The sequence below is a fragment of the Pholis gunnellus genome (assembly GCF_910591455.1).
Source record: "Pholis gunnellus genome assembly, chromosome: 14".
Classification (NCBI taxonomy): Eukaryota; Metazoa; Chordata; class Actinopteri; order Perciformes; family Pholidae; genus Pholis; species Pholis gunnellus.
The window spans coordinates 10,709,034-10,849,255 of record NC_136541.1 but is presented as its reverse complement, the minus strand read 5'-3'; the positions used below and the strand labels follow the sequence as shown (position 1 = coordinate 10,849,255).

At 42.0% G+C, this 140,222-nt stretch overlaps 7 protein-coding genes across 11 annotated transcripts; 6 read left to right on the top strand and 1 right to left on the bottom strand.

Annotated features, from left to right (window-relative positions):
- Positions 1–5,290: 5,290 nt before the first annotated feature.
- Positions 5,291–19,050, top strand: LOC306706725 (phospholipid phosphatase 3-like). 2 transcript variants are annotated; one of them, XM_079173892.1, is made up of 6 exons: positions 5,291–5,639; positions 11,259–11,416; positions 14,877–15,157; positions 15,313–15,370; positions 16,015–16,191; positions 17,135–19,050. In XM_079173892.1, the coding sequence occupies exons 1-6, from the start codon at positions 5,510–5,512 to the stop codon at positions 17,261–17,263; spliced, it is 933 nt and encodes a 310-aa protein (XP_079030018.1). In that variant the 5' UTR covers positions 5,291–5,509; the 3' UTR covers positions 17,264–19,050. The 2 variants fall into 2 exon arrangements, with proteins under 2 accessions (XP_079030018.1, XP_079030017.1); XM_079173891.1 differs by lacking the exon at positions 11,259–11,416 and adding an exon at positions 10,168–10,322.
- Positions 19,051–30,902: 11,852 nt separating this feature from the next.
- Positions 30,903–33,944, top strand: LOC306706798 (uncharacterized protein). The gene is made up of 3 exons (XM_079174020.1): positions 30,903–31,265; positions 31,905–32,089; positions 32,909–33,944. The coding sequence occupies exons 1-3, from the start codon at positions 31,062–31,064 to the stop codon at positions 33,450–33,452; spliced, it is 933 nt and encodes a 310-aa protein (XP_079030146.1). The 5' UTR covers positions 30,903–31,061; the 3' UTR covers positions 33,453–33,944.
- A 614-nt stretch (positions 33,945–34,558) lies between these two features.
- Positions 34,559–42,028, top strand: pgap6 (post-glycosylphosphatidylinositol attachment to proteins 6). The gene is made up of 13 exons (XM_079173731.1): positions 34,559–34,702; positions 35,273–35,456; positions 35,615–35,816; positions 36,345–36,472; positions 36,554–36,819; positions 36,916–37,256; positions 37,366–37,465; positions 37,875–37,989; positions 38,281–38,423; positions 38,651–38,829; positions 39,171–39,317; positions 39,417–39,533; positions 39,700–42,028. Exons 1-13 carry the CDS (start codon positions 34,639–34,641, stop codon positions 40,027–40,029), a joined length of 2,316 nt encoding a protein of 771 aa, XP_079029857.1. The 5' UTR covers positions 34,559–34,638; the 3' UTR covers positions 40,030–42,028.
- A 1,968-nt stretch (positions 42,029–43,996) lies between these two features.
- rgs11 (regulator of G protein signaling 11) lies at positions 43,997–51,039 on the bottom strand (the record flags this gene model as incomplete). The annotated part of the gene is made up of 16 exons (XM_079172523.1): positions 43,997–44,135; positions 44,214–44,296; positions 45,021–45,159; positions 45,245–45,332; positions 45,970–46,085; positions 46,277–46,390; positions 46,703–46,764; positions 46,858–46,881; positions 47,410–47,478; positions 48,552–48,633; positions 48,722–48,798; positions 49,003–49,061; positions 49,335–49,386; positions 49,612–49,718; positions 50,680–50,730; positions 50,943–51,039. The coding sequence occupies 16 exons, from the start codon at positions 51,037–51,039 to the stop codon at positions 43,997–43,999; spliced, it is 1,359 nt and encodes a 452-aa protein (XP_079028649.1).
- A 1,361-nt stretch (positions 51,040–52,400) lies between these two features.
- On the top strand, positions 52,401–56,330 carry ints15 (integrator complex subunit 15). Of its 2 annotated transcripts, none has more exons than XM_079172521.1 (8): positions 52,401–52,483; positions 52,893–53,093; positions 53,228–53,449; positions 53,613–53,778; positions 53,888–54,165; positions 54,287–54,524; positions 55,173–55,212; positions 55,917–56,330. In XM_079172521.1, exons 2-8 carry the CDS (start codon positions 52,899–52,901, stop codon positions 56,140–56,142), a joined length of 1,365 nt encoding a protein of 454 aa, XP_079028647.1. In that variant the 5' UTR covers positions 52,401–52,483; positions 52,893–52,898; the 3' UTR covers positions 56,143–56,330. The 2 variants fall into 2 exon arrangements, with proteins under 2 accessions (XP_079028647.1, XP_079028648.1); XM_079172522.1 differs by having other exon boundaries at positions 52,411–52,483; positions 52,849–53,093.
- A 5,705-nt stretch (positions 56,331–62,035) lies between these two features.
- LOC306705697 (transferrin receptor protein 1-like) lies at positions 62,036–77,730 on the top strand. 2 transcript variants are annotated; one of them, XM_079172519.1, is made up of 18 exons: positions 62,036–62,171; positions 68,023–68,067; positions 69,529–69,766; positions 70,295–70,481; positions 70,573–70,798; positions 70,883–71,005; positions 71,147–71,242; positions 72,039–72,178; positions 72,287–72,438; positions 72,555–72,674; positions 72,840–72,925; positions 73,052–73,115; positions 73,215–73,282; positions 73,383–73,450; positions 73,548–73,644; positions 73,791–74,012; positions 74,296–74,448; positions 75,048–77,730. In XM_079172519.1, exons 2-18 carry the CDS (start codon positions 68,035–68,037, stop codon positions 75,288–75,290), a joined length of 2,316 nt encoding a protein of 771 aa, XP_079028645.1. In that variant the 5' UTR covers positions 62,036–62,171; positions 68,023–68,034; the 3' UTR covers positions 75,291–77,730. The 2 variants fall into 2 exon arrangements, with proteins under 2 accessions (XP_079028645.1, XP_079028646.1); XM_079172520.1 differs by lacking the exon at positions 62,036–62,171 and adding an exon at positions 65,709–65,950.
- Positions 77,731–88,312: 10,582 nt separating this feature from the next.
- On the top strand, positions 88,313–128,278 carry LOC306706634 (activated CDC42 kinase 1-like). Of its 2 annotated transcripts, none has more exons than XM_079173781.1 (17): positions 88,313–88,426; positions 110,560–110,737; positions 111,577–111,647; positions 114,757–115,026; positions 115,264–115,416; positions 116,315–116,478; positions 117,254–117,373; positions 117,800–117,926; positions 118,064–118,210; positions 118,693–118,787; positions 119,103–119,297; positions 119,563–119,654; positions 120,587–121,020; positions 121,157–122,380; positions 124,112–124,207; positions 125,585–125,715; positions 126,033–128,278. In XM_079173781.1, the coding sequence occupies exons 2-17, from the start codon at positions 110,575–110,577 to the stop codon at positions 126,037–126,039; spliced, it is 3,489 nt and encodes a 1,162-aa protein (XP_079029907.1). In that variant the 5' UTR covers positions 88,313–88,426; positions 110,560–110,574; the 3' UTR covers positions 126,040–128,278. The 2 variants fall into 2 exon arrangements, with proteins under 2 accessions (XP_079029907.1, XP_079029906.1); XM_079173780.1 differs by lacking the exon at positions 88,313–88,426 and adding an exon at positions 107,326–107,435.
- The last annotated feature ends 11,944 nt before the right edge of the window (positions 128,279–140,222 follow it).

Sequence of the window (140,222 nt, the reverse complement as noted above, 5' to 3'; positions counted from 1 at the left end):
CTGATCCGGGAGATGCTGAGTCTCACTCTGCCACACAGGAAACGGACCACGCACCGTTGCGCGATGGGATTCAATCGCATGCGAGGTGAGGTTTGCCGTAAGTTAAAATCACACTTTGATCCATTTTTTTTTTTTTTTTTTTTTTGCACGTTTCAGTGTGTTGACGTGACGTTTCCTGTGCGTGCGCTCTGATCGTCTGCTCCCCTCTAGCGTATCTCAACAGGACAGTTACTACGACGCGCACGACAATGTGTACGAGGATGTCGAGAATCTCAACAAATTATTCTCGTGCCAGAACTCGCGTAAGCGAAAAGGTTCTCTGAAGAGTAAGAATGTTGACTCGGCACATGTTTCTTCTTGATAAAGATCTTTAGCAGAGTTTTCCCTGTTTAACCTCCTCGTTGACCAATTTTTCAGATCCATATGCTGACAAACACCATATGGTAAATATATATATATTTCTTTTAATTATGTATAATCCTCTTAGTCAGTACGCAGTAAGGGAACAGTTGAGTTTATGGTCAGAGACGGGCCCTGTGCGATGAAGAAGCAATGGGCTTTGTTGTGTTTAACGATCATCTGTGATCAATTAAAACTCATCTGTTTATTTGAAGAAGGAGGAGGCGTCTCTTCACATATGGCCGCGGAATCCGTGGTATGTAACATACAAGTCATATTATTTATCAATGACTTTGGTCTTCGTCAGATGGAAGGCAGCCATTGATTTTTCTCTTTTGCTGTGGTAATCTCACTGCAGGGGCAGTATATCGGCAGAACATTCGGCCCACCATCACGTCCACAGGTATGTTCGGCTCCCACAGCTGTGGAAATAGCTTTTGTTATTTCTTATTCAGTTATTTTTTATTTACCATCATATGGTTCCATTTACATTTCAAGTGGTGCATGTAATCTGTTTCTTTATTTGCCACTTAACAGTCTGATTGGTTTTCAGTAAAGAACGCCAAAGTCCTCACAACGCTGACCTTAAAGAACAGAAGAAGAGAGAAAAGCACCGACTGGAAAAGGAGAAAAAAGAGCAAAAAGAAAGGGAGAAGAAGGAAAATGAAATGAGAAAGAAGTTCAAAGTAAGTTCTGCTTTTTGAGAGGCCTGTAAACACAAAAACGTAACATCCTGAATATCTTGGTGTCACAACGATGGTCGGTGAAAAGCAGCAAAACGATGCACTGCTTAGCTGCTCTGAAATCAACCAGTGCCTCATTGCTGAAATGTGACTCTCCAGGTGACCGGCGAGGAGGAGGCCATGTACCACGCCAAGGTGACGGTGGCGGGCAAGGTCCGCAAGCATGACCTGCCGGTGAAGAGCGGGGAGACGGTCGGCATCATTCGCACCACCAACTGCCCCAAAGGCAGATGGTTGGCCCGAGACGCCAACCACAAGTGTGAGTTCAGACGCACAACATCTCCTCACATGGAAGTAATGGGGAGTGGTCAACGGGGGTATTTTCTTTTTTGACATTGACGCCACAGTTTCTCAGTGTTTTTCAGTAACTGCTCTTATCATTGGTTTTGCAGACGGTTACATTTCAGTGATGAACGTAGAACTAAATATCAAAGAGATGCTGGAACTTGGCAAGAAGGCCCAAGCAGCTGGACGAGGAGGCAACCTGGAGGGAGATACCATCAGCATCGGGAGCAGGTACCGGTCTGAATGCTTTGGTTTGTCAATAACGCAAAGATTTGTAACCAGCACTCGCCTGTCTGTCTGTCTGTCTGTTTGTGTTGTGATCACTCGTTCATAACGGTGTTCTTTGTTTTGCAGATCCTCTAACCACCCTGTACTAACGAGCAGTTGTAAGTGCCAGAAGCCTCTCCACAAATGCATTGATCTCTATGGTTAACTTGCTGGTTGTACTGTCACCTCTTCGCCTAACTCGGCTACTTCAACATCTCAGAAAGCAGCCCAGCCTCATAGTTAACTGGTTGATATGACGTGTGGCTTGATGACTGACGGAGAACAGTTGCACAGAGGTTGAATACTAGCCCAAAGACCGGTAATGCTTGGCCTGAATAACTAAAGTTGTCATCGTCCGCTTCACAGCCTGGTGTTGTTTTCTGATTGTGAGGGTATTCCATGTGAGCCGGTGGTTTGAGTTTCTACCCTGCCAAACATCTATCATCAGCAAGCCCACTGTGCTTAATCAAACTAATGTGTTTTTCCACAGTCACAGATGACAGTGAAGAGTGGGCCTGTGAAGATGAGACCCTCCCGCCCTCCAGTGAAAGCCAGTAAGTGCTGTCCTTTTTACTGTGGCTTAGAGTTGCCTTCAAACCGGTGTTGTCTCTGGGAAGAATGACAGAAACCGTTGACCACATCAGAGTACGCACAAGTCACCCCTTCTCAAAGATGTGATTGACACGCGGCCTGTAGGATGTAACTGTTTTTCTTTCTCTTCCCTCTGTGTAGTAGCTGTCCCCATCAGACGGCCTCAGTGCCCGAGATGTGTGAGTACATTTTTACATCCGGATGAAAACATGAGAACAGAACATGCCCCCCCCCCCCCCCTCCCCCCCCTCCTCTCCTCTCAGCCTTCTGGCTTAAAGGGAAATGCCAGCTTTGCCTGTGGTTGTTTTATGTTATGCTTTGACATATGGCAGACTGTAAAATGCCTTTGATGTGCACTCCTACCATGCCGCTTCCTTACTCCCTCCCTCTTCTGTCATACTGTCCACCCCCCCCCCCCCCCCCCCCATCTCTGCCCTGCATGTGCTCACTTCGACAGTATGTGGCCATGTCAGCGCCCTGCACACTCTGAGCGATGCCAACCTGGAAGACCTACACACACAGTAAGTTTCAAAGCGGATGGCTCGGCTCGCTAACCCATATGTACATAAATCTTTCTACAGCTACCTCTTCTCAAAGGCGCGGAGTGTGTAGCATGTGACGTGTGTGCATACCGATATATATTTTTTCGTGAGTAAGTAAATATTAAACATTGGAAAGAAGAAAAATAAAGTGGGGCGCTAAAGACATTGGAATCGTTATGCATGGGCCCTGACATTTTAGGGATTGGTCCAGGTGTCGTTTACTGTTACAGTAGAGACCAAAGACAATAGATCGTACACGCCAAACTAGAGCTGCAGCTAACGACTGTGTTGAAGTAAAAAAGAAAATCCAGATTTTCTCAATTATTCTTTTATGAAATGTCATCTTGAAAAACACGTTTTAATTTCCCAGAACTCAAGGTGAGGTATTCAAATAGCTTGTTTTGTTCAACCAGCAGTCTGAATCCCAAAGATTTGAAAAATATATTTTGATTTAAATGGACAAACATTTCAACGGCAAATGCATCTTCATCAGAGTGACTTGGCGTTGAAACATTAGTACTCTCATAAAGTGTGTTGACTTAAATCTGTGTGCTTCAGTATAGTTTGGACTAAAGTCTTACCTGTTCTGAGGACACAGGACGGGCCCGTTTAAGCGCGCTAGACCTCTTCGTTCACTTATAAAGGTTGTATTTATTTCAGGATTACTCTATTGGATCATAATATATTGTGTAGGTGCTCCCCGCCCCCTGTAGGCCACTGATTAGTATGAAAAGTAATATTTCTCTGAGTAAAACGAGTCTTAACGGTGTCTTATCTTCAATATTTAGGACCAGACACGAGGCCCTGCAGAAACTCGCCATCTTCTTTCAGCACCGCAGAGAGGAATTAGATAACCTCCCTGATGGCGGCGGAGCAACCTCTTCAAGGTACAGTGTTTACTTTTTTATCTTATGTCTACTGATGCTGTCATAGTCCAAATCTGTAATCAACGACCATGGTAATGATTATAAAAACTTTTTTTTTTTTCCTTCATTTTATCCATTCTCTCCGATGCAAAGTGCTGAGCCATCAAGTAAGTTCACTGATTTTTTTTTTTCCCACTGTTGTCACTCTCACTGATAATGGTGAAGCTGAGAGGAGGGCCGCTTGCAGATCTCTTTTAAAGACTCTACAGTCAGGTCGGCGTCTTGCCTGTGATGGAAAGTGACTTGTTGTGCCATTTTATCTGACTCCTGTCAGATTGCAGAGACGGTTCAAAGCTAATGTGACATTTGTATCTGCTCGTCTTCATCCAGGCTTCTTGTCTAGCGTTGAGGAGCCTCCGTACCCGTAAGTGTTGACAGGTTTCCTTGTTATCAACAAAGCTTGCCTCCGTTTCGATCTCTAATGATATTAGTACTCATAGACTGAACACGCAGTACTTCAGGTTGTCTGGCTTCCTCCTCCTGAACTGTGATGTTTTGTGACAGTGAACAGGAGTTTGACTTCACAGAGCTGGAACTGCTTCCTCCCCCGCCGCTATATGCCGACTTCTTCTGATTACCACGCCGGCTGCAGCGAGTGCCGTCGCCATGAAGAATATCTGCCACCGAGACCAGTCTGCCATGTAGTTAAAAAAGTGTTTTCTGATCCTGTACAGTGGAGGAAAGAGACGATTGTGAATGGAGCTGCTGATGTGACCACTATAATTACTGTTTCACTTATTATATTTCACATTGTGCTCTACGCTCTGGTTTTCTCTGATGCTACTGTTAGTGGAGCACAAACTGAATCATTGCACTTAATCCAAAGAGCGATGACATAAAGTAGCCACTTGTGAAGCTTACAATTAAGGATTTGGTTGTAAATGTGTTCTTTCTGTTTGCATTTTTCTGTTTGTGTTGCGTCTAATAAATATTTGTTCATGATTTTTGTTTTTGATGACATTATTTGAACAGACTACTAGCACGATCATGTCTACATCGTAGTTCTTGTAGCGCTTCAGCAGTTCACTCCTGATGTAAGTGCAATCCTTCCTCTCTTATCAGCACTTCACTCTCACCTGATACTTTGTCAAAGTGGCATAGATGAGCCAAGATCCATCTCTAATATATTGCTTAAAATGTCATTACACTTTCTAGTGTTTTCATGTTACACTTAAAGTCTGTGTTACATCATGTGTTGACTATTAACCAATATAAAACTTCTGTAAAGAGAATATTAGTACTCAATAAGAAAAATATACTGAACCACGTATATATACACACTTTGTGCTCCTATTACTGGTTATTTTTTCATTATCTGGATGACTTGGCTCTGTGAATCCCCCTCGTCACTGCTGCAGTGAGCGTTAAGAGGTGAGTGTGTGTGAGTCGGCCTGTGTGAAGGAGCATATGGCATTAATTGGAGGAGGAGGAGCTGGAGGAGTGGTCTTCTTGGAAGGCTCTCACAGGCTCCACTAGCCCTAAATAGAGGAGCTAAGAACGATTAGAAGTTAGAAGAAAGCGGGCCGTGATTGTTAGAAGGCAGGAACTAGTGATTACATCTCGAGTGAGCGCGTTTTCTGCACAGCAAGACGCATTAGTTTAGACTTGCATGACGACTCCTCCTTTAGGATCCAAGTAGAACCGCTAGCCAGTACAATAAAGTAAACGCACTGCGATAGCTTTGTAACCAGACTTTTTCTTTTTTTTTTTTTTTTGTTATTCCCTTTTTATTTGAACCACGTAACGCGTTTTTTAAATGCAACGCTGTTTGATATATGAGAAGACGATGGCAGCGGAGACGAAGAACGGCGGGAGTTCAGCGAACACTAAAGACCACAGCAGGAGAAAGTTACTGGTCGGAGTGGATCTCTTCTGCTTGTTTTTAGGTAAGAGACCCACTGAGTGCTAATGACCGTCCTCTATAACACGTGTGGTGCTTTATGCATGTATGACGAGTATTAGTAAGAGGACGTTTGGCCTTTTTGACTCTCAATATTGATACATTGTAATGTCATTTTTAAGTTGAAAGTTACAGGACTCGAAGCGTGGTCAACTTTTTTTGCTCCTCCACTTAATTAAACTGATGCATTGCATCAGTGCAGCAACAAGTGATGCCCCGTTAGCAACTGTAGCCCACACGTTTAGCTGTAACTGCTATTAATAAGCTACATTGTTTCCAAAAATACATGAGCTTAGCTGGTGGAAGTATGATTTTCTCAGCCACCACCCCTAAAAAAAACAGTGCTGGCAGAGGGGAAACTAATGAATTGCTCCTGGTGGGATGTATTTCTTTTGGTGGTCTCAGCCACACCTGTACTGCACCTCTGCTTTCACTCCCTATATTTTCCAGAATGGCTCACATTCCACACCAGCAGGAATTTCCTTGATCTCAACATCTGGCATAATATATATATATATATATATATATATGTATATGTATGTGTGTAGTAATTAAGGGAAGTGGTGAAAAGGTCAGACCTTTTTGTGTGTGTGTGTGTGCGTGCGTGTGTGTGTGTTCATCAGCACAGGTCCTGTGATGTTTAACAGCTGCACATACTCTGTTAAAGTTGTCAATTATTATTTTTACACTGAAGTTTAAACCCAAAAGGTCTTCCTGTCTGGCTTAAACCTTTTGACCCTTCACTATTTTCCCTCATGCATTACCGATGTGTTGGAGCGTTGGTGTAAGAACATGTTTGCAAACAGCAAAGCAGTATTCCAAATATAACACACAAGTGTTGCAACTGCACGGGGGAAAGCACCAGACCAGCTATTGTTAAAACAATCCCATGAAAGGTCTCCAGCATAAATAGCTTTTTCATACCAACTATATTTAGATTGCGTCTGGTTTTGTCTCTGTATAGAGGGTGAAGCCCCATGATTTGCTCTCTATGTATGTACCTTCCCACAGAGAAGGTTGTCAACGAACCAGCGGTGGGTTTTTTTTCTGGATGAAGATGTGGTTTAAAGAGACCAACCACAAGGAGGAAATGGTGGGCCAGTACTGGTAATCACCATTCCTCCCATTCTCACACGCTGATTGCAGTTTAGTATAACTGCATCCAGGGATATGTCACTCCTGCTCTCTGTGATGCCACTACAGCCAGCAGTCACTACACTGTCGAGGATTCAGTGGTGATTACAACTAAATCCTGACAGATATTGCTGAGGAAAGCATAAGGCCGCTATTTAGTATTTCACTTTAATCTTGACGAGGTGATCAAGTTCAGTTTACATTAAGCCGTAGCAGGTGGCTTTCATGTTTTCCAGTTAATCGTCTTACAGTGTAATGTTTCTGTGTGCTTTGCCCCGATTCAGCACGAGGTAAAAGGTGGTTAATCAGCTACAATTGCGTCTATTTTTCAGTTTCAGTTTAGTAAGTGTAAGCACAAAATGAAGATTCAGTTGAACTTCGAGCACTGAAAGGAGTTGAAGTGGTAAATTGAGCCGGAAGCGTCTGTTTTAATTGAAGTGCTGCCCAATTAGAACAGCCAACATGGACCCTTTTTAGATTGTTTTTCAGTCTTTTGAGTCAAGAAGTTAAATCAGACAGTTAAAAATGTTACTGGGACATTAGTCTCACTTTAAGGAATGGTCAAATACAGCAGTAGAGACATTTTAATTTGTCACACTGAACAACTAACCAAAATAAAAAACAAAGACAGAAGACTCGTATTGGACACATTTGATCACACATTGAGATATTAGAAGACAGAGGACCACAACGATATGTTTGAAATGCTGAAATTGAGTTAACCTTAAAATGTTCATTTACGTGTGTAAATGTATGCTTGTACTTTGTACGTTGCTGTGTATGATTCATTTATGTTTGCAGGTACATGTATTGTTTGTACCAATGTATTGTCAGCATAACCTTTTTCTTGTTTTTGTATGAATAAAGCAGGAACAGACATGTAAACTGCTCTGTGTGTAATACTCTACTTTAGAAATGTGAATAATAAATGCAGCAGAAGAAAAGCAGCTGTTACAGCCACGAGCAATTCAACGCAAATGCGTTTTTATTTAACCCAAGCAGACAGACAGACAGACAGACAGACAGAGGGCAGTTTGTGTGGGGGGCTGCTCTAAGTAAAAACAACTGCATCTGTGTATACACCACAACTACCTCAGACATGTATGCATTTCTACGCCAGACAGTGAGAGATCCCTGCAAGTGGAAAATGTGCGTCTGTTTATTTGAATAAGTCACACTTGGTGTTTTGGCGAGTGCCTCCAAAAATATGGTGGGGACTTCATTCAGCGTAAGACTTGTACATTAATTCTAGTTTCCACAAACTGCAGCTATACACGGAGCTGCCAGAGCTGAACTAGGGGAAAGGCAAATGGGCAAGCGTTGAAAAAAAAAAGTGTGTCATGATGATACGTTTTCTCCCATATTTTGATGTGAGACAGTGCTCAGTTATGTGCTGAAAAAAAGTCATAGTCACAGTATTTGCTTATTTTCAGTTAGGGTCCCCCTGTTGATTGTTAATCAATCGAGGGGAAAATAGAAGAGAAGACACCTGATGTTGACATCAGTAACTGAAGACTTCCGTCTTGTTTGTTTCTGTTGTCTTTGGGTTGGTGTTGAGCTAATCCAAAAGACGTACTCGCGCCTGCTGACTGGTGGTGGTGTTGTTGTTGGCCGGACACGGACGCCCCCCCCCTGCTCGCCCCAAGACTGTTAGAAGCGGGAAAGGAGGAAGGGGTTAGCAGGGGAAAATCCTGACATGCAATGCTGATGCTGCACTGTCTGAGGACTGAGCGGAGAAGAAATCCCCTCTGAGTTTCTGGAAAACAGGACCTGACGGTGTCATGTGTTTTTTTTTTTCTTCTTCTTTCTAACCAGCCGTTTGAAGCACTTGCCCCTTGCAGGTTCCTTTTTTTTTTTTTAAAAAGCTGTGGCCACTTTATTTCATCAATCCATTTGCCACCTCGCTGTCTCTTCATATCACTCTCTGGCCTTGTGGTTCCTATCAGGCCTGTGGATGTGTATAGAGGCGTTTGCAGGGGTCCAAGCACTGTCTGACGTGTGTTATTTTTTTTTTTAAAGATACTGTTTTGGAAAGTCCTGTGTGGTTCTGTTCATGGCCAGGCTAAGCAAACTGCAGGGATAAGACATTCAGGATTTAGGGTACTGTGTATATTTTTACAGTTACACACCGCCCTGCTCTTTCTTTCGCCACCAGACTGATTGTAGCTCCGTCCAGGTGTTTGTTTAAAGAGCGAGAATGAAAGCTAGAAAGTTAATAACGTGAATCCTGCTGAATGTGGAGGGAAGGCCAGCCTTGTGGAGTTCCCATCAGGGAGCAGAACTCCATCTGTAACCTGAGCTCAATCCAGCTGCACCTTCAAAGGCCAAAGTCAGCTCTGTGTGTGTGTGTGTGTGTGTGTGTGTGTGTGTGTGTGTAGGGGCTCAGCAACTGAAGCGTGTGTTGACATTTTGGCTTGAGAAATCACCGCAACCATCCCGCCGTCAGCAGCTCGCAGCACTGACCTCTGCACCCCGGGTGCTTTTTAGCTCTCGAGACGGGGCGACCGGGGAAGAGAGCGTGTGAGAAAGTGAACGCCGATGTTTGTTTTCCTTTGTATCAGCAGATCACAGGATTATTCAAAGAGTGACTTGAAAGCTCTGCCGTCAGTTAAATGCCACTTTGAAGGCAATTTTGAAAGTGTTTTCCAAATTCTGTCAGAGATTTGAGGCCTCCCCTGGGTACCACATCCACACTCAAATTTCAAAGTCCTTCATTGAAGCCTTTAGTAAATGGAGAAAATAATCTATCCCTTTTTTTTGGGGGTGGCTTGCATCTCGGTAACACCCACTCCTTGTTTGTTGTCAGGAGATAAATAAGATCTTTTTGCCACTTTAAGTGGCAAAAGACACTAAATTGATCAGACGCAGACACCCCCCCCCAAGGCATCTTTAAAGTGGGCCTTTTTAAGTGCACTTGAAAGCCTCTGCAGCAGCGGAAGGGTGGCTCTGATACTGTTTTTGTTTTTCCTTGTCAGTTAGCAGCAACAGCCTCTTTCTTAAGAACATGACACATCCAGTCCTTTTTAGCGCTAACTCGGCCTCTTTTCAGATCACTCGATGCTATTCTAAGCATAAAAGGTTCACTTAAGTCTAAAACAATGATGTAGCTTTGATTTTTGGCAGGAATTCCGACACATTTTGTTTATTTTGGCTCTATTTCTCATGACGGCGTCAGTGTCGGTTATGAAAACCGGATGGTATACATAATACATGTCTTTTGGGAGTTTTTTTTTCAAATGTTTGTATGAATTTCTAAAATGTCCTGTGTTGTGTGCGTCTCTGTTTGTCTTCCTGTTGATGTCTATTGATGTAGCTGTGTCCACTGTTGTGGTTTAAAGAGCCGTCTGACCTTTTTTGATCCTGTGTGTCCAACCATACAGTGTTGCTTGTTGCCGTATTTTTGCACAAATGTCCCTTCCCGCCTTACCAGAGAGGATTCTTCTGCAATGACACCAGCATCGGGCTGACCTATAAGGGCAGCACGGTGTCCACCACCGCGCTCACAGCCGTGGGCGTCGCTGTGCCCGTGGCCTCAGTAAGTCCTGCTGTGGTACTGCAAGACAACCAGGGAACACATGTCGGGACACTCTCAGTTCATCCAGTGGTTTGCTTGTGACGCCCCAAAAAACTTTATTGGTTCGACAGGCTCTGACTCTCACTTGGGGGGGGAGTTTGTGTTGTACCTCATTAGCTGCAAATCGTGTATGCTGTGCATTAATGCCAACCATTTTCCAAAGTTACCGTGTATTATCAGAAGCTGTCAGATTGATTTCCTAGGGCCAGCCATTGTTTTCCATTTATTTCACTACTGTAAGCAAATGTATTAATAACTGTTAAAGTCATTTATAAGATAACAATATCAAAGACTTGCTAAGCTCAATGGTTAACTCTTGACCGGTTAAAAATTGTTTGTAAAGATGGAACTGACAGTTGTTTACTTAAATGATAAAATAATCAATTTTTCTTTATAATGTCAGAAAATAGAGGAAATGCCTGACACGTTAATTTGAGAAGATGGAACCAGTGAATTGTCATTTTTGCTAAGAAATAACATAAAGCACAAAATCAACTTTTAAAATTGTTGCCATCATTTTCTGCTGCTCATTGTAATTCTGTAGTGAAATGAATAGAACCGTATGGCAGCCATAAGAGAGAGAGTCAAACTGTTAGGTGTGCTTTGGAAAATGGCGATGTATGGCCCTTTAAGACACGCACAGGTCAAACTTTCCCACTAATAGTGAATATTGAACAAAGCTGGAGTCATTATTCATGAATTAGTCACATAACGGGCCACAGAATGGATTGAGCCTGTCCCAGACGTTCCCTTGTTGCAGCTTGCTCGTACCTGCGACCTCTGTAATATGCGTATCATTAACCGAGCACCTCCATCTCTCTCTCTCTCTCCCTCACCCACCCCCACCCCCACTCCCCTTTCTTTCTCTCTGTACCGCTCACTGCTTCTTCACACTAGCCGGCCTGCCTTTCTTGGTCATTGAGACCAGTGCTGTTCAGCCTTACCATAGAGGGTTTTACTGCGATGATGAGTCCATCATGTACCCGGCCAAACACGGAGACACCATTAGCGACGGTGTGCTTAGCGCTGCTGGCATTCTAATCACCATCCTCTCTGTAAGTCACCTCACTCTGATCACTAATGTCATCATCACTCTTTTGTGTTTCAGCAGCCTTCACCATTACTAGCAGCACCCACTGACACCTTGTACCAGATGTTGACCTCATCAGTTTTCTCATCCTCAGTGCATTGTAATATTTGTCAAAAAGTGCTCTGTGTTTATTATAACATTTCTAACAATATATTCTAATATGGAAAGGACATAGAGATTTTAAACATTTGAATCAAATGCAATGTGTTCGTGCTTTTCTCCAATCAAACCATGCACATCCCCACTGTCACGTTGAGAGAAATTCCCTTGTTGCAACCTGCATTATAGGGCTTAATCTGAGTGTTGACTCATTGTGGGTATAAACTGAGATTATCCTCCATGATTACTGAAACACCTCCCCATAGCTGTGCTATCTGTCCCTCTCTTTGGCTTCAGCACATTCCAGATAAAAAGTAACATTTGTTCAAGGCTTTTCTCCTCGGGGGCTTAAGATGACTCTGTTGATTAAGGCACTTTAGCAAGTGAAGTGTTTTGTAGTTTGTTGCAATCTCTTTTGGGAAAACAGTGAGGATGTACCCAAGATCTGCACACTAAACCGTCATCCACGCATTCCTCTTATCCATTTCATTTTTATCCGTTTGCCATCGTTCAGAGGTTGAAGCTTAAAACTGCTCCGTGCGTTTTTCTACCACAGTTTTCAAAAATTAAGTTCCGCCTACACGGGAGGGGTCAACAATTTACTGCTCTCCATTGACTTTTTATTATGTGACGGTGCCACCTTGTCACTTTTATCTGCAAGCAAGCAACAGAAAAATGCCTAAGAGCAGCTGTGTGGCGGTGCACCACCAATAGGGTAAAGAACCCAGAACTACGCTTTTATAAGCTGCTGAACTAAAAAACTGAGGTTACAGACAATAAAATATGAGACAAATGCAGAAAGAACACTGCAGGATCCTGACACTCGGTATGCCTAATGTCAGTTTTAGGCTAACTATATTTCTGTAAATTACGCTAAAGCATTTTGACTGCATGCAACTTGACTTATGTGGATACATCAGAAAGCTATACAGAATAATAATAATAACTTTATTTATATAGCACCTTTTTAAAAACAGTTTACAAAGTGCTTTGATAGACAAAGCAGCAGTATTATGTTTGCAAGTGCCTTAGCTAGCTACAGTAACTTGCTAACGTTAGCTTGCTAACAGCTAACTCATTATTTTAGTCATCAGCTTTAACCCTGGTAGACATAAAGTTCTAAAATAACCCTTTGACATGCTGAAATCTTACGTTTTTAGCTACAGGAATTTAGTTTGCGCTGTTTGTTCTCCCCTCCTGTGAGTTTCAGAGTATGACGTGTTGCACTCTGTCGCTACGCTTTTCCCTTTTGAGCAATGCGTCGGTCTACACGGCTTCGTAGTGGCTAGCATCAGTTACACTTCACGCAAATAACTGCGACACAAAACCGTTTTTCTGGCCTCCGCGTTTTGTAAATTTGAAATTACAAGTTATTCCCTTCATCTTATTATTGCTCATCACTCCATTTCTATCTGTCTTGACTTAATCTAATTCATAAATTAAATTGACCAACGGACCGTAACGCCTAAAACGCACTAGACAGTAGTGACCTCCCCCTGGAGAGCAGACTACTATACGGGCTTGGGGCCACAGGGGTTTTCATGGTGAGGAGGAGTTCTGGCCCCGTGTAATTATGGTTGACGCAATGGTTTGTTCGACTAAATGCTGTAATTGGTGGGGTGGAATTGTGGTGAAGGCCCGAAACAAGAAGACTTTGCCAGATATCTAATTTTCCTCCTTGCAAAACGTGACTAAACAATCCATCTCCATGCTGGAGCGTTGTGGACAGCGTTTATGTTTTCTAAACCAGAAAGCACCAACATTAGTTCACTTAGTGCTTCGTTTCCCACTGAATAGATCTTAAAAGAGGCCACATCCTTTTATAATTAATGCAGCCCTATTTTAGAAGAACCAAAAACACCAGGGTGTGATTGTGGGAATACAAGACGTTTGACATGATCCTCAAATCATCCTCGCACCCGTGATTATCTCTTGAGGTCTCAGTGTAACAGCTACATATCCTACAATGCCAATTCATTTATTCATTCACACAGTTAAATAGTTTCACACAAGGGGAACCAGATGTGTTTTCTCCCCGTTCCCTCTTTCCCATGGAAGCAGCTGTGCTTTATCGTGCTGGCTCTAAAGGCCTGGATGGTGGAAAACAACACACTCTATCGGCTTGTTAAATGTCCGCGAGGGCTATCCCTCCGCACAGAGAGTTTCCCAGAGTGAGACTTTATTTCTGCGCCCCGCAAAAGAATGTCTGATGAAGCCGAGATACTAACATGAAAACAGACAGAAAACCCCCCCCCGTGTGAAATCGGAGCCGTTTCGGAGAAGCAGCCGGAGCAGCGAAAAACAAACGTGCCCCCGACGTGCCTGGTGGAGTCTGGCCACCAAAATCAGACACGTCGCCCAGCTCAGCGTTTTCTGCTGATTAGAACCAGCGGTGCGCCCCCCCCCCACTCCTTCCCACTCCACTCCTCATTCCTCCTCTCACCTTTCTCTTTTTTCCCCCCCTTTTCTCCTCTCCTATTTTTTTAGCTTTCTATCCTCCCCTCCTGTTACTCTGTCACTTTCTCCCTGTAACTCTCCCCCGCGCTCTCGTTCTGACTCCTCTTCCACACTTTCGCTTGTGAGGAAGACAACGGGCGATGAGGTGATTGTGAAGGCCTCGTTGAGCTGGAACAGCTGCTGTGTGTTATGGCTGTCCACCTCCCTCCTAAGTGCGCCTTACACGTCAATCGTCGGTTTTAGACGGTGGTTTATTTACACACTTGCAGAAAACTATACACGGCGGACAGTTCGAGTTACCTCCCACGTCGCCTCGCTGTTTTCTCTCAGAAGTAGAATGGCGCAGGTAAACTCGGTCAACTTTAAAGTAGCCCTCTGCAAACCACTGAATTCTGTTTTAGATATCATAATAACATCTTGATCCTGGAAAAAAATTCTCCACTCTGACCATCAGAGTTCTCTATATCCAGCGCCCCCAAATGTCCACGCTCACCAGATCACACACTTGTATATTTCCACAGGAGCTTAGTGTCGGTGCACTGTGAAGTTTGGCGAGCACAGGAGACGTCTAAAAGCAGGCAAAGAGCTTTACCTCACGAGAACAACTTTATTAGGATTTTATTATGTTCCGATAATGAGCAATAAACACTTGGTTGAGTATTAAATTACTTGTGAAATACGAGCGTCGCACATGGCTGGCCAAACGAATGCCGCTGTCCAAGTAATGCTTTTTCTCATGAAATATTTTTGGCTCTTCTGCACTCACACATTTTCACGGAGCCCTCAAGAGATGTGAATTAAGTGCTCAGGAATTGGGGTGGACTGTGTTCCATTCATGATATTCACGTTCTATGTTACCGTCCCTTCAGATCATCATCGGGGAGAGCTACCGGATCTACTTTCTGAACGAGGGATCCAAGTCGTTTGTCGGGAACCCCTACATATCTGCGCTGTACAAGCAAGTGGGCGTGTTCATCTTCGGCTGCGCCATCAGCCAGTCCTTCACCGACATCGCCAAAGTGTCAGTGGGCCGCATGCGCCCTCACTTCCTCGACGTGTGCAAGCCGGACTTCTCCACTATCAACTGCTCCCTGGGCTACATCACTGACTACCAGTGTCAGGGGCCAGAGAGCAAAGTACAAGAGGCCAGGTATTGTGACCGATTGAGAGAAACATACAGAAACATCTTTGCAAAAAAAATGTTTGCATTAAGAAAACGTTTAACACATAATTTAAGATGTTACATATGTATTTGTACAGACTGTAAGCTGTGGTGCAATGCTGATTGTCCTCTATTCTTCTCAGGAAGTCTTTCTTCTCTGGACATGCATCATTCTCCATGTACACCATGCTTTACCTGGTGGTGAGTAGCTGGATTGTTTTTAACACACAAATTCTGTTGTATAGTGTTGGGGAAAATCTAAATGACTAATGATAAGGTGTGCTTTAAAAAGCTTGGTGTCCTTATGTGTCCTTGTTGTGTGAACTGCCTCACCACAGTTGTTTAGTCTATGCGAAAGAACACTCAGCAGCATGTCCTGGATTGAAACGATAATAAGGACTGTGGGAGCGTTAAGATGGGTACAGAGCTATGTTATGAGAACTTAGCCTCCTGACTATGAGAATGTGACCTTTGTGCCAGAACAAATGCTCAGGTAAAGTTGCAGACATCTACTTGGACTACATGGCGTGGACGCCATTTTGTGTGTGTGTGTTATGCTTTCGTGACGTATTGCCTGTGACACTGTATTGTTTACTTGGTATAAATATCCGAGGCTCAGAGTCAGACCTCTGAGCAGCCTTGATCCATGTATACTGTATGTGAATCAACTCTGTCTCCTTCTTGCAAGAATAAATGGCCAATTGATTAATGATTTTCCATCGGTCTTGCGTGAATTTTTCTAACATATAGTGTATAAATATACACCGTATTAAGAGGAAAATTCCCTCCCATAGATACGAAAGAGTTTCTATCTAAATCACCTCACAATTGTGTCTCTTTTACAGTTTTACATGCAGTCTCGCTTCAATTGGCACGGAGCTCGCCTGCTGCGCCCTCTGACCCAGTTCACCCTCGTCATGATGTCCTTCTACACGGGCCTGTCCCGAGTCTCTGATCACAAGCACCACCCCACTGATGTCCTGGCGGGTTTCGTGCAGGGAGCCCTGGTGGCCTACTGCATAGTGAGTGGTTCTATCATGTTGTAATGTTGTAATCTTATAACTAGATCAGAAATCATTCAAATTTGAGTGTCCTGAACTAAGAGTTACTTTCCTAATGTGTTATTTCTAACTTTTCACTTGAATAATAATATAGACTATAACTTCATTGAAGTAGCCTTCTTTTGGCTGTTAGCGTTCCCATGCAATGTGAGACCGTGTTTGTGAATTATGTTGTAGAGAGGGTGCATGTAAATGGTGAACAGAAAGGGGCCTAATACAGAAGCTTGAGGAACTCCATACTGTATCTGTAAAGGGAAGGAAGTGACGATTCCTTGGTCAACAGAAAAGGATGAAACTGGGACAGGGGAAATATTGTTTATTAGACACTTCTACATTCAAGCTAACACACTTGAGCACAATCCAACAAAAGATATATCTGACCGTTGTCAAAGTAATCAACGTCCAAATCGGTATTCAAATACATCGAGGGGTTTTCTTTTCATTTTAATTAGTTTTTATATGCACTACCCCAAAAGTCCCACATAGGCCATGAGTTAAAGAATAGTAATCTCACATTATTCTTTATTCATTAAATATTTAAAGTTATTCTCAGACAAATAGTGCTGTTTGTTGTGTGTACAGTGTGTGTGTGTGTGTGTGTGTGTGTCGTTTTGGTCCTGGCTACTGAAACGTAGCGGAGGAGATCATCACACAGTTTCAACAAAGCCAGGTCTTCTATTTTGTATGTTGACATAGGCTACATACTATTTATTCATTTGTGTATCGGCCTACATATGACCAAATACATTTTTCTGTGCTATTGCTGTAATTTATTTGACGTGATTAATGCCCCTGTTGTTATCCTCATGTCATAATAGATTTAAGTAAATAAGATTCAGATTTTGAATCTGCCACCTTGCAATGATTCCCATGTTCAAACTATTATTTTCTATTCACTCCGCAGGTATTCTTCGTGTCTGATTTGTTCAAGCCCAAAGGTAGACGTTCTACCCTTTTGCCAGCCCCAGTGAAGAAAGATCTTGTTCCTCCGGCAGACATCAGAGAGCGGAGCAACCACCTCACCATGGCATAGAGAAGGCCGCAAACTGACATAACCCTGACCTGTGCCATTTAAATCACTGCTCCAGCCACTGGTCAATACTGGTTGAATAAACTCCCAACAATCTGGGTAATGCAGACAAAATATGGAATCTTGAACATCTCAGTTGATGAGAAGAGGCTAAACGGAAAACAGTCAAGCAAGTTTTGCTTTCTCAACGGAAATGTTCATCTTTTTCCTCAGACTCACCAGACATTTTAATGTGGAAAAGAGAGAGGACAAGGATATTTGTCCCGCTTCTGTTATGAAGATCATTGGAGACTCTCCTCTGTCGAGGCCTTTCCGTGGACAAAAGTCTGAAATGAAACAAAACTGAGAAATGGCAGCTGTAAACCAAGCTGTGTGTGGCTTTTGTGCCTTCTCCCGTCGGCTGCATCCAGCGTGGGAGCTACACTTATATTCCTGCCACTCACTCACTGTGTGACTAATACAAACGAATCATGACAAAAAAACAAATTCCTTGATTTCATGAAGGATGTTTGTTTGGTTTTATTACAAACATAAGCATTGCATGTGTGATTTATAGCACCATTTTAGCTAAACTCCGTACTGTTTGTCGCCACTTGAATGACCTGAAGTGAAGCTTTTGGAAAGCTTTGTAAACGTTTGTTTGTTGTCCATAATGTAGTGTAGCTCCTTTAGAAAGTGCACATAAGTTACAGTAGGTGTAAAGTACAGTGAGAGTGTGTGTGTGTGTGTTGGATGTGGGCCTCTTTCTGCTGGCTAGGACGAGCCCCCACTGAGCCATTTAATGAAATGACTGTCTGTTATATGTACCAGACGGGCGCTCACAAGTGTTAGGTCACAGTGTGTGTGTGTGTGTGTGTGAGGGTCCTTTGCGTGTGTGTGTGTGTGTGTTTGGGTGAGGTCTTCCTTTGAGTGTGTCTTAATGTCATGTCTATATATGTCAGTGTTTTATAGCCTACAAATGTGCCTCTCTTCAGAGAACAAGCACCTGCACCAACAGATGCGTAACTTGGAGACGGAAACACTGTGGAGGGAAGCATCACATGCAGTACATGTACTTCACTGTTCCTACTAACCATAGTGATGATTCACTTCACCGACAAATCTTGTGATTTACTGTATGCTCCACAGGCATATGTACACTTAGAGTACAGAAAAGGACTTCCTCGAGCAGTATCAAAGCACAATTTAGCAAAACAGTAATTTAAAAAATCATTATTGTGGGACATCGTGACCTCTTAATAACTCATTGAGATGTAAAGTAATACAGAAGGGCTGGCAATGAGGCTCTGCATTAAAATAGACGAAAATCCATTCCATTGAATTTTTATAGTAATGAGTCTAATATGTTTGGCATGACATTAATGTCATTAACATTTTAGAAAAAAACAACTTTAAAACCACTGACTGAGAGCATCGTCCGCTTTGATGTGCCGCTTATAGGGAAACTGTTTTTTTACAGCATCAGAAGATTCCGCGTGCTACCATACATGTGTATACATCCAATATATCTTTTGAAGAAACGCCCACTATGACTTGTTGTGTCGAGACCTGTGTAAATGTAAAACATGCTGCTTTAAAGAGGCAAAGCTTGGCAGATGTCGTCCAGTACGGTTGACAACTTGTGAATATTAAGTTTTATGAACAACAAAGCTCTCAAGGCAGACTGCTTCTGTGCATTTATAAAGAAATTGCCTTTTTAATATTTTTGTAATGTCATGTGAAATTTTGTATAATGAAACTGTAAGACGTATCAAAGATAAAATGTCTTTAATAAAAACATAAAAGCTCAAGAGCAGCGTACCGTGATGTGGTTTTTTTTTTTTTCACTCCTTGTGTCGTACATGGCCTGTGTGAGAATCTCTTGACTTTTGTACTAATTCAGAAGCCGGCCAACTGTGCGTGTGATGGAAAGATCTGGGCGTGGGGCAATGGTAGACTTCCATGCTCGGCTTCCTGTGGGGAAATAGTGTACATTCCAGGCTTTAACCCCTCTCCCCAATGGCTCTCTGGAATAATATAGACTCCACACAGAAAGTATGCCAGAGTGGCAAAGTACATTCACATGTGAGAATGCTTAGAAGCAATGTAATTTGCCTTCAGTGTCTTGTATTATCCTTATAGACCACTTTGCCTCCACATAAAGCCTGAATAAACCATAGAACATCTACAGGCTGTACATGTTAATTTCCTGCATGTGTCAGCACATCACGAGCTGGGTTTTGGGGCCGTGGTCACATGGTATCTTAAGCCGATTGATTTCACTGTGGATCAGGTGCAGTGCCCAGAAGGAGATTGGACTTGATTAGTTTAATACGCTGCAATATGCGTTTGGTTTTTATGACAACGCCATGGGTGATACTAATGTGCAGCGGCTGTCTTGTGTTATGACTGCTACTAAATGACTGTTTCCAATGTCTTAATTGGACACAAGACTGCAGCCTATAAGTGTGTGCTTTGTTGTCCAATTAAAATTTGTCACCACTTTGGTCCAAACTGAAACATCTCGACAACTATTGGATGGATTGCCGTCCCTAGAGGATAACAGTGACTTTGGTGATCCCCAGGCTTTTTCTCTAGCACTTAATAAGGTTGAACTTTTCGGTTTTCACAGAAATGTATCTACAACTATTAAATGGATTGCATGAAATTTGGCAGAGACATTGATGTATTGTCCCCCATGAATGAAACCTAATGACTTTGGTGATCCTCTGATTTCTCATTTAACGCCAGCAGCAGGCCAAAGCTTTCACCTATCCAGTGAGATATTTGAACAAAATAGCCTTTGCACAGCTTTTTGTACACATATTCATGGTCCCCTGACTTTTCCTCTAGCACTATCTAAAGGTTCAAATGTATGGTTATAATATAAGTGAAATGTCTTGGCAGCTATTGGATGTTCACCTGAAGATTATTTGAAAAAAGGAGATCCCGTAACTTGTTTTGTAAACGTGCTAAACTTTAACCTGTTAGCACTGGCATTTTGAGCATGTTAGCATACAAATGTTAGCATTTAGCTCAGCTGGTCTTGCTATGACCGTCTCAGGAGCAACAGTGTTGTGTAGCCGTTTCCTTTTGTTATGACTACTACTAAATGAGTTTTTCCTGTTTCTTAATTGGGTGAAAGACTACACCCTACAGGGTGTGTGTGTTCCTTGTGGTAGATATTAGGTTTTTGTATTTTTATGTTAACTACCATCCTCTGAGTACATAGTTTCCATCTCTCTCTTGGCCTCTTCTCTCAAAACCAAACATGGAGCGTGTTTGATCTGTGTAAGTGATCTAATGAAGGTGCAAAAGACGTCTTTGCTACCAAACATGGCAGGGCCTATAAGTCCATGAGTGTTGCTCTCTCTGTTCAACAAATATCATCATCCAGTGCCAAAAAGCCTGACTTGATGTTTATCTTTGTGTCCTGACCCGCTCCATTAAACCATCAGGGGTGCAAGATTTTCTCAAAGATAGCTTTGGTTGTAATTGAAAGTGATAGAAGTGGAGTATATTTTTAGTACTCACCAGACCAACAAATGGCACAGCATTGTTTTTCGCCGGAGCCATTTTTCTTGTTGGGATTCAAAGAGGCTTTCTTGATCAGCAGATCTTAACATAATGGAATCCTTTTCATGTGGTCCGGAGAAAAGAAAAAACTGTTGTTGTGTTTTTCCACCACAGTTTAACCCCTTTTACTTGTGAAGTAATTACCCTGTGTGATTAACAAATTCTTCTCATGAACTCTGTCGCACTGTTGTGGTTACACAGAAGTGATGACTTATTCTCTTTCCTATTTATCCCCATACACACACACACACACACACACACACACACACACACACACATGCACAATTAAACCACCTTCCCCTTTCCCACTGAGACTGTTGCAACTGTTTTCACGTTAATGACCAAACTGATGCATTTTCACATCACCCAAACACATTAGACTGCTTACACACTCTTCAGACGCAACTATGCGCTGTCTTTTTACAATGTGACAGCTGTTTTTGGCTGTTACTGTCATGGTTTGGTCTTGCTATAATCAATTTGCAGTTTTTGTAAAAAGTCACTTGAGTTAAAAGGAGTAAGAAGCAAAGGGAACAAACCAACCTGGTTCATTCTTCTTGAAAGGCTGTACTTCTGAGAGTTTGGCCCGTCTGCTCCTGCAGTCGATTTGAAGCCTGTCATAGAGTCTGACGCCACACAACATTATTGGCAGTAGTCGCTGAGGTCATTTGTCCTCTCTCTGACAGATGGAGGGATGCTGAGAGGAAGCGAGGCACACCCTCCAAATGCCCTGGCTGATAAGTGACCTCATTACAGCTCCACCGGGCATGTTTTTCTTATTCACAGAACACCATGATGATGGCTGGCTCCCCAGGAGACCTTGGCTTTTGAGTCGTGCCAAGCATTTGGACTTTTGGAGAGTTTTTCATTACTTGGCTCATGGCACACAATCAGTTTCCAGGGCTATCACTATCGGACTGAAACATTTACATATACATGGAAATTCACCAAATCTTGAATCTCTCTACACTCGTCGTTTACAAGCGCATTCATCACTTGTAAATGTTCTGTTTGAGTGAACTGGAACAAAAGCGAGGAGAAGACAGCCGGCCTTAAACATGTTATGTAAGTCTCCTTTATCTGCCCCTCACTCAACCATAAACATAATACATGCCCCATGTAAAAACTATTTTAAATCCTAATGTTAGCTATAATATGTTGTATTTGTGCCCAGAAGCCCTCAGACTTTAAGTTGCAGTGCTGCAGCTGTAAGTAATTCTCTCTCTGTTTCTCTCTTTCATTCTTTCTCTCCTCATCCTCCCCTGTGTCTGGATAATGTAAACATCAAGAGGGAGGCGAAATCTCTGCCACCACTACCTTTACAGCTGATCTGGAGACAGGGCTACACTGACCGGGAGTCTGAGCCTGACACAGTCTAATGTACACAGACGGTTAAGTGTGATTAGTGTTTGGCTTGTTATGTTGCAACATTTTGTTGACAGTTGAACCCTATTCTGGAGCTTTTCCAGCTCAACATTGTTGTTGCAAAACCTTTTGTGGAGAGACATCCTGTGTTCCAACATGATTAGCTCCCTCCTCATTCTCTTGAAACTTTACCTTAAAACTTTTAATTTTATGTGAGAAGGTTTTCAGAAAAATAATGTCTAGATTCACAAGATGACTCTCTGGGTATCTGTGAACCCCAGAGGCTAGGCGGAGATCAATAAATCAGGATTACAGGACATTTACAAGCAATTTATCATTCATGCTCTCCAGAGGATGAACCATCAGGTGAATCACAATATACTCAAATTAAGTTCCATCATTTAATTTTATTGTGACTATTCATGGTTCCCAGAAGACTTCAAAGCAAAAGGCTTATTGTCATTTGTTCAACACAATCATGCTCGTCAGGGGAGGATCCTTTGTAAATGTGGTTATTCCACAACTTACCTTTACCCTAGTGACACCCTGAGGTCAAACTTTAAAGTTTTAGCTCCCCTAACAACAAGGCAGTAAGAACAGTGTACTACTGGACAACGACAGCTCTACTGGTGGGGTTTTAGACTTCATGCATTGTTTTCTGTTTCATGTCACAATCATGCAGCGACTTCCATCAAATCTCTCAACGCACATTAGCATGTTACTTGAAGCTCTTTAAAAGCCATTTCTCACAGAAACCTCGGTTCCCTTTACCCCTTAAAGACATATACCCCCACTCATTCCCAACATCTCAAAACTGATTTCCAACCCCAAAATCCCAAGGCCACCCCCCCCCCCCCCTCTTATTTCTTTCTCTGCTGAAGAATTTGAACAAATTACCTCCATATGTGTCTGAAGGAGCCCCATGGGGACGGAGCCAAGAAGAATATACTGCTGACGGAACACAAACATTGACTTCATCAAACATCGTGAGCAGCGTGCTCTGATGCTCTCCATATGCTCACCTGGCACTGGCAGCCATTTGCTGACAGCACAGCAACATCTTACCAGCGAGGCTCTTTATCTTTTTATGACACATGTTTAATAATCGGAGATAAGGAGGCGGATGGAGGTTGGTCATGCAGCTTGCCATCACCGTTGAGGTACACTTGCCACCATATAGCCGAGGGTTTGTGTTTCCTCAGGCCTTCCCATGATACGGTGATCGAGTGATAATAAACATTTAATGTGTCAATCAAATGTAAATGTTCCGTGTGTACAACGGAGGTGAACGAAATCCCAGAACCCCTCTATAGGGTCTCATGTGTTTTCATTTAGTAACCAGAGAAACGGCGCAGGGGGAAGAATGAGACAGGACAGAAATATTGAGAAAAGGAAAAAAGGGGAGCATAGTAGGAAGACGGGGTATAACTTTCCCTGTGTGATTAACTTTAAATCTCAGGTACCGCACTCATTCTCGCTGAAACCTGTATTTCCTTTGGCACCTGGCCAGAGGCTTTTGACCTCGTTCACTTCTCTTTCTCATGTCACTCGGCAGGCGCTCGGTTGTGACCTTTAAAGCAATGAATACGTGTCTCTGGAGAAAGATCACTTACAGAATGCCTTCGCAGGCCTTACAGAGAAAAATCACCCAATCAACAACAGCTATATTTTACGCAACCATCAATGTTTCCGGAGCTGTAGTCCTGCCTCAATGCTGAGCTCCAACATTAGGAATGTGTGATTCACCAGGGGAGGAGAAGGGTGGACTCTGGTCCTATCTAGCTAACCCACGAGCTGCACTGCAACAGAGCAACAGGTCGATCCGGAGGAATCCTCCTCCCCAGACGTCTAACGCCACAACATGCACGGATAGAGCGAGGGGGAGACATCGTCAAGAATTGGGCAATAACTGCCTTTCTGAGTAGAAGGGGAGCTATGAAACTGCAAGGGTTTTTTATTGTGTAGCATCAGAATTCCAACAACCCAGTTGACGTAAAGCTGAAGAATAGAGCAGAGCGACTGCTTGGTCGTGTCCAGTTTAGTACAATGACACTCTCCAAGTAAAAGTCTTTGAGGGGAAATTGACCCACTAGTTGTGATTCAAAACTGATTTTGACTGATCATATTTACTCATAATTGATGATGTTGATGTTGAAAATACCTTTTTCAAATCACGCTAAATTCTGACTTGGCAACATATTTGGCAACGGCAAAAACACCGGCTGCTGCAGGCAGCTGTTTTCAGTAAAAAAATATCCTAAAGACCGACTGCACACTTCCTGCTCGGCACCAAACAGCAAGCAGACAAAGTTATAGCGACTAGCTGATGAACATAGTGGAGCATTTAGAGAAGCATTTAGCAGCTGAAGGAAAGCAAAACAGAGCTGGAAACACTCGATCTTTTAACTAGAGAGTGAATTTTTGACTTATAATTGTCAGATGACCACAAACCTGACTCTAAATGAATGCTAATGTTTCTCCATGTTTAAGTAGACAACCGTTGGCTAACATAACTGCAATTACAACTTCATTATAGTGTGTTCAGCTTGTTGCACTATCCCCAAGGGGCCAAAGAAAATCAATCAAGAAGAGGGAACATCGATTGTCACTCCTCAAATGAGATGCAGCATTGATTGAAACACTCACTTCCCCCAGTGGTATCACTATTGATTGCTATAAGAATGCCTAAATGGAATTTTGTTCTTCAAGGTAGCAATGCAAACTGGGGATTTATTTGTATCACATATACAGTGATGAGTTACCAGCATGTGTAATATGCCATGACAAATTAGAGAGGTCTGATGGGGCAGTTAGTGACGTATCCAAAACAAAGCAATGCATGTGAGTGACAAAAACTACCTGGAAACACTCGATCGTCGAAGTTAAACACAAGATTAAACAATGTCACATGGTTCAGCAAAGCATACCTGCTTTTATTAGCCTTATATTACATTAGTCTTATATCACCAATTTGCTAAATTGGCTAATTTGTATAGCTATTAATATGAGGCTATATAAATAAGATTTACTTGACTTGCCCATACTTAACCTCTCCACCCCCACTGGTGCCGCTGAAAGTCCATTATTGCAAACACATGTTGCATGGAAAACAATGTGAAACCCATCGTGTAGTCCACCCAGCAGAATCCAGAAAATATTCAGTACTGTGCCTGTTTATGGAAAGGTATAAAAATGATATAAAATATGTGCTTGATAATATTACTGGTTAGTCAGATGTGTTTGTATGTACACTGGCAGGAAACATTATATAAACACCTATTTGTTCTTGTGTACATAACAGTCCCGTCGCTCTTTACCTTTATTTGTTCAGCTTTGTTGTCCTTGTCCCTAGCTGTTATTTAAATTCATGTGTAAGTACATCCAGAAAGATACAAAAAAGAAACTGAAACAAATTCCTTGTATGTGCACACATACTGAGCAAATAAATCTGATTCTGATGAACAATATCTAAATGAACCAGAATCCCCCAGAATGATTTCATGTGGTGCAATTTGCAATTCGAAGGCAGGAAAGGATAGAAGGGGGTTTAAAAAGCTCTTCATTTTGGCACCGGCTGCTTTAGCTCCTCCTAACCCGAGGCGATGGAGACGCCAGAGTGATGCCTGGTCGTTCTCCTGCGCTCTGGGAGGAAAATCCTGTTTAACGTCTCCACAATAACATTCCCTGGGGTTATTTATTCAGGAATGTTAATGTGCTCGGAATCTACTGGCCCCTGTGGCCTCTGACACAGGCTCCTCTGGGCTTTCCTATCAAGCATTCGATCAGGCCCGGCACAAGCTCTTTGGTGCCGCTGACATCTGTTTAAACAACAAAGATTGATGCAGCAGGAATCTATTGATGACCCTGCAGTCAGACAGCGTGGGCTATCTGTTTGTGCACAATGTGCATCTCTGTTTTAGTCCAATTGACATTGCAAATTGCACGTTGATACTGTAAGCTTTCCAGTGGAAGCTAATGGGCTCCATGGTATGCCTCTCACGCACTGTAAACTCTGTGTTTATGTGCCTTCTCAGCTCTGCGATCTGTGCTTTATGTCATGGTTTGAATAAACACAACACAATTACAGGATGTAAATGGGCCTCTCCATACATATGAGATCCATTACGTATCCACACTCATTTAATCTCTCTGTAGGTTCCTAAATAGAAACAGATGCACAGAGCAGCGTGATCGCCTAACTAAAGATTCATGAGCAGCGGGAGTTATTAACTAACTGTTTCTCTTTTAATCTTGCGCCTTTTTGCATAATTTTTTAATATGTCAGTTAGATCCTTAAAGGAACCGTTCAACATTTTCGGTAAATATGCTTTGCGACTACTAGATTGATACCATTCTTTTATTTGTACAGTAAATATGAAGCTACAGCTAGCAGCTGGCTAACTTAGCTTAGCGTAAAGACTGAAAACAGAGGGAAACAGCTAGCCTGGTTCTGTCCAAAGGTAACAAAAACACCTACCAACACTTCTAGCTCTCAAGTTTTTTGTATACTGTACATTTGACAGGTGAAGCTTTTCACACTTGAGAGCTTGTTTTTGGGGGGGAAACCATTGAGTGTTTTCTGGCCTGATTGTGCTGTAAAGTTCAGGTTGATTGGCTTTGTTTGTACATGAGGGTCTTTCCACAGACCACGTGAACCTGGAGGATTTCCTGGCCCAGTGGCCTCAGCTGTTATGCTGTTATGCTTGACTCGATGCATGCAAACACACACACGCCACGCTTCAGGCTTATTCACTGGGGAATTAGGCTACAGGAGAATAGTAAAATATCTATTCCTCTATTCCCAGGAACGTGTTCTCTATGTGTAAGAGACTTCAGGATAAATTTAATCCACGTGAGTGAATGTTGTTTGACGTTCATGTCTCTGCTTTTCACGTTTCAGGTGGTTTGGCAAAAAAAAAGAAAAAAGTAGGGCAACTCCCCTATTAAACCCCCACATCCGCTTTATGATTCTTAGTAAATCACACTTAACAGCCCTGACAGATGCAGTAAAATCCTATCTGCTCATAATCCTGGCCTTTCAATGACACAATTTGACCATTTTTTTAATGTTTGCGTAAGTTTATGATTTCCCTAAAACTGGAAGTAAGAGGCCCTGCCTCGTAAAAAACATAATTCCTTCTCTGTGTAACATTTTTTATGCTCACCCTCGACCTCATGTAACGCTGACCCCAGGGTTACTCTGAGCTACCCTGAGAACACTTGCTAATACGCCGGTAATGTTTTACGGCCACCCCCCTGGGCTCACAGTACCCAGATTTTTATATCCCCTCGTCATTACAACTTCCCACTTGCTTTTTCATTCCATGGACATTACAAGAATGTTGTGTCAAGTATGACATATTTGCTGTCAGTATTATGCCTCTCCGATGAAATCATGGAATGTGCTCGCAGCAGTAGAGCATGTTTGTTAAGAAACCTGGAGAATTAATGGCCGAAACTCTCCTATAAATTTACAGAAAACATTATGAGTCATGAGATGAGATGACCTCAGAGTGTTGACTTGGGCTCAGTTTCCAGAGTTTGAAACTTAATCTGTACTCTTAAGAAAACAGAGCTAATGAATGAAATCCCAGAGGAGCGGAAATCAGGCTTGATTGTTCAACCTCTGTAGAATGTCATCAAATATCTGAGCGCTTGAATGTCTGCTGCCATCTACAGGTCTTTCCAAAGGAAACAAACTATTTAATTTGAGTTGGCTGATTCTCCAAAACATGTCAACTGTCAGATCATGTCAACAGAAGCTGTTCGTTATGAGCAAAAGTCAGAGAGTGTGGCTGAGCAGTGTGGCTGAGCAGATGTCTCGTCTCTTACAAAGACTTTTTTTATGCTGCAAGCAGACAGCGAGTGTGGAGGGAATATTAATGCTTCATCTAAACATGAACATTAGCAACAGCTGTAACAATACAACAGCTAACGTTTCAGATATATTTATGTGCATAAACATGTATTATTTTAGTGGAAGGGAAGGTAATAGTTAGTCTAGCACTAGGACCCGGAAGGGACAGAGTCTATAAAAAGGGCTGAGAAGCTCACCTGGGCTTCTTCCTGCACTTATTAGACTCACCTGAGAGAGCAGCTGAGACCAGCTTTTGTTTGGTGTTTGATTTTGCAGGTTCCTTATTTGAAAATATGTTTAAAATCTCAGTTTCAGTGAAATTTTAGAACCATGAAATCTTTATTTTGGCTCATATTAAATTAAAGGTTTGTTGATTCAAAAATGTATTTGTTTTGTGCAGATCAGAGATGTTTTAACATTTTAGTCCTTTTAATACAATATTAACATGGTTCTTTATAAATATAGATTTCAGGGGCTTGTGTTCCAGTCTAGCAAGGTGTATAATTTGTTTTTACATTACCCTTGTTTTGTAAAATGTTTCTTGTAAAGGTTCCTTTTGTATCTCAATGTGCTCCTGTTTCTATTAGATTTTAATCGAAGACACTACGAGAGCAGCCAACAATTTTCTTCAGACCTATTCCCTTTTAGTGTGCCGTTAGCTAATCAATTAGAGGAGCCATTTTCAGTTTTAGTTGTTCTTGTTGGGCTTTCAGCTGTGTTAAGGGGGGGGGGGGGGGGGGGGGGGGGGGGGTGCTGAGTATGGTATTGGAGTAGCCATCTAGATGATTTCTTATTTCTTAAATTATATTTAAGTGAATATATATAAATCCTATAGGATATTCGTTAATCCACCTGGGACTGCTGCAGTCTTATACTGGTGTCCACATAGCAGCTCCAGTAAAATGAACCGGGGGATTCTGTTGCACAGTTGAGATTTAAAGATGACTGAACTGAGTTTGGCCTCTAAAGAGGTAAGGCGATAGGCTAGTAATAGTTCATCTTTTAAGTCGCACGAGAGATGGAGATTAATTCATTGAAACATGGTTCTACCCTCCTTTGTATTTTTGTTGTAATTAGTTGCTGTCTCCTATTTGTTGTGTTAATATTTGTTTTGTGGGACAGTTACTACTGTGTGCTATTTTGTGTGTATGATGTAAATTATTTACAAACTTGAAATGAAGATATTTAGAGTTTTTCTGAGCTTCCTCCCAACTGCAGTGTGTATGCTGTGAGACTTGTGCTTATCGTGCTAATGGTATGTCCATTGCATGATTATATATGTTAGTTACATTCTCTTTAAAACAGTTGGCAATGTTGGAGCTCCACCAGTCTGTTGGATGCAGCGGTGTTTGTCTCCCTCTAGAAGTGACCAGTGGTAAAACCCTCAAAGTTTTCTCCCACAGTCTCAAAGATGCCTCCCATGGTCTGACTTTTTCACATAAAGCTGACTTTGCCCTCTGAGGTCTCAGCGTAGTTTTCTGTAAACAAATGAAGCATCATAAAGTTATTTTCAGCCATGCATTCTGCTAGTTGCTTTATCTTTTTTCTCAGACTGCCACTGTCATCTATTTGTATGATATACTCCTTTGACAATGCACTTAATGCACAACTGGTCTTATCCTCAATCATTAAGGATGCAGTAACCTCCCATAACCGTTGCCCTGATTTTGAAAGGCATCAATATGGGGCAAGATGACGGATGAATACAAATAAATCATCTATTTGAGTGTGTGGCAGATGTTAGCTTGCTAACTATTTGGCCCGTCTCCGTGTCTAAAAGTGGACTGTGCAACAGCACAGACCTGTTTCTTAAACAGAATGTCTTTGAGGGACAGTTCACCCCAAAATTGAAAATACCATATATGAAACTGCTCACAACAAGGTCTGTGGATTATTTTGACTAACTGGGTCATGATTTCTGGAAAGACACATTGCTGTTGAGTTTTTCAAAAAGGTGATTTGGTGCTTTGAACACCACAAGCCGAGTGCCATATAGTCCCATTAAATAACTTACTCCAAAACAATATTGATTGATAAATAGCACATGTAAGAGGAAAAGTATGGATTTTGGATTTTAGGAGAACCGTCCCTTTTAAGCACTTCCACAATATGATCCAAATGGTCTCAAAACACATTTTTACATGGCAATAAATATTTGCCATTGCCTGCATCTACTGTACAGCCAAACCATCTGTGCTTTTAAAAATACATACCACTTTTCTTTATCAATTAACCTTATTTGAAGTAGATATCTACATTTTAAAACAAAAACCGTAATCACCATAATACTCCCAAATGAATGAACAAACACAGAGGTTGACATGAGGACATTTAAATTTGATCCCAGGAAAAGTTACTCAGGGAGAGATTTAGTTCAAGACGCTAATGATTATGCATATCCTAAATTACATTTTAAACAACTACAGGTTTACTGCCGTTAGTTAGGCTACATGCTGATGGATTAAATATTTAGGCGTGGCCTACATAATCAATTATAAGTAATACATAGCCCTACTCTGTCTGGAATCAAGGTTAAACATATAAAGACAGGCTAATAAAGAGATTGTTGCAGATTTAACGCTTCACATCACAAGCAGCTCGGCGCGCACAGGTGTTGCCTCTTCACGTGACTGCTGGTATCTCCCACCATTGTTTGAGGACTACACAAAGAGCATTTCCACTTTCTAGCAACACATTCTGTACTACATACCATCAATACCTCAGCAGCATGAATGGCGACAGCATGTCAGCAGGTACAGGTGATCTGTCGTTCCAGCGTTTTCACGGCTCGTTCTGCGCCTGTGTGGCACGTTTGTCATTCGTGATCACGGTTTGTTGTTGAGTGTTCAGGAATATAACGTGCGGGACTTTGCTGTAAGTGTGGGAGATTTGTGGGTGCGCGGTTTCCCCGCTGTGGAGTCTTAACTTCTCACAGTGGAATTTGGAAAGTGACTTTACGCACACGCTCTTCTCCATCCAAAGCCACCGATCGGAGGACTTGGAAGTAAAATACGGCGCGGTGGGATGGCGGAGGAACTCCTCAACGATTCCTTCCCAGATCTGACAGAAGTGGAAAATAAGGTTGGGATGAAAACACCGGAAAGTCTTCTGATTTGGATGAGGGATGCTGCGGATGGTTGGAGGTCTGATGTGGTCAACAGGGGAGACCGCAGCTCTGCCTTCAGCGATAGCTTTTCTGACAAAATAAGCAGCTTAAAACAAGAGATGGTAAAGACTCCTATTCTGTTCTCAGCATTGAATCTATCATAGACGATATGTAATTATGCATTTACCCAACTGGACACAATCTTCTGTTTTGTGGTTTGTACTGCCTGAGTATTGCGTATCGTTCCATGTTTGGCAACAACTTGCACAACTTGTTTCAGGAATAACTCCTCTGTTTATTCTGATGACAGACGAATGTTTTTCTCTGAACTGCAGAAATGTCAAACCCACTGCTTTCAGTTCGGAGCCACTTCACCTGCGTAATTCACCTGTCTCTTCACCACACCCCTCACCTGGCGTCTCTCTCATTCCTCTCAATTCATTTCACACATTGTGTTGGGATTCCTCTGCTCATTCTCTGAACACCTTTCACCTTAAGTTCCTCCAACATACTTCTAATGTATTTTGCTCTTTTGTTCTGCTTCATGCTTTGTTGTCAAATGAGTACACAAGCAAGGGCCTCACTAGTGTGTGTGTGTGTGTTTGTGTGGATGATTTATGTCTGATGACCTCTGAGAGAGGTTCCCTCTCTCCCCATACACACACCGGCAGTGCACACACACACACACACACACATATCAAGTTCCCTGATATATTACTGTACTTGCATCACACTTATCTAACTCCTCTCTATTCTTGCAGAGGTGGCTGCGTTCTGCCGATGTGAAGATTCTGCGCCAGCTGGTGGCCGTTCACGAGGGTATTGAGGCCATGCGTTGGCTGATGGAGGAGCGGGGGGCCTTAGCCAGCCGTGACAGCAGCTTGACAAGCAGCCTGAGCAGCCTGGTGACTGTGGAGGAGCACGGGCTCTCGATGTCCCCTTGCAGGTACAGTACAGTTTAGGTTTGGCAGGTGTACAGGAACCTGATCTGATTGAAAATGTACACTATTTGAAAAAAATGTACACTAATAGATTATCTTTGCGTTCCAATACCCAGACTGCGATACTATTTAGTATGACAGAAAAAAGATTTAGTAAGTCCGAATACATAGTGTATCAAATACAGTAAGTCCTACTTAATCCGGTTGTATTCAGTATGCAAGCCAACATGCTTTTCTGGCCAACAATCCTCGGTGCGGAATATATATGAGCAAGATGGTCAAAGTTCAAGGTACCATGTTATGATGAAGTAGTATTTACCAATTGAATCCATACTGCATGCACTACGTTCATACAGTATTATACAGTACATTGGTTATCGTGTCTTCAATGTCACCAGGGGCATTTGCATTGCCGAAAGTGTGCAATACGACAATATATGCAGATAAGTGACCTATAAACACAAATTGCATTATAAAGTTATCATATTTAGCATGTTCAGTGTTCAAAAGACAATATGTCAGAGAATTGTCATTAAAATCACAATACACAAACCAGTAGTGTGGTTAAACTTCAAAAACCTGAAGAAAGAAAATCCTATAATCTTTGCAGTTCAACAAACAACTTCTGAACTCTAAAACAAACCAACAAATCAAAAATGTACATTTCTGCTCCATTTTGTGTGTCAGTCAGATTCAGAATTTCAGCAAAAACTTGAAGAAGCTTAGATAGGCCTACCTGAGACGTGCAGGATGTAGATTTAAAGCATTTTCAGTTTTAGGGCTCAGGCTTCGTGGCTTACTATTTTATATTATTGCTCCCACAGAGAAAGTCAGAGTCCAAATCAGGATTTGACTGAAAACTCTGGCGAGGAATCAGCGGCTCACCCACCACACGCTGATGATGGTGAATCAAACCACAAGAGCTACTTTGACATGCCGATCCCAGACTCTACTGAGGAAAGACCTCCGAGTTCTTCCACCTTCAAGTTTGAAGTCAGTCATTCCGCACATGGCAGCCGTGGTCGGTCATTATCTGGTCTTGCCAACTGTTTGGTTGGTGCCAAATCAGAAAAGTCCCAAACACAGGACTCGGATGTAGCTCCGTTACAAGACATCAAAGGCGATATTGGCACCATCAGAAGAGCTCTCCTCAGATCTAACAGGGCAAGAAGAAAAGAGAATATTTGTTCCGTGACTAAACAGTCAGAAGAGACACAGACGGAGCACCAAACTCAGGAGAGTTTCAGAGCCCTGCAGCACAATGCGATGGAAGAGGAAGAGAGTGCACCTAATAGAGACTCGGCTTTGCTGGGCTATGATGCTCAGTGGTGCTGGGTGGAGTCACAGGACGATGTAACGTTTCTATGATCTTCTATAAAGCAACATTTGAATGTATGATGTTTGGTTTGAAGCTATTCCCCTCAACAGTTTACTGTCAGTGATGCAGTGGGATTTAAAATGCACTTTGACACTGATGAATGAATGATGAATGATGCTTGAAGATGAATGGGCCCCTTTCTCTTTTTCACTACTCATTTGCTTTTTACATTAGGATGTACACTGTTTAGTGTGTGTTCCAAGAGACAAAAAACACTTTTATTAACAATTAAGGACATTGCAAATATGAGGAAGCTCTACTAGGAAATATCTAAAAATGTTATGTCCTTGTCTAATACATGTTTTACACACGGGTGACTTGAATTGCAGAGATATTGATCATGAACTCTGTTTTTCTGTCTTTTTCATTTATACTAAATTTAATTTGATTGTCTTATCTTATTCATAATAATAGCTTATAGCTCATATATTGTCCAGTCTTTCTGACCTCTTTCATGGTTGTGGATATAAGGCAATGAACCTGTGAGGATTTTAAAGATGGTGCCATTGTTCTGCTGCAATGATGAGCCTAATATGTCGGTTGGTAATAAACAAGACAAAAAGAGTCTTTATTAATGCTCTTGCTCGTCTCACAACCCAAACAGCAGAGGAGTATGAATGCTGAATGAATGTGTGTTATGTGTAAACATGCAATTCATTATAATGTAATAGTAAACAAATTTAAAAATGGGCATTAGTGATAGTGAAATAAGTCCTAATCATGACATTTATACACATTAAAATGAAGGCATTTCAGAGCTGTTTCAATAGGACAGCGTTGCCTTCCTTGGTTCTCTTAAACTTGTACTTTTAAAATGTATCATAATTAACACACGCGCTGCATTCATGGACTTATTTGTCTTTTACCTTATTCACTGCTGTGAATTATGTTTTGCATCATCAACAAAAAGTTGTTGTTTATGTCAATTAACAATATTTGAATATGATCTATTTTAAAATTATACAAATTATCAATGAAATGGCATTTTGTTCTCGGACGTTGATGTGAATGATGTTCAGTTTTCCGACGGACGCAAAGGCAGCACGTGACGTCGTGTATTGACAGAAATCCAGGAAGTGCTGCGAGTGGAGAACGACTTCTCCTCAGCGATAGATTGGTGCGACGTTACAAGCGGTTAAAGGACGATGTAATGGTTCAGACACTCGTGAAGGAAACATGGAGTTTTGTTTTCTACGCGGTCTCCTTCTCGTCGCCCTGACGACTCGGACGTCAGCAGACGGTGAGTGTTGTTCAGCACGAGAGACGAAGACAGAGCTAACTGGTCCTAGCATGTTTGCTAACTGTCTCAACATGCGAGTTTACCTGAATAAACGTTTTAGTCCTCATGCACTCACGTTCACATTGTTCAAGAGACATGTCTGTCTTCACTATGATGGTATGACTGTGACAACGTGTATCTTTACAGTATGTATCAGGGAACCATTCTACTAATTGTTTATCTAAGTTAATAACAATAAACTGCGAGTAGAGTGTTGCATATTGACAACAACAAAGTCAGTGCGAGAGCTTTTGTTTTGTATTTATTCTCATTTAGTTCTAATTTTAGTCAGTTGTGCTCTTTCTCTCTCTCTCTCATCTCTTCATCTCTCTGGCTAAATGTCCCCAGTGTGTTATTTTTAACTAAAAGAAAATTTTGTATCATTAATTGTCTTTTATCACATACATAGATCATCGTACTTGTATTTACAAACTACTAACTTACTGACTACTACAGTATGTATATTAGTGTACTACAAGCAGTGAAACTGTGTCTGTGCCCTCTCATACAATGAACTCGTATCCCCTGCAGATGGACAGGTGACATTTGTCTCCGAGCTCTCGTCCAAACCGGCTCAGAAGTTGTCCAGGTATGGCTGGTACGGCAACGTGAGGCTGCAGAGGTTTCACATACCAGAGGAAACGGCCATCGCTCGCTGGTTGTTCTCCGTCACCAAGGGCCACACCTTCCACTGTGGACAGCACAATGTCACCATGTGAGACCATGACAACGTCTGCCCACTTTCTACTGTGATTTATTCTACTGTTGTGACTCTTCTTCATCTCTTTTGATCCTTCTTCTGGATTTACTGCAGACGCTTTTATTTTGTTCTTTGACACTTATTTTGAAACTCTCTCTCTCTGTCTCTCGTAGCCATATTCAGTATGGTGCCCCTCCAGTGATAAACCCAACAGGGAAGGTGTTTCCCAACGCTACACTATGGAGCCCCTGTCTGTCTCTGATCCTACCGGTGACTTCACAAAGCTCCACGACCTTCAACCTCTCCAATCCTGCTCCCGGTGATTGGTACGTTGGGGCCCACTTGCCTGAAGATGATGGGCGCATCGAGCAGAAGGTTTGTATAGAGCCGTATACAGTATGTGCTTTTTACTTTTTGTAACTGTTTTTGTTGTTTTGAGTCCTGATGAAGATTTCTTTCCCTGGACATATGCACACAAACAGAACGCTTTTGAAGAAAGATGAGATCACTTATTTTTCACGTCAACTTCATCTCTCCGTCATATTTGTCTGAAAAATAATTTTGTTTTGTATTGAAAGGCCAAGATAAAGTGTCAGTATTCATATCATGCTCTACTTGTAAATGATCCTTTTACCCCAACCTGTTCCACCGGAGCAGGAGGCCGGTGAATTGATTCTTACGTAAAGTAGCTGAACCACATTCTTCTGCTTCTTCTCTTTTTGGCCTCCGTTCATATTTCATAATTGCAGCGGGTAGTGCCGGCGTGTTTACCAAATGGCTGGCCTTGAAAGAAACTTCCTATTTAAATTTTACCTTATATCTCTGTAATTGTATTTTTTGTGCGCATTTGTCCCCCATTGTTCTACATTGTTTTCTTTATTTTTTTCTCTTTCTCTCTCTTAGGGCTTTCCGTCTTGCTCGTACTTCTTCCAGCCTCAGCTATCAATCAGGAGGGCGGTGGACACGCCCATTTTACCGCAGGGCACATTCCTCCAGCAGACCGCAGCGCCTGACAGACCTGCTCGCCTTAAGTAAGCACTGTCCGTGTGTGCATTTCTTTCCTCTTATCAGTCCGTTAAAAAGTCCAGTTGATTTATTTGTGTGTGTCTCAGGTTGTATGTTCCACAGTTTGCCTCCTCTCTCTCCGTCTCTGTGGCCGACTGTTCGTCAGAGGAGGGAGCCGACGGCGGAAACTGTTCGCTGGTCCTCAGGCTCGGCTCTACCTCTCTGCAGCACCGCCCGGTAACAGTGAACTGCTCAGGGATCGGCTGCTCTGCTGCTCTTTCTAACCCACCATGGGATACCTGGGTACGAGTTGTCGTGGAGAGCAGCCTAGAGAACCGTACTGTGAGCTTTAGTATCGTCTCAAACACCACAGGTGAACACAGGCACACACGCTTCCCGTAAACAAACATTCCACGCACTATGTCTGTGTGTAACTTACTCTATCCTGCTCTGTGTGTGTCTCCCTCAGTCGGGTGCAAGCCAAAAAGTGTCGGCCTCAAAGTAGATGATGACATCAACATGCTCCGAGGCAACCGCAGCTTTACCAACTCAACATCAGCAGGCAACGACTCCCTCATCACAGCCGCAGTCACCTTGAGCAACGACTCAGCATCCCTGTTCACCCCTCCGTCGGCGTGTGTGTGGAGCATCCCGGTGCTCTACGAGGAGGTAGACGTCCTGTCGCTCCGATTCACTCCCGCCAGTGGACCCAACATCAGCGTCACGGATACACACCCCACGCTGCTCACCTACCCGCTGTACACACACGCCACCGGGGGAACACTCAACCTACAGCTCACACTCAACTCTGTGAGTACTGGTGAAAGACTACACATTCACTCTATCCTGATAAAAGCCTGTTAGAGTTGAGAGTGTCAGGGTTGAGCTTACGTGCTGTTTTACTTGTGTGTGTGTGTAGACCAATGTAACCCTGGGAAACACTAGCAGCAGTGTGGTGGCGTGTCTCTCGCCGAGGGCTCCGGTCCTCGAACTCAACCACTCTCAGCCCTGTCGCACAGGTAGCGCAGATAACCAGAATGATTCTTTTCACATTTACACTTAGGAATTGATGCATTAGACACCTGGAAATACCTGCAGCAGCTTCATGAATCGGGTAACATTAAGACAGAATAGCAGAAAATGGGGTTGTAGGATTGATGATGACTAACACACTTGGAGTAGCAAACAAGTACAAGTTAAAATATACATACTTTCAAAGGTGTTTTCCTGCCTTCTTCCAAAGGCATGCCTAGATATGTAGCAGCTGTGCTCTGACTTAGAAATAGTCACGGTAGAACTTCTAAGCTCTTATTAGGAAATAGGTTTCATTGAACCATGCAGACAAAAATATATCTTAAAGCTTGACTTTGCATTCTGAAAATAGAATTTGGAGAAACTTCTCTTGTAAGTATGTATGTGTATCTGCAGCTTTGTTTGGAGGGTACGGTGTTGAAGTGAATGCCAGCGTTCCCAAAGCTGTGGTCCGGCTGCCTTTCCCTCAGTCAACAACATGGTACCTCACCCTGCAGCTTACATGCAACAGGTAACACACACACATGCTGCATTTCTATCTCCATCTAAAAATGTGTGTCTTGAATATTTCTACATATTTTCCTTGTGCATCCTCCCTCAGATCGAGATAATACTCTCAACAGACAATAGATGTTTTTTAAATTCACACACATATAGTCTACACATATGTAATGCCTTTGTAGACGTGTTCATGTTAACATCATAAACATGTTCACACCATGTTAGATTGTGCAGCGAAGGCGTTTGTGGTTGGCCGTGTGTTTTAATATGTAAAGTGTGTGTGTGTGTGTTTTTCTTGCAGCAGCGACTGTGGTAATATATCATTGGTGTCTGTGGTCCCGGAGGTGTTTATCAGTGCCTGTGTAGAGGACTGTGGGACATACGGTGAATGTAGACTACTGAGATCCTACAGCTACCTGTACGCTGCCTGCGTCTGCAAGGCTGGTAAGACTCTCTCTCTAACACACACACACACACACACACACACAGACATAAAGATACTTTTCTTTGACTTAAATAACTGAAGTAACTAGTCTCTTTGCTTAACCTAAAATAAGAAGTGTCCTCACTGTATCCCTTCTTGTAATTTACTGATTAATTCCACTGTGTATTTATTTAGATTTCACTGAGTGTGTGTGTGTGTGTGTGTGTGTGTGTGTGTGTGTTTGCAGGCTGGAGCGGTTGGGGCTGCACTGATAACTCAACAGCTCAGTCGTACCGTCGCCAGTTGACGGCTACTCTGCTGCTCACGCTCAGTAACCTGTCCTTCCTGCCTGCCATGGTGGTGGCCATCAAACGCTGCTACATCACTGAGGCCTCCGTCTACCTTTTCACAATGTTCTTCTCTACGGTAACGCACACACACATACATGCATACATAGCCATGTTTCTAGAGTACTGTTCATCTTCTATAAGTATAAAGTTATGTAAGAGGGAAGGATCTCCTCTGAGTTCACATTCTGTCATTTACGTCCATTAAAGGTGTTGTTTTTGCCACTGATTTTTCCCATTCTGGATTATTATTATTTTGTACATTTCTGTAATAAGCTGATTTTGAGTTATATTAGTCCTTATGGACACATCACATCTATATACATGTGTTATATGTGACTGTGGGGAAGGAGAGCCTTCAAGGCAGTTTTGTAGCATTCAGAGTAATGTGGTTTTTTTCTTCTTCTCCTCATATTGTAGTTTTACCACGCCTGTGACCAGCCGGGTGTAGCAGTAATGTGTATAATGGACTACGATACCCTACAATATTGTGACTTCCTGGGGTCGGTCTGTTCCATCTGGGTCACCATCCTGTGCATGGCTCGCATCAGAGACACATTCAAATATGTAAGACGCTGACTATTGCCTATTTTCACACTGAACTTAAAATGAATACATTTTATGTGCTAAGATGTGTTTGTAATCGTCTTTGTCTTGTGTGTGCAGACTCTGTTCATGCTCGGGGCTCTGCTCATAGCCATGTCTATGCAGCTGGACCGCAAAGGCCTGTGGAACCTGTTGGGTCCCGTCCTCTGTGCCATACTGTGCATGGTCACTGCCTGGGTGAGACATCCAATAAAGGGAGTTCATGAAACAGTATCTGATGGGAATATGCTGCTGACTTCCTCGTTGATAAGAAAAACTAGGCGGTCACAATGGGGAGAAAAGAAAGATTGTGAATAAAACAATGAACTTGCTGTAATCCAGTTTTTTTTTTCTTTGTTTACAGGTGTACCGAGGAGTGCAGCGACGTCATTGTTACCCGCCTTCGTGGAAGCGCTGGGTCCTCTTCCTGATCCCCGGGGCAGTCTGTGCCCTGGTCGGGGTATGTTTGTACATCTTCACTGAGACAGAGGACAACTACTACTACACACACTCGCTGTGGCACATCCTGGTGGCCAGCTGCGTGGTGTTCCTGCTGCCGCCGAAGGAGAAGAACAGGGAGGCGTTGGGCTGGAGCCGGGGCTGGAGCTGGAGCTGGAGCTGGGGCTGGAGACCCCGGGTTTGTGGGTACACTCTCTGTCAGAGCGACAAGGATGAACTCTACACGGTCACATAGTAGGACAGGAGAGGCTGTAAGGAAGCAAAGTGCACTGCAAACATTCACTTAAGGTAAAAAGATATCGTGTTGACAAAATATTTGAAGACTCTGACTCTTCAAAGTTTCTTAATATCTTGAATAAAACATTTAAAAATCTAATTTAGACCTATGTTCTCATAGGTCTACCATTTTCATGTTCACATTTACAGATGGTTTGAAACTCTTCTTATATTTGAATGAAAAAGATCTGAAGAAGACTTAAATAATCTTCAGACATCCTGAAATACACACACACACACACACACACCATTTAATCCAAATCAAATCTGCTGAAACCTTGAAGGTGGTTCATTCCACAAGCTTAGGTATGAACATTAAAACCTCCAGGTAGCAAACCGCCTGACCTTTGACCTCATGACCAGCGGCCTGTACTATGAAGCGAGTTAAACGCACCGCTCAGCGGTGGTCATCAACCCAGGGTTTCTCAATCTGGCTCTGAGTGCGTTCACACAATCACAAACATGGACGAGTCTGTTGTCAGTCGAGCGGCACATTTTACAAACGAAGAGCAAACTGTAATATGAGACAAATACGAAGAAGTGGAACGAATAATTCCAGGCTAACAGGAAGGAACACAGTTGCAGCTGCAAAACACAGGAAGATCGCCGACTATGTGAATTTACAGGCTGAACTGAATACACAAATGTAATGATAGTCAGGTCTATCCTCTAGATGGGGCAGTGATATAAGCCTTTTAATTTACGCATTCACGCCTGTCAGTCTCCACTCGTACGTGCATCGTCTCTTTTCAAAATAAACTTGCGTCTTCACAGGAAGTGAGGTTTAGGCAACAAAACAGAAGGTTAGGTTTAGCATAAGCATGGTTGATGTTGACTTTACTGACGAATGACTCGCGTGACAAAATGTCAACGTTTAGTTTTTAGTTTTGCACACGAACGGCGGCCTGTGTCTGTTTAAACCTGAAGTTACCTCGCTCTCCGTAGTACAGGGCCCTGGTATTTGTACATATTGTGTATGTACATGTAGGCTATGAAATCAATGTTTGAAATATTTATAAGGAATCTCACTTTGTGGAACTACTTTTAATCTTTATATTCAGATTATCATTGAGTCCGCTGATAAAAATATACAATGTTCATAGTCGATGTAAACACTCCTCTCATTCTTGGCTCTTCTTGAATTCAGTGCAAAAAAGATTTGAAAGCTATTTTTGATCCATTTGAGATGGATGCTTGATTATTAACTGCCATGTAGTTTAAACAACCTTTCAAATAGTTTGGCTTTGTTCTTTCAACCATATCGCCTGGTCTTCATCAGCCAATGAAATGAGCTTGTTATCCTCAAAGTGTAATTGCAGAACAGCTTGATAAATTGCTGACCACGTGTATCACGCCTTCCCACAATCCACCTCTTTACGTACTGTAGGCCTGTAGCAGATGGCCCGACGTTAACATCCACCTTTCTTTTCTTGTCTGCTCTCTGATCATCTCCTGCTCTAAAATTTACCAACATTCATCCTGATGCACTTTTATGATTAAAAAGCTAACTCCGCTATGTATATGAGTGGCCACTATGAATGTATATTCAGATTGCTGTGTGCAGTGCCTCCTCTTGTCTTTGTCTTTCTGTAAACGAGTGCTCTGTATGAATGTGTGTGTTTTGTCTGTTGCACCGGTGAAGCTACTGAGCACTTTCCATACTTTATTTAATGTAAGACATGAAATATGTGTTGTCTTTTTCTAAGCGTCCCCATGTATTGATGATTTTCTCATTATGATTTTGCACAGGTTCAAATTGAACCCTTCTGGCACCCTTACATAGCCTTCCTTTCTTTCTTTTTAAATATTGTGTTTACTCTTTTTAGTTATCACATTTAATTAAGAGTATGAAAGGCAAGGAAGAAATGTGATGTTCGATGTAAAACATGATTTTACTTCCTTTATCGGTCTACTACTTTATCCAAACAGCATTTAGCCCACCAAAAATAAACCTGTGGTATAAAGAGAACTGTTTCATGATTTTTTCCTCAGGCACTCACACACACACACACACACACTCTCACACACTCTCACACACTCACACACACTTGTCACGCAAAGAGAGTGGATGGGCAATGGACGAAAGCGGATTATCATAATCCTCAGAAATATAGCAAGTGCTTGTTTGTTGGAATACACATTTTAGTGTGTACGTGTGGGTGTGTGTGCACTTGTATAAGTATATTTGCTTGTGTGCCCATATATGGCTTACCTCCATTAGTAAATCCGGCGGCCTCTCATGTCCTGCAATGCTGACACAGATCAGTGCTGCAGATCACAGCATCTAGCCTTACTGCTCATTGTTTTTTTAAATCGAAGCAGCAAAGGCCGACATATCCTTTATTTTAATCCCTCGTATGAACCAAGCTTATAAATACTGGATTCGGCATTTCCCATATGCAACTCAAAACTATATTTCATTAGATCTAAATGCCCTTCTCTTTAAAGCGCCTCGTCAACAGTACATAACAAAGGTTTTCTATCTAACTCGAAGACTTTAGACACAGCCGTGAAACACAGACTGAGTAGTGCTCCTTATGATGAATAACCTGACATCTGTAAAATCGGTGGAGTGCCGCTTTAACCTGAATTGTCACCTAAAAGGGAACTTTGCTCAGTAGTATTGGTAATATGTTATAAGTCCCCATATACCCTAATTATTCATGTAGACATTGATTTCATGTGCTGCATTTAGAGCAGTGATTCCCAACCTGGGATTGAGATGATTAATAGGGGTAAAAAAAGAAATAATTAATGTGTTGTCAACTAAATTATGTTTATTTCTTGTAAATATTCTGTCCTTTTGAAATACTGGATACTTTCACCTTGTCAGGAAAAGGTTGGGACCCACTAATTTACACGGGTAAATAATGCTAGTTACTTTGACCACATACAGCCAGTAGAGGGAGCCAATCCAGTAGAGGAAACTGCAGCTCCCACGGGATCAATGGAGGGACTCAAAATCTGAAAGGTTATTAGATGAAGGGGAAATGTGTAAAAACAGAAATGAATACGTTCAGACACAGCAGCAGAAGATAAAGAGAACAGCATGTCACCGTAGGGAACAGACCTGAGCCAATAGCAGCTGGTTTTTCAGCTTCTGGAAGTTGCTGTCAAATGCACCGAGTGACTGGAGCTCTATAATTCAATATTACAAAGCCATCACATCTGAAGTTTAAGAAATGCTTAAACAAACCATATAAAGGTGCTTTGTGCTCAGAATAGACCCAAGGGCTACAAAGAAACAGATCACATGAAAGACGAAGAAAAAAGAAATGAAAGCATATCCACACATTCACAGTTTACCACAGTATGCAAAGCTGAGAGCAAAACACAACACTGAATGCCCTTGTGACATTTTATTGGGATGAAAACATGCTCGAGCAAAATTAACAGTGAGACCCATGACAATGAGAATTTCCAGCATGGAATGAACAAAACCAGCAGACTGTACGATAATCACACTCATGCTGAGGCAAAGTTCTGACAAAATACATATTTTACATCTCTATTGCTCTATAATCAACCCCTTTTTGCCTAAGCCTGCTTATGAGAGACAGAGTAGATTATAAAGGCTGCAGGGGCAGAAAGGAAGACTTGGTATTAGAAATCAATATCAAGAACAGGACTGAGATGCAGGACTGAGATGCAGGACTGAGATGGGATGTAGATGCAGAATGACTATGCAGCACTAAAAGCTCTTCTTCCTGCTCGTGCTCTGGGAATAAGATGTGATGCTGCTGAGGTACGCATTAACACCTGTAACAGAGATATCCTAGATCTGGTACTGCCGCAGCGGTGAAAGAAAAGCTCTGCTTTCACACAGAAAGTTTGACTTGAAAGAAAAAAGTCCTTGAGGGGTTACTTTGGTGACCGACAGAGACAATGGAGACTGAGATTGCGTCTTTTTTTTTTTTGGCCCGACATCAGACATGGGATCCGGCTGCAGAGTTGGTACCTGCTGGTCCGGCCCCCTTGGCATGCCCGTCTCCTTCTGTCGCGTGGATGACAGCCTGAGCAGGGGAGGGGCTGGAGTGCCGCTGGCGTCTCATGAAGGGGAACACACTGAGAGGAAGAAGTGTAATGTTGGAGAATTAAATCTATTAACGTAAAGTAAAAGTGGGGATTAATGTGTCATTTTACCTTTTCTTTGTCTCCTGGGGGACAATAGCTCTGGCCAGCATGTTCTTATATAGGTCAGACTTGAGATATCTTGGGTAAGAGTCCTTTACACACAAACACACACACACACACACACACGCACACACACACAAACACAAATTCAGCATTACCACCTAAATACGTTCCACTAGCTGTCAGCTAAACTTTAAAGTTGCCATTGTGATGTGTCTTGAAGAAATTCAATATTTAAACAAAGTTGGCAGAAAATTTATATTTTGACCAAATAAAATGTGCTCGCTTTGCATTCTGTCTGTATGGATGACACTCTTTTTGTTTATCTCTTTTTTGGGAATTAAACTCTTTTTTTTAAATTGTCAGGGCCACAAAATCCGGAAACCCAATTCAAGTGATCATTATTACGCTGATATTATGCCGATCCTTGTCCCCTGCAGATCTAAAACGTTTGTTTAATCGCTGTTAAATCATACCCTTCCAGGCAGCCATTGATTCTTTTCTTCTTTTCTGAATGGTATAAAAATCAATTAGCAGATTTATGAAGCTTGTTAAAAGATCGTCATATTCTATCGAAATGTATTGAAACCATTGGATCCCTGGAAGATACGAAAAGGTGCATTCAGATTCTTCACATAGTAGCATGTTTGGGAAATAATTAGCTGAAATTGTAATTTACGGCAAAGGGGCTAAAACATGCATTTCCGCTGGTACGGTCCATTCAGACTGAGATTGTGTTAAGCGTCCTGTTATTCTAGATCCACACCTAAAGGTGAAAGTCTCAAGTATCAAACTACAATGTGCCAGAGGTCAAACCTTCTTCATGAGAAAGTAGATGTGCATCTGTGCGTGGTCCATGACAAAACGGTGTGGATGTCTGATCCCCTCGAGAGTTTTATCCATCGTCTTACTGTCGATGTTGACCCAACGAGCAGCTCCAGGAGCCAGGAAGTTTCTGAGCCGCACACAAACGAGTTGCAGTCATCTGACAGTGAATATAAGCGGTGCCTTTCTGTGTGTTTGTGTGTTTGTGCGCTTACTTGTAGATCTCTTCCACTTTCTCTATGATCCTGGAGCTTTCTCCGTGCCTAATATCCTCACAGGCCTGCCAGAAACACAGGTTCTCCGCTAGCAGAGAGACAGACAATGAGATGTTGGGTATGTATGGAGGTGACCATGTGACAAACAATGACAGACTTTTTATATCGTGGTTATTAGCCTCTGGGGGAAACCATGGCCCTTGGCAATATTTCATAAGTCTGCATGAGTGAACAGATCCGATTCCTGCTTTATGTCTCTAGTCGTCCTCCTTATCTATTCTTTCCATTCCCCGAACTAACCATGTCATTAAATGAATCTTCTTTTCCACTACCTCAACCCATCTGTCTTTCACTGCTGGGATTGGAAAATGTCATTCGGGGAAATAATACAATTCTGAATGCTACTAAGAGTGATAATCAGTTTAAGATGATTGTCCTGTGATAACAGTTACATTCATTTTTATCTCTTTATTACACTTCTCCATATGTAATTTTGTTTCCACTATTCCATTGCCAACTTGTACCACGTGATGGTTGTGATTCAACCTCTAAAACGGAAGCTTGTTCAGAATAGAAATAAGAAGGTGGAAGCAAAAATATGTGATGTTTTGTGTCTGAATTCCTCACGCCCAGTTGGCTCGGACTCCATCCCCAAACCTAACCACCAAACGTTCTCACGTTTGTATTTTGAATATATTCCAACACTTCAGTGCACTCTTCCTCACCGCTAAACTCTTTCTCCAGGTAGATCATGAACTCCCGCCTCCCCATGATGTCTTTGAGAAGCTCCATGAAGCTGAAGCTCCAGCGTTCCACTCTGAGACGTGTCGGCGTTGGCACACTGCTCGCAAAACACACAGCGACAACACCAACACGTCAGCTGACACAATGAATTACTGTGGTAACTTTGTAGAGATGTTACAAAAGCTGAAACCAGCCGAAACCAAATTACTTTCATTCATTGGACCACTACAGTGGACCGTAGTTTGGATTTGTTATAACATGTGTGTATATCTGTGTGTATTTTCTCACATTTCTAAATTCATTGTCCAAAGTGCGGTGTCATCAGAGATCCAGGGGTTACTGGGAAGGCAGCCTTGCATAATGGGGTCGTGGTTCTGGTACTGCTCGCTGTATTTCACAAAACTGCACACACACACACAAATGCAGAGGCACATCATACACAAAAAAACACACACACACAGTTCTATTGGATTAGTGCTGCCGATCATAAGAGTTAATGGCCACTAATTCCAACTTGCCTCGGGAAGCATCCATTAGTGGCTCTTATAGTGAGAGCACTAAGCCTTATGTGCACGTGTGTGCGCGTGCACGCTGGAGACGTAGAGCTCGGTCCAGGCAGTCCAGGACTGCAAGTCCATTAGTTCTTGTGTGCACGTGCACATGTGCATGTGTATGTGTGTCCGCACACGTTTGCTCAATCAAATTGACACGTACCCTTCGAGGCAGATGGATGACTTGACACGGTTCCTTCCAAGGGCCCTTCGACAGGTTTCAATCTGTAAACAAGGGACAAAAGGCACACAAAGCGAGCTCAAATATACACTCAATGCACTTAAAGTGAGGGTGTATACAATATATATGATGTTTACCTCGTTTTTGTAGTAGTCACTGTTCTAGTTCTGTTAAGAGAAACACAGTGTCATCACTTTTCCGTTACACATTTACACAGTCATATCAATAGTAGAAGGCAGCCTCCCTGTGTTTGTACGTGTTCACCCATACAAACAATGGCTTTAAATATTAAAGCAAGATATAGTCTGACAAATGAGGAATGTACGTTGTGAGATCATATACTGGTCATAACATAGAATATATATAATTAAGATCATAGATGGCTATTTGTCTTTGCTGCTGCTGCTAATTAGAAATGGTTCTAATCAGCCACCATTTCCATGTTGGACAATGAAGGTGGCTATCATGTCATGTTCAACCTCTATTTATGATTATAAAGACATTGTAATATACTGTAAGTGTCCATACTATAGTAAAGCTTACTTTCACACTTACTTTGAAACCATCCCAGCAGCAAGACAGAAGGAAAACAATAAAACAGGGACGGAGGAGATGCACAGGAGACACGTTATCACAACAGACTTTTGAGAGGAGAACAGGACATTAAGAAATGTGATGATGTCACTGACCAGCGTAACTCGTGCGCTGAAGTTATTTGGTCTCTCCAGACCCATGTCCAACACATTATGTGCCCCAGGCTGAAAGAAATACACACACATACTCACATTAAATAACTTAAGTGTAGTGTGTGTGTGTGTGTGTGTGTGTGTCTGATGAGAACATGCGTGAGAGTGGGCACTTATCTTCCTTGAGCTTTCCACTCCACTGGCTCTGATTTTTACTCTCAAGCTTCTCTTTCTTTTTCTCCATGTCCTCGTCCCTAATTCATAAGAGCAAGACAAGATGGAGTCCCTCCTCCAAACCCTTGACCTCTGGTTCACCCTCTCACTTCCTGCCCCCCCCCCCCCCCACCACACACATTTTTTTCCTTTCTCTCTGACCCTTCTCTCTACCTGTCTCCGTCTCAGAATCATATGGACTGCAGTGGTGTTTAGACAACATAAAGAAAGTGGAATATGATGATTATTCTTTCTCTCTCTCCCTGTTCCTCCTCCCCTCTCTCTCTCACTCTCTCTCTCTTTCTCTTTCTCTCTCTCTGTCCCGCTCTCTCTCTTTCTCTTTCTCTCTCTGTGTCCCGCTCTCTTTCTTTCTCTTTCTCTCTGTCCCTCTCTCTCTCTCACTGTTTCCCCTGTTGTCAGCTGAGGCTTTTACCAGATGGGTTGAATATTTCATGTAGAGGCAGAAGGGACTGTGAGTGAACATTAGTGGGACATCTGACTCTTTTAAATACTGTAAAACACGTTTCTATAGTTGTGTGGGATGAAATAGCATAGTTTAGTTTAGCAGAGCGCAGTTATAGCATAGTACAGTATAGCAAAGTTCAGTATTGTATAGTGCAGTTATAGTATAGTATAGTAATGCATTGTACAGTATAAGAATATGTAACAGTATAGTGTGTAGAGCAATATAGTATAGTATAGCAAAGCACAGTATTATATAATATTATATGATGAAGAGCAATATAGTATCACCACTTTGGTATAGTATAGTATAGTATATTGTATCATAGTATAGATAGTATTGTACAGTATTTTATGCCAATCCAACACAGTGGAAAACACTGAACCGTGTATTATAATATAGTATAGTTTAGTGTAATGTAGTACATAGTCTAATACAACACAGTAGAGTACAATAACAGTTAACGTACCGGGGGTCTGTTGATGAGCCAGTAGGCCTGCTCCTGACATTCTAGAACAATGCGGTCAGCCTTCCGCCTCTGTTTGGATGCTCTAAACGTAAATCACACTGTAAGTTTGTGTATGTGTGTGTGTGTGTGTGTGAGTGTGTGTGTGTGTGTGTGTGTGTGTGTGAGTGTACCTGAGTTGCTCTCTGGCTTGCATCACCACAAAGTCCCAGGTGTGGTTGATCCTCTTGTGTAACACACTGTACCTCTCCTAAAAAGGAAGAGGAAATGGGACAAGGGATGAAAAAGAAAAGAAAAAACACAGAGAGAAAAGAGGACATGAATTTACAAAAGTAATAATGATATAAGCCTGTTAGCCCAGACTACGGCATAATTCACAATGCACGCGCACACACACACACATGCACACACATTCTCTCTCTTACTTACACACACAGACACACACTTTGCTCACCTTTTCATACTCCATCAGTTCTCCTTGTTTTCTTATGTTCTTTTTAGCCAAATAGATTGCTGATGGCATATAAGAAGGAAAACATAAAATAAATAAATGAATGAAAGCGGTTTAGAGATGTGTAACCTTATCAATATGTATGTTTTGCCCAAAGCTCCTGTAAAAGCTTAGCAGAACTCTTTTAGTTGTATTTGAAGCTTTCTATTCACGTTTTATAGTGTGATGATGAATGGATAATATTTGTTCTCCCTCACATCTAAATATATAGTAAAGGGACTTTACTGAGATCCCCTCTTACCCCTTCCGGGTTGTTTTTTTGTGCATTGCCTTACCATAGTCCAGCTCTGACGCAGGCCACCGGGTACTCGTCCAGAAGTAAGGAGTCTAAGAAAAACAAATGACCTTTTTTACATTTGATTGATCGTGAAGCGGGTGATTAAAACGTGGCAGCAGAGAGTGGCAGATGGATGGGGGATTAGAAAGTGGGCTAATGGAGTGAGAGAGCGAAAAAAAAGTCAAAAGTGGGGAAGCATTTAAACTGGAAGGAGGGACGGTGGCATTTTACAAGCAGGCAGAATAAACATCCTGCATGAGGGAGGACCGACTCACCTGGAAGCGGTAGGGCGACTCGTCGGGCCGTAACACAAGAGATCTCGGCTCTTTGAGAGGGTAAATGTACCCGTATCTCACCAGCATCCCACTAACGTGCAGTGCCTCTGTTAAACACCACAGAAGACACAAATCATCGCACAGTTCCTCACAGTTTCACTTTCTTTAGGTGATTCTGAGGGCTGCATTCTTAAAGTTGTTCACCCAGCCTTCTATTTAAGCTTACACACCGTTAGGGCTACTTTAAGGCAGGTTTATCACTGTATGATGAAAAATCTGTTTCATTAGTGGTAAAGCTCTCAAATTCAGCAAACTGAAAGTGGAAAATCAATAATAATCAATCAATCAGTTGGCCACAAGGAATACTTACAGTTGTGTAAAATACTGTGGGCCTAATCTATCGTTCCTTTTTTTGTTTATCAAACACCTGCACCCTGTCAGCAATCTCTCTCAAATTAAGGCTTTGTCCCAGTGATGAAATGCGTCATCAGTCTTCAGTCGCCCCTCATTTGTTAAAGAGCCCTACTTCCATGACTGACAGCTACCAAAAAAAGCTGTGCGATGCATTTTAATCAGCTCTTATCACTCTCTCTCTCCCTTGCTGACTGGCTCTTCTCTTTCCTCCTGTAATCTGCTCTGAGGCAAAAGGGACCAGCGGGCTATTTTTTTTCCGACCTCTAATTTACTTCACCTATGATAAAGTCTCCTGAGGTGAAAACTACCACAGGGACGCTAATTAAACCCAGATCATCAGGTGAGTTAATCAAACTTGGATCCTCTGGGGCTTACCCCGTTCTGTTTACTTGAAACAGCAACCCTCACATTACACACACACACACACACACACACACACACATACTTCACCACGTCAGTTTGAGAGAAAACACCATATCCTGGCAACACACTAGCAACGACACACAACAAGCAAGGGAAACGGGAACAGAGAATCTCTCTCTCTCTCTCTCTCTCTCTCTCTCTCTCTCTCTCTCTCTCTCTCTCTCTCTCTCTCTCTCTCTCTCTCTTTCTCTATCTCTATCACATAAACCCAAAATGTATCAATACACTTACCCTCCTCACAGATACTGTATTTCTGGATCAACCAGGCAATCATATCACGGCCTGAAGGAAAAGGAAAAGGAAAAAAGGAAAACAAAGGAGATAAGAAAAGAGGACAAACTTCCTCCCTCTACTCTGCAAAGCACACAGTATTCTCCAAAAATTCACTGCTGCATTATGCATGATCGCTGGGACAAACACAAGCTGCAACGTGCACGTCCACATAGAGATGCTAATGCCCACTGACATAACGGGACACATATACACACACTCACCTGTCATGGCGTGTGGAATGACAGTGATAAGGAGCCTCTGGTTTCTCATCTTCATACCCATGTCAGGGTCCTGCATGGCCACAATCACTTTCTCCATCTGTCAAGGCGACACACACACACACACCACACACACACACACACACACACACACACACACACACACACACACACACACACACACGCAAATGAACACACATACATTATGCAGATACACACAACATAGAAAAACATAGAAAAACACACATGCATAGGTCAAATATTCTGATGAAACACATATTGATGTTCCACCCTTCCATAACTTGCTCTCATCTTCGCACCGGCTACATATTTTCGGATTCACACAGTAGTTCATGATTTCTCACATTTTATGAAATAAGTAAAGCAGACACAGTCATTGTATCATACCTTCCGAAAGCATGCCATTTGCTCCCGGTTCCAGCCTCCTTTAGCCAGGGTGTTGATGGTCATCTTGCGGGCTGCTTGGGATCACTCGACGGGACGGTAAAGTGCAAGACCGAAGTGCAGCCGGGAGCGCGCCGCAGAGTGCACCACTGTTCTCTTTTTTCTCCATCGGGCGGTCCGGTGGCTGGCGGGCGCGCCCCTGTGTAGATTAGACGGGATTACAGTCTGTCAAAGTGATTTCCAATATAATATATAGTCCCTGTAGCGACATAACTATTGGTCCATAAGTGTTTTCTCTGTAACTGATATGTTTGAGCTCAATGAAAAAGATACAACTAAAATATCATTTTATAGATTCTCAAAAATATGAGATATAGCCTACTGTATACAAAAAGGTAAAATATAAGGTGTACAAATGTACAGTTAAATGGGGTTAAATCCTGGTTGTAACACAATGACACTACTTAAAGGTTAGGTTCGTTATGGCCATCCAGCCGCACTACTATCAAATATTTTGCATCACATGTCCCCTCTCTAAAACATGTAGCTTCCTTAATAAAATAGGCTAATTTAAAAAATAAATGCTACAGCCTATGAATAAATATAAAACACACAACTTTTTATTGTATTTAATATAGCCTTAATTGCGATAGTGTGTGTGTGTGTGTGTTTTAATTTTTATAAAGTTGAGGCTTTGTTTGCTAAAATAGGCTAATTTATAAATACATCCAACGGAAAATTTATTTATTAGTCTCCACTTTTCCGTGGAGACTAATAAATAAATGTAACTATCGTCGTCGTCGTCGTCGTCCCCCGTTTGTGTAATTATGTGCGTTATAACAAACAAAGATTACTTTTTAATTTAGAAAAACCTTACATTGTAGGGTGAAATAACTTTTACTCCATGTTTGGAGGTTTTTTAATGTGCCCTCGTGTAATTTACACTCGCTAACAAAGGATGATGTTGACATAAAAAAAAGCACATGCACTGACTCGGCTGGAAACGTCCATGGCCTAAGTTTTATCCCACGCAGGCTTCCGTAGTAGCAGGAAGTGGCGCTGTCGACGTTTGGAGACCATTCACTAGTCTCAGCCAACGTCGGCTAACTCCTTAAGTATATTGAGAGCTTTTTGCAGAGGTAAGACATCAACCAATTAAATACACGTGTTTTATTTTAAAAAGGCTTCAACGATAACGTTAGCTAACCGACGAAATGTTTGTTGCGCAATTAAAAACAGTCTCTTTAGCTAACCTTGCTAACCACCAGCAGTAGCAGGCTGGAGGAGAAGCGACTGAGTGTGAAGCTGGTCCACCTGAAAACCTACACAAACACAGATATATAGAAATGTATCGTTAAAATTAGACTTCGTTATTACTATTGTTGTATCGGTGTTCCTTGTACAGTCGGGTTTTTTTCTATTTCGTGTATAGAGAAGTAAACATAGACTGAGAATCAGTGCATTGTTGTGTTAGATTTTGTTTTATTGTAGTTTTTCTCTGCAGCACACGAGACACATCTCCGACATTTTTGTACGGGTCCCTGTTAGGTGGTGATGGGTGACATTCGTCAGTCGTTGCTGCCTCGCGATGTGCTGAGTGCCGCCAAGGAGCTACTGTATCACCTGGACATCTACATCTGTAACATGGTGCAGTCCGGGAGGCAGCCTCCTCAGGTCGACTCCAAAACCCAGGAGCTGGTGGAGGAGTTCATCCTGCATGCGCCTAAGGACAGAAACACCCCAGCTAGGGTAAGGCCTGACCCCTCAAATACAAATATATATATATATATATATATATATATATATATATATATATATATATATATATATATATATACACCACATCAATGCAAACATCTGGACCGCTCTTGTGTTCTTCTCAGAGGATGAGTGCTCTTCAGGAGCTCCAGCTCTTGGAGATCATGTGCAGCTGTTTCCAGGAACAGAGCCGCGATACCGTCCGTCAGCTCATGTTCTCGGCCCTCTTTAGTCTCCAAGGCAACCAGGCGGACGAAAGTCGCATGGCGCTTTTAGGCAAGCTGGTCTCCATGGCAATCGCTGTGGGCAGGGTTCCCATCTTGGAATGTGCTGCTACCTGGTTACAGGTGAGCGTTCAAACCAACCGCCACACTTAAACGTGCTTTATGGTTTGTATGTGTTTTGAGTGCTATTGTGTGGGATGTATTTCAACTATTTAGTGCCTCGCTCCATGTTTGTGTACTATGGATGTACTAAAAAACATTGTGCCTGTGGTTATGATTCCCTCAGAGAACCCACCGTGTGTACTGTGTGCGCCTGGCTCAGGTTCTAGTAGACGACTACTGTAGTATGGTGCCGGGCTCGGGGCCCACGCTGCAGAACATCCACAACGCCAGCCCACGCTTCTGCTGCCAGTTCATCACCGCTGTCACCACCCTCTATGACCTCACCACAGGTTGGACAACACAAATGTACAAAAACATCTAAAAACTGAGACCTATCAAAGGAGATTCAAGATCTTACATCCTTAACAACAACATTTGTGTGTGTGTGTGTGTTTTCAGAGGAGCTCACTCCTCCTCTAGAACTCCTCCAGATGATCGTGTCGTGGATCCAAGATGACCCTGGTCTGGTCCTAATCAACTTCCTGAACACGGCCCTCTCTGGCAATCAGCCAATTAGCCCACTTGATGTCACACCGTTAGGGGGGTTGGTGCGCTGGTGCGTCAAAGCCCCCCTGGCCTACAGGAGGGACAAGAAGGCGGGGTTAACCAATGGCACCGCTGAGGGGGAGCCAGAGGTGGGGCCTCTTTTCTCTGCTCTCCATCTGAGTGTCCTACAGGTGTGTGGTGTGTTTTTAGATACATTTACCTCACAGTATACATTTATAAGAAGTGTACAAAACACATCCAACATACAAAGAGAAGATAATCAAGCCATTGCCTTTCTTATGCCTCATGTAGGTCCTCATGCTCTTGCCAAACATACTAAATGAGAAGGGGCTTTACGGTCGCCTGGCGCTGCTCCAGATGGAGTCTCTGGCCGCACTGACCTCGGACCTCTCCAGGCTGTTGGACCAGGCCGACAAACACACTCACACATCATCCACAGATGCACGTGGACTGTCTCAGCTGGCCCTGGACCGGCTGGCTCAGGCCCTGCAGGTGGCCATGGCCAATGGAGCTCTACTCTGCTCGAGAGGTAAGATTATTAAAATGAAGATATAAGAGGTCCAGATGTGGAGGCTAGAAAAGTGGATGAAGGAGAGTAATTAGATTGTAATTGTCTTGTAAGTTGCCTTAAAGGCCAAAGTGTTGGTTGCAATTTCGGGTCAGAGACTGCAAATTAATTTGACAGATATTGAAATACATCCAGGAAGTGTCTTGAGGTCTTTTTACAAGCGAGACCTCAATAAATCCATCTGCGTGGTGGAGTATCATAAACTGAATGTGCACTTTTACAATAGTTGGAGATTCACTACTTTGCTCTGGTAATGTAGCTCGGTTAGGGCTTGTCCGTTCGTGCCTCTCCTGGTTGACAGATTATTTGATTCTGAACAGACTTATATACTTGAAGCTTCACGTTTCACATCCTGTTGGAATTTTTGTGATTGAAAATGAAACAAGCCGAATAGTTTCACAGTTTCATAGCTAGTGCGTTTTTCAGTTTTATAGGGACTGAAAAGCAAATGAGCATCAGGCTTCCACATAACTTTCAACAAGTGTGTGATGAATAAGCGACGACGAAACATGAAACTGACTAACTGGTTTCATCGGTTGTCATATATGGATTTTTTCATGGTGCTGTGGTGGTGATCGAGTGCTTATTTCATGCTGCTTGTCTCTACAGAGGACCTGAGAGCCATCTGTTCCCGCCTGCCGCACAACAAGTAAGAACCATTACCTGTCCATCGCCCTTTCACCTTGGAACCATTTCTATGGTTATCCGGTTTCAGCTAGAGCTAGAACAAGCACAGCATCAGCTTAAGGGTCAACTACTGATGCAGAGTATACCTTCATGTTAGAGGTAAACGTCAATTCACCAGATAATTTCCAGATGGGGGGTTAAGACATAAATACTTAATTTCTGCAGCCATTTCCGGCTACTTTTCCTTGACAAACAGTGAGCACCCTGCCAAAGAGTGCCAGGTTAATTCCACACACACTTAATGTTGTTTATGTTTGAATAATGTAAAGAATATATTACATATAAAGAAAATTCTGAATTATTTTCCTTTTATATAAAGTTGCATGTTTAAAGGGACAGTTCGCCCCAAATGAAAAATGTGCATTTTCCCTCTTACCTATAGTGCTATTCATCAGTCTCAATAGTTTTGTGTGAGCTGCCTAGTTTTGGAGAGATGTCTTCGTAGAGTTGTCTGCCTTCTCTTGAATATAGTGGGACTATATGGCACTCGGCTTGTGGTGCTCAAAGCGCCAAAAAAAAGTCATGACTCAGTTACTCCACAGACCTTGTTTTGAGAAGTTGTATGGAGGAACCCTTGATGTTTCTTAACCCTCGTCCTTTGTTGTGATGTATAACTTTTTTGTTTCATATCATTTATTCTCTTTATGTCTTGCGTTCCCTCAACAGTTTGCTCCAGTTGGTGTTGTCAGGCCCAGTGCTGTACTACAACAACATCCACACGCCTCCACTGGCCTTCAGCCCGCACGCTGCTCATTCCCCTATCGCCTCACACCCGACACACCCGACACACCCTGCACACACACCTCTAGCCACCCATCCCTCCTCTCACCCTCAGTACCCCGCTCAGCCTTTCATGACGGGGATGCCGTTCCCCTTCCGACCCAGCCACTAAAAGAAATAATGTCGAACTTGTTTGCAGATGTGAAGTTGTGTGTTTATGTGTGTGTGTGTGTTTGTTGCTGTGCATGAATGTATGTATGTGTGAGTGAGTGATGTATTATGTGTTATGATGTTAATGAGCAGATTTGCTTCTGCTGAAAGTCTGTGAGGCTAACACATTTGTCCAATAAATATTTTTTTACTTCACTTTTGATGTTGTTCTTCATAACGACCACTTGTGGGCACTGTTGTCTCACTTCCAGCACACCAGCTTTCACCTTCCATGTACTTCAGGACTTCATTTGAATTATTGCAAAGTACAATGTGGCATGGAACGAGAACTCTGCTGCTGCTATACTTTATGCACATTGTATGTGCTGTTTTTTTTTACTGTATGGAACAAGAGTTAAAGAGCTCTTAATTGTGGAAAAATATCCGAATATATTAGTTAGAAAAAAACAAACTGCTTCTTTATAATTCACACCAAGCAAGACTCCTACATTAAAATGAAATACACATAAGGGGAGGTACAGGAAAAGCTCTAGCATGACTGGACCCATGTAAGTGCAGGCAGACATGCCACCGGAGGCTACAGGCTGAGCACAAAAGGCACAAATATCTAAGACTAGACTGTTCACCTCTCTCCTAAACCAACGTGGGTCATTACGTAACCAAAGATGTCAGAATCTTTTGGAGCCGAGCCCTGTGTGGTCAAACTTGGCCCTGTTTTTAGACAGATAGCATATCGCTCGTCTGCAGCGCACCAAATAAATAGAAAAGACGATCAACCCTCCCATGAACCCCAACTACTCTCATCCTGGATGAGAATTGCATCATCCATAGTAGTTTCAGTGACTTTGACATTTAAGTACTTTCCACATTAGTACAAGCGTGAATTGGTGTTTAGTTGAGTTTCCGCAATCCTAAAGGGCATGTGTGTAAATCTTTTATTTTTTTTAAACCTACTTCCTGATATTCTATGCATGCTCTGTGTGTGCTGAGAAGGAAAAGAAGAACCATAGCGAGAGATACCTTTGTGTGCTACTACTCGGTATTGTTTCCATAAATATCAGTCACTGCTTCCTTATTTAGTTTACCAGTAATGTCTCACAATGGTGCAGCTCTAATTTATTGAAGACTTCCTGGAGCTGCTGTGCCAAGAGACAACCCGTCTTAGATCACCTCCATCTACATGTGAGCATGCACCTTGGATTCCAGATGTCGCCTCACATTGTCTCTCACAAGTGCACTGTGACAGGCTGATTGTGCTGAGTAAACTGTAGATTGTCTGTGGGCTTCCCCCTGCAGAGCTCATGGGCGGGTCAGTGATAAGGGTATCTTTTCTGGGAAAGTGATGCATTGCTGGTGGAAGGCGACAACAGATAATATTTAGGTAAAAATGGCGCGATCAAAAAGAGAGAGAGAGAGAGAGAGAGAGAGAGAGTGTATGTGTGGTCGCACACTTGATCAGGCTTCCAGATTCTATACATTTGTGTCGGTATTGGCAAAATCACCTCAAAAAGACAGGAGATTACACTTTCAAAATGATCTTTTACTTTCAACCTAAGATATGTGAAGGTTTCACGATCATACTTGTATTTCATGGCGTGAACAAAGCTCACAATTGCTCTACTGCACCTTGTATATGATTGCTTAACTATTCAACCTAAGTTTAAAAATTGCTTGACACCAAACATGCTGGTCAGAGCTGGTTCTGTCTGTGCACGGTTATACTGTATAGTTCTAATGGGATTTAGAAGAAATCTTGGTTTGGATTGGTCCTCTTCCCCCTTGCAGGTGTGCGTTGTGGTTGCGTAGGACTGTCTGTGTCAGCAGCTGCAGACTCATGGTTTCCTGTAGGAAAACAAACTCCCAAGGCCAAACACCAAATCTAATTCCTTGAGAACTCAATTTTCCGAGCTAACCATAAACCAGACGGGTGAACCTTTATTTTGAGTCCCTCTGAATTCAACCATGTGAGTCATTAGGCCACGCATATCTGCAGGGCTGGGGCTTTTATCAGATGAATTTCACAATTATGATTTTAAGCTTCAAGCAGGACACCCTAAAACTGATTCATGCTTGAAAAGACACAAAGCAGAAACAGAAAAGATAACAGAACTGTGTTTCCACTAACTTAGTTTCTCTCTAGGTTGTTATTTTGCATAGGAGAACACAGGTGTTCAGTGGTTTGACCCACTTCCTCTGCCATCAACAACATAACAGCAACAGCCTGACAAGAGAATGAAATGAGCACCTGGTGATTTGAAAGTGTAAATGGTTACTTTCAAAATGAGAAGACGTTAAACCTTTACTGGAGGAAGACAAATCAATCTCTTTCACCTAGCTTTTGGGAATCAGTATACTGTAAGTAAACGTGTATACAGCATAAGGTATCATCAACAAGCTGGTTTTGTCAGATCCTACAACATAAGACTTTATCCACAAAAGATTATAAGTCCAGCTGTGGTTGACTCGAGACCACCCTCAAAGAAAGGATCACCGCCACCGAGTTTACATCCTGCAAAGCCTGATCTCATAATTAACTTTACCTCAGCAACAAACAGATCTGAGAAGTCTTTGCTTTTGAAGAGAACACCAAACAGTTTTTAAATGGGATTTTGCAGCATTATGGGAAATGGAAGACATTTCCCTCTCACACAGGTCTGAGCTCCTCCAAGAAATGAAATGCTTCTCCGAGATCAGGCTGGGTTTAGTACAGTTGTTAAATCATAGTATTACAGTCTCATCTTGGTTTTATGAAAAAAATATGTAGAAGGATTTAAACGGTTTGACTTCCCTGTGTCTAACATGTTGATGTTCAGCAGGTAATATTTACCAGGTTCACTACCTTAGTTTAACCCGAAAGCATGCGTACATTTGCTGATTAGCAACACCGTCATAGAGATGTTAATCAAATGATATGATTTAGCATTGAGATCATAATTAGTGGTGCTGCTGTGCATTATGTTTCTGATATTCTTCCCCTCCTTGTGTGTGTAAATGACGAGGACAAAAAGATAAGAAACCTATAATTGAACTCCAACATTAGATGGATGTTATGGCAGAGTTGTCTTGGACTGCATTAGACTGTAAAGGTGTGCCTAATAAAGTGGACACTGAGTGTATTTCTCTCTGAACCACAACGTCCACCTCGTATTGGCTAAGTGAAAAGTCACGTGATTATCAAAGTCAGTAGGAGTTAACCACTGGGGACTATACATTTCGGCACAAAATTTCAACTAAATCCATCACATAGTTGTTGAGCTATTTTAGTTTGTATCAAAGTGGTGGACGATGCCCTTTGCTTCCTCAGAGCCACACCGCTGGATTGGCTAAACGTCTATTTTGAATTCAAGCTTATTCACAGATATTATACAACTTCAGAGGAAGTCAAGGACTCCCTCTGAAGTTCCTCAATGATGTTAATAGTTAACCTGTATAATCTCTTATTTCCTTGTCCCACAACGGAGGGGATACTAGTCGGTTAACACTTAAAAAAACAAGTACATTTCTTGTGCTTCTGCTTTGGACCAACAGTTAAATGCTCGTCAAACATTACTACTTAATGGTATTTGTTAGAAAAAGAGGATGTTTTCACATATAAGGAGGGAACTAAGGTGTTGCAAGAGGTGTTTCTTAATCATTTCAGTACTGTAGGTCTGGTCTTGCAGCCTCCTGGTTCTGTGTGTGCATACTGTACATGTGTTTCTTAAAAAATTACAATAAATCCCAGACATTTCCAGTAAAAGTCCAGAACCACCTTGCAATATTATTATTATGTTTTTTTTTCCCGGAGAAAACCATTCCTGTACTGTTTCCGCACAGTTGGAGGATCGTAATAGTGCCATGAGTGGCAGCCTCAGATATTATGGACATGTGTTAGCTCGCTGTGCTGTTCACCTCTAACGCGTTTGACTCAGAGGTAACAATTCAACACAGGCTAAGGAGCCATTATTACCTGTTGCGTGACACCAGCCAGTGTGAGTAATGACACAGAAAAAGGAGACGATTCAATCCGCTGACAGTCTCTATGGTGACTTTACATTCTTGGCCTGTGACTGCAGGAAACTACAACAACGACTTTCTGTGAAAAATGCAGTTGAACTTTCAGAACTCTAAATCTTTGAATGTGAGACCGCTGTTTCTAAGAGAACACAGAAATAAATTCCTATCATGTCCACCGCTTTGTTTAGCAGGAGATATACGGCAACTTTATTGGGCACGAACATGCGTGTTCTAAAAACCAGTGGACTTCAGAATCTGTGAAACAGTTTGCACATACAAGCAATTTGTCTTGGTGGTTTGGTGCATAACAATAGATTCAGTATCTGTATAATAAATATATCTGTTTTTTTTAAGTGGAGGAGCTGTAGAGCTTGTGCAGGAATGTGTAAAAGTTCACAGTATAAAGTAAGATTTAACGTGATTGTTGTTGTATATAGCTACCTGGAAATGAATGTAGATTCTCACATCAGCTCCGTTTTATGTCACTTGACATTTAAAAGCAATGATGGAAAGTGACCAAAGATGTGGGAAAATTATACTGTGGGAAAATTATTAAAATCTGAGCTCAGCCCTTCCAATGACTGGTTTGCACTAAACATACACCAACAGCCTGGCAGCAGGCATAAACATGTAATTACTGAAGACCCAAAAGAGCAATTATAGGGACAGTAACACAACCTTATTAAGGCTGTTTTGGTCCAAGAATCAATAATTAAAAGTCATGGTAAATAAATGTGATTGCAAAACCAGCAATCAAAAAAAGAAGAACCATGTTTACAAAGATTTACTAATAATTGACCAACACTGGCGTCTGCTTCGGTCATGCCCACCACCAATGCCCAATCCCAGGAGCTCTTGATTTGTCAACCCTGTCTGTATGGACATAACGGGGCGTTTTTCTGTTAAATAAAGGCCAGTCAGACTACGTGTGCCTTCACATTAAATCATTTACCAGAGTTGGCTCATGTGTATATTAGAAAAAGGAGCCGAAATGGCCCCAGACAATTTAACTGGAAAAAAAAAATCTGTGCGTCTGACTTAGTCAGCAAACTAATGACCAAACTAAATAGGCCTGCATTCACTTTACTTTCCTAGAGCTGATATTTTCACAGCTGCAGCATAAAGAAAGCTCTATTCTGTGGACCGCAAGGTCTGAAAAAGTTACCAGTCCTCGGCACACTGGTGTTATGTTTGTTCTCATTTCAAGGTGAGCGGCAGATGGAAGTCGTTGATTTGTCTGTCACACACTGGGGTTCATTCAAGGTGATCCTTGACTGAGGTGACCCCTAGGCTTCCAAACTAAAATACTGGTGTGGTTATTTATATTGGAACTAAAAAAAGCTGGTCTATAACATGCAACATGAACGGTAAACGGTATTTTTAGGATTGATCTCTCCTGCTGTGGCTATTATATTCATAAAAGCCTTATGAGCCATTGAATACATATAGTGGAGTCCAAAGTGCACTTTTCCCTTAACAATGTAGTGAAGTAGAGGCATTAATTAAAAGTGCACACCAGTAGCTGAATATACAGGTTCTTACTGTACTTCCCACCACTGATGGTGACCTTATTTCAACTTCTGGTTTTCTGTTTGACCTCAAACAGAGCAGCATTGTGTTATTAAAAGTTTAAAGTTATCTACTGGGATATATAATTACCTTACAACAGCTTACGTCTCCATTAAAATGAGTGCAAACATATCTGGAAAGAAAAAGAGACTTGCCATGTATAAAAACCATATTGAAAGTGTCAAAAAGCACATGGAGCCCTCAGTCATCAACAAACCGGTAGGAGGACACACAGGATCTCGCGATGGTCTATATTCGTTTGGCGCGACAACAAGGCAATGCCGGAAGTGACGTTCAAACTACGCCTAGTAGTAAGCACCGGCCAATCCGATAGGTATAACTGGAAGACGCATGGTCAAGGGCACCGGCTGATCCACACCAGACATCAAGGAAGCAGCAAAGGGGAGCAACCTCGTGTCAAGAGCTGTCACAGAAGAAGTCTTTTTGAGCTGTGTGGAAGAACAGGTGAGAGTTTTATCCGACACATAACGGCTAACGTTAGCTAGTTCAAACCGAGCCGGAGGAGCTTATTGTACTGAAATATATAACGCTAACACAACAATACTCTGTCTGCGGAAGGACATCAGCCTTTGTGTTTCTTTAACAAAATGCCAAATACACTGCATGTGTTACCCTTTGCACGCTAACGTGGACGCGTCCGAGCACGTTTTATGAACGCTTAACGTCACAGCAGCGGAAGGCGGTTACGCCACATGTCACTTGTGTTAAGACATGTCGCTTCTCTTCTTCGTTGTGTATACTGTAGATATTAATCGTTATTCAAAGCGTTGGTTGCCAATGCAACGAGGGGCGCCATCGTGAGAGAACCCGGTAGTCCCGTTCAAGCGAGCCTTTCTGACCTGAACGTGAGCTGAAGACGAGCTGGTGTCAGATCCTTGAATGACACTTCCTGCTCGTGGGTCACCGTGTCAGTAGGTAGACATTACACTGGCCCTGTTTACTGACCTTGACAGACAGCAATATGCTGCTGCATAGATAAGCTATCTTTACTACAATATCCATAGCGTCTGGACTAGTTTAAAAAAAAAAAATGATCCAACCCTGCTTGTGCATATTAAATTGAGTGAATTTTGACTGTACCTTTGTCAACATATGGTAGAACTGAAGCTATATTTGGTTATGGAGGAGTTGCCCCTAAGGCGGTATAGTGTGGTGTCTAGTTTAACACAGACTAGCAGCAGGTTAACTGTTGTCTTCCTTTGTCTTAAAACAATTTATTAATGTGATTTAAAGTCACAAACACCGCAGAACAAGTATATCTTATAGTTTAGGATAGAAGTGTTAAGAAAAGACTTGTCTGTAGTGGTATTAGTCATTTGAGCAGATCTTTTCCTGCCTTACATTTTAAGTGTGTACCCAATAAACACCCTGGTGCCATCTGGTGGCACCAGGGTTTTGTACCAAAACCTGCATTATAGCAAAAAGCTGACAATAGCTCATCTTCCTCTCTGCATAGAATGAAACCGCATCCTGTCTTGCAGCTCGTGTCTATATTTCAGAATGTGCTGCTGTTTTTTAAGAATCCTTGTGCAGGCCCAATTCTGTGGGATTTTTCCTGCCTCACTGTTCTACTTCTGGCTCATGTTTCCCCATCAGCTGCTTGGAGCTTTCCCCCCAGTGTGACTCTCACATGATGTGCCAGAGCACAATGACTCCTACAATGACCCCCTTCTCCTCTCCTGCTGCCCCCGTTCTCTTTTTCTCACCATTTCTTTGTTTCCCACACCTTACTTTACCTCCCCTGTGCCCTTTGTTCACATTGCAAAGTTGTGTGGAAACAGTGGATGAGACCGATCTCATGTAGTGTTTAAAAGTTTTTGCCGCTTCCTTTTTTTTTAAAATGTTAATGATTACTGGGGATTTTAACCAGAGAAAGATTTTACATTGAATTCCTTCATAGAGGGATTCATTAGATTAAAAAAGTCTTTGAAAATATCTTATACTGGTTTGTACATGTCTATACTTGCTTGTGTTAAGCCGTATAATTGTGAGTTTGTCAAGTGTGTATTCTACAAGGTAAACGGGCATATTGGTTAAACAATGGACCTGATGTGGTTCAATAAGTTTAGTACGTTTTAATCTAAGCTTGGCCTGTCTGCTGCAGGTTGTTATATTTCCTATAAGGACCATTAATGTGTACGCTGATATTTTTATGAATGAAAATTATTTTTAACATCTAAAATCTGTCTACATTATTTATACATAACTTAATCTCGACCTGTACATGGGTGCAGACTGTATTCTATCAAAAAAAACACGCTTTGATTTAAAACGTTGCTATTTCCTGATGCTTTGTTCGTGTTTCCAGTTAAGACTCAACCACTAGTTAGACAGGGTTTTCACTTAATTGTATGCTATTTGGATATGAGGCGCCCAAGAGGAAGTCCACGAGGCTCTTCTTGGAACGCTAGAGTGAGAAAATCTCTTTATACGGTTTTATGACCTGTGACAACAGGAGGAGTTGAAATGCTCCCACAATGAGAGGTTAATAGGCAGTTCGTTTTCCAACAACAGCTGACTATACACTTAAACACAGAAGGTGTTTAAGACCCGGACCATTTGCTGATGGCAAAGCTCTTTAGACAAATAGGCCAGGTCTTTAACACCACGATGATAGTTATTAAGTTATCGTTATGGCAAATGCATTTATGTTTGCACTGCCTAGTAGTGTTGTTAGGGTGTAACTTAAGTTGTTGCTCAAGTGTAGTGATTATGTCCGCATTATAAAATGACTACATTGTCTGCTTGCTAACTGGAGTTGCGTGCATGTTGGCTAAAATTTGGTGAAAGACTATTCAATTCTTCAGTAATTGTGTAAAGGGCTGTGTCACCTCCGACCTCTTCCTCCTTCCTCCCCCTCTCAACGACCCGTCACAGAGTTCACAATAGTTCTGTTGTAACGTGAGACCAAAAGTCTTCTTGCCACAGCCTCCACAACCTACTTTTTATGAAGCTATTGTTACTTTTTTTTTCAAAGGGATTTGTTCAGTTACTAAGAACCCTTTGAGGAAGCCATGTTTGATCCTGGAAGATCACCTTTCAGACACTGACGTTAATCTGCCTGCAGTCCTTGAAGTTAAATAAATGTTCTAGTTGAACTTTTTTAATTGGAAACTGTTTCCAGTCTCTTGCATGTTTTTTGTGCTTTTTTTTTTTTTTTTTTTTTAAAGTTTTTTTTCATTCGGTGTGTGTTATCTTGGGGAAAGAGCCGCAGGCTGTTTCACACCTTTATATATTTTTTGGCCTCGACTAACTGCTAAAATGAAATCCGTCCAACTTCTTCTCTTGTTCAATCATAGTTGCCGTGCTCATTTACCGTTAATGTCTAACAGGTTATGCCTGCAAGTTCCCAGAAGGGCGTGACTCCAGTCTGCTCTCACTATCTCGTTTGCACACACTTGGCTAAAAATGAGTTAATGGAGATACAAGTCGTGGTTCAGAGAATGCTACAAGCAAAGTGACTCCTTTTTTAAAGGACGTTTGTTGAGGGTCTTGTTTGTACCCATTTATTCTTGATTTGTGCTCTGTTTTATATTGCTCATATATCCATAGGTCTCCCAACTGAAAAAGTGGCTAATCTGATTAAAGTATTAGGGCCCGGTATGTTTGGTATGTAAGATTAGACATCGCTGTGCCCACCTTAGAGAGCAATTAGCTTCACAAAGCAGCTAAGCCTGTTCCGATACCATTTTATAAGTGCATATCTGTCAAGTGTCACGGTTGCCTGCAAAGCAGGCTATGAATAAGAAAAATGTGAGGCTGCTCTTTTTTTTACATTTTATTTTGTGTCCCGTAGGTGTAATGTGCTTGGTTGTATCCCCCTAGAGGTTGAAGAAGTCAAGGGAGTCCCGGGGTTGTCTGAGGCCGTTCCATGGTCTAAAGTTAGCTGCACTAAATATAATGTTGGTAGAGCCAAGTTATTCTGCAGCGTGGTTCCAAACATGGCTGCACTCTCATTTGCTTGATTGTCATACACTTGAAGTACACGGTTTGGTTTTTATCCATGCTGTTAGGAGTTCAGCAATGCCATGTTTTGACGCTGCAAGTTAGTGCTGGCCTGACTGATTGTTTGTCTCGCTTTTGGGCATTTGCCCACACGGTTCTCCTCATGCAATATCCAGTCTGGGATCTCATTCCTGGAGAGCTTGTAAATTGGACTGCAGGGATCATTAAGAGTATCTTTCTCCGTCTTTTGGCTGCTCGGCACACCTCAGTCTCTCCGGGTAAGCTCGGCATCGTTTTGTCTGTTTGCAGTTTTAGCTTTACTTTTGTTTCTTTACAGAAGAAACTGAACAGATGGTGAACAAATAAAGTTGTTGGTCTGTTTTGAGCATGTTTTGAATATGTGGTTTCTATCCGAGTCTACTCTCAACAATGTTTTCAGTGTTTTTATTCGGTCCAAAGTTCAGTAAGTGTGGCAATGGTTAAACCCATGAGGCCATATAATTCTCTACTACAGGGCTTGATAACACCGGGGTTGTTTGAAAAGTTTTGGTCTGTTTTGTTCTTTAAAGATCAGACAGGATAGAAGAGGTCATGATTGTTTTCTGTCAGAGTCCTGAATGCACCTTGTTGCTGGGATAAGAATTGGGAAAGAGTTTCTTTGCTTATGGTTTAAGAAGTTAGTTAGTTGGTTTAAGGTGAAACTGTGTGAAACACCGCCCTCTTTAAATGGACATTTGTTTTTTTTTTAAGAGGGTTTTGCGGCGATGTCACCTATGCAAGCATTTCGCAAATGCTTTGACTGCATAATAGGTCTCATTTTGTTTGCACTCATTTAGGTGTAAAGGGATGCTGCGTCTCCTCTCAGGTGCATGTTTTCGACGATTAATCCGAGCAGATGAGATGCTTTACAAACTGTCTATCGGTGGAACTGGGCTCCGATGGCGTCCGTTTTACATAGAGGCTCCTTACTCAATGTGGGTTCCACTTTTGGAACTCCCAATACTTTACCTCCCAATAATAATCTCAACAACTGTTCCACACCATCATCTATTTGTCCACAATGCAAGACAGACAGACAGATGGAGGAAATGATTCAACCGTTACTTTAAGTTGTCTACCAAATTGGCGTTCCGTTTTCCACATAATCCATCCACGCTAAGACGACTAGCATGCTACAGCTAATAGAGAACAACTGGTGCACCGCCAAGACTTCCTGGGTAAAACTTATGCTCCAAATTTTCTCTTCCTCTTGTGCCAGTGGTAGAAATAAATGGACTACTTTGTCATTGTTTGGGTCACCGGCCGTACCAAAAGGTTGTCTAAAGCCAAACGTCCTGTACTGAACGGTTGGGGACACTAATGCGTACATTGTATTCGGTTACCTTAGTTATTGGCAAATAAAGTGAATCGGGCTAAGTGGTTCATTGGATTGACAAAGTGTCACTGGTGGTACTCAAAAGAAATCCTTAGCCAGCAGGAGACAGAGCGGTACAGGAAGTGACTATGCAGTGTCCAAGTGTCAAATATCGGTCAATCAATTTTCACTGAGTGGTGAGAAATTCTAGACTGAGGCATTGTCTCTCTTACACCATTGCATTCATAATAGATGTGGTTATTCATCTGGTGTGTGTGTGTGTGTGTGTGTGTATAAGAACTGTGCAGTAAAGCATGAGATATGAAAGCAAAGTGAGTCCAATTGGTTATCAAACATACAAGTTTTGACCCGTCTCAGCCCCGTGTGCTGCTGAAGCATCATACATAAGCTCCTCCCCTGAGGGTGATCACATGCATTGCTCTTATTCCACTGATGGTGCATTACAATAGTTAAGAAAACATACAGCTGACCTGGGTTTCAGGTCTTGTTACTCGGTTAAATTGAAACCTTGCTTTGATTGGCTCTGATTTTGATTATTGTATTCTACTGGCGGTGGAGTTCACATGGAGGCATGGAGTCTGTGCTGACCTGTGCTGGACACCGGCCTTTTGTGCCCGGAACAGTGTTGCCTTTCAAGTGCACAGCAAAGGAAACCCTGTGGATGTTTGGACAAGAGGTGGGACGTGTTCTTTGGACACTCCATTATTCCCACAAGGGAAACAGTATCGCACTGTATAGAAGTACAATCCATCTTTTGAGTAGAACGCTCATCTCTTGTAGACTTGAAAAATGGCTGGTTAAAAAGGTATTTTATTTATAGCCATTTCATTTACAAGGAATTTAAAACTCAACGTAGTGTTTGGGTAGATCGTCACTTTTAAAAACCTCAAACGGTGAGAAAGACGACGACGACAATCATTCCATCTTTAGGCCGGATGCTTCACTTATACTTTACTTGTTTGTTTCCCTTTTTAGACTGAAGCAGCAATGGACCAGGCAAGGTCAACAATATCCAAAATTGTGAGTATTACAACCTAAATCCTCGAATAACAAGCTTTGCTCTGAGAAATTCTTTCCATTATTGCCTCTTCTCAAATGAGTGTTATTATAACTGCCCATGTTGCACAATTGAATGTTCTTTCATCTTGGGAACAAATTACTTTTACATTTCGTAAACACCATTCTGAATGATATTTAGGCAGTGACGTGGGGATATTTTCAGTGCAGTTAATGTTATGTGTGTGTGTGATGAATTCATCTTGATTAAGATTAGTGATGGCAATATTTTCTAATCACTGCAAGGGACAAAAATAAGGCTTATAGTTAATACGAATTATTGCTTTTTTACACAACCTCATGTGCTATTATAAAGTCGAAATCATCCCTGCAATAAGTACAGTAACATGAATCAATAAATATGAAACAAGTGGGCAACAAAATGAACTTGCAGCTGACCGCTATCACAGAAAGTTTAAGGATACTGAAAATGAGCACTACGCAGTCCTGGTTCCACCAATGGTGAACTACTTCCTGTCAGATTTGATCAAAAAGGACAAAATATAAATCAGTCAACGTTATTTTTTAAATTTTTTTTATTTTCTCTTACCCAGCACAACCCATTTGTGTTAATTTGTCCCAACAATTTTTCAAAATTACTTTTTACTTGGAATAATTGCGTAACAGAAAACGGGGAGCAGTTCTCCATTTTGTTGTTGGCAGTTCCTTGCAGGAGAAGATCTACTGCGTAGTGCTCGTTATCGGTCATCCTTCATCCTTCTTTTAGCTCTCCGAAAGCAATATCTGTAAGTTCATTTACACTTGTTTAACATTTTATGCATATTATTTATGAAAGATGTTTTGATCTTTATTGGCACATGACAGGGTTGTGCTTTTTTAGATGAAAACTATGACGGAGAAAGAGAAACGAAACAGAAACTGAGCTCTTTTGCTTAATTTATTGTCGGTATTTTACTACTTATTGTACTTTAAAGATTAAAAATAAAACTATCGTTGGCACAGTCAGAGTATGTGCTGTAGATATTGCTATTTTAACAAAGGATTCTTTCATTCCAAAAAAACATCGGGCCCAACGGTAACTGTCGACAAACTTCCTGTATGTGGGGGGGGGGGTCCAGAAGTTCTGAGGCCTTTTCCAGATAGAGTAGTCGAATGGTCTGTTGGTGTATTCCAGATGAATTAAAGTGCGAGCTAAAAGAAAAAAGCAATACTGGAAGAGGAAATGGGAATTTCCCCAACCTGGCAACCCAAAAGCTGTTCTTTATTACTGATCAAATAAACATCACTAAAGGATTTTATTAACGTTATTTTGGGCATTAGCTATAACTTATATGCCCCTAAGATATTTAAGGTTTGTATTTTAGAAAGTGTATTCTGTCATCTCAAGCAAGTCATGATAAACCTCGTTGATCATCGGTTTCAGCTGAGCTCTCGGCGCTATAAAGCATCGTTCTGTCGTTACAGTTTAACGGGGAGCCGCACTCCTACACACGTTTCAACCTGACGCAGAACATGGAAGGCGACAACAGCCATGTGGAGATGAAGCTGTCGTCCGACATGGACGAGGAGGTCGGGGGAAACGGCGTGGGAGACCACCTCAATCACAACTCCAACAGCAAACCCTCCGTGGCTCAAAAGCTCGGACGCAAACCAAAGAACCTCTGCTTCATAGCCGCCACCACCCTCCTCATCTTCATCATCGGTGAGAGTGAAGGGGCTGTGTGTTTTTTATATTTAGTTTGCATAAAATAACATGGTGTCCCTTAAGTATCAATCTTAGGACTGCTGGTTTGAATCTGTATTGCTGGTGGCACCAGTGGCATGCTGATGACTTTAGATACACGCTGACATTTACAGTTCAACCACAAATGTGACTTGCCCTGAGAAACATTAAGGCTCATGTGGGGGATGTCCCAAGATGATCTTCTTATTTTTTAGTGTAAGGTTGACAGTGTCCCTCTCTGAGCAACAAAGACTAAAGGCTCTTGTATCCAGAATTCAGGCTTTGCCTTGTAGTCTTTGATTCAATGAAATGTAATTGACTGGCTGTGTGAGGAAGAACTATGTGAGGTCTACATACTGTACAATACTGTCATGATCAGGTGGTGGTAAAGCATTTAAATAATGCTGACTGTGTGGTTTAGACGGTAACTTGATGCCTCTAGTCTGTCCTTGGATGTGTACTTCCCTTCTGGTTGCGCCTCCCATTTAAAACCACTGCTCCCTACAGGGTACCTGATTGGCTACCTGGTTCATCGTAAGAAGGACGTGATGGCTCCCACCTGCGAGGCCTCTCAGGACCCTATAATAGAATCCGTTGTCCGCGAGACTGGTGCTGCCCCCCTGATGGACTGGGACGATGTCAAAAAGCTCCTCGCTCAGAAACTTGATGCAGCCAAATTTGAACCTGTCTTCAGGTAAATTTATAAGCCGCACACAAAATGTCTTTATTTATATTATAATTTAAAAAGTTCTTTTCCCCTCATGTTGTCATTCCTCCTCTCCTAGTGAGTTTTCCAGCGTCAACCACCGGGCTGGTTCTCCAGGTGACGAGTCTCTGGCGAACAAGGTGCTCAACAAGTTCAAACAGTACGGCATGAAGACCTGGACCGATGAGCACTTTGTGAAGGTCCAGGACCCCCCAGCTTCTGGCTACAACAGATTTGCGTTCAAGAACGGGAAGGACGTGCGTCCAGAGGGATTCCTCTCCTACAGTGCCAATGGAACAGTGACGGTAATCTAAAAGCTGAAGTAGAAAAAACGTTTTTGTATTATTTAGAGGATAATGCAGTTTATTTACTGTATGTATTTGTTCCAGGGTGCCGTCTTGTATGCATTTTACGGGCAGGACAGTGACTTCCAGTTGCTGCGTGAAAAGAGCATCAACCTGACTGACAGGGTCATGTTGGTACGTGCGGGGAAGATCAGCTTTGCTGAGAAGGTGGGTGGTTAGTAAGAAATTCAGTATGACTTTTATATTACTGTGAACTTTCTTCTTGCCTGAATCACTCTGAAATACGTGATTTTGCTGTTAGTGGCAATATACATTTTCATTTTTTTTTTTTTTTTTTTTTGCTTGTAGGTAGCCAATGCTGCCAAAGTGGGTGCCTCTGCTGTGTTGATCTACAGAGACCCCTCTGATTCCTCTCTTGAAGACTCCACTCAGCTCTACGGACACGTGAGTGTTGACAGTTTAGAAGCAGCGTGTTGGAGAATGAAGCCCATGAGTTCAGTGTACTGATGGTATTAAATCAGTGGTTCTGTTTGAATTTTGTGCTCGACTGGCTTTGACATTCGTTCATTAGTGGAGGCTAGGGCTGCCCCCGAAACCTGGTTCTAAAGGAGTTATCGGTTCTTGAGAAATAAGGGAGTGAAATTCCCATTAAATAACGCTGTTGTGCAATTACTGGCAGCCTCACAATCATTCGTTCTTTCTCCACACCTTTGCGCGGAAGGCAGAGTTGTGCTCTTAATTAAACACGCCCTTCGTTGTTACATATGATTTATTTTCTTCTGGATTGTTTCCAGTGATTATTCTTGAGTTTGTGTAGTGACTTTGCTGTTGTAAACAATACTGTTGCTCGAGAGACATCGAGTTCTTTTTAAAATATAAATGCATTTAAATCCAGTTCTGAATTATTTTTTTAAATACAAAAAAAAGTATTGGTAAAGAACTGAACCATTAAGAGTAGTATTATCACTAACAACCTAATGATGCCTGTCGCTAGTGGCGGTAATGTACCCCTTAAACATGAATATTTGATGTCTAATAGAAGTAGTGTTGTGTATAAGTGTGTAGCTGTTACATGTTTTTCATATAATCTTTTTAATTTTAAATGTAGAAGTTTGAGATTAAGGCTGCTGGGACGATTTAGTTCGGAACACAAAAGCCTTCGTGTCACTGTTGAATCATAGCTGTATGCAAACTGAACTTTTCATCTAACCTTCTTCTGTGTCTTCTTCGGTCTCCACAGGTCCACATGGGTTCAGGGGATCCCTACACCCCCGGCTTCCCCTCCTTCAACCACACCCAGTTTCCGCCCGTCCAGTCCTCAGGCCTGCCGAAGATCCTGGCTCAGAGCATCACAGCAGGCATGGCTACCGACATTCGGAAGTAAGGCTCACATTCGCTGCGGACGCACTGAAAGGATGTACTTTAATATGAAATATTCCTCTTGCACTGTGATTGTTGACTACGGTTGACTTTGTCTGCATCCTACAGGGAGCTGGGGGGTCAGAATGAACCCACAGGATGGGGAGGCCGCTACAGACTGGGAGACGAGAGCGACGTCATTGTTGTCGAGGTCAACAACGTTCTTACTGAGAAAAAGATCAATAATGTCTTTGGGGTCATCAAAGGCTTTGTGGATGCAGGTAAAAGGAGTTGTTTATTTACAAACAGAGATGCTGTGATCAGGAAGTCGGTACACAGACTTCCTGAAAATGAGTAATTGACACTGAATGTATTCTTTCATTATTTGTAATTGTAGATCGATATGTGGTTATCGGCGCTCAGAGGGATGCCTGGGGTGCAGGTTTTGCCGCGTCGACCGTCGGCACCAGCGTCCTTGCCGAGTTGGCACGTTCCGTCTCGGATATGGTGAAGAATGGTACGTTTTTAATGTGAAATGGCTCTACGCTTCACATTGGATCCTACAGTAGCCATTTAGTAGTTGAAGAAGAAAAGTCGGGATATGTTTAGTCAAAATGTAGTATTTCTCATGTAGTGAGGGCGCTGCTTCTTCTGTTAATGCATTTCATTGTCTTCTTGTCAGATGGGTTCAAACCGAGGAGAAGCATCGTGTTTGCCAGTTGGAGCGCTGGAGAATATGGGAGTGTTGGCGCCACCGAGTGGTTGGAGGTGAGAAAGATCCCCCCCCCCCCCCCCCCCGCTGCATCTTTCTTAATCTGCAGCTTTGATGCTGTAATAATACCGATTGGTGTTAGGACTCTAAATTAATAAAAAAAAATGTTTCTGTATATCCAGGGTTATCTTTCCTCTCTGAGCATGAACGCCTTCTCCTACATCAACCTGGATGGAGTTGTAACAGGTATTTACTTCAGGTTTTCAGGCTATTAAATATTAAAAGCTTACAATATGACAGAATATGTGATTTTCAGAATGACTAAATATGAGCCGTGCTTTCCAGGTCAGGCAGGATTTAAAGTGGCAGCCAGTCCCTTGATGCACAGCCTGATCGAGGGCACTATGAAAGAGGTACAATTAATACAAGCCTGCAGCATGATTTGAATACTATTATCAATTTTGTTTGTGAATGTTAAGATATAATGTACATCTGCAATTGTCTTCTCCTCAGGTGAACTCTCCAGACAAGACGAGGACACTCTCCTCCAAATTTGCAAAGGGCAACTTTGAGTTGAACGTGTAAGTGGGACCAGGCTGTTGATCCAGTCAATGTGTACACGTCGCCGTGACGTCCATGCGGTTTCCTCATCATCTTGCATGTGTTTTTATTTTCCAGGTTGGAGCCTTTGAAGTTGGATAATGCTGCTTATCCTTTCCTTGCCTTCTCTGGCATTCCCTCAGTCTCGTTTAGATTCACCTCTGCACCTAACCCGGTAAGTCATCCCGTCGTGCTACAAGTTCCATCAATCTATTTGAGTCGATAGCCGTAGCCCAGGACACGCTTGTTCATTGAGCCATTACGCTAGTTTGGTTCATCCTGGGATGTAATAATCAACGCATCTTACGTTCTGCTCTAAAGGACTACCCGTACTCCGGCACACCGCTCGACACCCGGGAGAAACTGGACGTGGCCACGGGCAACCAGGTCCCTCAGCTGGCTGAGATAGCGACCCGGTTCGCAGGTCACATAGCGCTGAGGCTGGTGCATGATCATCTGCTGCGGCTGGACGTGATGAAGTACAACACTATTATCCGCTCTAAAGTGTCTCAGATCAACAGCAAAGTCGTTTCTGTTAAGGGGGTGAGTGTCCTGTTTTCTTGCTGACATGAATTGAACTTTCCAGCTGACTCAGTTATTTGGGTTGTTACCTTTTTTTTTGTATTTAACTCTACCTTCAAATTCACTCTTTGTAAAGTAGCCGAGTTACCTGTTTCTAATGCCTTTTTTAATTGATTTTGTTGTTGTTTTTGTCTAATTGCGGCTTTGATTATGCAACCCTAATGTGTCCAAAAGATGCACATCGGTATAGTTTTGTTTATTCAGAATACCAAATATCCCCTGTGGATGCTATGTGTGCTTTCAGAAGGAGGTGTTGCCCAAGGCCCTCACAGTGAAGTGGTTAATCATGGCCTCTGGCTCCTTCAGCCGCTCCTCCCGCAAGCTGGTGGAAGACATCCAGAACAGTGACCTGGAGGACATCGAGATGTGCCGTATCCTCAATGACCGCATAATGACGGTAAGAGCCAGACTGGACAAGTTCACAAACACAGTTATTGCTCCTGTTCAGCTGCCAACATGTCTTGGCTGAGGGGTAGATTCACAAATCAATCCGTTTTGTGCTTTGCTGGAAGAGCACAAAGCACTCTTGCTTTTTTTAAATTTTTTAAAAAAATTTTTTATCCTTTTCTTTTTTTATAAAGGCCCTGTTATCAGTGACAGAGTTTCTTCATGTAGGACATCTATTGCTTGTAGCAAGACCGAGTTGGAAGAGTTTTGGGGTATTTCATGAGACATTTCTGCGTTTTTTTTGGCTTTGCTTCTCTCACTGGTTTGAAGTTGGTGGTTTCGGACGTTGGGAAGAGATGTCGTGTACCTCCGTACCCAAATCAGAATTTGGCAAAAACTTTAAAAAAAGACTTAAAGACTTAAAAAAATAAAATGTAAATGTATTATAATGCTGAAGCGTTGAAAATGAACAATAGCCTGCAATTTTGTGATGTAAAGAAAAAGTCACTTCATTTTAATTGTCCAAGCAAAACAACAGCAGTGACTTTAAAGAAAGCGTCGCAGAAGTCCCTCTTTCATCGTCCCGTTGTCCTCGTCTTGTTTCTGTAGGTGGAAAGGAGCTTCCTGTCCCCCTACGTGTCTCCCAGAGAGAGCCCTTTCCGCCACATCCTGCTGGGCTCCGGGCCTCACACTCTCGATGCTCTGTTGCACCACCTCAACGACCTCATGACCAAACACCCCGATGCAGACGTCGACCTGTTCCGCAACCAGTTTGCCCTGGCGACCTGGACAGTTCAGGGCTGTGCCAACTCGCTAGCGGGGAACATCTGGTCTCTGGATAATGAAATCTAAAATAAGTAATTTCACCCCCTTCTCCCATGTTTGGCCCCCTTATCACAGCTGGCAGTCACAGATGCACAGCTTTTTTTTCTTTTTTTTTTTCTCCAAGGAAATTATAAAATTGGGGCCGTAACTAAATGGATGCCAAATTTCACGGTCATCACCTCCAACATTTGAGCGATGAGCTCATCGCCATTCTCTCCAAAAAGCCAAACATTAATTCTAAAAATGTACTTCCGCCTTATGCCTTAACTAGAAAGTTTAAAGGGTCATTTACCCCCCCCCCCCCCCCCCCCCCCCCATGTGTCATTTAAATCTGACATTCTGAATACTTTGGTGCTAATAACGACTACCTTCAGATGCCCATGACATGTGGCGGTACTTCTTAAATTGGCGTTACCTCATGAAAGCGTTGAGGCTTCTTCAGCACAGTATCATCAGGTCATAATCACAGGACAGGCTGTGTTTGCCAGCTCAGAGATGACTACAACTCAAATGGCCAGCATGGTATTTATAAGCGAATGACTTTCCAACTGTTTTCCACAATTATTACAAATCAAAACTGCTGGTATTTCCACTGCTGCTGGAGCCTCGTGTTCAAACCTGAGCTGGTTAGTATTGGTAGCTATAATTTCATACTGTGCTGAAATCTGCTGCTCAACGAAAGTTGCTGAAAAAGACCGAAAATGTGTTTAAAAATAAGTTATGTTGCATCGAAACAAATCTTGCAGTATATTTTGGACAATCGGCTGTTGTAACTTGCCGTCACTTAACACTCGTGCTCCTAAATAATATCAAATAAATCAGAATGTCTTTATTACCTGAATCCTCTGCCTCCTGACATGAGGGCAAACCTCTGTAGGCCTTTAAAAACCCAAGGGAGAACGTCTCCAACCACGTGGCACTGAAACCGTACGTCTATTTATTGTGTTATTTATTTATCAGTGGCAGGGTTCACTATAAATATTTTTTTATTGCCTTTTTATAAAAAAAATGTGTATAATTATCGGGAGCAGTGCCTTCCATAATTATGACAGTTATACTGTCGAAATGACAAGAGCAGCATCTGCTTAATAGAAGCGTACATGTTGACCGACGGCCGGGACCGACCACTGAACAAACCGGCTCCTCTCAGAACGCTGCACTACTCTGAGGGAATTCTTCTTCTTTTTATTTTTTTTTAAGCGACACTGGATTGGTCTTTAAAACGAGACCAGCTCACATATCGCACCTCTGGCTGTCGGTACTGGTCCCTTGGTACATGTACGCCTCTCGTCCTGACATTATCGGCTGCAGTGTCTTCCATAATGTGAAAAAGAAGAAGGTAGTTTTTGCCTACCAGTGTTTGTCCGTATCGGAGGCAGTGCCCTCCATATTTCACTGTAGGAATGGATGTTTTTATTATCGGGGACAGTGTTTCCCATAATGTTTGTATATATACAGTACAGTGCTACACAATGCACATGGTGTCTGCATCTTTAGATCCCTTCAATGATGTTTCCATGCTTCAGTAGTTCTTGTGTTTAATTCTTGTGAAAAGGTTTCACATCCGCTCCGTCCGTCTCATTGGTACAGAAGCTGTCTTTAAATAGTTCTGGGTTTCTTTAGTGAGCGGTTTTCTCATTTTAATAAGACGCTGATCATCTTTTTTTTTCTCATGATATGAAAAGTCTTTGCTTTGAAGAGAAGAATGTTACGAACATGTTTGGGACCACAGGTTACAGCGGTGTTGTCCTCTCTTTCCAGAAAAGATCCCCACAGTTGGTGTGGAAGTGAATTCTAGCTTCTCTTTTGATGTGTTCATTCTTTGTTAAGAGATTTTCTTGTGCCTTTGTTTCATAACTGTTTCTACATACAGTGCTTAAAGAGGTTTTGGACGACTCGTATTTGTTTTGTTTAGTTTTGACATCTCTGTATTTTAATTTTTTTTTCCTCCTGTTATCTGCTTGAATCAAAAGTTACTGGTTTAACGGCCTGTTCTGCTAAAACACCTTGAGATATATTCACAGGAAAAATGAAAGTAATGAATTGATGTAAATTGGGTTTCAAAAGTACACACTGAATGTTACAGTAGTTAACGATGTCCTCCCTTAGCAAATCTGCTATGCCTTGTCATTTATGATCTTTTTTTAAAAATGTTTTGGTAACCACCATGATTCAGCAGGAAAACCTGCAATGTTGTTTTAGATCAGTGGCCATTGAAAATGATCTATTCTCCGTCATCGTTTGAGTGAACTGACCTGCTGGGCTTTAATGAGGCATGTTCTGGAAATTACATTTCTGATATTGCTGAGGACGCAGATTTAGGAATTTGTCGACAAAATTGATTTTTGGTGGACTTTCAAGAATTCATTTTGAATTGTTAAAACAATGCATTTTTTTCTTTTCTCAAACTGTATTCAAACTTTCTTAGCTTCACGCTGTCGTTGCTGCAATAAACAATCACATCACAGCTGTTGAGTCGTGGTATGATCATTAGTCCAGATTATCTACAGAGTTCATTTTTATTTTAGATTTCTTGACTTGTATAAAGCTATAAATTACATTTCAATGTGTCACTAGATCTTAACTTTAGTTTTTTTTTATAAAACAAGCTGAATGAAATTTTACAACGCTCATTTGGAGATTGATTTCTGAATATCCACACATTCTGAAAAAGTCTCTTGGCATGAGCTGTCAACTGTCATGTAGTTCTACTTACAATGAATAAGAGATTATCAGTGCGAAACACAATTCTGAACTATTTCTTCCACATTCTTTTTTGACAGCCGTCTGCATTACATTTTGATTTACGTGTGTCAGAGAGAGAGATTACTTATTGTTCCTTCACCTGGATGTTTAAGCGTCATTGTGCAGGTTGATGTACGTGCCGAGTTTGACTTCTTAAATCAAAGTCGTGTGTGTACGTAGTTATGAGATCACGAATAGCGTGGAAGACAGTCGTGGTTCAGTATGCAACTTACAAAAGTGTGACGAAGAAGCAGGAAGCATGCTGTGTACACTGAGAATGGACTCTTCAGTGAAGTAGGAGACATGATGTATCAGTTAAACTTTTGAAACAGTATTTTAGTATACAAAGGTTCTTGACTTTTACATCAAGAAAGGAGTGGATGCAATTTAGTTAAGTAGGTAGTGAAACGCAATGTTTTGTTCAAAGCAAGGCATTTCTGTCTTAAAACGCATCTAGAGGGGATCTTTAATATTCCTCATTGTATTTAATCAGTGATTCCTTTCCAACCAGTGCAGAACATATTAAGGATTTGGTACAATCCACACTATACCAAAAGGTTTTCGTGACCATCATTGACCAGATGATGGAGACAAAGTAAACCTTATGTTTGTATTCAACTTGAAGCTTTTTAACTGTAAGTGTGGTAGTTCATGAAGTGAATGCATTTAAATAGGAGGTGACCATTACAGGGTCCAAAACCTTTTCCTGTCTAAACTGAAATGTTTTTTTAAAGGTGAATTATTAACCGTAGAATCCCATCACATGCACCTCACTTGAACCATTAATAACACTACGAATTTTTGTCAACTGCTTAACCATGATTTGAAATATGTCAGAATATATTTTACAACTTTTTGTGTGGAAGTTGCAGCCACAAAGTGCAGCAATATTGCAAATATGTGTCATGTTACTTTAAGAGTGGGCTGACAGCATGAATGTGCACCAGAGATGTGAGAGAGGTACAGAGCTTTCACTTCGCTCCGGATTCCTGCAAACGTCAAGAAGAACAGTGGTGGAGGAAATGCAGAACACAGACTTAAACGAAATTAAATGAGAAGAAACGAATGAACAGGAAAGGAAAATAGAACAGGAAATATGTAAATTACCAACTGACTGCTTCACCAATCAGTGAGATTTACATGAAACCAAGAGCAACATGCAAAATCAACAAAGAAATCCTCTAGTGTGGCAAGTAGAAATATGACAATACCAACTCTGCACGCACTTTAAACTATAGTTGTTTTTACTTACATGCTAATAAATGTATAAATAGGCAGTACCCAGTTGTGAAAACATATGTATGAAGAAGAATTCAAAATGTGTGCAGTGTAAGCAATTAGAAAAGCCACTTATTCACTCTGGCATTATTCATTATGTTTCCTAAACTGTTTTATTCAATACACTTAAATTAATAATAAAACAAAACCTCTAACTTACAGACAGAAGCAAGTGCACAAAAACAGAGCCGGTCTGTCTCCCGTTACTGGAGTGATCCATCTTCAGACACACAGACGATCTTTGTGTTGTACAAAGACAGCAAAGAACTGACGCCAGCAGCCACAGTGCTGAAATCACGACTGTGTTTTCGGACAAGGCTGGTGCAAACTTAATTCAGTCTCCTTCACGCCATGACCGAGGACTTTTAACGCGTTACACATGACAGGACTTTTGAACTTGTAGCGGGTTTGTGAAGTGCCCAAAACACACCGGAACAGGAGGTGACAGCGATTGACAGGAGCTGAGATTGACAGGTAGGCGCTCTCACTAGAAAGCTGTTTATGTAATGTTATCACACAGCACACTTTATTAGACTTAAAAACTAAATGTTTTATTCAGTGTTAGCTTTAAAAACCAAACTAGTACAGAACATGCTAATATATATGTGTATATATATATGCATATGTTTGTTTCTATATATATATATATATATATATATATATATATAGAAACATATAGTGACTTTCTTGCCTAGATGTAAGCCATATTGATTGTGCATACTGACTAATAACCGGTATGATCAGCACGTTTTGTTCGGATTTGTACTGAATGTGGAAAAAATATTAGATTTTCATTTAAAACTCCAAAATAATAATTAATTTGCATGTTCTCCATTTTAACTAAGTCATGTAACAAACCTGCTAAATTCACCTTTTTCTTTCTTTATTTTTAAATTAGACCTTTAACAAAAATGAATAGCCAAATAAAATAATAATAATAAAATTCAAAGTGATGTGTTCAAGTAACGTTAATCAGGCGAGGTAGGCGTTTTGGGGAGGTGGGCGTGAATCACAATATTAGCATAACAGAAACGGAGCAGGGAGCATGCCGACATGGGGCCGTTAACCGGTAACGTCCCGCCGTTCCGCTCACTAAGGACCGGGTTTAAGCCATGAAGTTGGCCCATATTTAATCAGTCACACCGCAGCGGGTGCCTGATGTTAGCCGGAAGTCCCGCCTGACTTTCCGGAGCCGGCCCGCACACTTCTTGTTCGCTGATTGGCTAGTTTATGAGGCTGCATGGCGGGAAAGGAGCCAACAGGTGAGCGCTGCCATCACTGACTTCTGCGAAAGGTTTTATTGTGTAACCCGTCTCTGCAGGTGCTCAGTGTCCTCTGACTTGTTCAACAGGTAGCGTACCTGGAAATAGACAGAGTGGCAAAAACACTGCGCTTTAATTGATTTCGAGGCCTTTTTCACTGAAAACATCTTGACATGTGACAATAAGAAAAGCTCAGCTGCTTCCTGACAGAACAGAGCAATCATTAATATTACAAACACCTGTGCTTTTAATACTATCTATTCTACTTATACAACTTGCAAATTGTCTGCTGAGAATGAATAAAGTGGTCAGTCTACAAGACCTTTCTATATATATTCCCCCTCTGCAAGTTAACATGCCTGTTTTAACTCAAAATATGCGTACAAATATCAATAGTGAATATATAGCACAGTTTTATAGCACACAAATTTGTTGGACTTCAGAAAGACAACGTATGCAGTTAAGCGTCGCAGGGGCTTTTCTTCTTTTCACTTGCTGTGAGTTATCTCTTCTTCTTCTTCTCCTTCTCCTCCTCCTCCTCCTTCTCTCTGTCATTTTCTTTCACTCCCTCACAAATCTGACACACCTGGTGTCAGATACTAGGCCTGAGGGCAGCAGAAAAAAAAGCTTTCTTCCTCCTACTCTGTAGATTAACCACCTCAGCTCGGCCCATCCTCTCTAATAATCCCCAAAATGCACACACACCCACCCACACACTCCTACACACACACGCACACACACACACACCTGTCATATCATACACACACTACCAGCTGTAATAACTTTCCTTATCTGTAGATCTATGAGTAATGCTCATAGTTTTACGCTTAGCTTTATGTAAGCCATTTGCACATAACAGTTTTTTCTTTATTGGCACAATAAACCTTAATGAGTTCCAGTGTTTGACTATAAAACCAGATTGACCCACTGTCGTCCCGCAGGGTGAAGTCCAGGGCGCTCTCGTACAGTAGACCTTGCTGATTTCTGGCAGGATATTCAGAAGAAGTTTTATTCATCCATTGTCTCTATATTTGCATATTTTTACCATGAAACGCTACGGGATATGTCGGTGTACATAACACCCTCCAACCATCTCTGCCCTCCTTGTATGCACGAGTCTGTTGCACTCTTTGGGGATTAGACAAAGACGGATTATTTGACAGTCGATGATGTTAGAAGATATGTAGGATGTGATGTTCCTGCCACTGTGTTGAAGCGTTGATGTGGTGGACATGTTATATTTGGTTGTGAATTCTTCTTGTAGTACAGCTATCTTCTAATCAGTATAATGGTGCCATGCGAAGGCTGTTATTACACAACATGCTCAATAACGAGCCTCAACTGATCCAATAGGTCCAAATCTGCTGGTGACCCACGATGTCTGGTCTTGGTTTCAAGAGGTGAAAGCTCTTGTCCTTACATTGACCCTTCACATCATCACACACTTGGATTTGGCTATAACTACTTCCACTTTTCACATGCTGGAGCTTGTAAATGAATCACTGGGATCCAGTTCTTCACCTCTTGCTTCGGCTGAATATGACAGACACTGCTGGTCCGTGGTGATGGTGGGCGTGCTCACATACATACACGGCAGTGATGGATTGTAGAGAGCTCTGTGGAATAAGCAGATTGTTGAGAAAACCAAATGTGGTTTCCTGATGAGGTACAGTCTCCAAGCTTCCTGTGAGGTGATATAGTGATGTCATCGAGTGGCCATTCATCAGGCTGTATGTTGTGATACTGTGAAAGCGTCTCTGGGGAAAAACATGGAACTACCAGGTTTGTTGAACTTACTCTTGATAGGAGCGTCACCTCATGGTGAATAGGGTGAAAAATCTAATTAATGGATATATCCATGAAACTTACCAGTTGATTTCTTACATTTTTCGGATGAAAATGTAATTTTTAATATGCAAATGAGGGATTCTCTTAGCAGATGTGAGCTAATTTACATACATTTCTGGAATTTAGATAAAGCCCGGTTGAAATTTCTTGTTTAATTCTGTTGAAATATAAAAGTCAAAGGTTTTTACTGAAGGAATTTTGGACATCTCTTCTCCATAAACTGTCAACAGCAATAAAAAAAAAGAAAAAAAGAAAGAGAAATAACCATGTTTTTAGGAATACAATGTAACATAAATCAGGCTATAAATGATATATGAACAAACCCTTCTGTAATAAACTTCAGAATATAGATGGGAATGAAAATGGAAAGTTTAGTGTATACTTTAAAGATATGTATTGTAAAATTCCATACATTTTGAAAACACTACAGGTGAATAGGGTTAAAAAATTAAGTATAGATATCACCAACTTCCCCCGTTGATTACCTAAATTAGGACAATTACTTTTCTGGCATATTATTTTTTAATATGTCATTATGTAATGCCAACTTTTTGTGACTTCAGCAGAAATCTACAGTTGCAAATAGACAAAGTGTAGTAAAAAAAACACTAGTCTGAAAGAAGAAAAAAATGGACCCGTGCATGTTTTTACCTGCATAGTGTCTCTCCTGATGCATTCAGTAAAGTGAGGTTTTAGATGTACACATTTCAAATACCGAAACAGGCAATGTAACATACTTCTTTTAGAAAGAAAAGGTTTGTATTCTCTCAGTTTTCGATCGTGCTATTTTGTAATTTTTTTGGTTTCGATTGCTGCTCAACATTCAGCCCTGATCTCATTACTTGCAGGATGATTAGTGACTAAACTACTGTCGTATGATGAGGCTGACAGTCATATGACCTAAATGTGGTTAAACACATTTACTCCCTCCTCACTAAACACTGATATGGTGACGGACAGACAGGCCACAGTTGTATGACTGTGTACCGATTTCAAGGTTTACGTAATGCGTCGATAGTTAGAATCCGTTCTAATTTTTACTTGAGTTAAACAAGAGAATAGGAAGATTTGAGGGGCAGCTATAGACCTTCAAAATAAAACAGAGGCGCACAAAGCATTAGAAGGTGAGTAGACGTGATCAGCATCATCTTTAATTAAAGAATTAGTCATTATAATTCCCAAAAAGTCTTTGAAGATGCAAATAATTAAGAGTCTTCTGCCTGACATGTTTAAACAGAGACCTCAAAAAAATGTTAGTATTAAAACTAGTATTACTGCTCTGACACAGTATGATGACTACAGGTGATTGGACATGTTCGATGTATTGAGCGGAAGCTGTCTGTCAATACTGGCTTGATGCCCAGCGAGCAGTTAGAAATACAGGAATAGTGTCAAATGTGGGCACCGGCAACTCCCCAACAGGATGTGACAGTTTGCAGGAGTGTTGCACCACCTTCCTGCATTCAAGCTGTATGTTATACGGCAAGTTCAAGTCTTTAATTAGGAATGACAGCTGGGGATAAGATGTCAGGACGTATTCCAGTGCTGCTTTATGAGCAGCATGTGAATAATATCATATGCAGACTTGATTCGTTGGACTCATTTGAGAGCATGCACATAAAATCATGAATCTTCTCAAGTTTTTGCTTCTAGCTAATGTCTTAATGATGCTTATTCTTCTGTGCCAAAAAACATAAACGACCCATCAACCAAACCCCACTGTTGACATGTTCCTTCACTGTGATTAAGTTACTACTAACTGGTGGAGTGAATTACCCTCTAATCCATCAAGCTTAAAGTTGCAGTAATCTCTTTAAAATATTGTAAAGGGAACGCTGTAATGGAGACCTATGTTACATTGTGATTTATTCTCCTTCTCTGTCTACTTTGTTACTCACACGTACTATAGATGCGTGGGCGTGAGCGAAATAGAGAGTGCTGGTTTTCCTGTCCTGTCTCCTCTGTTGACGAGAGGAGATTGCGTTTCACTCCTCTCACCTCCTCCATAGCGTCTCGTCTTCCTCGTTGCAGCTTCATGCTTTTGTCTTCAGGAGGGAATACAGTTGACCCGGCCTCTCTTAGTTCATCTCTTATTACCAGAGTAACCTGATCACGGGAGTATGAGGGTTCAGTGTCAATAGAAACATCATCAAAACAAAAGTTCTGTCACTAAAGAGATTCAGAGTTGAATATATTTAACATGTACGCCACCATTTGTTAAGTTTGGAGAAACCCTTTTATAAGGATGTTTTTCTTCTTTCCTTCAGTAATGACTATTTTAAGAGAGACAATAGGAACATCATAGAGTACACCAAATAGCTGTGGCCATGAAAGAAGAAGTATTACATTATTACAACATACATTTAGTTGATTTCCCCACATTGTTACATGGAAACAAATTAGATTTTTTATTTGTTTACCAGTCCAGAAAAGCACAAGTGACCCTCGATGATTATTGAACCACACCTGTGCTTGCATTTGTGCTCTAAATATTTTGGGAAGCTCTTTTTCTTTTTGCCCCCTGCAGAACTTGTTATAGGCATCATTGTGCACTTGACACTGAAACCGGAACCTGTTTCTAATTTAAATATGTACACATTCTGATGCTAAGCTTCCTGTTCCATGTACCAATGACTGATTTACTCTATTTCTATTCAGCTGTTGATCAGCGAGATCTTTGTCTCTTTCTGGACTTTCAATTGTCAGTCTGGTTGAACCTTCGTACCTCTATTTGTTCTCCTTCTACAAAGCATAATTTTTTTGCAAACCCCTCATACATAATAACATCTGACTGTAACAAATCAAGGTTTTGTGGCAGGCCATACCAAACGTTTGAACGGCAGGGTATCTTGAGTTTTAATTTGATGGTTAGGCTAGTGTCATTAGTTGTTGTTGTTGTTGGAATAAAAAGGATTTAACGGTTAGCAGACGCGTTTAAAATGCAGCACAGTCCAAGACAAAGGCCATTGTCAGTGGTTGAAGAGGTCCTGGTCCACTAAACATGATGCAGTTCAATTTTCAATTTTGGTGAGTGGTGCCATGTTGTCAGTGTGGTGGTGGTGGGGGTGGTGGGGGGGGGGGCAGCATGAATGAAAAGCTTTTCTGTTGACAGTGGAGTGCATGAATCAGCAGTGACTCTGCAGTGGAAAAGGCAGGAGGGGCAGGCTTTCTATTCAGCGAATCGTGATTAATTATAAGCTGATTAAGATAAGACAAATGGCGAGGGGACGGGATAAAGAGCTTTATGTTTGAATATTGTGTTTGTAATGCCATAACATGTACAGATGGTCTCGTTAGATGTGATGCTAAACTGGTATCCTCATCCTACGTTTCACACGGTTGGACTGTGGGAACAAATTTGGCTTTGTTTCAGACTGAATTTGCATCGTGCGAGCGTGACATGCAAAGGTTCACTTGACTGCGAGGTCACCATTCAAAGTGGAATACTCTCACCACTATACTGATGAGGTGCCAACAAGCAAGGCATTTGAAACACCAATATCCAGAGGACAGTGACCAACATTAAATGAATTTGAAACAACTTGAAAGAATAGCTACCACAACCAGTGTTCAATCTGATGATCAACCAATCGTTTAGCCGAGAGCCCAGTATTCGTGACTGGTCATAGTGAAAGAGGACAGACATGTTAGAAGTGATAATATGGAAATGTGTATAAAGCAAGTCTTAATAGTCTACAGCCATGCTAGTGGCTCTGTGAGGCTGTGCATGGGGCACAGCGGTGCATTGAGCTAAATGCTAACATAGACATGCTAACAGGCTCACAGTGAGTATACCAACACGCTGATGGTTAGCAGGTAATGTTTACCTTGTTCCCAGTCTTTCATGTTAGCATGCTAACCTTTGCTAATCAGCACTAAACATAGTTGGATTAGGAATGTCGTTAGTTTTTCAGGTATTTGGTCAATTCAAATTTTGGCCTGATACTGCAAGATGACCAACAAAGTTGCTACAGTCCATCCTGTGGGGAACATGAATGTCTGGACAGAATGTCATAATCCATCCAACAGTTGTTGAGATATTTCAGTCTGTCACTGTTGCTTATTTGACCTCAGTTTGGCAAGGGAGCTGCTTTTCTAGTACATTTGCAGTGTTTTAATTAAGCGACCTCTGTGCTCGACGGTGTTTGTGCAGTTTATTTTGGGCCTTTCTTGGACTCTCTAGGGACTGGGTGGTGTCTGTGTGGCTTTATGTGCCAGGGTGGGGGCCGCAGCCTTAAACCACCTTCTCCTCCCTGCCCTCTGACAGAGTTGCGTGACAGAAATGTGAAATCCGCTGGGGTCGAGTGATGTCGCCCTCTGGCATGTTACAGACTGTTGTCGATATAGAAAAAGATGCAGCTCACTGTTTTTAGCCTGAGCCACTAATGCATCAATGTGTCGATAAATGAATGACATCCAAGAGGCTATTTGTCACTTAAAAGCTGCCAGATTTGTGGAGTGTCTGTTTATTTGTTTACAGTTCACACGCCTATATGAGCTCGTATCTGATGGGTGTGTGTGTGTTACTGTCCAGCGTGCTCACAGTTACATACATAGTGCTTTTTTTCCCTTCTTTCTCACAGACAAAGGGGTCATTTGTGGAGCGTCTGCGGGGAGGAAGAATAGCTCGGTGTTTCTCCGTGTTGTGAGCTTCTCCTCTGACACTGTAGGCTCCAGTCAGCTACTTCACTAGGTGGTGGGTGGACTGTGTCCTTGTGTGTCCGTGTGAATTGCATTGATTCATTCATACTGCCCTCTCCTGCTCAGGGCCCCAGGCATTCCTACCACAGCCCCCAGACCTGGTTGGAACAATGTCAATTCACATTAGGCATTGGAAGCTGCTTCCGGTTGTAGCCTGCTGTAAATGATTGATTCAGCGGGCGGCGGTCAAATAGAGTTTCATGTTCTTTTAACTTTTTCAGGATTTATATCAAAATTCTGTGTGATCTTGAGCTGTGCTCCGAGGTGATTGTACTCTTAGATTAATCAAAAATACCAAATTCATTGGAAGTGTTACAGTGGTGTTGTTGTGAGAAGATGACTCATCTGTGTGGTTCAGGTGTTGCCAGCGCTCTGTTTGGTCATGTGTCTGAAGTGTGAGTGGGTAGATGGCCGGCTTCCGCTTCATCTCAACATCATGTAACGTTCCATGTGGCTTGAAATGGAAAGAAAGAAAAACTTGCCTTGCACTAAAATATAATAACAGCATTAAGGTGGGTGTTTTTTTTATATTTAATGTGTCTTATACCAAAATGTAATGTTTACAGTCTACAGTAGACTAAAGTGTCAAACAGGTTATTGCCTTACTTTACTTTCAATTGAACCACTGTCGATACCATAGTTTAGTTATCTTTATTCATTATGTATCTTTTCTTTTCAGTTTTTTACAAGTAGGAGCTGCTGTCTTGTTTCCTGTGCTTATTATTAGCCTGTGTGTTTGCAGGGGGCCCTCCAGGGAAGTCAAGCCCTTTTTTGTTGAAACCCTGTAAACCTCCCAAGGGCCCTGGCTCTGACTCATTCTCTTATCACAATATTAGGTCTCTCTGTGGGTGTACAAAAGACCCACGGGTGCTCACTTTCAGTCACTCAGGACGGTAAAGACTCGGCGCTCGTGTCGGTGTTTATCTGCCTCATGTTGTCGTCTGCAGATGAAAAACAGCAGATCTGCAAGTAGAGGTGAAGCGGCAAGCTCTCTGTGACGCTTTATGGAAGGCAATAATATATTTAGACCTCATCAGACAACAACGTAACTATTTTCTTTTTTTTTTTTTTTTTTCCAGGCAAGTCATGAAACGTGCTCCTGGGTTTGTGTTGACCAATGGATGAGGATGAGATCTCGTGAGCGTGTGCCATCGTCGCAGTGCCGTGGACTTGTAGCTGGGCAAAATCTCACCTCGATGGACTGGGGGCCTCGTCTGCACACGGTTGACCTTCTGTCATCAACCTGAGAGGGGCCGTCTACGGTGTCGGAGCGGCTGCTGGACTCGGACCAGGAAAGAGAGCCTGGTTTCAACGGCTCAAACATTGCAGGTAAGAAGATTGTCAGACAATAGCGCTGTATTCTGTTTACTGAGTTCACTGCAGCTGGGTGTGACTGTCTGCTGTGCGTGTTTTTTGCCGTAGTGTACACTGTTTAAACACACACACACACAAGTTGGGTTTGCTATTCTGTCTCTGTGTGTGTGTGTGTGTGTGTGTGTGTGTGAGCTGTGCAGACATGAGATCATGCCAAACAGTGACTGTGCTTTGCTCAGAGTGGGGAGGTCCACAGACCAGCTCTCTGTGTGTCTGAATGGCAGCTATTCACTTTGCAGAGGAGCAAATGCAGAGGATGATGTCATCTTGGGTCACACTGTTGGTTTTTCGTGTGCGAGTTAAAGATATCATGGCAGGATGATGAAGAAAGTATTTACGTCTCGCACGTATTAATGACATCCTTGCAGATACACACTTTAAAAACAGAGGGTGGGTGTGGTTGACCATTTCCTGTTTTATCGGACTTGTGTTTGTGCATCCAAAAGATGATCTGTCGCGTGAGACACGGGCACCACGGTGACTGAAAAAACAGTTCTTAGCTAATGAGTTGGAGGAGGAGGAAGTTAGAGTCACACTGGTGGCTTTGATAGAAACCTCACAAACACACCACGCACAGGATGCCGGCCAGCCAGACGCTCCCAAACAGGTGTCTGCAAGCCTCAGCACAAAGAGAAATGATAGTCGAGTGTGTGTGTGTGTTTGACGGCTAAGAATGAGGGAAAGGGAGAGGAACAGACAATGCGAGTGTGTACGGTGTGTGTGTGAATGTAGGAACTGTGCCAACATGCCTTTGTGTGAGTGGGTGCCCTCACTGACACTTTGTATATGCTTTTGTTTTGTGAAACGACACACGAATGACCGAATGCCGCTGCCAGGGCAGTGCTGGTTGTTTACTTATTCGAGGCAGACCATCAGTGTTTTGGTCTGTATGTGGCTCTATAATGGGAGCAGGTGGAGTGGCAGCCCTGCACATAGATGCTCATCACACACTTGTTACTTGTTGGTACCTTCACTAACCGTGAAAAAACTTGAGCACAGACTTTTTCACATGAAATCTTACTAGGTAAAATTACCACTCCGCTACGCAATCCTGTCAGTTCCTTGAATTTGTGCATTAATGTTATTCACCATAAAACCCACGCCTCCTTTCTTCTTGCCTCTATCTGTGGGATCATTAATAGAAAAAAACATTAAAAGACCTTGAAAGCAAAGAGGGCTTTGAGTTACTTGTTACTCTGGATTTGAATAAAGAAAAGTAACAGTGGAAAGGTAGACGGAGACAGAGGAAGTATGAGGATGGGGGGGGAAAAGTCCTCGGAGAGGAAGCTCCCAGAATAGCAGCAGCGACCAGTGAGTGTGCTTTTTGTGGAGATTGTCTCTGAATACTTGGAGGGCCTCAGGGGCCCGGACTGACAGAGGAGAAGTCGGAGGAAAGGGAGCCTCTGGGATTCAAAGTGTGTGTGTGTGTGGGTGTGAGAGAGAGGACAGTGTTATTTTAACCCTGAGCTAACATCCGGCTGTCATATCATCCCCCCCCCCCCCTGCTGCTCCAGTCTGCTGACTCCTCAATCAATCTACCTGCAGACCAGTTGTCACATGCCTCACTGTTGCCTTCACGTCTTCTTTAGCCTTCCTCTCCTTTTCCTCCGTTACCCTTTCACTTTTTTTCTGTTGCTCCGCACAGATACACAGGTATTGCATTACACAGCCCCCCCCCCTTGAGGACCGGCGTGCTGTCTGTCACTTCCGGGTGTGTTGTATGCTCCCCGTGTTGTTAACGCATCAGATTTCCTGATGAAGTGACCCTGTAATAGAGCACCTTGAGGCAATGCAAAGCCAGAGGCTTCCCAAAGTTTTACTCTGAAGCCTCTACGAGCTTCAGAGCACTGACCGTTGTGAACATGGGTTAGTTTTGTTGGCAGACGGTGTCTCATATAAAACAAGCCCCAGCTCTACATGGTGGAAGTGCAGATAATCTTCTATCATGATGTAGGTAATTGTATACAGTGCTATCAATAAATATCGTGATATAGCAAAGTTTCTGCAAACGCTATCCATAAACCCTAACACTAAAAAGGTTCATGGATAAAATATCTGACATTATTTTGTTTTTGTTAATCCTTAATCATGGTCTTTATCATCATCTCCCAACCCTACACTAATTCAAACAAACCGGCATGAATACAGCATTTGGTTCGACTCAAAGACAACGGTTTGAAGCTGCATGAGGCTCGTGCTCATCATCAATGTTGTTAGCGTGAACAATCCTCACAAATATAAGAGTAACACCCACGTTGGAAAATACCAGATGTATTCTTTTAGTGCATGCATAGTTCACCTCATAAATGGTGAGAGGCCTATCGTAGAGGTTCAGGGTTCACACACAGTTTAACACCATGCAGCACAGTCCTAGTGTTGAGGAATGAATCATAATAGAGTCAAATCCTTCTCACTGATAGCGCCTGTGTATCATCGTCATGACGATCCTATTTTCATTCATGTTCTTGTAGTAAAGGTTTGCTTCCGTTTGTTGACTAGCTGTGTTTTCAGTCCTTATCGTTTTAGCCTCTATACACACACACACACACACACACACACACACACACACACACACACACACACACACACACACACACACACACACACACACACACACACACACACACACACACACACACTCAGGGCCACAGGGTACGCTTGTGTATCGTTGTCTCTCTTATCTGTCGTTACTCTGCTCAATCACTCACTCTTTCAATGTTGCAGTCTTTCTTGTAGGTCTGTGACAGAGCCCACATCCACCCACACACACACACACACACACACACACACACACACACACACACACACACACACACACACACACACAGACATTGACTGTGCACCTGCATTAAACACAAAGAACAAAACAAATCAAACTCTTTGTTTCCGTTTGAGGCGGGTGCATTCAAAGTTTGAAAGTCTTTATACTTTAAGAAGACATTATTTTTCTGAGACATGCTTCAATTTGATGAGTTTATATTGACGCGTTAGCAGAGTATTATGATAGGATATGTTTTGTAACTACTTGCAATGGAAGAAGTGATACATTGCTGAGGCTCTTTAATGTTTGTACCAGTGCCACATATTTTGGTATGCATGTTCTACTTCTTAAAATGCCATCTGTCAGGCTGTTTCTGAGGCTTTGGTAAGTGTGTGCATAGAAATCATTAAGCTGGCTTTTCACCTTTTCTCATTGCCAAGCAGAAGGATGAACGGCAGACTTCTGCAGGCTGGTATCAGTCCTAGGGAGGGATGTCTGCTTTTTCTAAAAATAGAAGAGATTACGTCCGCGCAGACGGACATCACAGAGAATTATTAACATCTAACCTGGCATCGGTTTGAGAAGCAGTCTGCCCTCTTTACTTACTATCTACTACCACATTTACTTCAATATTCTTAAAATAATGAAAAGTCCCGATATATTTTCAGTGTGAGTTTAAACACTGGTTATGTCAGTTTTGATTGCATTGAAGCAACAACTCAAATAACTGTGTGGTTTAAAATGCCCCCCGTTGCTCCACTGAACGCCTTCATTACAGCTGTCCTCAAGCAGCAGTGTAGATTAACATCAACTCTTGATTTAGACTTCTTTATAATTCATGTCAGACTGTTCAGACACATTAAGGGCTAGAAACTGTGTAATCGGTCAGAATTTTAATTATTTGTTTCTACCCACACGAGTGTCGTAGTTATATTCATTTGACTTACAACTGCCTCATAAACATGAATTAAACATTAAAACGTGTTCTTCTCTCTGCCTCAGGCTGCCTCAGGCTGCCTCCATGTGGCCAGACGGAGAAATGAAATCAGCAGCGAGTACATCAGAAACACAAACGTTATTCACACGGCACAGATCGACAACTGTGGCTGTGAACTTTGCTCATTTAGCCAGATGGAATCGCTTTTTCCCTGTTCGGTATGTTACAGGTGGGAAGAGTTTGCATTGTGCCTGACAATATGCTGCGCTCATTAGGACGACACCTCCTTGGCTCAGATTAAATGCAGTTTTAAATTGTGGAGGGTGAATCACATGGTAGTAGGGCTGGACAACATGGTTGAAATTGATAAGTTGTTATTATAAGTATTTTTTGGTCTTAAATGTATGCAACATCTTATATTAGAGTGTAAAAGTGATATTTAATGCAATGAAATGCTCTGCTTTAAAAATGGCTAAAGTTAATTAGTTAGTTCATATGAAATTAGATTACAATCCTGATTGATATTATAATGTTTCCCAGCTCTAGATCATAGTACACAGTTTATATTGAAGGAATCATATCAGTGCCTTGATTCCAGGACGGCAGGGTTGGCATGTGAGCTGAGGGTGTGAATGAGTCGGTGTGCTCAGTGTCACTTCAATGTCACACACACACACACACACACACACACACACACATGCATGACCAGGCAACCAGATGGCAGTGAAGCCCAGAGAGCTTTAGCTTCTGATGATTTGCATACCTCATCACCTGTGACCTTGACACCAACGCACTGACAGATTATGTGAGACAGTGGGACCCTCGTTCCGGCCTCCCGTCCCCCTAATCCTGTCCTCTGCTTCCCTGTATGGCCCGGTGTTGCCCCCCGCAGGCTTTAGATCACCCTCTTAAATCCCACCTGTTTAGCCTGGAGGGACGGGGGGGGGGAAGCAAACACCACACACACACACACACACACACACACACTCTCGCGTGCCCCTTCGACACTTCCTAGAAAGACGGCATGCGAGCTGAGGATTATATAGCACGGAGGTCTATCTATCTATCTCTCACTATCTGTCACGTTCATACAAAGACGCGCATGCATTCTCACCTTCATCCCTCTCACACACACCTCTGTCCACAGTGGATTTGCTCCGCGTTCCTGTCCGCCTCTGATTTCAGCCGAAGTGGAAATCTTTCTGGGAAAGGGGTGATGAGAGAGGCTTTGTTGAGGATAATAACTCTCCTGACAACAACTCGGTATGAAACATTGTGTGTTCTACAGTGGATGGAAGTAATTATGGCGTTTGACTTTTTGACTCTGTGCCCACCCATGATTGGTTCCCAACTGAGCCTGCTGGGCTGGGGACCATCTTTCAACCTCATTGGGTTTACAGTTCTGGACTTACTGCTTTGAAAGCTGTTCATGGTCTTTTTTTTACACTTGATAAAAAGCTGACGATACAAATTCAGAATGTGATACTTTTTATGACAATTTGTCTTTCTGCTCATCCTCTTCCCAACGCAGTCACATTCAATTACACTTAATCACAATTAAATGAGTACATGCATGGATAAAACATGTATGTATTGTTATCTTTTGTTGTACATAAAGTAGCCTGGAATAAGAAAAGATGATTTGTTCAATGTAGCAACCCAATTGTATAAATAATTGTCAACAATTTGTTTTAACTGATTGCATTTGTAAGCATTTTTCAAGAAGAACATTGTTCCTAACTTCTCCACTGCGAGGGTTTGATGCTTTTCTCTGTTATATAACAAGTTGAATTAAACATTATTAGGTTTTGAGCTGTTGGTCCAGTGGAATTTGAAGATCTCATCTTGGATTCTGGGAAGTCTTGATGGGAATCTTGTGATAATTTACGACTAAATTAATTGAAAAATGGAACTGACAATTCGGATTAATCGATGAAATATTTGTAGTTTAAAATATCGGAATTCATGAAAAATGTGTCACAATTTTCCAGAGCCCAACATGACGTCTTTGATACAGTATCTTTTGTCCAACCGATCAAAAATATACAATTTACATTGATATAAACCAAGGAAAGCTGCAAATTCTCACATAAAATCCTACTTAAAAGATCAGTTAAACATCGACATTTTCTGTCAGTTGACCAATCGACTCGATGTTTCAGCAAAATAAGTAGTCTTGATGGTTGCAGCCATAATTTATATACTCAGGAAAATGAAGACTTTATGATTTTACAGTGTATTAAGCCACATCACATTTGTATATGAAGATCTTATTAAAGTTTTTCAGCACATGGTGGTGATTTAGGGAGAGAAAAGACATTTAGTTTTGACTGACAGCAGGTGGCTCAACAGTTAGGTTTCAGCCCTCTGGTGTTGTTTTGGAGGTGAAGTTGACAATAAGCGGAACAAAAACACTGACGCAACTACTGCACCATTTCTTCACAGTCCACACCCTGACCACAGGCTTCCTCACCGGCCGATGACGTTTTTTAACTGTGTCAACATTTTCCCACAGTAGCAGAGTCATCGGTCAATCGTAACGTTTCTTTTCATATCGGAGAGTATAGTGAATCATCTGGTAGCATGTTGTGGCTCTGACTGAGGTGAAGTCATCTCCTAAGTCAATAAGTGATCAGACGTTGTGGGTGGGTGTTGCTACCATGACCTATAAGAAGAAATATTTCATGTACACGGGTGCTTTTATTTGCCGGGGGCTGAAACTTGTCAAAAGGATTCATCTGAAATCCCACCAGAAACAGGTCTGTTACCCATTTAAAGTTGAGCTTGCTCAAGAAACAAAGAGACTTTTAATGAATTTGACCGCCGAATGGCTCTTTGTGATTCTTTGTTCAGGATAGTTAGTTTTTCTTTACCAGTAGAAACATTATTTGGCGAAATTACAAGATTTTGTATACAAAGTGGAAGTACAGGATAAGTAAGCAACACTTTCCTAGATGAGTTAAACTTGATGTGTTATGAATCAACTTGAAGGGCAACTCGACTGATTTAACGCATAAATGTCTGTGCACTGAAAGTGGGAGTACTGGAAGCTTGAGAAAAAACGTTAAAAGTTAATGTCTTCTGTTGCTCAAAAGCACCTCTGTCAAATATGATGAAAATAACCCTGATGATGTCATCAGCATTTATGCATCACAGGAAGTGAAAGGTCCAGTGTTTCTTGAGCTTCATCTCCACTCAGCCAGCGAAACAGTTCAATTCATATTCTCATTAATTCCTCAGTTGCTGCTGAATTGATCAGCACCAAATAATTCATCGGTTAATAAATTGTCAGAGAAACGTGTTCACAGTTTCTGGAGCGACCAACACTCAAAAAATATTCAGTTCACAAAAAAAGATGGAAGCAGAAAAGAGAAAATGACTTTACTTAACAATGAATCTATTATCAGAACAACTGCTGAGTCATTTTCTGTGATCGGCTAATTGAATAATCGGTTAATTGTCGCAGCTCTTCCATTTTTCTTTTAATCCGTCTTTTGTGAGTTCCCCAACTTTATGGAAGTGCAATTCTAAACAGTTGGCGCTATACATGACATCTATCTAATACGGAGTATGTAATAAATGGATTTAACTGCAATCTGGGCCCTAAATGACATCAAACATTTATGAACATTCGGTATGTTTTGTGTGATTATATATATATTTTAATATAATCAAATCTTTAGTTACTTTGATTTTCTCTTTTTAAAAACAGTACATATCATAAATCATTTATTACTCTTTTCTTTTTGAAAATACAGCTAATGATGTCAATTAATTCACAATTAATGCGTTGATTATTTTGTCAAATATTCAATCAGTTACACTACGAAATATAAAAAGAAGATGAATCCATTTAAAAAGATCATTGTGATATCTTTAGTATAAAAGAAGTATGATTATTTGTTTTTAGATATTAGATTAATTAGTTAATTGAAGAACATCTTCAATAGATTGAATGAGTCCTAGAACCATCTAATCATTATCTATGATATGGTAACATTGTTAAAGAGGTTCCAATGTATATGCTCTACTTTCCAAGGTGTGACCCTCATGTGTAACACACACACACACACACACACACACACACACACACACACACACACACACACACACACACCTACACACACACACACACACACACACACACACACACCTACACACACACACCTACACACACACACCTACACACACACACACACACACACACACACACACACACACAGACACACACACACAGACACAGTACTCCATAACCTCTCAGGCTGTACTGTCCAGTCTCTGATTATATTTCCACCCTGTGAGCCCCACATCAGCAGTAGACATCAGGGATTTCATACAGCTCCTGTTCAAAAGCTTAGTGCTGCCCCCAGAGCCTGCGGTCTACCCACCAACGGTCGTAAAGAAGCAGGAGGGACCCAGCAGTCGCCGTTTAAGACTCTAAACGGTCACATAAAGCGAGGGTTGAAACAGCCTGCGGTGATTGGACTGGGAACGTCGTACCGTTACACCCACAGCATGTCTGCTCTGCTTCTCCTTGCTCTCCATCACGGGGACAGAGAAGGCGTTCACATGTTTTAACAGGCTCCGCTTTACCTTCCCCCCGACACAAGATGTCTGACCGATGAAGCCGCTGGGGTCGAGGTTGAAGCCCCAGCGGTTGGTCATTGAAGGGGTTTTCCAGAATACTGGTGGAGAGTTTGTGAAATGTGGCGTTTAGTGGAAGCAGAGAGGCCATAAAGGTCTATAAAGAATAGATAAAAATAAGCAATACGAAAATAAATTAAAAAGAATAATTAAACATTCATGTTGGTACTCAGCATTTCTGTAATTTGCTCACTAATGAAAAAAATACAAACATACAAATACACATTTTATGTCAGGACAATGTTGACATACTTATTGTCTTCCAGGTCTTATTGTCTTCATTGTACGTGATTATGTGTATACTGCTCAGCCTTGCCCTCTAGTTGTACCAAACCACCATACAGTCTGTAATGGAGCGTGTTAAAGTAACCCCACATGACTCCACAGCTGAGCCCTGCTCCATTTGTCATGGCCTCAATTGGCCAGGATGTCTGCGCTCTGTCTCTCCCCTACTGCTCTACTTGTCTACTATCTGTCTCTGGCTAACTTTGCTCCGCTGACTTCTGCATTTCATATTTAATACGGTAGTGTTGGATTGTTTTTGTGTAACTATGTTCAGTATTGAGGTTAGGCTATAGTACAGTGTAGTATAGTATATATAATTCTGCACAGACTGTATTAAGTGTCCAAATCAACTCAGGGCGATGTTGTATTGTCTTATATTTTACAGATGTCCACTCCTGTACATGTGCAGCATGAGTGTGAAAAGGATGCGGAGCTGCAGTGTTTCTGGATGTGCATCAAACAAATGAACTGGTAGTAGAACTGCATAATTATGGCCAAAATTAATTATTATATTACTTTTTTTGCACCAGAGAGATGATTCCTGACACACTGAGTTGAACCCAGACGCGCCTGCTCTCTGAACAGACGGGCAAATAGTAATAAACAGTATATTTCTCTTCTACTCTGGACTGCTGCCGTAACATTCAGGAAAGTTCCTCACAGGCTGCTACTGTCGGGTTGCACGCGCAGCGGCTCCTGAAAAGTGAAGCCAAAATAATTGCCGGCTGGTGGCTGCCTGTCAGTTTAGGCAGCGCTTAATTTGATATGCGGCAGAGTTTTCCATGAGCAAAGCACACATTTTCAACGCCAATATCACAGGCAATCATGTTCATTTAATTGTGCAAATTCAAAATCGCGATTGTGATTCATTTTCTATTAATTGTTCGGCCCTACTTGATCCTATGTGGGATGCCAGCTCTCATTGGTAGTGAGACTGGCTGTTAACCTGCTGGACTTAGACATATAAGTGTTTTGATACTAATTGGGAGTGTAACACAGGTTGGTTGCAAATGCTGGCAGTGTCCTCAATGTATTGATAAAATCATCATAATGTCCAGTGGTAAATACAGGCCTCTGTGTTGCTGTGTATTGTGTCTGCATGCATGCAGTGTTTCTGAGTTTAAATATTTGTTCAGTGATGTGTGTGTGTGTACGTGCCTTTTGATGGAGTTGCGTGCATGTTTGTGTATTTACTGTGCGATATCGCGTGACAGCCGGCCTCCAGAGGAGCAGAGTCATGGCGGAGGAGTGAGAGCGAATGTAGCTCAGTGGGCTGCGAATAAGCGGCCTGAGGACATCAACAGGGCTGGAATGAAGTCAGAGAGAGAGAGAGGGAGAGAGGGGGGGGAGAGGGGGAGAATAAAAGGATGGTGGAGAATGAGTGGACAGGCACAAATGAGATGAGAGGACGTAACGGGAAACAGAAAGTGTTTAGGATGGAACGAGGGAAGGATAAAGAGTGACATGGACGAAAGGGTGGAAGACGTATGAGTCATTTAGATGTGTTACAGATTTGCTCAATGGCATCAGTGCTTGGACTGCAATGTTGCTAGTCACACTACCACACACACACACACACACACACACACACACACACACACACACACACACACACACACACACACACACACACACACACACACACACACACACACACACACACACACATTGTTCTTTTATTCTATTTTACCCTGCATCCAGATGTCCACTCAGCAAGGATCCAGATGGCCTGGATACCCTGTCTATACTGGAGAGGTGCTTTTAAAACACACACACACGTACACACGTACACACGTACACATACTCACACAAAGCAGCATGGCCGTGTTTTTTTCCCTCTCAGAGGGAGGATTAACTCTCCTCATTAGGCTCCCCCGCCTCTCTCCATCATCTCTCCTCCCCCTCCCTCCCTCCCCAGTCAGCCTGCCTCGCCGTCATTGGCTGCCTCTATCGGGACCACTGCTCACTGGATCGCCGTGACTACAGGACACAGAAGAGCAGGGAGGAGGTGTGATTGGTTGATGTTGCCACGGTAATAGAAAAGGCGACCACTCACCAAATCATTCAGCTGGGGCTGATATGGAAAAAAAAAAAAAAAAAACAAGCGGAGGGGTGTGGAAAGCGGGTTAGAGGGACTGAAATGAAGAGAGGAGGCGAAAAACAATAACAACAACATCGAGGGATTAGGGATCGACCGAGCAATCGGGAAGTCCATTTAGGACAAAGCAGCATAAAAACAATCCTCACAGACTTTAGCCGTGATCGTCAGAGCTGAGCTGCCAGTTCGATTGGACAGCTGCTCAAGATCTGTGTGTGTGTGTGTGTGTGTGTGTGTGTGTACGGGGGGGGAAGCGGCACACAAAGGAAGGATGAACAGGTGAAAAATGGCTTCTGTACGATCTCTCCCCTTCACTGCTGGGGATGAATGAGAGGAGGTAAGCTGGCCGGTGGGATGCCTGGGGCATAGAAATAGAGACCGAGAGGGACATAGCTGGATATGAAGAGCATGCGTCAGCACTAAAGCAGGGCGAGAGAGAGAGAGAGAGAGAGAGAGAGAGAGAGAGAGAGAGAGAGAGAGAGAGAGAGAGAGAGAGAGAGAGAGAGAGAGAGAGAGAGAGAGAGAGAGAGAGAGAGAGAGAGAGAGAGAGAGAGAGAGAGAGAGAGAGAGAGAGAGAGAGAGAGAGAGAGAGAGAGAGAGAGAGAGAGAGAGTCCAGGAGGACAACAGCGACCAGTAAATGAATCTGGAGCAATCAGTGAAACACCTCGGATGCTCTCTTGAAGATTTAAGCCACTGGCTTGCGGAAGAGGACAAACGGTGCTGTCTTTTTAAGGAAGCGGATTGTCTTCTGTTTTTCTTCTGAAGAGGAAGAACCGCTGCCTGCCCACAACAAACCAGAAAATAGAGACTACGTTCATTATTGTCTGCCGCTTGCCAGAGGAATGCGCTCCAAAAAGTTATTCCCATGAAGATAAACACCTGTGTTTTTACAGGTCGGTCAGTCGGTGAACGCGGCCGTGTCATCACTGTGTGGACATGGGGAAGTCATTGTCCGGACATTTCTTGAGGGAAGCTGACTCAACCTAAATGAGGAAGAATATTGGAGGTATACAGCAGCAGCACGTTTGGTCAAATATTGTGCTCGGTTGTCTGAACTAATGCAGTGCTGTACTATGATTGACATGCAGATTACTGTACTTGTGTTCCTAATGACAGCGAAGAAGACCTCAAAGCGGGCTGACTGACCGACTGACTGACTAAGTGCCCGGGTTGCCCACTGACTGGACCGGTGGCTCTCTGAGGATTTTGAGGACACGTAGCCCGGGGGGGGGGGGGGCCAGGTAGCGGAAGGATCGTGGGAGCCCCACCATGGGGGAGACGGCAGACTACCAGAGACTGCAGGACACGTCGGAGTCTGACTACCAACGCCTGCCCATCGATGACGAAGAGGTAGACCTCTACAGTTTCCTTCATTGTGGTAGTGATCCTGCCACATAGCTTTAGACAAACATGGAGGTGAACGAGCAATTTCAGCAGGTATTATGGATCCTTTTGAGGGCGAGTGAAAGTGCGTGAGAGGTGAGGGTTTGTTGAGGTGTTTTCTGAGGGAGGCGTATTTCTCACTGAGCAGAATATTTAAATAAACGCAATCGGCTGATCAGTAGATGGTTCTCAGCGCATGAATATGTGTCTCTTGTTGTAGAAAATGTGCACGTGCATGTGTTTTTGTGGCGTAAACTTCCGCAACAGTGTTGCACATGTGCAGATGTGAATTTGGAAATCTAACGTGTGTGTGTTTGTGTCATTACACACATTCACAGGCACCCTTTTTTTTTGTGTGACATCAGGGATTTTCACAACATTGAGTGTGTGTGTGTTTACTGTGGTGTAATGGCTTAGCACCTGATTTCACAGGAAACATGTCACTATAGGAATATAAATACTAAAATGACCGATGGCTGAATTCCATTTAGCTGCTTCATTTTCAGGGTCCTGGTATTGTGCGTGCTTGCACTGTCACGACTTACTGAGACACTTGTATAGAACAGACCCATTGTTAATGTCTTTAGTAACACCTGTGCTTTTCTTACACTCGTATGGTCCAGTCACTCTCCTCCACCACCACATACTCACACTCACTACACACAGCACTTCTCACCATCACTCAAGGCCAAACCCTGTGTATATACCACAGCATATATCTCAGTAAATTTAAAGAAAGTAATGTGTTTATTGGCTCCAAACGAGAACGAAAATGAGGTTTAGACCTACATGTGTTGGGAGGAGTAGTCTGCCCCATAATGTAATGTGATTCATTCAGAGATAGTAGCCTAACAGCCATGCTGTTGCTTTGAGTTGTGAGTGAACTGTATTTGTGAGCAACCTGGATTTCACCACAGACGAAATGGGAATAAATTAGACTTTACATCTTGGAAGAAACCAAAAGCTGACATAACCTTTAACATCTTTACCCACACGAAGAAAGAGTTGGAAAAACGCTGTACAAAAGACAGATGGACGGTGGGCAGCGTGGCTCGGCCACCGGTTGGCTCATCTAGAGATTTGTTTCAGCCAAAGAGATGTGTTTTGTTTCAGCCGAAATATGCTAGCAGTAACAACGCCGGCTGCAGTGGCAAGGCACTCTCTTTGAACACCACATGCATACGAGCAGCAGAGAAAGAGAAGACATGAAGAGAATGAGACTTGCTCCAAATACATATACACATTGTTTTACCCCAGCAGTCCTTTTATGTTTAGTACAAAGCTAGTTCTCATATGCTTTGGAGCATTAAGGGGATTAGTGAGCTTCAACCAGAACCAGGTTGTTGAGCATCGACTGTATTTTTGTAGATGGGAATGATAAATATTCCCCATTGTAGCACATACTGTGCTTAATATTTGGTTCACATGCTGTTGACTGTGTGTCTGTTTGAGGTCAACCATCTTTGACCAACATTCCTCTCCTTTCCCCTCTTAACCAGCTTTAGGGGATCAAAGTAGAGATTGCATAGGGTGAGGGTGGAGGCGACGTTTGGAAGTATTAGTGGGGGTTGTTGTGGTAGTCTGGCATTATGCAAATCAGGCCAAGCTACATATGTTCGGTGTTCGCCTGGAAGGCAGTCCGTTTGTACCCAAAACCTTTTTAATTCCCACAGTTAGTTCTTCTCAACATTGACACCCATCACCACACGACGCCTCTCCGCTCCTGACTGTGGATGATGAGGTGCTGCGGACGATGAAGGGATTAAAGGAGAACGTAAAAAAGCCAGACTTTAAAAAAGGGTTACTATCTGTGAGATCAGGAATGACGTTTCTCTGTCTGTCTGTGCATGCAGACCTCCGTCAGAGGCATCGTCTGTGTGTGTGCGTGTGTGTGTGTGTGTGTGTGTGTGTGTGTGTGTGTGGTTATTTTGCTTGCACAGTTGTAAGAGGGATTACTGTTGTTTGTTCTACTACTTCTTCCCTCTGCTCTGCCGGTTTTTGGCATCCGCCACCAAAACCGCAGATTGATGTTTTGCCACCAAAAGGTTGTGATTTATTTGAGAAATGCACTGACAGCGTGTCCACCCGTATCCACTAAGCTGTCTTAATTCACTGTACGTCAGTGTGAATCCAGCCGATGTGGGTGCATGCCTCTGCATGCCTGTGTCTGTGTACAGTGAGCATCATATTACAGAATCAAGCTTTGTGTGTGTGTGTGTGTGTGTGTGTGTGTGTGTGTGTGTGTGTGTGTGTGTGTGTGTGTGTGTGCGTGCGTTGTAGTACTCGGACATAATGCAGACCTCACACAGCGCTTTGTTCTTCATAATCTTATGAGCCAGCAAGCCTCTAATTTGATATTACAGTCACGGTCAGGCGTTTAACTTGTCCTTTGCATCATTTCATATTCCAGTTGAACAGCCTTTGAGTCATACTACTGTGTGTGTGTGTTTGTGTACCGTACACGCGTGAACGAGATGGAAAGAAAGAAAGAGATGGAGGCCAGATAGCAGCAGCTGGAGAGGCTGCTGGAGCTGCTTCATTGTTAGTGTGAGGGACCAAACAAGTCAGGCACAACTGAAGAGTATTAATTACCCACATTCAATGTCCATGAGAAACAAACCACTTATTTAACAGGGCAAAATAATTCAATTTAAACCACAAATTTGCCTCAGAGGGCTTTACAATCTGTACAGATATGACATCCTCTGTATGAACATCGGTACCAAAAACAAATGTAACAGGAGAAGAAAGGAAGAAACCTGTGGGAATCCTCTCACAGGATGGACAGAAGTGCAACATTCATAATGTATAATGCAGCTCTTTCTAGCTTTGTATGACCCGAAGTCCACATCTTAAGTTAGAGGCATGAACAACAAGTACATTTACATGCACATTAGTATACCGGGTTTGAGTCTCATCCTGGTTTTGATCATTTCTGGGATATGGCGTTGACATGGAGACTGAGCTATCACACCTGCATAACTGAGAATCAGTTCTTTTTAGATGTTTTAGGTTTATTTTCACTTGTGTTCATTTTTTAAAGTGCTGTAGTTCAAGAGTCAGTTACAGGCTTTTTGTCCAGCTGCTGATTTAAGGAATGTGGGCTATTTGATGTCATCTGTTTCATAGTCATGTGTAGTCATTTTCCTATTTGTCATAGCAATTTAGTTGACTTCACTGTGACATCACCGCTGCGTCTGAGTGACTGTGAGAATGAGACAACTGATGGCTGAATGAGGCCACGAGGCATCCGCACCTAAACTCTTAAAATATTGGACTTTGCTCCCTCAGCTATTACTCCTCAAACATTTCTGAAAGCACATGAAAAAGAAACTCGAGGGGCTGTGGACATTTAGGAGGCTTCCCGGAACTGCAACAAACTGTCCTGTATGTGTGAGGGAGCGTTGGAGCTCTGTAGCAGTATGTGTGATGAGGGTGTTTGTGGTCTAACCGCACCACCCTTTCTCTGGGCACGGAGAACTTGCCGGTTTGATTTAGAAGCTTGATTTGATTGTTAAATACAATCCAGCGAAAGAACCAACAATGATCTGACACGTCTGTCAATAGACCTGCTGTCTGTCAGAACTGTGGAGTGATAAATGCAATACAGCGAAATAAAACGAGCGCAGCCAAATAATACATTTAGGAATTAAGGAAGTTAGTATTATGAGCAAGCAGGACATGGCCATCCATCCTCTTTAAAAGTGATTGTTGTTCAGGTCAAACCTACTCGTATAAGAGCAGGGGACAGACTGAAGAGACTCCAGCATTATACTACAGATCCTTTCTGTTCTGATTTTCCCCCGAGCAGTTTTGTAAAACTGATGTAGATATTTTGCCGTGAGGGCCCCAGAGAATGCATTTTATCATGTTTCTCTGATATTCAGGCCTTATTTGGTCACGTGTTGTGTGTAGTTGTTCACATATGGAGTGTTACACAGGTGCACAGCACTTTAAAGAAAACGTAGTGTCAACATGGGTTGACCTAGCCGTACATAAATAATGTATTTTGTCACTTGACACGGAGGCTTATCCAAAGTTTAGAAAACTATGAGCTAGGTAAAAAGAGATGAGTGAATCTATGTTATTTAGACAACTATATCAAATGTATACAATGTTTTTTTCATAGCACACAAATATTAATGTGCACCGAAGCTCTTTTCTGAATGGCCTTCCCTCAGCTGGTTTCACAGTGAATCGGATAACAAACACAATACGGCTGTTCTTCTTGTGAATGGAGACGCAACCCAACACAGTATATTCATAAACAAAACGGTACACAATACCACATCCTCTTCAGATATGTCTGCTGTCCTGTCTTCAATTAAAGCCAGACATGTATTGATAATATCACCACATTGTTGTTGTTTTGGCTTTCCTTGCCTTTCAGTACTCTGCCGCCTGCTCGGCTCCCTTCCTTCCTCTAGTCTAGTAAATACAAAACGTCCTAATTAAAAGCAGAGGAGAGTGGCGGTGAATGAGAGAGAGCCAGCAGAGAAACATCCAAAGCCAACAGCAAGAGGCCCACTCGAATGCTGAAAAGGTTGATTAACTAGCAAAGGACAAAGACAAACAATGAGCAGAGAGAACAAAAAACATGTTAGAAAAGCAAAAGCTAAACAGTGTCTGGCAAGAGACGGAATGAGAGGGGGCATGCTGCTACTGAGGGTATGAAAAGCAGCTGGTAAGGGTTTGTTTATAGTCAGCAGAGGGGGGGGGGGGGGGGGGGGGGGGGGGGGGGAGATAACATTTTTGAAGGATTAGAGTCGGGAAATAAAAGGCAGCACCAAATAAAGAAGAAAATGCAAACGGGTTGGCCCGACCCAGAGGAGGGAGGGAGGAAGGGAGGGGAGCAGAGTGAAGGAGAAGGGGATTAATGAAGGAGTGAACTTCTATGATGCAGTGGTAAAGGAGAGAATAGACCACAGAGGGGGAGCTGACTGACGTTAGGTGTCCTGGGCAGGCCTTGTTATTAAGATAATCTGTATTTATTTTGTTCTGTAACTTGAAGTATTAGTCACCCCCTCTGACAGACATCTGCTGCCGCTGTGACTTCACCAGTCAAGCAATAGGCTCCTCTGTTTTGTACGATTGTAGAATGATTTAGAGTTGTAGATGTGTGGTTGTTTATGCAGCAGAGAAGTGGTTTCAGTCTGCTGCTCCTGTGCCGTAATGTACTTTAAAGTTTACAGTTATGAGCAGGCAGTCAGGAAGATCCAGTAACTAATGCTAAATATATTCAGTATATGTGATACAATCTGCACAAATCCACGTGTGTGACTGCAGACTATCAGCATAAAGTGACCCAAGATCACCGTGGGTCACTATAGGACATGGTTGTGTGTAGGAATGCAACTAATGACTAATATTATTATTGATTAATCTACTGATTATCTTGTCCATTAGGTGATTAATCATTTAGTCTTTATAATGTTAGGAATTAGTAAAAAACCTTGTTTTGTCAGTTCAAATCCCCCAAATGTGTATTAAATTAGCTGTAGTTAGCCCCAGAGTGTAAACCACAAGAGTATCACAAGTCTACTCAAAACTATGATTTCAGTGACGATTCATCTGAGAACTCCAAAAGTCAAACTTCTCCACTGCGGTGAATTTTAAGATTAACAGGCAGCGATATGAGAAGAGATCGAGCAGTGGAGAAGGGGAAGAAGTGGTAGGTCGTGGTTTTGTGTGTGTGTGTGTGTGTGTGTGTGTGTGTGTGTGTGTGTGTGTGTGTGTGTGTTTGGGGAGGTTGCATCACAGGAAACACGCTGTCCATTCCACAGTTGAATGTGACCCTTTGGCCCTGGATCAAATGCTCCTCCGGGCTGAATACCATGAAGCCTCTGTCCTCTGCACCACGCACTGCTCTGCGCTGCACGGACCGTCTGACTGACTGCAGGAGGGAAAGGGGGGGGGGGGCGTATTGCTGGAAGAGGTAGGAAAAGGGGTACTTGGGGGAAGGGGGAAAGAGACGACAACAGAGTGAAGATCAAATCAGAGGAATAAGATGATGTAAACATACAGCACAAGCACACAGGACTGTTCTCTGACACCAACCAGACACGCACGCATCTTGTTTCACCTTAAAATCGGAAACCGGAGACAGTCACTCGCTGTGGCTCTCATGTCCATGTTGCCTGCCCGACTGACGAGCAACTGAATCGGGAAAAAGTCGCTCCTATTTTTAGCCCCATGCTCGATAGAGGGATGGAAAAGCAAACAGACAGTAGCTGCACTCGCAAAGACAGAGAGAGAGAGTGAGAGAGAGAGAGAGTGTGTGAGTGAGAGAGAGAGAGGGAGTAAAAGGAAGGGAGGAAGGAGGAGTGACTTATTTGTGAAGTTCTGCAAGTTTGGATCAGTGGCCCACTGCTGTCTGAGGAGGACACATGGCTGGAGTGGGCACAGAGCTACAAACAGCAGCTCTTAATCGCTCTACAGCCTTTTTAGCGTATGTTCTTTGCACACTGAAGTGCTCCATGGATGCCTCTTTGCCTTGTTGTGGGAGCTGAAGCTAAAGAAGGGGCTTACTGGACGATTGCCCCGCCATGGAATGTGGCAGCTTTGCGTACAGGATCTTAGGAAGTTTTTCTCCCCCCTCTCATGTTTGGAGCTGCGGGTCCGGATCTGAGGAGCGCGTGCGCTACTTAGAATTCCCTCAGAGACTGGGGCCGTCACACCGGGAGGACTGTTGGGTCTGGTAGTGGTCTAAGAGACAAGCAGCCACCTCCGGCCACTTAAACGCACACACACTTTGTTTTTACACCTACACTCATCCAGACGAAGGAATTCAGGATGCGACGCTTTGACAAGCTGAAAAAGTCGTTCCCCTTCCTGGCACACTTTCACGTATATCGAGTAAGTCTGGTGTCTGTCTGGTGTCTGTCTGATGTCTGTCTGATGTCTGCTCTCCCTGGTCCACTCAGGGATCATTTGGAAAGATGATGTGGATATTGGTAACTATAGTCAGGATCATGTGGTCTACCCAGATGTTTGAATATAGCGTTTGTATCATAAATATGGTGGGGGTCAGTGGTGTGTGTGTGTGTGTGTGTGTGTGTGTGTGTGTGTGTGTGTGTGTGTGGACTCTCCAGCTGGACTGAGGCCATCCTCTGGGAGGGTTGTTGTTATTGCAGCAGGATGTTAGAGCAGAGCAGATCTGATACAGGACATGGCTTTGGCCAGGAGATGTGTGTGTGTGTGTGTGTGTGTGTGTGTGTGTGTGTGTGTGTGTGTGTGTGTGAGAGCATTTCTCCACTACCATGAGGAATGAGTTCAGACCAGAGGCATTTCTCAGAAGGGACATCATGTTGTTTCTCTGCATCTGAATTCCTACATCCCTCTCTCCCCTCTCTGTTCCATACTTGTTGTTTCTGTCTTTTTCTTTTTACTTTTCATTTGAAACTGGAAACCAAATGGGCTATGTTCTTTATTTTGTCATGTTCCTTTAAAACAAAAAAGGAAAGGTGGGCAAGTGGAGAAATGCTTTTTGGAGCCCTAATACTGGACTTCTGGCTCTGGTTGTAATTAACAAAACGTGGCATTCCTCCTGCTAACCTCACATCTCCTCAATGTGCATCTTCCTCTTCATCCCATTAAAGGAGAAGTAACGATATAAGCCCTTCACGATGTTTTACATATGACAACATAACAAAGGAAGGAAGACCCTCACCTTTTTCTTCCTCCCAAAATGTTAGCGGATAGTGTGAGTTAGTGACGATTAGACACAACCCATTTTACCACCTCTATAAGTGAAAGTGATTTCTGTGCTGCACCTGTTTTTGAAAGTGTAAAACGTAGTATCCTGTTTAATGTGTTTTGTAAATCGGTTAGCAAGTTGACAGAGAAATATGATATGAGGGCTTTAAGCACCTTGATTTTGACCCCTCGTGCCTCAAATATGACACTGTCATGGAAAAGAGGCCCAAGAGGAAGCTGACTTGCGTCTTTGGCACCGTCCGGTGAAATAACACTTCCATGCTGACTGCTGGGGGCGATAAAGGATAAAGCGGGTAACAGTCATGGTGTATGCCCCATAAATAAATATTTTGTGCTTTATATCAAAAAATGTTTCCTCTGTGGATACAAACGAAAAAAGTTGTTTTTAAAAAAAAAAAAAAATGTCAGCGAAAGCTTTTGCTTTAAACTCTTAACAGCGTGATCAGTGGATCAAATAAACATGCTACATTGTGGCAAAGCTTAGCGCCGTAGTGGAGACCGCTGTATCGTCTTTCTCGGGGTGGGGGTCAGGCACGATGCGAGAGAGGCCGATTCAAATGACTGCAGCTGCAGTTAATCCCAAAGCCACAGGCACTGCAGGCATTCAGTGTAGCCTGCATCTCTATAGAGTGGATCTGGCAGGTTATATTATATTGGGTTATAAGTTAATAACAGACTTGTTGTACCCGCTTCACATAAATCAGAGGATTTCTCACAGACTATTTTCTGTTGACCTGTTTAAAGTGGACAGAGCCTCCCGCTGACTCCGAGAGAGCCAAAGCTGCATGTTTGGACATTGCTAAAGAGATATCAGCTGACCCACTTTTATGCGCATTGCAATGAATTTGTATCAGGATACAGACATCTGGCATAACCATTGGGGATTGAGCCCTCCCAGCAGATCGGTCTCAGTCAGACCTCGCATCGAAAATGCATGAAAAATAAAAGGACCACTCACTTTCCATTTAAAAAAAATGAAGGCACAGTAGATGGATCTTTCCAGTGTTTTGGAGGATGCTCACATCATGCCAACTTTCATGGCCCAACATTAGGTACGTACTTGTGTGAGGAAGACATACTTTAACTCCTCAGGTCACATTCATTAAGCAATAGGAAGTGACCGCTGACCCCGCCCATTAAGAAGTTTAGATGGCAGTAGGGAAGCTGGGACCTCTGACACGTCCCTCTAGACCTTGTAACCTTGTCTCAGCGAGCACAGGAAGTCCCTCATTCACAGAGTTCAATTACTACTCAGTGGAGTGGCCCCTACGACCCAGCGCATCCACCAGAAAGGTTTCCCTGTCAATCTCCGCAGATTAGGTCGGTTCCCCTCCCCATTGAGACTGGGGAATAATACCGCTGACCAGTGTGAGCAAGTGTACTGCAGCAGTAGGTGAGCTTTTGTAGTGGTTCTTCACACCTTTACTCTCTATTTAATTCCATCATCTTGATTTACAGTCCTATGAAGAAGCACAACAGGATTTTGTGGTGTGCTAGTTTCAGCTTGTCACTTTAAGTAGACAGAGTGATTGATGATGTTTTAAACTGTGGTGTTGTGTTTTGACATTGACGATTGATGTCTCACTCAGTGTGTTATAGAGGGGCATAGTACAGTGTATATATATATATTGTGGTCAGACTGTTTAGGAGCCTCCCATTTCTCTTCACTGACACTTATGGGCGCCAGATGTGCAACATCCATCTCATGTATCTCTGTCTGTCGTATGAATGTGATGTTTACACAGCGTCTACAGCCGAGCTGCCTAAACTGCTACCTTCTGTTTCCAGAGTAGTTATGAATCTATTTTGATGCTGAAAAGAAATTGCTGACAGTGTGGTATATTAACACTACAATGACACAGGATCTGTAATCAATGTCTATTTGACACTGTCGAAGTAAAATTAGTCCGTTTTTTGGTCCACTGACAAGCAGCTAATGCTATATCCATGTCCTTGTTTATGGAATGTAAATTTGGGCAACCCAATCTGCAGTGCTTAAGTGTGTGTTCCCGAATGTGTGTGTGTGTGTATTTTGAGTCTAAGCGTCTAAGCAAGCATTTCAGTGTGTTGTAAACAATTACTGGGGATCACAAAATAGATCTGAGCTCAGTTCATCTCCTTTTATTCCCAGAAAATAAAGGTTTGATTGTTGCTCAGTGACTTTCTATCCTGCTGTGTTTTGTAGCTTTGAGACCAAGCATTGAGAAAACTGTTGACTGAATATTGAACTCGGTTCCCTGTATTCTTTGTGTGTGTTTTGCAGAAACTGGGCAGTAGCATGCAGTGTGAGGAAGGCACAGAATGGCTGCTGGAGCTGCTGATGGAGGTGCAGCTGCAGCAGTACTTGCTGCGGATCAGAGATGACCTTAACGTCACGCGGCTGTCGCACTTTGACTACGTGAAGAACGAAGACCTGGAGAAGATCGGCATGGGTCGACCCGGTGAGAAACTGTGTGTTTGTATGTGTGCGTGTTTTGTTGATTTCAGAGCATGTGTTTTTGAACATTTGGAAAATAGTTTCGTTCAAGACAACTTCACATAAAACTGAATAAATGCGAGCAGTGGTAGCTGTTTGGTCCAGTTCCTGATCCGGCTGGAAAACTCCCCGGTAGACTTAAAATATCGGTCCACGGTTCAAGGCCTTATTAGACCATCACATTTTCTTTTTATTTCTAAACATAGCTTCCTAAATTATTACTACTATTATCCTACAATATTGCTTTTGTCTGCAGTAATGGCAATGTGTCATTTGGCTCACCCTCCGCATAGCTGGAGCAAATCCTCCATTACTAACTACCCTCATATCATTTTAAAGTCACAACTGCCAATTAGGCACAATAGGAAGGGACGCTTAAGTGCCAAGTCTTTTGTGTGCGATGTGTGTGTGAAGAGGATGGCAGCAGTAATGTTCTAAATCCAGTTACTGATGCCCTCAGGGTTCTCTGGTATCAAGTCGCTTAAGACTAATTACACCCACTTCTGCTGCTCGCATATTCATTTAATCTTTTTCCTCCACTCATCTCACTGTTCTCTAAACTCTCAACCGTCTTGTACTTTATCTCCAATCTCTTCTAACATATAGTAAGTGTGTATCTCCATCTTTTCTCCCCCCTCCCATCCTCTTTGTGTTTTTCCTTTTTTCCCCTTTCATATCAAAGTTGTGGTTTTTTTTCTAGCGTTTGTTTTGTCCGGCTCTGAGTTGTCTTCCAATTAAGAGAGATGACTTGGAAACCAGTAATAGTAACCATCGCTGCATTTCTCTTTTATTCTTTTGATAAAGGACAGAGACGACTGTGGGAGGCTGTGAAAAGGAGGAAAGCCATGTGCAAGCGTAAATCCTGGATGAGCAAGGTGACCGACATAGACAGGCACAACACACACACACTCACACACACACACAGAACTCATTTATTATGGTACATGGTGTGCTCGACATTATGTCGCCATGTTGGCGTCTGTCTGTCTGTCGCAGTGTTGACACATTCACACGCATGAACAATACATGATGAAACTTTCCCCTGTACAGATGATATGATCACATTTTGCAACACCGTGACAGATTATTTTTGCGTTTTTATGTGAAGACCAGTATTTTAACATAGGCACGGTAAGTTTATTTGTAAAGCACATGTCATACACAAAGGCAATTCAACATGCTTCACTTAACTTCGACATATCTACTAAAATGCAGCCTTTACCATCTGTCAGTATGATGCCAGTCTGCTGTATGCTTCTGTTGTGTTGAATTAGGACATACAATTCTTATTTCTAGCAACAAAGAACTGTACTTGTGGTGGTAGTAGAGTGTGAATGGCAGAGCTGTTTGTAAGTCTTTAGAACCAAGTCACTTCTTTAATTAAAAAAATAAATAAATACAGATGGAATGCACGCACATCTATGAGGGAAATTCTTCCAGAGAACAAAACAGCCCGACCCTTCTCATGAGGATGAGCATGTCCACACACAAACACACACGAGTCAAGTCACAAGAGTTGGTGACACACGGATTCACAGCGTGCAGCATTCACAGAAACTTCGTCTCTTGAAGCTTAAAGTTTGTCCTTTTAAAGAGACAGAACCACGTAGGACTACGACTTTTTCACTCTCTTTAAATAAAGGATTAACAATAAAAGATACCATAGAAGTAAATAATAGTGGAATGAACATTCCTATTCAAATCTAACAACTTAATGCTTCATCCACAAGCTCTTGGCACAGCGTAGGAAAGCACATTGCTAATGCCAGACGAGTGTCAACTATGTTCGGCTCAGTTTCTTTAGCCAGTGTAGCGAACAGCGGGCTGGTGGCCAGTGGCAGCGCTGGGTCCAACAATCTACTCACTCCCATGCCGCTCTGGAGAAAGAGCAGCTAACGCTCCAGCCATCCGTCTCTGGAGCTGCGACAACACTTTACGGCCCCACTGACGTGTATTGACACCATAACTTATAAGAATCGCCATTTTCTTTTGTACTAGTCAAATGGAAAACAGTTCAATGTCCTTTCTACTCCTATTCTATTTCTAAGAAGGATACTTTATACACAAGCTCATACAATATATGATACACCTACTGCGCACACTCACACAAAGCTAGGGGGAATGAAGTGGGAAGGAATAGTGGGCAGTCGTTGCTCTTTGTGTGTGTGTGTGAGTTTGGTGCGTGTGCTGTTCCCAGTGGAAGTCGCGGTGCCCAGAGAACATGGTGCTTGCCTTCTATAATTACACCTGTCTGTTTCCGCCTCTGGCACCATCCTCCGCTAAAGTAATCTGCTTCCTCAGCGTCCTGTGTATGTGTGTGTGTGTATGTGCGCGTGCGCGCCTGCTGCCATGCTCAGAATCTTTTGAATGTCGAGCCTCCTATTTGAAACCCACTCGCCACACAGTGACCGCAGAGATGTGGTGTTTTTAAAAAGGCTTGCAGCATTACGTCATGTCTGGTCCAGTGTGAATGTGAAACCACACACGGCTTGCTACTGTTTATATCTGGCCAGTCAAATATGTTTGGCACCGAGGATTCAGTTGACACCTCTTTCTCACCGATGATACCGTTTCTGAGCACTGACCTTTTGATTACCAGTCAATGATGACTTCACATTGGTCTCATTCACTTCTTTTGCATGAAACAATGCTGAAATGACTTCACTGCTTTAGATTCAAAATGGCTCTACCTTTGACAAATACGTGCATATGTGATATGTTGCGTGTTAATTGGGGTTGGATATTACTGTTTATTATTATTCCATTCTTTTACCTGTAATGTTACTTGATAAATAGCTCGGTGTCGTGTCCTCTGGGTATGACAGCAGTGCTTGTTTCTGTGCATTCATATTTTGCTCTTAGTTAGGACCTCTAAACAAAGGAGTCCCTTAAGGGCTCTGCACAGCACACACATATTGTACAAGTTCAAATATAGGGGAATGAAAAGCTCACACAAACAAGTACATTCAGGTCACTTAATCTAATAGTGCTTCTTAATGAGTACTTCCTAACGGCTCATTCCTGCTGTGTTGTCAGTGCTTAAGCCAAGAGGCAGGAAATGTCTCTCTCCTCTAATGATAAATGGTGTGTGTGTGTGTGTGTGTGTGTGTGTGTGTGTGTGTGTGTGTGTGTGTGTGTGTGCTTGTTTCGGTATATATGCATAACTGCTTACTGACAGCATATCAGCTAGAGTTGTGAATCTTCACTGGCCTCATGATTTTCTATTCAATTACAATTTACCTGCCAACGGTTCTCAATGTATTATTCAATTTCCAATACAACTGCACACGGCTACTTTTTCATCAATTGATAGGAGCAGTCAGATAAATCGAAGCTCTTTTTATTTCGAAAGTGAACAAGAGAATGTAGAAACATAAACCGTCATCACTGCCTGATAATGCATGCTACTTGCATCCAGTGTTTCCGCAGGCCTGCAGTAGCGGGTGAGTGGGTGAGGAGAGTAGGGGGAGAGCAGACCAGGGAGAGATAAAGTGGAGAAAAAGAATAGTTTTCCTCCAGGCTGAAAGATATGGGGGAGAGTGGGAGATAGAGTTCATAACTGAAATGGTTGTCTGGTGTCTTTCCTCCATCTCCATCCACAATCTTAAGCCCAGTGTCTCCTCAATGCAAAGTGGCTCATTGAGTGACTGATGAAGGGGGAAGATGAAACATCCCATGATGGGGTTCATATTATTGTTTATAAGCAGTTCAATTCATCTAATTGTTTTTTCATTATACTTACAAACAGTGCATTCACTCCTAGGAACTGCACCTAAAAATAGAAATGGGTGTTGTATTAAATAATAATAGACAAATACGTAAATACATTGAAGCCTATGGTCAATGTCCACTTTCATTTTCTTGGCCGTATCCCACCACTGATGCTTGTATGTCTCTCTTTCGCTCGTTCATTATTGGACCTTTTTTGCTCATGTTTTACAGCTGAAACACTTTTTTCCTTTCATTGTGTCTCTTCCTCTGTAGGTGTTCAGTGGTAAGCGCCCAGATGGAGGAGACTTCCCCCAGCAGGGCCAGCCGGCCTCCTCCTTTCGTAAGCTGTCTCCCACACCTCCACTGGGCTTGGGGGAAGGAGTCCTGGCCACACAGCCCAGTGGCGGTGCTCCTCTTGATGGGCAGCAGCAGGCACTGACCTGCCTCATCCCAGAGAAGGATCTGACAATGTTTGAGAAGCTGGGGGACGGCACCTTTGGTGTAGTGAAGAGAGGAGAGTGGCTGACGCCTGCAGGGAAGGTGGTGAGGAGACCCGCCCTTTACATTTATTTAGTTCTCTTAACAGGTTTAAGCTGCTGTATGTTGAAGATATTTGTAAAAGATAGAACTGTGGCATTGTCACACAACTACGGTTCTTTTCTATCATGCTTTTTTGCATTTTGTGCCGCTGTAGGAAGGAAGTCAAAGCAAATGCATAAACCTGGGTGCTCATACAGTTTTCAGGATGAGTTTGAACTGAATCGTCGTCTTTGTTTCCAGCTGAATGTAGCTGTGAAGTGTCTGAAGACGGATGTTCTCAGCCAGCCTGAAGCTCTGGAGGATTTCATCTGTGAGGTCAACGCCATGCACTCCCTGGACCACCAGAACCTCATTCGCCTCTACGGTGTGGTGCTCACACACCCAATGAAGATGGTAGTGGACACACAGAAACGCACACACACACAGGGAGGGAATATACACAGAAAGATAAACATAATCACACATGAACCTGTAGTCTTGACTTACACCCATATACACTTAACACAAATGTCCCTCTCAGCCACTCTCTTAGACTGGTTCTTGGCCTGACAGTCTATTTAAATCAGGTCAAGAATCTTTTTTTCATTTTATTTTTTTGCTTTTTATTAAACAAACGGGTGACAAATTATGCAGACAAAGGTGTAACACAAAATATACAGACAGTAACGCTAGACGTAGGAAACGGATGTTATGATTTGAAGATGGTAGAGATTTTGTGTTTTTTTTGTTGGTTTGTAGAAGTATTGTTAGTATCTGTGTGCGTGTATGACTGTGTAATAATGGATATCATAATACATTGTATTTGTTACGGAGGTATGTATTGTGTGACAGTATGAGGTGACAGACAAATAGCTGTTGTAATGACAAGTGGGAAAAGGTATGTTGGGTGTGTATGCATGTATCAGGTCAAGCATCTCCAGGCCTTTGTCATGACCGGAGGAAAGGAGGGAGACAGGAAGGGAGGGGAGCATATGGATGGAGGACTAAAATAAGGGCTGACATTTCAGCCTTGTTGTTTTCACCCTGCTCTTACTTTCTTGTTATTTCCTCTGCCAAATAGTTTTGGACCATGTCATGACTATCAATAGACTACAACACAACTCCCAAAATCAGTTTTTGTCTTTACATTATTTTACATTTATCTTCCTCCTATTCTCGCTCCCTCCTTTCATCTCCAAATCAATTTATATCTCTTCAACACCATCTGTGCCTCGCAAAACTTTAGCTTTTTACTCCTCTTCCGTACCTCTTTTCACCCACTCTCTCTGTTCTTCTCTCTCTGTTCGTGAAGGTGACCGAGCTGGCTCCTCTGGGTTCTCTGCTGGAGCGTTTGCGATGTGTTCGTCCACAGGGCCCAGTGTTGATCCACACTCTGTGTCAGTATGCTGTACAGGTGGCTTGTGGCATGGCCTATCTGGAGCAGAGGAGGTTCATTCACAGGGACCTGGCAGCCAGGTAGGGGACCGACCACTTTAGTAAAGTGTTTGTACGTTTTAGCAACTTTAAAAAGGTCAAAACCTATATTTTAAAGATGGTTACGGGGTGTTTTCTTCACATTCTCTAGGAAACCTATTTTTCTCTTGAGGGAGTTTTTTTTACTGGTGTGGTGAATTATTTATATTGCTTCTCCACCCAGAAATGTACAGGCTGTTACAGGGAGACTTGGCCCACAAGTAAAAATGAGTCACTGGTTGGCTGACTGTAATGGGTGGTCTAAGTTCTTGGTCTTGCCCAAATTAGTCACTTTCACCTAACAGTTGACACTATGTAGATGCTTGAGAAAAATCTTAATGGCTGGTAGAAATGAGTCACTTTCACAGTTACGGCTGTTATACAATGGTAATGACTACACAGTGTGCCAGTCACTAAGAGGATTTCTCAAACTTCTTTCTCCTCTCAACAAATGGTCAAACATTTGATATAGGTCTTAAAAAAACATATTTCCACCACAATAGAAGCTTACTCCTCTTCATCTTTGTTGATGCTACTGTATTTGGGGGGCTTTGTGAGCATCTGTCACCTTAACAGTGTGCAGATGGTATCAGTAATATGCCGCCTAAGCGAAACCTTTTAAATTAGATTATATGATGGAAACGGCTGCACCTCAATTTCCCAAAATACTCCTTGAAGTTAAAAAGAGTGTAGGTCATACTGTACAGAATACAAGGCACGCATGTTAAGTTTTAAAATGTACAAAAAAAAAGTTATATATTTGACCGTCTATCTTCAGGAACATCCTGCTGGCCTCCGCTCACAGAGTGAAGATCGGAGACTTTGGCCTGATGCGGGCGCTGCCCAACAACCATGAGCACTACGTCATGCAGGAGCATCGAAAGGTCCCCTTTGCATGGTGGGTGGACTGAGAGAGCAGAAAGCTGTACTTGGATGCAATTCAGGCATGGATATGAGTGGTTTTAGTGGATATGAGTGGTTTTAGTGGTTAGGGGAATAGGATTTATTTTATTGCAGAAAGTTTCCACAAATAACTCTAATCAGTCACAGCTGCGTTCCTGCCATGCTGATGATTGTTATGAGAGACTTTTTTTTGGACTATTTGTCAAATTCTGTGTTGGCAAAACCGCTAGCTTTCTTTTCACTGTTTTCATTCATATGCATGTATGATTTTAATGTTTCCAAACACAGTGCAGCTTTTTTCATAAAAAAATAAATAAAATCTTTTAAAGGTAGCGTGGAAAAGCTAAATGCATTGACCAAAGTGAGGATTATCTTTGGACATATACAGTACACATTAAAGTTTTTGTCCGTCCTGCTTCAGGTGTGCCCCAGAGAGTCTGAAGACCAGAACGTTCTCTCATGCCACTGACACGTGGATGTTTGGAGTCACTCTCTGGGAGATGTTCACACATGGCCAGGAGCCTTGGCTGGGCCTCAATGGGAGCCAGGTAAACCAAAGAATATTGAAACACATCTTGAAGCTGAAGTAACACAGGCAAACCCAGAAAATTAGTCACATTTATTCGCATTTATACAATTGTCCTCTTTCAATTATTTTCTCCTTTGTCAAAAAAACCCACCCTAGATCCTGCACAAGATTGATAAAGAAGGTGAACGCCTCCCGAAGCCTGAAGACTGTCCGCAGGATATCTATCATGTGGTGCTGCAGTGTTGGGCTCAGAAACCAGATGACAGACCCACCTTTGTTGCCCTGCGTGAGTTCTTGCTTGAGGTAGGAGAGCTGCCATTCTGGTAGTCAACGTTGTATATCCAGGGTGTTAAATATAAAGTTGTTTTTTTTAAGCCACTAAGCAAAAGATACTTCTTTGCAATCTTGACACCTCCAGCACAGAGAGGCCAGTGTTCCTCCAGCAATCCTCAGAGCATTAATAGATTTTCAGCTCCACCTAGTGGAGTTACTGCAAAGAAGAAACTGAAACATGCCTTCAGCTGGAAGGATAACAACAACTAGCTACAATACGTTTAGATTCAATACTTAAATGCGATACAACGTAGATGTTTGGAATTTGTCTCGACAGTTGCGACACAAAAAATAAATAAAAACACATACCATTTTATTCCCCTCTCCCAATAAAACATTACATATGTCCATGAATGCAAGATGTGACTCATTCATAAATGTTTGTTGTGTTAAAATTAACTTTGGTGTTTCATGTGTGTTTTTTGTGTCTTTTATATGTGGGTGTTTTTCAGACCATGCCCACAGACATGTGTGCTCTGCAGGACTTTGATGAGCCTGACAAACTCCAGATCCAGATCAATGATGTCATCACCATAATAGAGGGGAGGTGGGTGTTAAGTAAATGTTTAAGACTTTGGATAAAATGCTTTCCTCCAAATCTGTAACTTTTACCTTCCAGACTTACCCGTCAACCTTAATACTGATAGATGTTTAAAGGGAAAAAACTAACTAAATAATAACAGCCTAAAAGTATGTTACAGTTGCTGAGTCAATCAATGCTTACTATTAAAATATATTGAATATCTACTATGCTAAATGCACTACATTATAAATATTAACAGGTAGTAAAATGATTTGTTTTTTGGTAATGCCCTGATGATGACGCTCCATGTTTCATCCTCAGTATTTCTGTGTCTTTCAGGGCAGAGAACTACTGGTGGAGAGGTCAAAACAAGCGAACCCTTAAAGTCGGACCGTTCCCCAGAAACGTGGTGACATCAGTAGCCGGTTTGTCAGCTCATGACATCAGCCGGCCGCTCAAGAACAGCTTCATCCACACAGGACACGGAGACAGCAACCCTCATCGCTGCTGGGGCTTCCCTGACAGGATTGACAAGTAGGGACCAGCTTCTGTTTATTTACTTTATGAGGCTTTAGTACCACTATGTCAAAATGTCTCTGAATGACTTCGTAAATATGCATCATAATTATGCCCCATGTTGGAAGTTGGTGGTAAAAGTCTGATCAGTTGGAATAATAAACTCTGACCAATAGATGGCAGTAGCACAATACCACACATTTCCAACTTAGAACACCAAGGTTAGGTAAATTCACTATATTGGCATTTGCTGTAATCAAGTCTGGTGCTCTCTTCCCTCCAGTTTGTACCTCGGTAATCCCATGGATCCTCCTGATGTCCTTGGTGTTGACCTCAATGGTGCTCGGCTCTCACAGCTACCGGGACGAGCTAGAAGTGAGTTAAAGAGCTCCAATAAAGACGGAGACCACAATGATGGCTGTTTTGATCGACAAATACCAAGGATAAACACTCTCGTAAGACGATTCAGTGTCTCTGGGTTCAAACTCTATTTGGCGCCACTGATCCAGACCCGTTTAGCATTTGGCTCAATTTGGTAATTGTGAAATGGTTTGATCACAGATGTAAACAAAATAACACTTGTATTTTCACAACTGATCATAATCACTTTTGTAAACAAACCTAAACAACATTAAAAACTATTAAAAACGTATATTTAACTGTTGCCTATCGCTAATATATAATCAATAAAATGATCAGATTCCATGGTGCAGATTTTGCTTTGGAAATATGGCCACCAAACAGCTTGCTTTTAATATCTCTTAACACTTGCAGACAAAACTTTCATATGTAATCTGACATTTGCCTCCTGCTTTTTCCCCTAATCTTTTTATCTTTGCTGCTGTCTTTTTTTCCCCATCTGTGTCTCCTTTGCGATGGCGGTATTTGCTTTTATTCTTCCAGAGGAGCCTCCTCCTCGCCCTCCTCAACCAGCAGTGTTAATCAAGAGTAAGTCTGGTTTCTCTCAGCAGCTCCTCACCCATTGTTCCTGCCCTCTCTGTTCCCTCCTAGCTCCACTCCTCAAAGGTACATTCCATACTTTTTGTTCTTTGCCTGTCTTTGCAGTGATTCCGTCATCTACTTCAATTTCCTTCCTTAGTATCATTTTTCTCCATCTTTCCCTCGTCGTGTCCCCTCTAACATGCGTGCAGTGTCATTTCTGTGCACAATAGGACTAACTTCAGACCTGGAAAACCTGAAGTGTGTCTTGTATTTTCTGGTGTGGTGTGATCTAAAAGAGCATTGCTGTCATCTCTCTCAATGTTTTTCAGTAAAGTAATTAACATATTGTGCGTTTGTGTTTCCAGAGCCTTGCTATGATCCAGTAAATGATGATGAGGATCTGACTTCAACAGGACTAAAGAGATTTTCACTTCGGAAAACTGGTTCTGTCAAAGGCTTAAAACTTAAACCTGCTGCGTGGGTCTCTGCTTCCAAACAGGGGAGTGGTCGGACTTCAGGCTCAGGCCACAACCCCAACAGTGAAGTGTCCCTCATTGACTTTGGGGAGGAGTTCCCCCCTCCCACTCCATCCCCTTCCCCTGTGATTGAAATTCAGATTCCTTCACTGGCAAAGCTAGCTTTGGAAGCGGAGAACATCATGGACCGGACCCCGCCTCAGAGTCCGTCTAGATCGTTGCCCCGACCCCTTCACCCTACACCAGTAGTGGACTGGGATGCCCGGCCATTACCCCCACCTCCGGCCTATGACGATGTTGCCCAAGACGAAGACGATATGGAGGTACGGTAGGAGGTGACGCAGCACATTTCACATTATGCCAAATTTTCATGGAAATGGGATGTTTATCTCCTGTTCTGATGTCACTTTGATCCATAGTAGAATGTATCAAAGTTGTAAATCTTCTTTCTCCACAAAGGTGAGCTCTATCAACAGCTCAGATCAGCAGCATGAAGAGGAGCAGACTGATGTCCATAACCAAGACGAGGCTCTCCTCTCTGGACCTAAGGTTGAGGGTGACGCTCTTGTTTCCAGGGGTACAGACCTATCAGGTCCGGAGGACAACCTCTTTCTCCCCAGCAGGCAGAGCCAGGTTCTGTCCACCTCCTTCTCCCAGTCAGCTGAGATCTTCCAAGAACTCCAGCAAGAGTGCATGAAGAGGCTAAATGTACCGACTGGAAGTGCTGCACAGTCAAGCTCGCCGTCCCAGTGCTTAGCCTCTTGTCCCCAGACACAACAGACCGAGGAGGGACACCAGCAGAGTGTCTTCTCCTCCAATGAGGACAAACCCCAGATCCCCCCACGTGTCCCCATACCTCCTCGCCCCATAAAGAGGGGCGACTACACATCTGCTCGCTGGTCACGGGATCTCTCCCTGTCACCGACACCAGCTGACATCACAGAGGAAGTTTCAGGCCCAAACCAGGAACGCCCACCTCAGATCCCTCCCAGAGACCCTTTGTCCCAGCCGGGCTCCAGGACTCCCAGCCCCATGGGCCTGGTAGTGGGCTCCCCCCAGCAAAGACTCTACTCTGTCAGCCCCATCACCATGCAGGCTCCCCATACCTCCTGTCCCTCTACACACACCTACGGCTCCTACCTCTCCACCTCTCCAGCTAAACTCATGCCGACCACGCACAGCTTTGCCTCAGATCCTAAATATGCTGCACCCAAAGTGATCCAGGCCCAGGGGCAGGGGAAGGACTCCGCCAGCAAAGGCCCGTGCATCCTCCCCATCGTCCGTGATGGACGTAAAGTCAGTAACACCCACTATTACCTTCTACCAGAGAGGCCCCCATACCTCGACCGCTACGACCGCTTCTTCAGGGAGGCGGATAGCCAGCCCGCCAGCGGTGTGGAGGAAAGGCATATACGGCAAGCTAACACCGCCACGGTGAGACCCATGGTGGTCAGCAGCCAGATTCTCCAGGGACACGCCCAGGGACAGGGGCTTGTCCAGCCGGGCGAGCTGAAGGCTAATTTCTCCTCCAACAATAACAGCAGTCTGGGTGGGCCACGGTCAGGGATGAAGACATCAGTTAGTCTACCTCGCGTCTGTTCAGACGGGCTGACAGCAGCGGTGGTCACTGCTTCCTGCATCAGGACGGACGGCGGCGGGAACTCGGCTGACAGGGTCAAAATGGTAAGGTCGGAGATATTTAGATTGCCTTTTGCAACCTTCATTTGAAAAACACTTCATGTATGATTTTTACGATTTATATCATGTGCTGAAAGGTAAAATGTATCGCTTCAGTAATTAAAGTCCTAATCTTGCTCACTTTCTCTGTGATGATGGATAGTTTAGATGCAATATATCGTTGACCTTATGTCCTCCTTAATGCCATTTTGATCACTTTTTCGTAAATTAGAATTGGATAAAAAGCCCAGTTCTTGAACTAGATAGCCATCGGTTCTTAGCTTCCTGTCACTACTTTGAGAGCGAATGGCTCCATTATTGCTTGAATATCAGTGCAATGTTCAAGATAATCAAGGATGATTCTAATGTAATGCAATGACTTGCTTGACTCCTCTTAAACATTAACTTAAATATAAACATGGTGTACAGTAACTAATTCTTTGAACACAAGGGGGCAACAGAAGGTGTTTTTTTATTGGTTCTCCACTCAGGCCATAGCCTGTAGGGATAATTGTAAATTGTTCCCTTTCTGTTAAAGACATTTTTGGGGCATTTTTTCCCTTTATTTGACAGTGGACAGTGTAGAAATGGGAGGGAGAGAGGGGGGGGGGGGTGACATGCAATAAAGGTCCCAAGGCTGGGAATCAAACCTGGGATGTTGTGGTTATATGGCATGCGCTGCAACCCCCATCTTTCGGCGCAGGCTGAAAACCCACCTGTTCAAGAAGTACTACCCTGAGCCTTCCTCTTAGCACTTATTGTATTCGTATTAGTTCGTTGCACTTATTGTATTCCTTTGTTTCTGCACTATACGTTTTTCTCTGGTTTATGCTCTTAGATACTTGTTTAAGAAAGGAGATGTACTTATGACTTCTGGTGACTAGTAGTTCCCTTGAATACCGATGTTGAATACACTTATTGTAAGTCGCTTTGGATAAAAGCGTCTGTTAAATGACTGTAATGTAATGTACATCAAAATGACAAAGCACAAAAATGTTATATGTCATAACTTATCTAAAAATATGCCAGTGTTCTTCTGAGACAAAGGCCATATTAATGTTTGCTGTGAATTGATTTTTTTAAAATGGGATCGGTTTCTTTTTGTTTGACACCAATTGAACCTGATTGAACTGCAGTCAGAATCACTGCGAAACACCAGAGGCTCTACATCGATCAGGCACTTGGCATTTTGTAGTGGAAACTGAGATCTGTGGCTGCTGTACTGCAGAGAGGAGTTCAATGCAAGAAGTAGAAATGCACTATGCATTCGCTCACTGTTGTAGTTTAAATAGTGGGGGTATTACAGGTATCAATCAATACTGACAACAGATAAATAAAATCATTGACTATGCTGCTAGAAAATCTCATCATGTAGTAACACAGTGTCAGCGTTATCTTGTTGAAAGTAGTGTTGGATGAAGGTGGACTTGCACAAACATAATTTGTGGAACAGGATTTGTTCTGTGACGGAATGGGTGACTGCTTATCAGATCTTGGATAAGTAACAAAAATCTTTTCAAGTAGAGCAGTACAACTTGATTGTCAGATTTGGAAGTGTTTTATATAATTTCATAAAGCTGATTTCATCTCAAAAAAGGGCCCTGTTGTGTTTGTAGGTGCTCCCGAGGTAGTAGTTGAAGGTAGTATTGAGGTTTATCGAGTGATGATCGAAGCCAGGGGACTGTGAGTGTTGTTGGCTGATACGGATACTCGTACTGTTGATCTTGTGTGATTCAGGTGCAGGAGGCCGTTCACGGTGTCACAATAGAGGAGTGCCAAGCCGCCCTCCAAAACCACAACTGGAATGTCCAGAAAGCTGTGCATTATCTAAAGGTGAGAGCATTCAGTTTGTACGCTATGATTATTTTCAGGTGTATTTTAAGAGGTTAATGCACTGCAGTTTCCTTTATCTGTTGTTCATACTGTGATTCTATAGTGATCACAATAATACAGGGTACATATAGTACATAATACATATAGTTTAAGTTATATGTAATAGTTAGTTGAATAATTAAAATGAAGTGTAAAAAGAAAAATAAAGCTTTATACTTTTTCTTTAACCATCTTTTTGTTAAAATAGAGAAAAGATAATTAAAGCTTAATTTATTTATCTTTTACTAGCTCATTTAATTTTCCTATCTTTTTGGTCTTTGAAACACACTCTGTAGCTAAAACCGTGTATTTTTTATCAACTGGTTCGAGGTTAAGGAGTAATAAGTAATTATTTATTTGATGTATTCAATTATATTTTGATCTGATAACCTTTTGCTTTTGTCTTTTCTTTGTGCTCCATAGAGCACAAAAATATTGTTCCAGACATGAAATAAATAATGACTTATTACCTGGAGCAAATAAAAATATTAGTCTCACACTGTTAAAAAGAAATAAAAAGCTGTCGAACAAGAAAGGCAAACTGAATTAATAAACACAACTTTATACAAAGTAATGGCCACAAACATTTTACAGTTCTACTCCATCAAAATATAGACCCTGTGAAGTGGACGTTAATGTTGCAGCACATCAATTACTAGAAGAGACGAGTCCTCAGTGGTAAACACGGGTCCTCAGAGATCCAGATCACTGCATCTTAGATCAGGATCAGGCCTTTAGTCCTTCTCTCTTATAACCTTCCTTTGCACAGGATATAACAACAAACACATCGTCATTCAAAGTTGCGTCATCTCTTTTTTTTTTTTTTTTTACTTTTTATTGATTCATATCAAGATGTGATTGGAGCAACTTTGTTGGACCTTAAGGAAAAATGTGGTCATTGCTGCTGCAATAAGCCGGCTATAGATAGAAAGAAAAAAGCATCTCGACTCATTGAGATGTCTACAGCAGTGTTCAGCTCCCTCTTAGCTGCCTGTGTTTGGGGCAACTGTGTCAGGATTGAAGATGTGTTTGGATGGCAATGGGCACAAGGGAACAGTTGTGTGCTCCTTAATAGTGTTGGCAAAGTTTAGAAAATACAGAAATGTGTTTGAACAAGACACTGAGCTTGTATTAAAACGTTGATTCATTTTACAATGTGCTCGCTGGTGCTGCAATCTCGAGGAGAAAAAACAAAACAAAAGATGAATTCTGCAGTTTTTTTTCCTGAAACATTACCCGACCATGTGACCCTGCTTTATTGCCCCATCTCGTGCGTCTCATCTCTCCCTACGCCTGGCTTCTTTAAACAAATGTTTTCATCTTTGTGTGTCTCTGTAGGTGGAGCAGTTGTTCTGTTTGGGTCTGAGGAGCAGGGCAGAGTGTCTAAAGCTGTTGGAGATGTGTGACTGGAACCTGGAGGTGGCCAGCACTCAGATGTTGGATAACTATGGATCCACAACAAGACATAGGTACCGTATTCTGTAGCTTTGGTCATATATTTGTTTAGATGTTCCCAAAAATTGAATTTGGTCATTTATGACCTTGCTCCACACTATGGCATCAGGTCAACTTTGTCACATCTGTCTTTGGAAAACACATCTTTAAAATCTGATTCTTAGCTGCTGCAGATGTTCCCTCCTCCAAATAAGAAGTATTGCAAGTTAACAGCAGACATATACAGCAGGGAGACAGGCAGCAGTATGATCCAGTGGTGGTGTGCTAGGAGAGTTTAGTTTTTCATCTCATGATTTTCTCAATCTAATCTAAAGCATCCTTCTATTTGCAGACGGTGACAGAAATCTCAAGCTGCTGAGCTCTGATTGGAACTTCCTCCTCCATAAAATATCATCAGAATAAGTGAATTGGCTCCTGACCGGTTTCAAATATGCTTTGAATGCACCTCCAAACAGAAGACTGATTGGAGTCTTCTGATTGATCGAAGAATCAAGCACATTTTCACTGAACTAGCACAAAATACCAAACTTTATTATGGCTCTATTCATACCTAACATGGACTGTGGAAATTCGTTTGGGAGTAAAAAAAAAGAAGACCGTGTATTTTGACCTTTTCTAAAGTTGTTCAGAGACAAAAATCACACTGTACTTGTAAGTTCAATTTCAATTGATCAGCCTGAAATGTGTCATCGTAACAGGTTCCCTACAGTCACAGATCGTGGGCGCTACCCTACTGTGACATGTCCACTTACTAGTGTCCTCACTGCCGCAACTGCGCTGTTCTTTCGATAATGTCCTTAAAACGGCAGTTTGAAAGGGAATCTGAAGAAGGCAAAATTAGTTAAATAGCACATTATACACAGTGGCACTTGCTAAGATTTAATCGAAATACTGTAGAGTGAATACAGATTTGACCTCTACCATGTAAAATGTATAAAGAGACATTTATGTGTTTGTTTACAAAATATTGATAAATTATTTTAATATATTTTGAACACGATGCTAAGAGACGAGAGAAGACTGTTATGTCCGTTACTGGGCAAGTCATTTTATGAATTATTTAAATTAGTATGGCTTAAGAAGAAAAGGGCCATGCAGTCAGTGGACACTTCCTACTAAAACCTTTCCTTATTATTTGCCTCTGCACTTTGCCCAAACATAACTTCCGCGCATCAGCTGAAAACCCCTGCCAGCTGGGTATTTTCTGCATACTATGTTGGCAGCGAATAACCCCAAGGCACAGATCCTGTCCCATAATCATCACTTAAAATAACAAGTGTTATATTTTGGTCAGCAGCTTTGGGGGCAATCATTTAAAACTGGAATGACTTTTCAGCTCTGTGTGAACCTTCTGCTGGGCACGACAATACATTTTCTGACTGGGTATTGTCACAGTAGAGTCCTCAGCAATGAACACGGAAACCTCCGGGCCTGTATTCTCCCGTTTCCTTTTTTTCAGATGCACTTCGTATGCGAGGACTCCACTAAAAGGAAGGGAAATAAAAGGCATTCCACTTGCTTCTAAAAATTCACTTTTCTTTGGCCAACCAAATGCTTTACAGGCATTTTATGGTCGACACACATGACCTTTCGGTGCTATAGAAAAAAAATAACCCTTTTTGCCAACGGGTACCCAACTATGACAATTACAATACAAATGGTTGTCCCCATTAAGACATTGGCTTTGCTCCAACCAGTTCTTCCATATGTCCACGAAAACGCTGGTATGTAAAAAGGTCCCAGCACAACCCGTTTGGGCAAAAGCTCCAAATGGCCTCGGATAATATGGAACCACAACAAGCCTGCTGTGCTTCCTGCTTGGGCAAATTAAGAGGCTTTGAAGAAAAAAAAGAAAGTGTGTTAGGAATATATTTCTAAACAATGTACAGGACTGATTTTGGATGACCACCTCCAGTAAAAGCTTCCTCCTGTGTGCAATAAGGCTGCTGTAGAACCTATAACCTCCCAGTCTGTACATCCATCAGTGCCATCCAGTTGTGTAAACAGAAGTTATGACGTATCCTAGTGATTGAATGCACAGAAAACAGAATCAAATGTTTGGTGACTCAGTTTTCCTCCCCATGGCAGGATAAAGTTGTACTTAAACACTGATTCCAAATCAGTTTTGCCAATGTTCCCCTCTAATGTGTTGTGGTAAAGTTGATTGTTAACCAGTGCGTGAGGACAGATTGATGTGATTGATGGTTCATGTGTTGTTTGTCTTTCTACCAAGCTGCTGTAGTGTGTTGAAGGACTGAAGTGAACCTTGTGGTGTTTTGATCAACACAAAGCCACATTTTTCTGTTGTGGCGTTTATACTCTGATGTTTAAAAACTCTGTTCAGTTCTTTGTTTGCCATATCAGATTCTTTAGAAACTGTCTGCTATTTTAAGTCATTCATATTGTTTTTTTCCTTCAATCGAACTTGCCATTTCATCCTCATTTTGTATGTATTTGCTTCCCAGAATCGGTTTTAAAAGCCTTTTTCATTGTTTCACTCCTCCTGGGTTTGTTGGAATTGTTCCAGAAGTTCATGCTGCCGAATTTATAAATGTATTTTTTATTAAAAGATATTATTTTTTACCCCTTTTTTATTCATCTTTTTCTGTCACCTTAGTTATTTTTAAAGGAACTAGTGATTCTTAGAGGAGATATGCTGGATTTAGTTTTAATTAATAAGACATGTTCCAATTAATGGTCATATGCATACAAGGGCCATATTGTGCTCAGTTCAGGTCAATACTTGTCATTTGGATTTATCCTGGAACATGTTATTATTTTTCTCAAAGTGTTAACTTATTTCTTCTCAAAACGTTAGTCATATAATTAATGTCATCTTAAAAAATACATTATTGCTATTTTAGAAAACTAGTTGATTTGCATGTTTTGGAAAATGAAAATCGTGAAAATGAGGAAGTATGTGTCTGCCGCATCCGTGTCTGCCTCCTTCAAAATGACTGTCATACCCTACTGATATTTTGTGATACGTTTATATTAGTTAAATGTTTGGCATGGATCTGATCTATTTCATTCATTAAACTGTATATGCAGAAATTGGGTGCTTTTGAATGGGGTCCCCAAGACCCTGATACATTAGAATTATTTAAAAACCACTAATAACATAAAAAACCAATATGCTATACTATGATACTTTTGACATATTGTACTATTGCTTTTTATCACACTTTAATGACATACTATGTATACTATGACTTTGTAAAACAACATACTATACTATGAATAATATTACTCTTTTCGAGGTATCTTTGCAAGTGCCTTCATCAAAAATATATATTTTTAGCACTTTTTTTGACATACAATATTACGTTTTTTACAATGTTTTGGGACGTACTATATACACAATGACTTTTGGAACTTACTATGTACATAGAGATCTTTACCAGTTTTTTGACATACAATACCATGCCTTTTATAAAATAATTACGACATACTGTACTATGAAGGTCAAAACATACTATATGACGACTTTTCTACGTCATTTTATGGCATGCTACTCTATTACTTTTTTATAACTTTTCGACATACTTTCTCAGCACTTTTTTCAACTTAAACTATGACTTTTCGACGTACAATACTATGACTTTTTACAACTTTATTCGACGTACAACAGTATGACTTTCTCAAGACTTTGACGTGACTATGACACCGACTTTTTTCGAGATACTATAGTCTTGACTTTTTTTTACTATGACTTTTTTACAATTTTTCTCAACATGCTATACTATAACTTTTTAAAGACTTTTCAACATACTATCCTACAAGTTTCAATGACTTTTGACATACAATAACTTTTTTCGAGATACTATTGTCAGTTAATTCAACATACTATACGATGAGTTTTAATGTTTTTTTCGACATACAATACTAGGACTTTTATCGACATGCTATAATAACTTTTTTCGACATACAATACTATGATTTTTGTAAGACTTTTTGACATGCTATACTATGACTTTTATTCGACTTGCTATCATATGACCTTTTTCAACAGACTATGACTTTTTAAAATAAGCAAGAACATGAAGAAGTGCCTTCCTTCACCTGGTTTCTAATATGTTACAACCATGATTAATAACTGAATCCTGCACACCAGATCTCTCCTTCGTGGCTCTGCTGGTTCTGCCTCTTCTCTACTTTGTGTTCCTGACCTGTAAACTACGGCCATCCCACGCCATCTAATGTGCCTCCAGCTCTGACCTGCGATGCTCCAACATGCTGAAGATTTATTCCAGCAATTATTGAGAGCAAGAGACTCTAAAAGAAAAGACTCTAAGATGAAAGACATTTTAAACTGGCAAAGGTACCATAATGACCCCTGCTGCTTTGAAAGGGGTGATAAGATGCCTTGTTAAATTATTAAATATCTGAGTATTGATAAGCTGTTTAGGTATAATTTAATATCACGATGCAGCAGGCATTTACACTGCTGTGTCTGTTTGGCTGAGCTCCTCCAACCACACACACACACACACACACACACACACACGCACACAATGTGTCAGGGAGCAGAGAAGCCTCTGTGGCGACTGAACCACAGGTGAAGTGAAGATTACTCGAGTTGACGGCAACTACGCTCGTTATTTTTACCGCAATAAAAAAATGTGCGAGTAACAAGCCAATACTTCATCAATACATCTGTTTATCAATGATGTCCGAGTTCTTCATTATTGATTATTAAAATGTATAAACTTCACTCAATAATGGTATTTATTTCATTGACATTTTAAGTTTTGTTTCCAGTAAAATATTAATACTAATTTATTTATTGATGATACGGCTAGAATCTTATTGATGACAAATTTCTTCAGGTCAATAAAACATAAACCTTTATTACATAATAGAATTGGAAACTTTGCAGAGCGGGGATCAAGTTGATATCAATTTTAAAAGATGGTTATGACTGAAAAACTGCTGAACGTTCAGTCACACAAACCATCTTTGATTTTGACCCCGTCTCCCTCTATTCACCATCTTTCTCTTCTTTACACACACGTCCTGCTATACGGTTGGACCCGAGGAACCTCTGCTTACTAATGAGAGACCCAGTAGGCCCTCCATTCATCTTAGTGGTGTGTACAGTATCATTACTCAGTCCCTGGGCAAATTATTAATGTCTGTTGTTCCGGGAATTAGAGAAGAGGGCTCACAGGAATCTCCTGAGAGGGTGAATAAAGAGGGCCGAGAAAAGCAAAAGCAAGAAGAGAGCTGCCAAGAAAGAGCAGAGGAGCAGATACGACCCTGTGCCATCTGGAAAAGACATTATCCGACATGTATATTTATATACATGTGTATGTGTCTACAGTTTGCTTTATAGAATATGGTTTCTCTCTTTCTTAAAAGGAAAGTATATTTTTCACCAAGACTGACTTTTTCATTGCTCACCATATAGCACAGGCAGAAACCTTTAGTCTGCAATGGAGGAGAGAAAGAAATTGATGACAGGGTGATACTTGTGCGAAGTCGGGAGAAAAAGGGAAGAAAATAAATCCAAAAAGAGAGGGATGGATTGGTGGCTGGACTGTAAGAGAAGTGGAGCTGTAATATATGAAGATCCATCTCTCTCTCTGCCTCTATCAGTGTAAATTTATTACTGTAGTAAAAATTAATTCTATTCCATCTCCATTGTAAATGCAGTTAAAGGCAATGGGGCTACAAATTAATATCACATGTTTAATACAAATATTTGCCAGATATCGCTATGATATGGCATATGTATTAAGGATCACATAAATATCTCAGGTCAATGCATAAAGGAATGAACTTTTCTGATTTCAGATAAAACCTTAAAAACACGATAATAGCAAATTATGGAGTGTTTAAAGCTGCATTCATATTGTTGACCACTCAAAGGCAGCAGAAACAACCTATTGATGTAATATTGATATATTGTCACCTTTTTAAGTTGACCTGGCTAACCTGTGAACAGACAGTTGCTTATTTACACATTCATTTGCAGTCATGTTGACAGCAACCTGCTGATAGTAAGATCAATAGTCACTTTCTTTTAGCTCTGAGTTTGTCTGCAACTTCTGAGGGAACTATCTGGCTCTTAAGCTGCTAAACGATGCACTATGTTCACAAGCTAGTTTGGTACATGTAGATTATTATAGAATGATCTTAGGAACTAATGAACTCCCACTTGATCTTTAAACTCCCCCGTCTGAACTATTTATTAACTGTTTTAATACCTGGTGTTCAAACCTCCTTTTTGCAACCCATAATATTAACTTATACTGAAAGGCCTACAAACATTACATGCTGTAATAATATAAACTGTGGAGCGTGTCCAATCATTTGACATAATGAAACATGAAGGTGTGAAGGTCAGCTGTGAATTGTTTAGAGAGCTTATGAATTACTGTCTGACTGTTAAATTGGCACATTATGTGCGTGTTCCTTACGCCGACCTCCACTCATGAACGTAATTGGATTTCTAAAAGTGCCGATACGCGAACATACTCGGACACATTGACGAGAACAGGTCCACGTGTGAGATGTGCAACAGTAGTGACTTAGACAGACGACTACTAGGCGTTATTACTGTACGACAGCTGCAGGATAAAAAAAAAATAGAAATCACACATAAGTTACTGCAGCAGACGTTGCTGTCCATTAATGGAAATTAAACAGGATGGTTTCATACTTGAAAAGCAACAGTGCATTAAGGAGGCTGTAAAGTTAATATGGGTCTCATCTTTTTATATTATTGAGACAAACAAAGCAAAACGCATCCCTACTAATCGCTCCAGTTCATTTTTATGGGAGGTAAATATATCTATTTGACTTCCACTAGACGCCAGTTATATACAACTACATTTTTTCTCACAATTTTTTTTGACAAACAGCAAGAGAACACTGAATTTGTGTTGTTACATCCCCGTTTGGTTGGTCTAGGGAAGGATTAGGGACTAACATAAAAACAACCCAAATGATAAATGAATAGCCCATGCACCGTAAATAATATTTATTAAGCTCACGTACAGTCAAATATGAGAATAATGATGGGACAGGTGTGGTCGTGCCAAACAATTATAACAAACATAACAAAACTTGGCCTAACCAACTAACCTCTGAAATCAAACAAACAAAGTGGCTTCTCTAGCTTATCTAAATGTGCTTGACCAAAACCCAAATACAGAGGAGGCACCGACCAATCAGCCTAGTGTATCTAGACACAGAAAATCTACTACGTGTGTGCCGATGTACAGGGTACCCCAGACTCACCTACTGTCCGCAACCTCTCACCGCAAACACTAACCAGTTCAGCTCGCTCAGCATAGACAGAAAAACAGTGTGAAGTAAAGTCCCCTGAACTCCGAGGCTTCCTGCCTTTATCTGCGGCTCTCCCTCTGCCGATTGGCCAGCCTGCAGCACGACCGGCCCCCACAGGTGGAAGCCAATCAACTGATTGACCTGTTAGGAATAGGAGCGAGAGAGAGAGAGAGAGAGCGCGAGAGAGCAAAAAGGGCAGGAGGGGGAAAGCACAACACGTAACAGTGTTAATGGTAGTGGTTGTGTGATGCCAGTCACTTTGGAACATCCAAAAACTATTTATTGATGCTCAAGACCTGATTTTGAAAATGAAGAAAAACCGTTTCCCTAATTGCAAGTCCTAGGTTGTAATTAGTTAAGACATGTATCAATAGTAAGTTAAACATATGTTATATATTATATCTTATATCTATAGTTACGTTAACGTTAAGTGCCGTCCCATTTCGGATCATTTGCAGATATTTTACTGTGCACGCTGGCAGCCAAGCCAAAGGGCATTGCAGTAGTCAAAGCATTAGATGACAAGAGCTTCACTCATTAACGTGTTAAAGCAATTCTAATTATTTCCCTTGTAATAAACAGTGTAGCAAAGCCTCAACACCCCGCACCCGGTGATTTTAGCCGTTCCAACACTGCTATTATCAACTGCTGGATTTGTGGGCAAAGGGAATCGTCTCCTCTGCACTAAAAGTTTGCAACCACTTTAAATCTACTGAGTAAAGAGATGACTGAAACTTAAACAACAGACAGGAAATTATTATGAGAATGTACTGCTCCTATAGGGTAATAGAAAAAAAAATCTTTAAATAAACACATATAGGGAGCCAGAGTAAGTCAAGACTGCAGTGCAAACACAAACTCCCAAGAAGTTTAAGGTTGGAGTAAGACAGGAGGAGACAAACCTAAAGCTGGAGGGAGGGGGAGCCTCTCTCATCTCTGCCTCTGGCCGTCTTCCTCCGGGTTGCTGCACATACAACAGAGACACTGTCTGGCTGCTGCTGTCTTGGTGTCACCTGGTGTGAATATACCCAGGTTTACTCCCTTATAGACTCAATTCTTTGACTTCCCCATAAAAAGTTTGCATCAAGCAAGATGTAAGATGTCACACTGCTTTGGCTGCTCAAAATGCACAGCCTCAGACGCAAACAATAGCTGACCACAGGGAAGTTCAAGTTATAGATTTCATCATGCACGTACTGGAAGGACCTGCGGACTAAATGGTAACAGGTGGATGTACAACAAATGTTTGCTTTTTTTCAAACTTTAAGATGTCACTCATATGTTTGTGTTTGCAACATATATACCACCACATTGCAAACTTTAATTAACTCATTCCGATGCGTTAAGTCACAGCCACAACTTAATGTTCTTGTTCTCATGCATTGAGAAAGTCGTGGCCTCAGAATAGAATAATTAATTAATGGCTTTGCAATATATTTTTTTCTAACTAATGTCATCCGGCATGCTCCTTAAGGTACGCAGTGTTTCTTTAAGCTCTTTAATTGTAATGGAAGATGGAAAAAACGTCCTATTCATAAAGAAATCCTTTCACTCTTTGCTAATCATTTCCCCATATCTTATACATCATATCTTATACCTATAGTTAAGTAAGTGTTACTGTGTTCACAGGAAGACGTTGTTCAAGATAACAGTAATGGTTATTGCATTTACTTAGTTTCAGAACGCCAGCAACTGTATCATGACCTGTGAAGCCGTTAAGCCTGTCAATCATTCTAGCTACCTATGGGGGTGGGTGGCGCAGAGAGAGAGTGAGGAGGGAAGGAAACTGTTTAATCCATTCTATTCACTTAAGCTCTTGTTTTTTGGTAGTGGAAAGACAAAAACATCCTAGCATTTGAGATACCGATTGCACTACAATACCATCACCAACACACAAACGCAAGCTTGCTAGTCACGGCTGCTAAGCTTGCACAATTGCTGTCCAGGGAAGGGGTTTAGCAAAGGGTTAGTTATTATCCAGCCCTTGCAAATAATTTATTGGTTTGGGTGTGCCTCTTGATGATTGCCTAAACAGCTCATCATCATTCTTGATGATTAAATGGATCGCTTGTGAAGCTATTCAAATGCTAGCTTATTGTCACTGAGACCCTCTTTCCAGCAATAAAAAAGGTTTTAATTTAAACTCTGCTTCAGGAATCAAATACATCCCACCCCCTTCCGTCAGTCTGGTTCATACTCCTCCTCCTCCTCCTCCTCCTCCTCCAAAAAATAATTTTGACTTCAATCAACAACACAGCAGCACTGACATGCCACAAATTAAAACAGCACTGTAGAGATTTGTGTCTGCATGCATTTATATTAGGTCTTCCCAATTATAAGATAGAAAACAGAATGTATTTTGGAATGCAGTTATGGCCAAGAGAGGATGGTAACTTTGTAAAAGTCACTTTTTTATTTTTGCACCATTAGTGCAAGTGGTTTGTGTGAGTTTATGCTCTGAAAACATTATAAAGATATACTGTGCTGCCGATCGCTGTTCTTAAAAGCTGAGCTGCTGAATTGTGAAGTAGTTGCAGATGGGAAAGAAGTTTGTGTTTTTATTTGTGAAGTACAAAAGTGTGCTTATTACTAAAGTGGCGCAGCAAAACTTTTTACATTTCTAATGACAATGATACATTTTCCCTCTCAAGCTATTAGTTGTATATAGTTTTTCATAAGTTATTATGCTTTACAGCATTTAAGAATCTCAAGACAGAATTGTAATAAGTTCCATTGAGCTTGGGTACCTCAGTATACAGTATGTAATAATTAAAGGGTGCAGTGACAAGTAAAAATGTCAATGCATAAGAAACAAGGACAAGATACATAAGTAATAATGTGAATGTATCCACAATAAGAGAAAGAGCAGTTCAAGTGTATATCTTACCTAAAATTAAACTTTTGAGTGTGAGACATGTTTTCCTTGTAACCTTCAAAAGTCGACAAGTTTCTTGTTTGCTTCTTCATAAAGAACCAACGTTGTGATCAGCTTGAATTCATCGCAGTTAAGATTGACTCCAAAAATGGTTTTGTTTCATCAAAACACCCGAAATTCTTCTCAAATTCGTACTGCAGGATCATTTCTTCTCTCTACGTCCATACCAGGTGCATGAAGTTCACTCATAAGGGGAGGCATTAAGACAAGATATAAAAAAACAGACAAGACAACTGTTAGTTATGCACCACAGTGTCACATGGAGGTCAGGGACCTCTCTAGTAGATCAGGGTAGTAGCACTTTTCCAGTTGTGCCTTCGGACCGATTCAGTTCGTGATCTTATTGGACCAAATCTCCAATCGCAGCAGCTGAGATGTAGCGAGTGTCCAGAATGGGGACCTCAGGATTGCGTCTCTGCTTTTGGCGGGTGAGGAGGTTCACCTGGCCTCTTCAGACTGTGACCTCCAGTGCGCACTGGGACCGTTTTGCAGCCAAGTGTGAAGTGGTGGCAGATGAGGGTCAGCACCTCCGTGTGTCTGAGGCCTTGGCGCTCTGCCAGAAAATGGTGGCTTGCTCCAAGTTGGGAATGAGTCACTGGACCTGGTGAAGGATTTTAGGATTTTAAGGCGTCTTGTTCAAGACATAGTTACTGTTTCTTCAAAATGATTGAGCATGTTGACCTGATGACACCAGCTGAAACAATGGTCAGCTATGGTTTCATAGTGAACAATTGAAACCTGCAAACTGCAGAAGTTACGTCAACACGTTTTCTGCTGCATAGTGGGGAGTGTACAGAATGAAGCAGATGGTAGTTGTCGACTATATTGCTTTCATCAGATACAGTAGATTGCACAGTAGATTTTAGGAACAGCTAATGCAATTCCACAAACCAATCAAACGACTCCCTTTCCAACTCAGTTAAACAGAGCAGAACAGATTTGACAGAGAATATGACACACTGTAAAACTCATATCATCTCCACACCACCCCATTCTCATCTGAAAAGAAAACATCATTTAACTTTCGCAAACAATAACACTCTGGGGAACTTCTACAACGGAGAGCGAAGAACAGACCTCAGGGTCTGATGCAGCAGTTTTATGTGTGTTTATCTACGCCGTGCTTTATCACAGTTTACATCACGTTGTTGCAGTGGTATTACATTTAAGTTGCCTCCAGCACACATACATTCTGGAAAAAAATATTAGCCGCCTCTGGCAGAGATGTAATCAATTTTACTTTGAAATGGCTCAGTTAAAAATGAAACATTGCATTGCATGTCTCACATGCACATAAACTACGACTAAAGTTTTATTGTTTTCTGTATTTATGGCTCTTATTTTGCAGATCATTTTCTGAACATTAACTGAAACATTAATAGTTAATATTACAGTTTAAACTAATGAAAACAACTTAACCGAAATCTCAGCTACCGAACTACTTGTTCTCCAAGGTGTTTGGATTGGAAAAGTTCTCGGAAATGCAAAACCCTTTTCTCTCATCGAAAACAATTACAAAAAGTTGCCCCAGGCTGAGCACAACAAGCTTTTATCAGGGCTCTGAAGAAGCCAAACTGCTCTTAGTCTCTTGTCACACTAGCCATTAACATGCGTTTTGGTTGGTCCGAACACAAGTGGACAGCACTAAGTACAGATGTGAGACACATTGAGAGCCCATCACTTGAACTACATCTGGAGGTGTGCTGGGCCAAATACGGCCACATTCTTTTAGCATTGTGTACACGCGCCCTGGACCACAAGGACGGCCTACTCAGTACGTACTCTGTACAGCGGCATCATGTTAAAGTGTGACATCTGGCCACAACAACAATCGGACAGGCAATCGATAAAAATATATAATGAGTGTGTCAAACATCTTGGATGATTTCGTTTGCCGGAAACACACCAAGGAACAGACCCAGTCTGTATAGTTTTGATTTCTTCCTCTTCTTTTCCAAACAGAAATGATGCAGGTGTTTATTTGCATATAGAGGAGGGAAGTGAGATGCGTTCTCAAGTGCTTACTCAATACCCATATGGCACAATGCCAGGTGTGAACTGCTGACAGCTGTTCACTTTTAATCAAATCACCCAAGACGCATGTCAATGTCAGGCATGAACAGGGCTTTGACTTCTATTGGAAGACTGTTACGAACATGTAAACTGTTAATAAGGATGAGTTGATGTACACTGCCTGGATGATCGAGGCAATCAGGTACTTGACACAATTGCAGGAAAACTAGAGCTAACAGATATCACATGTTGTGCGCCCGTGGGGCTTTGGTATCGATCAGTCTCTCTGTTTTACCCATAGACTGTATTGAAGAAGTGGACGTAGTCATGGTGACGTCACCCATTGGTTTGTGGGCTGCCGTTATGAAGCTTTGAGTTCAGCGATTTCGACGTCGCCATCTTGGAATATCTTGGCTTTTTTGCCACTGATGAATGGAAGTTACCATATTTGGAATGCGGAGGAGTGACGTAGTGACAGCGACCTGTCAATTATAGCAAGCCCGCCCTAAAGCATATCACGCTTTATATTGTATTTGACTCTAAAGGGGACCATCATTTTCTAAATGAACATCATGCTGCATTGAAGAAGACTTGAAACTAGCGCTTAAGACCATAAAGTCATGTTTACAATGTTTAGGCGAAGAAATCAAGTGAGAAGTAACATCATTTTCTCATAGACTCCCATACAATCTTTTTGCACATCTGGAGGAGTCGCCCCCTGCTGGTCACTAGAGAGAATGCACGTTTTAAGACACTTCCACATCGGCTTCACTGGGCAGAACCGGAGGTTTTAACAAACTATTCAAACCTCAATCGTCTCTCTCTTACTCTATGTATCACTCTATCTCTCTCTCTCTCTCTTTCTCTCTCAATGCCCCATTAGTGCTGTGAACAGCCGCCAGGGATGCCCGGGGCTGCTGTGTAAAACACTGAACAGAGCTGACAGGAGAGAGGGAGAGCGCAAGAGAAGAAATGTACCAGAGTGATGAAAGCACAGAGAGAAGTCAGGTAGCCTGGATGGAGTGCGTCTTGCCATGAGGACGTTGAGAGTGGTGAAGCAATATATACATCGGCACAGACAAAAACACACTATACGCTACAGTATACACCATATCTATAGGGAGAGACAGACAGTTTAAGTTCCCTGGGAAAGTGTGGATCTGAATGTACTTTTTCCAGTTTACTCAGAAATCTCACTCAAACTTCTTTAAAATAATAAAGTGGGTTCGACAAGTTTTGTCGACGTGGGTCTGCATTGTAAGATAAATTTGACATTTCCTTTATTCCTCTTTACTTTATCTTCCTCTCCCTCTGAATTGTTATTTGCTTTCTTTCCTTCCATTTTCATCACCATCATAATAACCTTTATAAACACCTTTCTGTCATCCTTTCCTCTGAATAATTGTGTCAGCAAATACGTTACGTCGTAAACGTGACGCCACCAGGATTATGTTTTTTTTATCAACGTAAGCTAAGTTTATGTTGAACACATTTGCAAAACATTTAACAAACTTAATTTGTAAAAGTTTTTAAAGTTGCATGTCTGTTGCACCTGTAACCACACCCAACAGTGATGTCACGGTATACTGACACAACCTGGAGGACACATCTACATCACTGCAACAAGCTGAGACGTTTAACCAATGGAGGAAGATTTTAAGCTGCTGTTGAAGATTTGTTGTAGTTTTTGACCATATGTGACGTCATGGAGTGTTTTGACGAGTGGGCACCACCATGAAAATACTGCAATGATTTAATAAGGCACGGAGGAAGACGACTGACAGCAAGTAAACGGGTGTAAACAATCCAGGATTTACATGAATGCAACATAAACGCAAATGTTTTGCGAGGGAGCAAATACATTGCTTATGTTTATCAGACCTCAAAGATATACGCAGTACGTTTTGGAGAGCATCACTGAATGTAAACATTTGCTTTTTATCTGTATTTATGTATTATTGTAGACATGTTGAAAAGGTGCGTGTGCGTGTTTGTGGCTGTGACAGAAAGTAGAATTCGTACAGAACTTTATATATGACTCATGAGGGATGGGTACAGGACCTATAGACACTTTCTTGGAGTGGGAGGAGAGAAAAGGACGCATCAGCATCGATGCTAGACCGTTCATAATACCCGAGTTTGTGTCAACGTGCACCTATTTGCATGCTAATAAGAAATGCTCATGTGCATAGTTGATGTGTAATCACCCGATCCAACTTTTCCACCTTTGAATGTTAATCTTTTTTACTGATATCACATCAAATGTCATTTTTGCCGCTC

What these genes read in the sequence shown, in the direction of transcription:
- LOC306706725 (XM_079173892.1), top strand. Translation starts at nt 5,510, where the DNA reads ATGCAACGCTGTTTGATATATGAGAAGACGATGGCAGCGGAGACGAAG. An exon ending in TTCTAATCACCATCCTCTCT is followed by an intron (nt 11,417 to 14,876) that starts GTAAGTCACCTC and finishes CCGTCCCTTCAG; the next exon opens with ATCATCATCGGGGAGAGCTA. An exon ending in ACACCATGCTTTACCTGGTG is followed by an intron (nt 15,371 to 16,014) that starts GTGAGTAGCTGG and finishes TCTCTTTTACAG; the next exon opens with TTTTACATGCAGTCTCGCTT.
- LOC306706798 (XM_079174020.1), top strand. Translation starts at nt 31,062, where the DNA reads ATGGCGGAGGAACTCCTCAACGATTCCTTCCCAGATCTGACAGAAGTG. An exon ending in GCAGCTTAAAACAAGAGATG is followed by an intron (nt 31,266 to 31,904) that starts GTAAAGACTCCT and finishes CTATTCTTGCAG; the next exon opens with AGGTGGCTGCGTTCTGCCGA. An exon ending in CTCTCGATGTCCCCTTGCAG is followed by an intron (nt 32,090 to 32,908) that starts GTACAGTACAGT and finishes TTGCTCCCACAG; the next exon opens with AGAAAGTCAGAGTCCAAATC.
- pgap6 (XM_079173731.1), top strand. Translation starts at nt 34,639, where the DNA reads ATGGAGTTTTGTTTTCTACGCGGTCTCCTTCTCGTCGCCCTGACGACT. An exon ending in GACAGACCTGCTCGCCTTAA is followed by an intron (nt 36,473 to 36,553) that starts GTAAGCACTGTC and finishes TGTGTGTCTCAG; the next exon opens with GTTGTATGTTCCACAGTTTG. An exon ending in TCAGAGACACATTCAAATAT is followed by an intron (nt 39,318 to 39,416) that starts GTAAGACGCTGA and finishes TTGTGTGTGCAG; the next exon opens with ACTCTGTTCATGCTCGGGGC.
- ints15 (XM_079172521.1), top strand. Translation starts at nt 52,899, where the DNA reads ATGGGTGACATTCGTCAGTCGTTGCTGCCTCGCGATGTGCTGAGTGCC. An exon ending in ACAGAAACACCCCAGCTAGG is followed by an intron (nt 53,094 to 53,227) that starts GTAAGGCCTGAC and finishes TGTTCTTCTCAG; the next exon opens with AGGATGAGTGCTCTTCAGGA. An exon ending in GTGCTGCTACCTGGTTACAG is followed by an intron (nt 53,450 to 53,612) that starts GTGAGCGTTCAA and finishes TGATTCCCTCAG; the next exon opens with AGAACCCACCGTGTGTACTG.
- LOC306705697 (XM_079172519.1), top strand. Translation starts at nt 68,035, where the DNA reads ATGGACCAGGCAAGGTCAACAATATCCAAAATT. An exon ending in CTCGGATATGGTGAAGAATG is followed by an intron (nt 72,675 to 72,839) that starts GTACGTTTTTAA and finishes TCTTCTTGTCAG; the next exon opens with ATGGGTTCAAACCGAGGAGA. An exon ending in CCTGGATGGAGTTGTAACAG is followed by an intron (nt 73,116 to 73,214) that starts GTATTTACTTCA and finishes CGTGCTTTCCAG; the next exon opens with GTCAGGCAGGATTTAAAGTG.
- LOC306706634 (XM_079173780.1), top strand. Translation starts at nt 107,373, where the DNA reads ATGCGACGCTTTGACAAGCTGAAAAAGTCGTTCCCCTTCCTGGCACAC. An exon ending in CACACTTTCACGTATATCGA is followed by an intron (nt 107,436 to 110,559) that starts GTAAGTCTGGTG and finishes TGTGTTTTGCAG; the next exon opens with AAACTGGGCAGTAGCATGCA. An exon ending in GATCGGCATGGGTCGACCCG is followed by an intron (nt 110,738 to 111,576) that starts GTGAGAAACTGT and finishes CTTTTGATAAAG; the next exon opens with GACAGAGACGACTGTGGGAG.